This window comes from Mobula hypostoma, chromosome 12, assembly GCF_963921235.1.
Source record: "Mobula hypostoma chromosome 12, sMobHyp1.1, whole genome shotgun sequence".
NCBI lineage: Eukaryota > Metazoa > Chordata > Chondrichthyes > Myliobatiformes > Myliobatidae > Mobula > Mobula hypostoma.
The window spans coordinates 29,313,896-29,446,483 of record NC_086108.1 but is presented as its reverse complement, the minus strand read 5'-3'; the positions used below and the strand labels follow the sequence as shown (position 1 = coordinate 29,446,483).

General features: G+C 41.7%; 1 protein-coding gene across 1 annotated transcript; it reads left to right on the top strand.

The window, feature by feature from the left end:
- The first annotated feature begins 11,331 nt into the window (after positions 1 to 11,331).
- Positions 11,332 to 76,705, top strand: tsen15 (TSEN15 tRNA splicing endonuclease subunit). The gene is made up of 4 exons (XM_063063768.1): positions 11,332 to 11,468; positions 12,724 to 12,805; positions 23,312 to 23,447; positions 75,239 to 76,705. Exons 1-4 carry the CDS (start codon positions 11,379 to 11,381, stop codon positions 75,420 to 75,422), a joined length of 492 nt encoding a protein of 163 aa, XP_062919838.1. The 5' UTR covers positions 11,332 to 11,378; the 3' UTR covers positions 75,423 to 76,705.
- The last annotated feature ends 55,883 nt before the right edge of the window (positions 76,706 to 132,588 follow it).

The following is a 132,588-nucleotide window of genomic DNA, read 5'->3' as shown; positions in this document are numbered from 1 at the left end:
TGTTGGGGTCATCTATTGTATCCTGTACTCCCAGTGTGGTCTCTTGTATATTGGTGAGACCCGACATGGATTCGAGACTGCTTTGCCAAGCACCTATACTCTGTCCGTCAGAAAAAGTAGCATCTCCCAGTGGCCATGTATTTTAATTCCACTTCCTATTCCCATTCTGACATGTCTATCCATGGCCTCCTCCACTGTCGTGATGTGGCCACATTGGAGGAAAAAACACCTTATATTCCGTCTGGGTAGGCTCCAACCCGATGGCATGAACATCGATTTCTCAAACTTTCAGTAGTGCCTTCCAGCCCTCGCCCCCCCCCAAACAATCCCCATTCCCATTTCTCTCTCTCACCTTATCTCCTTACCTGCTCTTAACTGCATCTCTTCCATTTTGCTCACATCTGCCCTCATCCCATCCTCCCACCATCACAGCAGGGACAGATTTCCTCTTGTCCTCACCTATCAACCCACTGGCCTACATGTCCAGCACATAATTCTGCATAATGTTTACTATCTCCAATGGGATCCCAACACCAAGCACAACATTCCATCTATTCCCCACCCCCCACTTTCTACTTTCTGCATTCCACAGGGATCACCCCCAAAGCGACTGCCTTGTCCATTAGTCCCTCCACACTGATCTTTCTCCTGGCGCTTATCCCTGCAAGCAGAACAAGTGCCTCACTTGCCCCTACACCTCCTCCCTCACTGCCATTCAGGAGCTAAACAGTCCTTCCAGGTGAGGTAACACTTCACCGGCAAGTCTGTTGTAGTCATCTACTGTATCTGGTATTACCGGAGTGGGCTCCTGCATATTGGTGAGACCAAATGTAGCTTAGAAGATCGCTTCGCCAAGCACCTCCACTCGGTCTGCCATGAAAAGCGGGATATCTCAGTAGTCACGCATATCAATTCTATGTCCCATTCCTATTCTGACATGTCAGTCCATGATCTCCTCTACTGCCATGATGAGGCCACACTCAGGTTGGAAGAGCAACACCTTATATTCCATCTGGGTAGCCACCAACCTATGGCATGAACATCAATTTCTCGAACTTCTGGTAATTCCCCCCCCCCCCACCCAACCATCTCCTCCAACATTTCCCATTCCTGTTTCCTTCGCTTGTCTTATCTCCTTACTTCCTCATCACCTCCCTCTGGTATTCCTCTCCCTTCCCTTTCTTCGATGGTCTTCTTTCCTTTCCTATCAGATTCCCCCTTCTCCAACCTTTCAGCTCTTTCACTAATCAACTTCCCAGCACTTTACTTCACCCCTCCCCATCCCAATTTCACCTATCACCTGTATTTCTTTCTCCCCTCCCCCACCTTCTTACTCTGACTTATTCCCCTCGTTTCCAGTCCTGATGAAGGGTCTCAGCCCAAAATATTGACTGCTTACACTTTTCCATAGATGTTGCCTGACCTGCTGAGTTCCCCCAGCTTTTTGTGTATGTTGCTTTGGATTTCCAGCATTTGCAGATTTTCTTGTGTATGTAAACAATATGGCTTGCCCAATGAAGCTTTGTCAGTGTGAATGAGGCCTCAATGCTTGGGGTGTTCACTTGGAAGAGGACGCTGATTTTGGTTCACTTATTCTTCCAATGGATTTGGAGAATTTCACAAAAATAGCATTGCTGGTATTTTTCCAGTATGTATTATGAGATGCCCTCTGCAGGTAGTCCAGGACTCTTGGGCAGTGATCACTTCTGTGTAGTAGATCTGTGTTTTGTGTAAGATCTAAGGGTCTTGATCTTCAAATACCCTCTTAGGCAATCAATCAATTTCTGTTCTGGAACATTGAAGTCAATGGTGAATTTCATCACTAATGTGTGCCTTTGCCAAGAGGTGGCTCCCTGAATAAGGGGTGTGGTTCATCTATTGTTAATTGTTAATTTTTATGCATTGTTAATTTTTACTGCTGGGATTTTGTGTGGTGCGGAGTCAGCAGGTTAATAGAGGAATTTTGAGTTGTGGATGTTGAGTGTGATGATGTTCTCTCATGTGCATTTCTTAATGGAATGCAAATTCTTGGAGCTTGAAAGTAAAGGGAAGCATCATCTGCATATTGCAGCTTAACTACTGAGGGTCAGGTAACCTTGATTCTGGACTACAGTCACAGTAGGTCAAACCATTGCTGTCAGAACATTATTGGAGACAAGGTGCAGGACTGTGGTAAGAAAGATTGAGCATTGGAGACGAGGTGCAGGACCGTGGTAAGAAAGATTGAGAATTGTGTTAAAGCAATGATGCAACCATATTTGACAATTATCTTCCATAAAACTGACTCAATTGCAAATCTCATCATGTCACATCACATACAACACCCGTAAGAAAGGAGGTCACTCCGACAAGAAAGGAATTACAACATTTAGCAATTTTATTTCAGGATTTATATTGATCAGAGCTTAAATAGAAGGCTGGTTAACTGCTGATAGCAGACTCTAGATGAGCTGTGATCTAATACGCTTTCCCTTCTGAAGAGGAAAGGCAGCTGAAGCATTGAGTTGGAAACTTTTATTTAAAGGATGTTATCAACCAAAACAGTGGCTGATCCTTCTTAAGATGCCATTTTGACAGTGTCTTCTTAACTTCAACTAAATTTAACACATAAAAAATTATAATGCAGCATTATTTCTCCTTAATACTTCAGAGGTAGGCTTCTGATACTGAAATTGGGTATCACAGTTGCTTGTATTTAATTTTAATCTCTCTTCGTGTGGTTCTCATTCAGCCTATTTAAATCTACTATTGTGCTTGAATGATAACACTTCCTTCAATAGCAGGCCACATCTGGTGAACTACACCAGATGAATTTCGTGGATCTCTGTGAAGAGTAAGAAGTATATGCATGCTCTGATATTAAGTAGTAGCATTGAATTGTGTTGAAGCAATGACATAGCCTTATTTTGCAATTATCTTTAATAAATTTGATTCAATTGCAAATCTCAGCATGTCACATCACTTACAACACCTATAAAAACAGGTCACTCAGGTAAGAAAGTAATTATAATAGTTTGCATTTTTATGTCAAGATTTATATAGATAAGAGCGTAAACGGAAGGCTGTTTAGCTGCTGACAGCAGACTATAGATGAGCTGTGGTCTAATATGCTTTCCCTTCTGAAAAAGGCAGCTGAAGCACTGAGTTGGAATCTTATATCTAAAGGATGATACAAACCAAAACAGTGGCTAGTCCTTCTTAAGATGCCATTTTTTCCTGTAATTTTGACAGCTTGTTCTTAATTTCAAGTTTACATTAAGGAAAATATATAATGCAAAATTATTTCTCCTTATTAACCCAGAGGTAGGCTTCTGATACTAAAATTAAGTATCACAGTTACTTGTATTTAATTTTAAGCTCTCCTTGTGTGGTTCTCATTCAACCTGATATAGATCTACTATTGTGCTTGCCACCTCTGGTGAACTACACAGGACAAATTATAGCCAGTGATCCAAAACCACATGTACAGATAACTCTCTAATCTCTAATTTGATCTACCTATTAAGATTAGGTTTAGTAGAAAAATACACAGGGTGTTTGAAAAAAAAATATTTATTCATATTTTGGCTTGTTGATGAATATTATGTTTCACAGTGTTATTTTTTCATGGTAAGTGCAAAGATTGCAAATCTGACCCAATAAAGTCAATATATTTATTTTCTCCTGTGTCAGAAATGTGTATTTATGTTTGTTTGATAAAATTCCATTATTTTTCTATTTTAAAATATCTATTGTGAATAACGATTCCAGCTCTTTTTCATTGTGCTTTTAAATTCTTAGCCACCCGTTCCTCCATCCTACCTAGCCTGCTGGGATCTGATGGTCTACAAACTCAATGTCCTTTGCACTCTTTTGTCAAAGCCTGACATAGTTATTAAAATATCTAACAAGGTGTTGTGTCCTAATTCAATACCCACAAAGTGCTGGAGGAACCCACACAGCTTCTGTGGAGTCCTGATGAACGGTCTCAGTCCAAAATGTTGACTCCTTATTCCCCTCCACAGATGCTGCCTGATTTGCTGAGTTCCTCTGTCACTTTATTTGTCTTACTCAAGATTTCCTGCATCTGCTGAATCTGTTGTGTTCATGGGGTGTTCTTGGTGTTTAGTACAATTATTTTTACCTTACAGAGGTTAAATGCCATTTCCTACACATTGATCCCATGACCAAATGTCAACCCATTGCTTCAGACTTTATCTGTTCTATAGATATGATCTCCATGGGGTGTCAATCTTCACAGTCAACATCCAAGGTTCACAATTTCCTTTTCTGTTACATCCATCATTTCAGCCTCTTTCTCTATTTTATTGTCAGTTTTCTGTTTCAACATCTCCCCACCTGCATCCATGAAGGGTGTAATATATGTGTCATTTTCCTAACCTGAGACATATTCTTCTCAGCAAGTGGAACCTCTGCACTAAGGTGGCACCAGGGAATATTCCATTTCCCCACACAACCAAATACCAGTCTTCATTCCACATTACATTAAAACAAACCATGAGATGTGTGATTTTCTTTAACAATCAAAACACTCAGAAAATGTGCTGGGGGCAGCCCTCAAGTGTTGCAACACATTCCGACGACAATGTTGCATACCCACAATGCTCAGTCGAACAGAACAAGGTACAACAATATGGTACACACAAGCAACAAAACAACAACAGAAAAACAAGTCCTTTCCCTCCCTTCCTAACACTTCCTGTTTATTTTTAACAGTTTTGCGGACTAACTATTTCTCTGAGCAGGAAACTTTAACACAACCTGAAAAATGACGGCACTTTGTGTGTTTTTTTTTGTAATATACATATTATGGCGTCAGCATTCAGTGGGCCGGTGGCCTATTAACAATGAGCAACTGACTTCCATTCTGTGTTTATTGTTACAATTTGTAATAGTGTTGTAGCTTGAAACACTGACAATGTAAATAAATTGAAGCTCTAAAATGTTTCAAAGTAAAGGTTGTGGTATGTTTATTATTTAGAAAATGTAAGCAGTATATTCATTAACACAGTAATTACAGGGTATTTCACAGTTGTATTAGCTTAGATTTTAAAACTATATTAACATGATATAAAAGAAAATTCCAGCTGTACCGCAACAAAAGCTATGTGCATGGGCACATTTCAGTTACTGCATGGCCGCACAGCTGCACAGCTCCGAGGGAAAAATGTACCCTTGCATCACCCACACACATGGACAGTCCTCTGGCACCAGGTCAGGCTTCCAATCTCCAGGCTTTGGCTATTGGCGTTGATTTCTGGCTTCCCATTGACCCTCGGGTTTCGATCTTCGGTATCGTCCCCGGAATTAGCTGATAATGGGACCCTGAACTCCAGGCTTGAACCCCGGCCTATTGATTCATTGTTCTAATTGTGTGTACTGTATTCAGTGCAAATAATGGGTCTTTCTGCACTGAGGGGGCAGTGTTAAGCCAGGTTATGGCTTCGTGAATTACTTTCACTCAGTTTACAAGTTTGATCCTGTTGTTACAGCTAATAATCAATTTGATTCTGCAGTCTACGCAGGTTCCAACCTTTCTCTTTTATACTGACCTTGTAGTGCTCAAGGGAAGCTCAAGGAATATCACCTCTTCTATACAGTACACATTTCACAGCTTTTGGACTCAGTATTGCATTCAGCTATCTCAGATCCTAAATATTGGTACTGCTTTTTCTGAAATTGGTCTTTGATGGAATGCCGAACTGAACTTTTGTTCTTTTACGTCCCATTAGTGCTTATTTTAACTATTGTACTATCTTCTTTGTCTTCTATTCACTTTGCTTTCAGCCACATTACTGACATTATAAACCTACCCCTTTTGTTCTTTCTCATCCTCCACAACATCTCTGTAGAGCTCTGTATTGCTAATTAAGATCATGGATGGGAGGGGCAAGGAGGGCTATGGTCCAGGTGTAGGTCAATGGGACTAGGCAGAATAATAGCTTGGCATGGATTAGATGGGCTGAAGGGCCTGTTTCTGTGCTGTAGCGCTCTATGACTCTATTTCTTTATAACCCATTACACTCTAAGCCCTGGTGAAAGATCATCATGTAGTTTTTTTGTTAAGGGAGAACATGGGTTAAGAATGCCCAATTCATGGACACCACAGTATATGAATGAGCTGTCAAAATATTAAATTCAAAAGTGCAATACTGCGGTATGTGGTCATTCCTAGGAATGGTGAAACTATTTTCAGTTCTCTCTTCACTTTTGGCAATTGTTTTTTTTATCAGTCTTTCATTCTTTTGATGCACTTCATTACAAAGCCGTGGAGGGGTGGTTACTATGTCAAGTGATCTTTGTGTATTTATTGAACTGCTGATTAAATTGATACATGCTATCTGTGTAAACAAAACCTGCTCATTATAGAACCATAGAACCATAGAACCATAGAAACTACAGCACAGAAACAGGCCTTTTGGCCCTTCTTGGCTGTGCCGAACCATTTTCTGCCTAGTCCCACTGACCTGCACACGGACCATATCCCTCCATACACCTCCCATCCATGTATCTGTCCAATTTATTCTTAAATATTAAAAAAGAACCCGCATTTACCACCTCGTCTGGCAGCTCATTCCACACTCCCACCACTCTCTGTGTGAAGAAGCCCCCCCTAATGTTCCCTTTAAACTTTTCCCCCCTCACCCTTAACCCATGTCCTCTGGTTTTTTTCTCCCCTTGCCTCAGTGGAAAAGCCTGCTTGCATTCACTCTACCTATACCCATCATAATTTTATATACCTCTATCAAATCTCCCCTCATTCTTCTACGCTCCAGGGAATAAAGTCCTAACCTATTCAACCTTTCTCTGTAACTGAGTTTCTCAAGTCCCGGCAACATCCTTGTAAACCTTCTCTGCACTCTTTCAACCTTATTTATATCCTTCCTGTAATTTGGTGACCAAAACTGAACACAGTACTCCAGATTCGGCCTCACCAATATCTTATACAACCTCATCATAACATTCCAGCTCTTATACTCAATACTTCGATTAATAAAGGCCAATGTACCAAAAGCTCTCTTTACGACCCTATCTACCTGTGACGACACTTTTAGGGAATTTTGTATCTGTATTCCCAGATCCCTCTGTTCCACTGCACTCCTCAGTGCCCTACCATTAACCCTGTATGTTCTACGTTGGTTTGTCCTTCCAACGTGCAATACCTCACACTTGTCAGTATTAAACTCCATCTGCCATTTTGCAGCCCATTTTTCCAGATGGTCCAAGTCCCTCTGCAGGCTCTGAAAACCTTCCTCACTGTCTACTACACCTCCAATCTTTGTATCATCAGCAAACTTGCTGATCCAATTTACCACATTATCATCCAGGTCATTGATATAGATGACAAATAACAATGGACCCAGCACCGATCCCTGTGGCACACCACTAGTCACAGGCCTCCACTCAGAGAAGCAATTCTCTACCACCACTCTCTGGCTTCTTCCATCGAGCCAATGTCTAATCCAATTTACCACCTCTCCATGTATACCTAGCGACTGAATTTTCCTAACTAACCTCCCATGCAGGACCTTGTCAAAGGCCTTACTGAAGTCCATGTAGACAATATCCACTGCCTTCCCTTCATCCACTTTCCTGGTAACCTCCTCGAAAAACTCCAACAGATTGGTCAAACATGACCTACCACACACAAAGCCATGTTGACTCTCCCTAATAAGCCCCTGTCTATCCAAATGCTTGTAGATTCTGTCTCTTAGTACTTCCTCCAATAACTTACCTACTACTGACGTTAAACTCACCAGCCTATAATTTCCCGGATTACTTTTCGATCCTTTTTTAAACAACGGAACAACATGAACCACTCTCCAATCCTCCGGCACTTCACCCGTAGACAGCGACATTTTAAATATTTCTGCCAGGGCCCCCGCAATTTCAACACTAGTCTCCTTCAAGGTCCGAGGGAACACTCTGTCAGGTCCCGGGGATTTATCCATTTTAATTTTCCTCAAGACAGCAAGCACCTCCTCCTTTTCAATCTGTACAGTTTCCATGGTCTCACTACTTGATTCCCTCAATTCCATAGATTCCATGCCAGCTTCCTTAGTAAATACAGACGCAAACAACCTATTTAAGATCTCCCCCATTGCCTTTGGTTCCGCACAAAGCCGACCACTCTGATCTTCAAGAGGACCAATGTTATCCCTTACAATCGTTTTGCTCTTAATATACTTGTAAAAGCTCTTTGGATTATCCTTCACTTTGACTGCCAAGACAACCTCATGTCTTCTTTTAGCCCTCCTGATTTCTTTCTGTGTGGATGGCCAGTACCTTCATTTTGCAAAGAAGTTCAAGTCAGTGGCAAAGATAACAGTTGAGCGAAGCTAGCTTCACAAAATGCCAACACACTCCCACTTTCCACCATATAACCTCAAACTTGCTGACAAGAAACTATTTGTTGTTCTTTTGTGGCCTAAGAGTCAAAATCTTAACAATACAATAACTAATTTCACTGATGAGAAAACCTTCCTGTGGATTTTAATAATGCAGGAAGGTGGGCCTAGTTAAACTCTGTTGGCTACACTGCCTTGGGCACATTGTCTGACACCACCCTCTCCAGTCAGACACTCTGTCACACGGATGGGGTTAAACAAGTGGATGTGCTCAAATCCTGTTAAAAATGTATCCAAGAGATTACCATACTGTATATAGAAGAGGAGTAAATGGAGTTAGACAAAGAGAGATGAGTGGAGCTTTGTGTGGAGCGTGAGTACTCTATGGGTAATATGAGCTGAATGGCCTATAACACTTTACAACACTGGTCCTGAATTTGGAATTGCATTAGCAGGGAAACTGTCATCCTTCTCCATCGTTAGTCTGTGACATTGACAGCAACTTTTCATTCAAACATAATCGAAAAGAATTTGGGAGCAAGAAGAGGTCACTTGACTCCTCGAACTTGTTCCACTGTTCAAGAATATCACAACTTAACCTTAAATTGTCACGGTCCTGACCGTTAATTCCTAATATTCTCCGAATTCCCTTTTCCCCATGTTCTCCTGGGCTCCTTGATTGCGACACCTGATTCTCATCTAAACCTGCAGCATAAAAACCCCAGCTTTGCATCCACTCATTGCCAGATCATTGTTTTAGCCAGTGTGGTAATTCACGTTCCCGGCCGCTTAGGATTGTGTATTCTGAGTTTTACTTCAGTACCGAGGTTTACCTGTGTAACTCTGTCTCTCCGTGTCAAGATAAGTGTTGCCTGCTGCCTGCCTTTCCTGTTTGCCGTTCAACTCCAGCAACGCTCCATGTCAAGATAAGAATTGCCTGCCGCCTGTCTCCTGTTTGCCGTTCAGCTCCAGCCACGCTCACACCCTCATCTGCATCCTAGCTCTATCTTCGTGCCAGTGTCCTGCATCTGGGTTTGCCCCTTCCGCGCAACATGAATTTGCATTTGGATGCAGAGAAGTAAAGAAATTCACTACCCTCTGAGAAAAGAAATTTTTTCACACCTCCATTTTCAATGCCCACCATTTATCTTTTATTTATGTCCCTTTGTTTGAGGTTCTCCCATTAGTCAAATGAGAGTCTGCAATGAAAAATATTCTGTTACTAATTTGGTTTCCTATATAGAGTGCAGATTTCTAATGAGGCCATCAGTGTATAATCACTTACTTGGCATTAAATCAATGACTTGTGAAAATTTTTCCTGCAGCGGCATTGAAAATGTTTTGCCTTGTCGAAGCTGAGATTTTACTACTGAGATTTAATACTGATAAACATCTCTATAGTAACAAGGAGCTAATTTCAGAGTCACAGAGTCATACAGCATGGAAAGAGACCCTGCAGCCCACTATTTCTGTGCTGAACCACTCATTTACACTAACCGTAAGTAGATCACATTTTTAAATTCTCATCACATTATCAAGAATTTATCATTCCTCCCCCATCCACCACCACCCCTCCCCTGATTCTGTCATTCACCCACACACAAGAGACAACTTAAACAGACAATCAACATGCATACCAGACAGTCACAGGAAGGACATGCAAAGTCCACACAGATGGCACCCAAGGTCAGGACTGAACCCAGGTCGCTGGACCTCTGAGGCAGCAGCTTTGCTGCATTTGCCACTGTGCCACCCAATTTTATTTATCCACAGAGTCTTATTCAACTGGCATAATTATTTCAAAACTCAGAGGATTTCAAAACAGTAAAAATGTTTTCTTTTTACCCTTAAAAGTTTTGTAAATTATATTTCTAGGAAAATTAATTTTTACATCCAAATCATTATTTTGTCCCTTGCAAAGTGCTTAAAATGTTTAGATTTGTAGTTTCTTCAGTCTGCTTGGGTGCTGATCTAGTCGATCTTATCTTGGCAGTGAAACCTGACTGATTTCTCGTAGAAAATGCCGACACCAATTGGCAAAGCAAATGAACAAAGCAGAATCTGAGACCGGCAAAATCTTTGTGGGGATGGCTCTGGGAGGTCAATGATGAGTGGTGCTCCCAGTTTACAGCTGAAGGGAAAAGCCAAACATTTGTACCTCTGTGATCCCTACAAAGGTCTGTAAATGTGGACAGGAAATTCACATTTCAAATCTCTTACTAGCTCTTTTTTCAGTTAGTCCCGACGAAGGGTCTCGGCCAGAAACGTCGACTGTACCTCTTCCAAGAGATGCTGCCTGGCCTGCTGCGTACACCAACAACTTCTATGTGTGTTGCTTGAAATTGCAGTATCTGCAGATTTCCTCGTGTTTGCGTAACTAAAATAATCTCAGTCTTACATAGATCAAAATTATGCTTCCGAGCAAAAACAGTTTTCTTTAGACCAAATCTTCTCACAAAAATTAGAAAATAAATCCCAGAAATGAACGAAGACTAATAAAAAAAGTAAATATTTCAAGGTCTAATTTTAGTGTCAGCAGGAGTGTGCCGTGATTTGAAAATGTAATGTCACTACACTAAACAGTACTTCGAAAGATTGTGAAATATTTGAGCACTTTCAGGTTAAATATAAGAACAATGTTAACATTTGGGTGCAATTATGAATGTGAATGAGCATGTGTCTCTTTCTATGCAAAGTAGATATTTATTATGTACGTGTGGAAAGTCTATCACTCACCAACAACCACTTTTAATTACTCCACAGAATGGGAAAGGGAAGTCTTTCATCAAAATGAATCTATCATTTATTTTCCCAGAATAGAGAATAGACATAGTAAAAAATCCCAACGGAAGGAACTGACTACAGTAGGAAAGCAAACAGAAGAACGCGTGGATGTGTTTGCCAGGGCAGTGAGCAGGTGCCGTAACGAGCTCTGGACACGTAGCTGGAGGCGGAACTATCGGATTAACAGTGGGCTCGACGGGCAACATTGAGGTTACACTGGCGGAGTGAAGCCGTGTTGCACCACAGATGGAGCCAGCGGCGGCAAGTGGGGAGGAGAGTGACGCGTCGGGGGAAGGGGAGCTGAGACCGCCCGGTGGGCTTCTACATCATCCAAAGGTAGCACTGTGGTCCGAGGGAGGGTCTGACCTCAAATGCCGATTTATTCCCACCTCCTCCGCCTCACCGCACCTCCCACCCCTCCCCCGCTCCCCTTCCCCCTCTCCCCCGGTTATACCAACACACCCACACCAATCTTCTCCTATAAACACAAGAGATTCTGCAGATGCTGGAAATCTTGAGCACTCAAATGCTAGAGGAACTCAGCATGTCAGGCAGCATCTATGGAGGAGAATAAATAATCACCGTTTTGGGCCTGCCCTTCATCAGGACTGAAAAACGAAGTTGGAATAAGTAGGTGGGGGAGGGGAAGAAGTTGACAGGTGACAATCCCATAAATCATTATCCTTTTTCTGTCAACACCTCTTCCCTCCACACCTTCATATCATATGTCAAGGTGCATGTTGCACTTCTATCCACCAATAAGACCAGCAATGCCCAGCCGTCTATGGGAAAATAAACCCTGGTCTTGTGGATTTCCACAATCAGATTGGCATGAGCTAGTGCTGGGTGATATTGCATTGGTTACTTTGCTACTTTGTCACTGCACGGAACCAGTATTTGCTGGAAAAGATCAGCACCTTGAGGTTGGCATACTGTTGTCCTTGTGCATCCTCCATCCACTACTCCCTCCACCATGAGCATAAGGACACCAAACCTGAGGTTAGAAGGGATCTGGGTGCTATAGTTTCATATTAAATATTTGTTAGTATTTTAAGGAATTTTTGTTTTTTCTTTTAAAAACTTGTTCAAATTTTAATAGTTTTTTAAATTATTTAATGGCTTGTAAATTTTTTGAGTGTTTAATATGTTCTCCAGCTTCAATAGGAAGCAAAGCTCAGTCCCCAGCTATTTTTTCTCCTGTTATTGGATGGAGGCAGAGTCTCAGCATTGAACTGCTCAAGGTCTGGTTATCACGGCCCTCATCATCCTTGAAGGGTTGAAGGCTCTTCCAACCTTCTAATCTAGGATAGTGATAAGTCTGCCAGCAGGCCAAATGCAAAATGATCTTGTCCAGTAGTGACATGGTGTTCCAACTTCTGTATTCAGTGCCTCAGCTGATGAAAGCAAACATGCTATGTGCTTTCTTCATTACTCTATCTGTGTTGCCACTTTCAAGGATAATGTATTTGTACCCCCAAGGTTCCCCATTTTTGTATTTGCCTTCTCTTTTGTTCTACAAAAATATATTTTGAAGACGTTATATAAGATGGATTGAAGTGTTGCAATTTTTAATTCATGGTTTTATTTTCAGTATGCAGAGATGATGGCATTAGATATTGGGCAGAGTACTCAAGTGTATGCTGCATTTCTGGTTTTCCTTGACCTTTTGGAAGGTAAGAATGTATCCAGATCATCTTCAAAAATAGCAGAAATTATTTTGCTTGGGATCTAACTGGTGCTGAAACATAGAAAACCCAGACCGTTGAAGTTGCCCCTTGCTAATTGTCCTCTTAAACAGGCCAACTGTTCTTTTGAAGTGATAGATGTTCTTCAGGTTACATAAGTTATTTCCAAGAACTGCCTGTGACCGAAAGTTTCTGTAAGTCAAAAATGCCATCAGACAAGATTGTAAAAGTTGCACTGGTAAGTTAATTAGCTATGGATTTGTACAGATCATAGCTAATTATAGATCTTAACTTAGAAATAGTGAATTAGTAAAGATCTTCAATACTCATTCAAAGCATAGTGGACTGCTGGATTTGCAGAACACAGAATACTGGACCAAAGAGATTCAACCTGAATTCTATTGTCTGTATTCTCTCTACTGTGGTCTTTGAATCCTCCTGATTTTCTTTTGAGCACTGCTGGTCTCCAACAGGCTTGCCTTATTAATGTAAACATGTAGCACTAAGCACTCATCTACAAATGGAGAATGCTGAGTTCTTATGTAGAGGCATGAAAAGAAAGTTCAGAGCAATGTTGCCCACTGAAGAGGTGAGAAAGATTGTGAGGCAAAACGAGACAACTGAGAAACTAGTTGTAAGGTGCTAAATGAATTTAATCTAATCCAGGTAGAAAAAAGAATCACAAAGATGAGAAAATCTGCAGATACTAGCAAAATACTGGAGGAACTCAGTAGGCCAGGCTGCATCTGTGGAAAAGAGAAAACAGTTGATGTTTCGAGCCACTGACTCTTCATCAGGATTGGGAAAAAAGAGAAGTTAGAGGGCAGGAAGAAGTACAAGGTGACAGGTGAAACTGAGAGAGGGAGAGTGGTGGAGTAGCTGATAGGTGAAAAAGATAGGCTGGAGAAGGGGGAACCTGATAGGGGAGGGGGTAGAAGACCATGGAAGAAAGGGAAGGAAGAGGAGCACCAGTAGGAGGTAATGGCAGGTAAGGAGGTAGGTGAGAGAGAGAAACTGGAATGGGAATGGTGGGGGGGGCTGGGATTGATTTCTCAAGTGCCTTCAATATCATTCAGTGCAGATTGGCACTTCATTGTATCCTTGATAATGGACCACAGTTTGTCAGAGGTATTGGACCACAGCGGCTTCAGAGCTGTGTGTCAGACATGGTTAAAAGCAGCACTGGGGTCCCACAGGGGATTGTATTGGCTCCCTTTCTGTTTACCTTGTATACTTTAGACTTCAGATACAACACTGAGTCATATCATCTGCAGAAAATTTCTGATGACTCAGCAATAGTTGGGTGTATAAAGGGAGGATGGGAGGATGAATACAGGACCCTGGTGAAGGATTTTGACAAATGCTGCAGATGATTCAGCTTGCATCTGAACATCAGTAAGGCAAAGCAGATGGTAATGGGCTTTAGGAAGAGTAAGCCTGCATTGCACCCAATTACTATTGTTGGTGAGGACCTACAACTGCCTAAGGGTGCACCTGGATGACAGACTTGAGTGGTGCACCAATACAGAAGCTATGTGCAAGAAGGCCCAGAGTCACCTCCACTTTCTGAGGAGACTGAGGTCCTTTGGTGTATGCAGGCCTCTCCTTCACATGTTCTACCAGTCTGTTGTCGCCAGTACGATCTTCTATGAAACAATGGCATCAATAGGAGTGATGCCAACAGGCTCAATAAACTGATTAGAAAGGCTGGCTCTGTTACAGGAGTCAAACTGGGCACATTGGAGGCTGTGATAGAACAAAGGACCCTAAGGAAAACCCTGGCAATTCTGAACAATGTTTCTCATCCTCTGCATGCCACCTTGGTTGAACAGAGGACAACTGCACTGCTCCAAAGAGTGCTATATGAGGTCATTCTTACCCTTGGCCATTAGGCTCTATAATGAGTCAACCTATAGCCAGGGAAATGATAACCCCCTTCTGTTAGACTGTTTGAGTAAACTTATTTTTTATTCTTTATTACTTCTCCTCTAATATTCCACATACTCATGACCCTCTGAGTGAAAAAGTTTCAGCTCTTGTTCCCCTTAAACTTCTTACCTTTCACCCTTAACCCATGACCTCTGGTGTAGTCCTACGTGGCCTCAGCGAAAAAAGCCAGCTTTTGAATACCTCTATCAAATCTCCTCATTATCTTCTACATTCTAAGGAATACAGTCATAGCCTATTTAATCTTTCCTTATAACTCAGGTCCTCCAGATCCGACAACATCCTTGTAAATTTACTGTGTACTCTTTCAACCATATTTGCGTCTTTCCTGTCGATAGGTGACCAAAACTGCACACAGACATTTCAGAGTGTAGCCCAAGAAAATGTTGCAGGAAGAAGGCCACATGTACCCCAGTGAATATAACTGTGAATTGAAGTTTTGTTCAGGTGGAGTGAAGAATGAATCCTGCAATTAAATAGAAATCAATAGATGAAGTCTGCCATAGTGGCGAATACTGCTCCATTTGCATAACTAACTATAGTATTCTACTTTTTTGATGGTTGTTACTGCTAACTTTTGAAAAAATTTTCTTGTTCTAATCTGACATGTTACATTTGAGGACAGCATTCATTCAGGTGCATATCATGTCACCGAAAGCCTTCCATCTAATCACAGACTTCCAGTGCATTCCTTTGGTTTGGATTTGAACTAATAATGAATCTATTTTCACCCACCATAATATTTGAGGAATGATACAGGTATTTAATAAAGCCACAGCAACTTCTCTCAAAGGCAGAATCTGGCAGGCTGGGTTCCAAGACACCAGAAATGATAGAAACATAGCAAACCTACAGCACAATACAGGCCCTTCAGCCCACAAAGCTGTGCCGAGCATGCCCTTACTTTAGAAATTACCTAGGGCTACCCATAGCCCTCTATTTTTCTGAGCTCCATGTACCTATCCAGGAGTCTCTGAAACGACCCTATTGTATCCGCTTCTACCATTGTCGCCAGGAGCCCATTCCACACGCTCATCACTCTCTGCGTAAAAAAAACTTACGCCTGACATCTCCTCTGTACCTACTACCAAGCACCTTAAAACTGTGCTCTCTCGTGCTAGCCATTTCAGCCCTGGGAAAAAGCCTCTGACTATCCACCCGATCAATGCCTCTCATCATCTTGTATACCTCTATCAGGTCACCTCTCATCCTCCGTCGCTCCAACGAGAAAAGGCTGAGTTCACTCAACCTATTCTCATAAGGCATGTTCCCCAATCTAGGCAACATCTTTGTAAATCTCCTCTGCACCCTTCCTATGGTTTCCACATCCTTCCTATAGTAAGGCGACCAGAACTGAGCACAGTATTCCAAGTGGAGTCCGATCAGGGTCCTATATAGCTGCAACTTTAACTCCCGGCTCCTAAACTCAATCCATGATTGATGCAGGCCAATGCACCCTATGCCTTCTTAACCACAGTGTCAACCCGCGCCGGAACTTTGAATGTCTAATGGACTCAGACTCCAAGATCCCTCTGATCCTCCACACTGCCAAGAGTCTTAGCATTAATATTATATTCTGCCATCATATTTGACTTACCTAAATGAACTACCTCAAACTTATCTGGGTTGAATTCCATCTGCGACTTCTCAGCCCAAGTTTGCATCCTATCAATGTCCCGCTATAACCTCTGACAGCCCTCCACACTGTCCACAACACCCTCAACCTTTGTATCATCATCAAATTTACTAACCCATCCCTCCATTTCCTCATCCCGGTCATTTATAAAAATCATGAAGAGTAGGAACCCAGAATAGATCCCTGAGGCCCACCACTGGTCACCAATCTCCATGCAGAATATGACCCATCTGCAAGTACTCTTTGTGTTCTGTGGGCAAGCCAGTTCTGGATCCACAAAGCAATGTCCCCTTGGATCCCATGCCTCCTTACTATCTCACTAAGCCTTGCATGGGGTACCTTATCAAATGCCTTGCTGAAATCCATATACGCTACATCTACTGCTCTACCTTCATCAACGTGTTTAGTCACATCCTCAAAATATACAATCAGGCTCCTTAGGCCCATGACAAAACCATGCTGACTATTCCTAATCATATTATGCCTCTCCAAATGTTCATAAATCCTGCCTCTCAGTATCTTCTCCATCAACTTATCAACCATCGAAGTAAGACTCACTGGTCTATAATTTTCTGGGCTACCTCTACTCCCTTTCTTGGATAAGGGAATAACATTCGCAACCCTCGAATCCTCCGGAACCTCTCCCGTCCCCATTGATGATGCAAAGGTCATCGCCAGAGGCTCAGCAATCTGATCCCACAGTAGCCTGGGGTACCTCTCGTCTGGTCCCGGTGACTTATCCAACTTGATGCTTTCCAAAAGCTCCAGCACATCCTCTTTCTTAATATCTACATGCTCAAGCTTTTCAGTCTGCTGTAAGTTATCCCTACTATCACCGAGATCCTTTTCCGTAGTGAATACTGAAGCAAAGTATTTATTAAGTACCTCTGCGATCTCCTCCGGTTCTATACACACTTTTCCACTGTCACACTTGATTGGTCCTATTCTCTCGTGTCTTATCCTCTTGCTCTTCACATACTTGTAGAATGCCTTGGGGTTTTCCTTAATCCTGTCCGCCAAGGCCTTCTTATGGCCCCTTTTGTCTCTCCTAATTTCATTTTTAAGCTCCTTACTGCTAGCCTTATAATCTTCTAGATCTCTACCATCGCCTAGTTTTTGAACCTTTCGTAATCTCTTCTTTTCTTCTTGTCTAGATTTATAATAGCCTTTGTACACCACAGTTTCTGTACCCTACCATCCCTTCCCTGTCTCATTGGAATGTACCTATGCAGAACTCCACACAATTATCCCCGAACATTTGCCACATTTCTTCTGTACATTTCCCTGAAAACATCTATTTCCAATTTATGCTTCCAAGTTTCCGCCTGACAGCCTCATATTTCCCCTTAGTCCAATTAAACACTTTCCTAACTTGTTTGTTCCTATCCCTCTCCAAAGCTATGGTAAAGGAGATAGAATTGTGATCACCATCTCCAAAATGCTCTCCCACTGACAGACCTGACACCTGACCAGATCAAGTACAGCCTCTCCTCTTGTAGGCTTATCTACATATTGTGTCAAGAAACCTTCCTGAACACACTTAACAAACTCCACCCCATCTAAACCCTTCGCTCTAGGGATATTGATATTTGGGAAATTAAAATCTCCCGCCACAACAACCCTGTTACTATTACACCTTTCCAGAATCTGCCTCCCTATCTGCTCCTCGATGTCCCTGTTACTATTGGGTGGTCTATAAAAAAAACACCCAGTAGAGTTATTGACCCCTTCCTGTTTCTAACTTCCACCCACAGACAATCCCTCCATGACTTCCTCCTTTTCTGCAGCTGTGACACTATCTTTGATCAACAGTGCCACGCCCCCACCTCTTTTGTCTCCCTCCCCGTCCTTTCTGAAACATCTAAAGCCTGGCACTCTAAGTAGCCATTCCTGCTCCTGAGTCATCTAAGTCTCTGTAATGGCCACAACATCATAGCTCCAAGTACTGATCCACGCTCTAAGCTCATCCGCTTTGTTCATGATGCTTCTTGCATTAAAATAGACATATCTCAAACCATCAGTCTGAGCGCGTCCCTTCTCTATCACCTGCCTATCCTCCCTCTTGCACTGTCTCCAAGCTTTCTCTATTTGTGAGCCAACCGCCCTCTCCTCCGTCTCTTCAGTTTAATTTCCACCCCTTAGCAATCCTAGTTTAAACTCTCCGCAATAACCTTTGCAAACCTGCCCGCCAGGATATTGGTCCCCCTGGGATTCAAGTGCAACCCGTCCTTTTTGTACAGGTCACACCTGCACCCAAAGTGATCCCAATGATCCAGAAATCTGAATCCCTGCCCTCTGCTGCAATCCGTCAGCCACACATTTATCCTCCACCTCATTCTATTCCTATGCTCACTGTCACATGGCACAGGCAGTAATCCCGAGATTACTAGCTTTGTGGTCCTGCCTCTCAACTTCCTTCCTAACTCCCTGATAGAGGAATGTGGCAACTTTTTAAGTGTGTCTTCAAGAAAAAGAGGAATAAAGATTTGGAGAGCTTTTGTTGTCATAACCTTAAACATAAAAATGGCTACTTGAACAACAATAGAAAAGATACTTTAAAAATGGATCATAAAGGGAATCCTTTGGTAGGAGAGGGACTTGGAGTGATTAAGTGGTTTTGTGTCTGCTATTTCCCTCTCCTGCATCCTTTATCCATCCCTCCTTCTCTGCTGGGGGATACCATGTCCATGTCCAACCACTAAGGTATGATTACTAACTGCAAAAGCAGGAAAGAACTGGGATGACTTTTTCAACCGCCAGTGGGAGGCTGGTGAGGTTAAACAATGAAACGTTAATTGCACTTACACTGACAATGCAGAGTATAATACAAATTATTTCATAATTGGTATCTTGTGGATACAAGATATTTAATGGATATTTGAAATGAAATTAATTACATTTTTAAGCTTCCTGAGTTGAAAGGTCGCTTCTTAATGCTCAGGTGTTATATTGTGAATAAATAAGTGGTTAAGGTAAGTACAGTAACACCAAGGGATAAAACTGAAGCAATCCTGTGACAGTGGGACGTGATTTGGTTGTGTACTTATTTTCTATACTATGTTTACAGATGTAAACTGTTCTCTTAAAACACATTTAGTGATCTGTGTGAAAGCTTTACTCAGTGTTTTCCTATCAATGCAGTGACGCATTTCAAAAGCTGCACTGAGCCATGACTCTGCATTTACCATTGCTGGTACAAAATGTATAATGCATATTTCAAAATCTAAGCAGAAGAATGCTTGAAGCAATCAAGTTGAAAGAATCCAAGAGTTTTGAAAAATTCAAAGCCTGATCTATACAACCAATGCATTTTATTGTTTGCTAAAAGACAATAGAATATTAAAGTTTGAGTAAAGAACTGTAAGTGCTAGAAATTAAAAACAAAAAAAATGCTAATGCTGTTAGTAAACTATGCAGCATTAATGGAGAGAGAAACAGTGAATACTGATTCTCTACAATCATGGCAAGGAATGTTATTGTTCCAAGGAATGCACTGATGTGCTGTGTGTGTTTATAAATCTCCATGGAGGAAAATCGTTATTGACTGCAAAGAAAATTTCCATGATATGTTCCAGGCCAAGGAAACTGTTAACTTGAAGTGGACAGTATGAAAGGATGTAAAAGTACAGAATGAAGCTGAGTACCTTGCCATGTGAAAACATTGAAGTCCTCAGTTGGTTGGGGTTGACTCTGGAAGTTGAGTCCCAGCTGTCTACACGATATGCAAGCCAGGGCAGGACAATATGGAGAGCAAGCTGTTGCCCATGTGGCAGGCTACCCCACTCTGCGCAGTGGATGAATACAAACGGCAGAGATGAATGCAGTTTGGCACCAGTGGTGCCGCAGTAGTTGCCAGTCAGCATTGAACTCAAAATAGGACTGCCTAAACGACTCCAACCCCAGGATTTTTCTCAGAGTTTACTCCTGAAGCCTTCCCCGTGAATGGGTATAGCTGCAAGGCAGCAGAGGTTTGAGAGCAGTGTTTTCCTTCTCCGAGGTGTGTTGCTAACCACGGTTGACATGCCCCATCTGCCCGAAGTGACTGGTTTTTAAAGTGCCAGTAACCTGCCTTTGCCTCTTCTGTCAATAGAAACAGTTCCACCAGGCTTAGTAGCTTAACCACACGTGAAGGCCAAGAGTTTGACTTGGTTGTCAAAGGGAACATGAGACGCACGCCATTGAAAGCACTTACTAGGTAGTGGGAGCCTATAACCCTCAGCTATAACAATCTTAAGGTGAAAAGAAAAAAAACTGGTTACTTGAAATTGTTGATATTAATATTACATTGTGCTGGATGGAAGATAAGGTGCCATTGCTTGAGCTTTGGGCATCATTGAGAAAATCTAGGAAACTAAGGGTAGGTCAGGGACAGAGTGGAATGGCTCAGAGTCACCCTTACATCAGGGTCATCTCCATTTTTGATCTTTGCTCTTTTGTCCCTCTCAAAGTATACTCGTTTCCTCACTTTTTCAGTTGTGAAGGAACATTGTCTAAAACAAAATACTGACATTGTTTTTGCACCACCAAAATTGCAATACATTTCACATTCTATGCCAGTGATAATAATTCTGATTCTCCATGGAGACTAATCTTCCAGCCTTTTTAGTTTAAGTTTGGATTTGCAGTATATCCAGCTGTTTGCTCCACTTCCCCTTGATGGACCATTGTCATTGCTAACATTTCAGAGATCAACATTGTGCAGAAATGTACCTTAATTGGGTACATAGTACCTGAGGTGAAGGTGCCATTCTGTAGCTTGTGGTTCACCATTTTACTTTTGAAAACATTGATGCTGCCGTCTTCATTTTGCAGACATCTACCCTCACCTCATCTTCCTGCCATCTTAACAGGGATAGAGTTTCGCTTGTCCTCACCTACCACCCCATGAGCCTCTATATCCAACACCATCATTCTCCGCAACTTTCACCATCTTCAACAGGGTCCTACCACCAAACACATCTTTACCTTCCCCGCACACCCCCCCCACCCCAACTCACTGCTTTCCGCAGGGATCACTTCTTTCATGATTCCCTTGACCGTTCATCTTGGCCCACTAATATTCCCTCCAGGCACTTATCCTTGCAAGCAGAAGAAGGGCTATACCTGCCCATTCAGTTCCTTCCTCACTTCCATTCAGAGCCCCAAACAGCCCTTTTAGGTGAGGCAAAATTTCACTGCAAATCTGTTGGGGTCACTTATTGTATCTGGTGCTCCAGATGTGGCCTCTATGTTGGTGAGACTTGATATAAATTGGGAGACCGCTTTGCTAAGCACCTGCACTCCATCTGCCAAAAGCGAAATTTCCGGTGGCCAACCATTTTAATTCCTATCCCCATTTCCATTCTGACATGTCAGTCCATGGCCACCTCTTCTGCTACAATATGGCCACTCTCAGGGTGGAGGAGCAACACCTCATATTCCACCTAAGTAGCATTCAACCTGATGGCATGAACATTAATTTTCCCTTCCAGTAATTTTTTCCCACTTTTTTGTTTTCTTTTCACCTCTTCCCCTCCCCCCCCCCGCTATTCCCCACTCCTCACCTGTCTATCACCTCTGGTGCTCCTCCTCTTTCCATTTCCCCCATGGTCCATGCTCCCGTTCTATCAGATTCCTTCTTCTCCAGCCCTTTCCCTTTTCCACCTATCACCTCCCAGCTTTTTACTTCATCCCTCCCATCTAGCTTCACCTATCAGCTTCCAGCTGGTCTTCCTTCCCCTCCCCCACCTTTTTATTCTGACAATCTTCCAAGTTCAAGGCACATTTATTATCGAAGTATTCAACCTTGAGATTTGTCTTCATGCAGGCAGCCACTAAATAAAAATATAATAGAACCCTTTTAAAGAAAAACTGTACACAGCAAGACTATCAAACACACTGTGTGTGGGGGGGGGGGTGCGGAGAGGAGATGGAACATATTGTGCAAACAATAAAAAGTAAACAAATAACATTAACTGCAGTGTCCCCAAAAGTGAGTTCTTAGCTGTGGAGCGCTTTCAGCGTTGAAGCGAGTGATGCCCTTCCAGTACAAGTCTGACTCCTGAGCACTGTGCTCGCCAGTAGCAGCGAGAAGAGTCCAGTCAAACACAGGCAGATAGCACTCAACACCTATTCATTTTCAGCCGTCAGCTCTTGTCCTCGACGAGCAAGATTAAAATTGATGCTATAATTGGTGTGAGGTAGTGGAGCCAACCACTGGTTTATGTTCCGCCATTGGGAATCGATGCATCATACCCCCACAGCAATGGCTGTAGCTGCATTCTCTGCTCTCATCCCTGCCAAATGCCCCAGGAGATTGCAGAAGCACCAGATCGTTTATTAGGCTCAAAAATACATCCTTAAGAGGGAATCGATCGCAATCGATGGCAGTTCAGAAGAAGAGTATCTTGGTTTTGTGAGCTCTCTGCAGGATGTCGCCGCTGGTCGCTAGTGCCATCTTGCTGGGATCTCCTTCCTTTCCTGTCCTGATGAAGAGTCCCAGCCTGAAACATCAATTGTTTATTCATTTTCAGATGCTGCCTGATCTGAGTTCCTCTAGCATTTTCTGTGTGTGCAATGAATACTATTTACATCACATGAAGAGTCACTTCTCAGTGGTTCTAAGACAGGAATTCTTAAGCCCACTATTGTACCTCTCTTTCTTAAGCACACAGCCTCAACCACCGAGATGGTCAATGGCATGACCCCCCCACCCGCTAGTGAAATTATGTAAATAGTTGTTTTCCAATCATATAATTGAGGTAAAGCGTTTAAGCAGAATGATGGAAAATGTAATTAACAGCTGACTTTATTACTTGCACCATAGACAAAAATAGAAAATTAATGTATTTATATTTTTGATGTTTTAATTTGGAGGGTGGGCATTTCTTGTTTTTGTTTGTTGGTTAACTCTTATTTTTTTTTATTTGAAGCCAGGAATTGGAGGGATGTGACTTACAAGGGATCGAAAGAGCTTCAATTGGTTTATCTACAGGGTTGTCCTGGAGAACAGGAGAATGAGAAGGTGGTAGTACCATTGCCTGTTCATATGTCACTGAGTCATGAGAGGTAAGATTTTGTTATTAGCCAAGGAGAATTACAGAATCTGATGGTGATGGGGGAAATAAGAAACATTCCATGGTACCTTGCATTTGGATATCTGTATATTACAGTAATGTTTGAGACTACACGTCCACAATCCCTTATCCGAAATTCTGAAATCCGAAAAGCTCCAAAAACCGAGGTTTTTTTCGTGGAGTGTGGAGCGTGAGGTAACAAGGCTTGTTTGCCGCGCCAACAGCTGACGTCACTCAGGTGTGATGTGGCAGCTCTAGCAGAGGCCGCCAGACGTCAGTTGAGGCTCAGCGCTTGTACTGGTTACACGTGCATTTGCTGTTCGCTGATATTTTGTGTTCACTGTTGACTTTGTGTTTAATTTCACTGTGAAAATGTCAAAAAGAGCTGCAGATACCCCTATGGGTAACAATGAGAAAAAGAGAAGGAAGCATCTATCATCATCAGTAACACAGACCCAGAATAACGCTTGATCGTGGTGTGTCTGTGTGGCATCTTACTGAAGAATATGGTGTTGGAACTAAGACTGTATATGATTTTAAAGAAACAAAGACAAGTTACTGAAGTTTTATAGTGACAGTGATGACCATAAACTAATGAAAAATAGGAAAGCACTGCAAAGGGCAAAAAATTGAGGGTTTTTTTATGTTTTATTGAATGTTTTTGTTGGAAATAAAATGTACCAGTGTATTTATGGTCTATAATTATCCCACTATTTCATTTATCAGTATATTACTCTATAAATAAACTTTAATAGTATTTGTAGTCTTTATTTATTCCACTTAACTATACATTTTGTGTTCACTGTTGACTTTGTGTTTAATTTCACTGTGAAAATGTCAAAAAGAGCACGGATCGGGAAAACTCGGAAGTTCTCTCTCCAGCACTCGTTGTTTGAGCATGTACACACTTTTTTTCTTGTCATTATTCCCTAAACAATACAGTATAACAACTACTTACATAGCATTTACATTGTAATAGGTATTATAAGTAATCTAGAGATGATTTAAAGTATACGGGAGGATGTGCGTAGGTCCGGAGCTCCCCCGGGTCCTAAAGTCCACCCGCACCGAGACAGGTTAATTATCAGTATAATTATCAATTTTCTGAAATCCGAAAAATTTTGAATTCCGAAATGCAACTGGCCCCAAGGATTTTGGATAAGGGATTGCGGACCTGTAATAGTTTACTGATAGAGAAACAAAATTTGCAGGGTAAGATGCAAACAGACAACATCTGTGAATAGAGAAAAAAGTAATGTTTTATTGGATCTGAAAGGAATCCCTCTACACCTGACTTTGTATTACAACAGTTGTGTCTTTGGCATTGCAAGGCTTTCTAATCTTTGCAATTGAACAGCATTTTTTTTAGGTTTTCCTTGTTGGCATTTGAATGCATCAATGTGGCTTTTTATTGTTTCTCTGTTTTCAGCTTCAGTGCACAAACAAGTTCTTTAGAGTCATAGAATCACAAAGGACTGCAGCATGGCAGCAGACCCTTCAGCTAACCTAATTCCATGCCAACTATCAACAACCCATTTTTTTTCATTGTCCTCACTTTTTTATCATCTCCCCCCAGATTCTAACCCTAACCTACACTCTTGTGGGCAATTTATGGTGGCTGAGTAACTTACTAACCTGCTCATCTCTGGGTCACAGGAAGAAACCCAAGTGGTGACAAGCAAAACATGCAAATTCCACAGCCAGCACCTGAGGTCTGGATCGAACCTGAGTCCCCTGTACTGTGAGTCAGTGGGGTTACTAACTGCACCACTCTAAAGTGGTCAATCCATATGAAAGTTTTCTCCCTGTTTTCTGGGGAGAGTGGACCAGCTGTTGATGCATTTATGGAGGAAAAAATAAGAAGCTTTAATAAATTGGTGCTGATTCACCATGTTTACATGTGGTATCTTGAAATCAATACAACCTTATTTGCCAAAGGGTTTGTAGTTCCTAGAGTGATGGCAATTGAATGAGCAGGACTATTAATCTGCCTTGGGTGTGAGCAGGATTAGGATTCAAGCGTTCTGACTTCATTAAACATGGAGAACATTACAATAAAAACATTTGACTCAAGGTGAACCCTATTGGTTCTGGTGCACCTAAGCAAAACTTGCTCAGCTGGGCAGAACCAGATAGCTGACTGGGGAGAAGTTAAATTAATCCTGTTATATTCCATGGTGTGCATGATTTGTTTTCGGTAGTGAGGAAATTAACTTGACCGAGGTAACTACGTTGCGATTATGAAATAACATGCAATTTGTCGCTGATGTCACCTTTTAGGACCTTTCAGTGGACTTTCAGGTTCAACTGCATATGGGAAATGCACGCGCCATTGCAATCTAACCCTTGTGGAAGCGGGTGCGGATTTTATTCTGTCTGATTTTATTCCCTTAACATTGCACCAGCTTTCATGGTTTTCCCATCAATGAGCATTATTGACATCTTTATTACAGTATTACACTTGAATGGTATAGGAGTTGTGATGTTGGATCCCACCCACTGACTATACTGTGATTCAATTAGCTAATGAGAGCAGATGCACTTCTGAATGCAAGACATGGGTGGGAGAGAGGTTGCTTATTAGCAACATGCTCTATAAATCCTTTGTCATTTCTAAATCTTATTAATTATTATTGAAAATTGACAACAAAGAAAAATACATTAAAATAATCCAGTCAATATACCAATATGTATAATAAGAGTCAAACTATTAACCAAGCTAAACAGTATATCAATAATAATAATTTAAAAAAACCAAAATGTTAAAGCTTTTTTTTTGAAAAAAGGAACAAGGAAAAAAGAACCCCTACTAACTAAAACAAAAAAAAAGCTAACAAACAAAACAAAAACGAGGGGAAAAAACCCCCATTTGGAGCACAAACCCGGAGCTATACGCCATACAAGCTTCTATAAAAAAAAAGACATCAATTCGCCAACCAAATCCATTTACTGAAGAATCGACATATCTTCTGTATAACATTTAACAGTCTCCGAGTGTTAGAAAAAGAATAACGGCCTTTTATAAAACCTGTTTGGTCCTGAGAAATAATTTTAGCTAGTATATTCTCCAACCGATTAGCCATTATTTTTGAAAGAATTTTGGCATCTACATTTAATAATGAGATAGGTGTATATGAAGCACAATCCATCGGGTCTTTATCTTTCTTAAGAATTAAAGAAATAGAAGCTTCATAAAATGTAGAAAGTAACTCTCCTGACAAAAAAAGAATCTTTAAACATTTCCAACATATAAGGAGTAAGCAAATTTTCAAATTTTTTATAAAATCATACAGAAAAACTATCTAGTCCAGGAACTTTACCAGATTGCATTGAAAAAATAGCTTTCTGAATTTCTCTTTTAGTAAAAGGAGTAGCAAGAATTTGTTGATCTTTAACAGATATTCTAGGAAAATCAATCTTTTGTAAAAAGACATTCATTTTAGAAGGATCAGCTGGAAACTGAGATTTATAGAATTCACTGTAATAGTCTTGAAAAATTTTATTAATATCTTCATAGTTACAAACTAAACTACCATCTCCCTTACAAATTTTAAAAATTTGTCTTTTAGCTCTAACTGCTTTTAGTTGGGATGCTAATAGCTTATTACATTTATCTCCAAACACATAAAATTGACTTATAATTTAAGCAAATTTCTTTCAATAGGATAAGTTAATAATAAATTATATTGTGATGGAAGTTCAACTCTTTACTTAAATAAATCAATATTAGGAGAAGCTGCGTAAGTGTTATCCAAGTCTTTAATTTGTTTTAAAATCCTATCTAACTCTATTTTTGTCTGTTTCTTAAGCTTAGCCAAATAGGAGATTATCTGACCTCGCAAATACACTTTAAATATATCCCATATAATCAATTTCGACATATCTTCTGTATTATTAAAAAGAAAAAAAATCTTTTATTTGAATCTCTATAAATTTGACGTAGTCCAAACTTTGTAATAAGTTTTCTGGAAAACGCCAAGGCAAGTTTACATTACTAACATCATTCAATTCAAAAGTTAAGCTTAAAGGTGCATGATCCGAGACAGCAATAGCATCATATTCACATTTCTGAACTTTGGACAAAAATCGGAAATCAGCTATAACATAATCAATTTGCAAGTATTTTTTTATGGACATGTGAATAAAAAGAATAATCTCTATCATTAGGATGTAGATTTATCCAGATTTCTATCAAACCATAATCAATTAAAAAGGAATTAATAAGTGATGTTGAACAGCTCGGAAGCTGCTGATTGGTTGAACTCTTGTCAATCAAAGGGTTTAAACAACAGTTGAAGTCACCTCCCATCGACAGCATATATTCATTTAAGTCCGGTAATAAACCAAATACATTTTAAAAAAATCATCTACATTAGGATCATCTACATTAGGTCCATATAGATTAATCAAGACCATTTTTCTATTACAAGTTGTTCCTTTAATCATTAAAAATCTACCATTGATATCTGAGATGATATCTTCTTGGATAAATAAAATATTAGCTTTAATAAAAATATACTCCCTTTGTTTTATTTTGATAAATAGCATGATATTGAAGGCCCTTCCATGTTTTAAAAAATCTATTTTGATCGCCCATTCTGATATACGTTTCTTGAACAAAAGTTATCTCGGGCTGGAATCAGTTAATAATTTGAAAAATGTTCTTTCGCTTAATAGGGTGATTCCAGCCACGTATGTTCCAACTAATAACGGTTATCTGTTTAATAACCATAGAATATTGTTTTAAACATGAAAATACACGCATACTATCGTGGGCTAATCAAAGATGGCGGTGATGAGTATAACCATATGGAAAACACGCATGCTCCGGAGCTCCATAATGGGGAAAAAACCTGAAAGAGAAATCCTGTAATAAACCCCAAAATGCAAAAATAAAATCCCAAATCCTCCCCCCATCCCAAAAGGTAGAAATCCGGCAAAAAGGAAGGGAAAAGCCGGAATGCCTCCCCAAAGAAAGGAGAAAAGCAGAACTCAGCATGCGGCTCAATATAAATAGTGATTTAAAAGTTTTTCTCCCAATTCCCCCCCCTCCCCTTTACAAAGAAATCAGATGACCCTAAGATAAGAAAGCTCAGCAGGGAAGCAGAAAAAAGATGTTTATATTAATCATTGAAAATAAACTGGGAATGCAAAAACAGTCTCCAGAGGCGTCAAAACAATGCTATTAAACCTCAACAATACATTCTCAAACAAGAAAAAGACACCATTATTCCTTTAGCTTAAATGATTTGGTCTTTAACTTTAAAGCGAAGAAAGTTGACCAAAATAGTTCCAGATTTACCTGAGGTCTGAGAATTCAATGTGAAAAGTCTATGAGCTCTTTGAACCAACATGTCGAGGAACCAACTAGAGAGCAGGCTATTCTGGACTGGGTTTTGAGCAATGAGGAAGGGTTAATTAGCAATCTTGTCGTGAGAGGCCCCTTGGGTAAGAGTGACCATAATATGGTGGAATTCCTCATAAAGATGGAGAGTGACATAGTTAATTCAGAAACAAAGGTTCTGAACTTAAAGAGGGGTAACTTTGAAGGTATGAGACGTGAATTAGCTAAGATAGACTGGCAAATGACACTTAAAGGATTGACAGTGGATATGCAATGGCAAGCATTTAAAGGTTGCATGGATGAACTACAACAATTGTTCATCCCAGTTTGGCAAAAGAATAAATCAAGGAAGGTAGTGCACCCGTGGCTGACAAGAGAAATTAGGGATAGTATCAATTCCAAAGAAGAAGCATACAAATTAGCCAGAGAAAGTGGCTCACCTGAGGACTGGGAGAAATTCAGAGTTCAGCAGAGGAGGACAAAGGGCTTAATTAGGAAGGGGAAAAAAGATAATGAGAGAAAACTGGCAGGGAACATAAAAACTGACTGTAAAAGCTTTTATAGATATGTAAAAAGGAAAAGACTAGTAAAGACAAATGTAGGTCCCCTACAGACAGAAACAGGTGAATTGATTATGGGGAGCAAGGACATGGCAGACCAATTGAATAATTACTTTGGTTCTGTCTTCACTAAGGAGGACATAAATAATCTTCCAGAAATAGTAGGGGACAGGGGGTCCAGGGAGATGGAGGAACTGAGCGAAATACATGTTAGTAGGGAAGTGGTGTTAGGTAAATTGAAGGGATTGAAGGCAGATAAATCCCCAGGGCCAGATGGTCTGCATCCTAGAGTGCTTAAGGAAGTAGCCCAAGAAATAGTGGATGCATTAGTGATAATTTTTCAAAACTCGTTAGATTCTGGACTAGTTCCTGAGGATTAGAGGGTGGATAATGTAACCCCACTTTTTAAAAAAGGAGGGAGAGAGAAACCGGGGAATTATAGACCGGTTAGCCTAACGTCGGTGGTGGGGAAACTGCTGGAGTCAGTTATCAAAGATGTGATAACAGCACATTTGGAAAGCGGTGAAATCATTGGACGAAGTTAGCATGGATTTGTGAAAGGAAAATCATGTCTGACGAATCTCATAGAATTTTTTGAGGATGTAACTAGTAGAGTGGATAGGGGAGAACCAGTGGATGTGGTATATTTGGATTTTCAAAAGGCTTTTGACAAGGTCCCACACAGGAGATTAGTGTGCAAACTTAAAGCACACGGTATTGGGGGTAAGGTATTGATGTGGATGGAGAATTAGTTAGCAGACAGGAAGCAAAGAGTGGGAATAAACGGGACCTTTTCAGAATGGCAGGCGGTGACTAGTGGGGTACCGCAAGGCTCAGTGCTGGGACCCCAGTTGTTTACAATATATATTAATAACTTGGATGAGGGAATTAAATGCAGCATCCCCAAGTTTGCGAATGACACGAAGCTGGGCGGCAGTGTTAGCTGTGAGGAGAATGCTAAGAGGATGCAGAGTGACTTGGATAGGTTGGGTGAGTGGGCAAATTCATGGCAGATGCAATTTAATGTGTATAAATGTGAAGTTATCCACTTTGGTGGGAAAAATAGGAAAACAGATTATTATCTGAATGGTGGCCGATTAGGAAAAGGGGAGGTGCAACAAGACCTGGATATCATTATACACCAGTCATTGAAAGTGGGCATGCAGGTACAGCAGGCGGTGAAAAAGGCGAATGGTATGCTGGCATTTATAGCGAGAGGATTCGAGTACAGGAGCAGGGAGGTACTACTGCAGTTGTACAAGGCCTTGGTGAGACCACACCTGGAGTATTGTGTGCAGTTTTGGTCCTCTAATCTGAGGAAAGACATCCTTGCCATAGAGGGAGTACAAAGAAGGTTCACCAGATTGATTCCTGGGATGGCAGGACTTTCATATGAAGAAAGACTGGATGAACTGGGCTTGTACTTGTTGGAATTTAGAAGATTGAGGGGGGATCTGATTGAAACGTATAAAATCCTAAAGGGATTGGACAGGCTAGATGCAGAAAGATTGTTCCCGATGTTGGGGAAGTCCAGAACAAGGGGTCACAGTTTGAGGATAAAGGGGAAGCCTTTTAGGACCGAGATTAGGAAAAACTTCTTCACACAGAGAGTGGTGAATCTGTGGAATTCTCTGCCACAGGAAACAGTTGAGGCCAGTTCATTGGCTATATTTAAGAGGGAGTTAGATATGACCCTTGTGGCTACGGGGATCAGGGGGTATGGAGGGAAGGCTGGGGCGGGGTTCTGAGTTGGATGATCAGCCATGATCATAATAAATGGCGGTGCAGGCTCGAAGGGCCGAATGGCCTACTCCTGCACCTATTTTCTATGTTTCTATATCGGGAGGTTGAGGTAGAATATCCGGAAACAAAGATTGAAACAAATTGGCAAAATGGTCCAATAAATTCCCACTCTCAGAATCTTCCTTAAGTCCGATAATTCGTATATTATTCCGACGAGACTTCGCCTCTAAATCAACAATTTTACGTTGAGCCTGTTCCAAGCAGGTTGAAATATCCACAATCTGATGTTTCGATTCTTTAAACGCTGTATTCAAGGAAATAATATTTTCCTCAATAGTCTGAAAACTCTGTTGGAATGACTTCAACTCAGAAATGTTATTGTCTATTTTGTTGTCGAGAGCCATCAACGCACGTTCCAAACGCTCAGCCCAGACAGGCATATCTTCCGAATTTTCTTTCAAAGTTTTTCCCTTTCCATTGCTGGATTCAAAAGGCAACTTTCCACTTCTTAAAGGATGTGACATAATGACAACTATTTCCCTCTACGATCCGAGAAACAAAAGTTAAAAATTTAAGGTTTAAACTGGGGAAAAGGAGGAATTAAAGGCAGCCACAAAATTTATGTATCACTCCATCGAGCCGCAGGCAGAAGTCTCGTGCTCTATAAGTCCATTGGTACTTGAGGTAAGCACAGTTTGCTATGTAAAATATTTGTTCAGATATCAAAAAATATAAGATTCTTACTTTTAGTGATGGACTAACAGCACAGAAACAGACCCTTTGGCCCCAAATTGTACAATTTGTATATATTTTTTTACAGACCCCTTATACTTAAGATTTTCTTAGAGCTCGTGGTTTTGTGAATTTTGAACTTTAAAATATAAAGCTAATCACTTTGAAAAAGAGTTGTGGAGTTTTCACGTATTTTTTTAAGCTACGGCCATTTATTTGCTTTATTTTTAGGTACTTGCTGGAATCTGGATACCATCTTAATGTTACTATTACAACACTGAGAAACATCACCTGGCAGGCTTCACCAAAGTGAAGTGAAATTTTGCTTCTTGACTCCTTTATCTCAATACATGACATTCTCTTTTGGTTATTGTATTTTATTAACTCATGAGATGGAGACATTCCTGACAAGGTATTCCATTCCTATGGGTGCCTTGTTAGACAACTTGAGAGGCAGTGAGATCACCATGTCAGATTTTCTTACCTGAAGAATATCAAATGGACTTTTATGACAAACTATGCAAATATTCCATTTTCATATATTTCAATGGTGTGCTACAAACTTTTCATACATGATTTCTTGTCAATTACACTATCAAATGTTTCATATGGTACACATAGCATATTTTGTTGGGATTAACTAGTCAGTGAGAATTCAGATCCATTTTTATCATAGTGCACTACATCACACTTATGTCCTATAAGTTGAAATGTAAACAGCTCTTTCTCATTTGTGATTTTATCTGCTAGATCTGCCCCAATTGAAGGAATTTGCGAGGTCCAGAATTGATCAGGAAATAATGTTGTAGAGGATGTACTTATTTTGATTAGGTAGCTTTTCCAGTTTTGTTTTAATACTTCCTTCAGTTTTAAACAAAATATTTTGATTGTGTTTCAAATCTAAGAGAATTGCTTTGACACTATGGCCAAAATGCTGTTCAAACTTCGCTCAAATCATAGAACACAGTCACTTCAGCCATGATATTTTCCTGTTCTTCTAACTTATTCCAAGATCAGTGTAACTCTTCCTTCCTACATAGCTTTCCTTTTTATTTTCTTTGTGCCTATCTAAGAGTGTCTTAAATCTCCCTAATTTACACACCTCTACTACCACTTTGGAAGTGTGTTTCTTCCACCTACAACTGTGTTTTTTTAAAAAAATACAACTGCCTTTGACACCTCTGTACTTTCCTCCAGTCACCTTAAAAGCATGTCTTCTCATACTAGCCATTAGCTCCCTGGGAAAAGGCACTAGCTATCCACACTTTGCCTCTCATCACCTTGTATTCCTCTATCAGGTCACCTCTCATCCTCCTTCACTCCAAAGAGAATAGCCATAGAGTGCCCAACCTTTCCTCATAAAACGTGTTTCTCTAATCCAGGCAACATCTTGTTAAATCTCCACTGCACCCTAAGTAAGCACCATATCCTTCCCATAATGAGATGACCAGAAATGAACACAATATACCAAGTGTAGTCCAACCAGAGTTTTATAGAGTTACAACATTACTTCTTGCCTCTTGAATTCAGTCCCCTGACTAATGAAGGGCAACACACCATAGGCCTTCTTGACCATCCTATCAACTTGCATGTTAACTTTGAGGAATCTCTGAATATGAACCCTAAGATCCCTCTGTTCCTCCACAGTGGTAAGAATCCTGCCATTAACCTTGTACTCTGCCTTAAGGTTTGCCCTTCTAAAGTGTGTCACTTCAAACTTTTCTGGATTGAGCTCCATCTGCCACTTCTCAGCCTAGCTCCGCATCCTTTCGCTGTCCTATTTTAACCTACAACAGCCTTCTACACTATCCACAGCGCCACCACCAACCTTTGTCATTGCGAAATTACTAAACCACCCTTCCACTTCCTCATCTAAGTCATTAATAAAAACCGCAAAGAGCAGGGATCCCAGGACAGATCCCTGCAGAACACCACTGGTCATAGATCGTCTGCTATTATATGCTCCTTTCTCTGGGCAAGCCAATTTTAATAGAATAGAATATCTTTATTGTCATTGTTGTGCAGCAATGAAACACAGTTTAGCAGCTCAACGTTTTGTAGCATGACAAAGAATATATACATAAAATAAACTCTAAAACCACAGGAGTACAGTCCAAAATTAATAATATATGGATGGGGGGGTAGGACTATTGCACACCTGCCATTCCTGGAAGTGTGATGCATTTAGCTGCCGCCGTCTTAGGAGGGGGGCAGGAGAAGGGAAGGGGGTGTTATACATTTCACTGCTTGTGGGTAGAAGCTGTTAAGGAGTCTCTTTGTTTTCGTCCTTAATGCTCTGTATCTCTTCCCAGAAGGTAGAGGGGAAAACAGGTGATGTCCAGGGTGAGTAGGATCCTCTGAAATACAAGTAGCCTTCTTTTGAAGTCTGTCAGTATAAATGTCTCTGAGGGAGGGTAATGTTGTGCCAATAACCCGCTCTGCTACCCTCACCACCAGCTGTAAGTCCTTTCTGTTCTGTTCTGTGCAGCTGGCAAACCACACTGCACAGCAATACGTCAGGAGGCTCTCTATAGTTGTCCCATAGAAGTTGATCAGCAGGTGATGAGGGAGGAGAGCGTGCTTTAGCTTCCTTAGGAAGTAGAGCCTCTGTTGGGCCTTCCGCACCTGATAAGAGATATGGGCAGTCCAGGTGAGGTCAGCCGAGATGTGGACGCTGAGGAACTTGAAACTCTCTACTCTCTCCACCTCTTTCCCGTATATGTGCAGAGCAGAGTGCTCGATGCGCTTTGATTTCCTGAAGTCTACTATCAGCTCCTTGGTTTTTGTGATGTTCAAGTCCAGGTTATTATGACAACACCATTCTGTCAAATGCTGTACCTCCTCCCTATAGGCTGTCTCATCACAGTCTGATATGATACCTATTAGGGTGGTATCGTCAACAAATTTGACAATGGCGTTGGTGGAGTGAATGGTAAAGCAGTCATGGGTGAAAAGAGAATAGAGGATGGGACTGAGAACACACCCCTGTGTTGTTAAATCCACACAACCAAGTTTTCATCCATCTCACACCTCCTGACTTTCTGATCCTACCATGGGGAACCTTGTTGAACACATTACTAATATTCATATACATGGAATTCACCAGTCTACCATCATCAATTCGGTTTGTCACTTTCTCAAAAATGTTGGTCAGACTCTTGAGGTATGACCTGCCCATCACAGTTATGCTGACTATCCCTAATTAGATTATATCCCCCAAAACCTCTTCAGTCCTATCTCTTAGAATTCTCTCCAATAGTTTTCCCACCATTGATGTAAGAGTCTCTGGTCTATAATTACTAGGATTATCCCTATTACCTTTCTTGATCAAATTTATAACATCTGCCATCCTTCGATCTTCTGACATTACTCCTGTGGCCAGTGAAAACACCAAGTTCATCAAATACACAGCGCTTCCTTTAGTAACCTAAGGGCTTTATCTATTTTAATGTTTTTCAGAAGTTCCACCACATCATCCTTTTTAACCTTAACACGTTCCAGCAGATTAGCCTGTTCAAATATTATCTCTGCTTCATTAAAGTCTCTCTTACTGGTGAATACTGAAGCAAAGTATTCATTGAGGACCTCCCCTACCTCTGACTTCATGCCCTTTCCTCTGTTACCTGTTATTGGCTCTACCCTCACTCTAATAAATCCTCCTGTTTTGATGTATGTGTAGAACACCTTGGGGTTTTCCTTAATCCTACTCAACAAGACTTTCTCAGTCCTTTTCTCATGCCCTTATGTTCATTCTTAAACTCTTTCCTGGCTACCTTATAACTCTCAAGAGCCATGTCTGATCTTTGCTTCCTAAACTATGCTTCCTTTGCTTCCTGAAGTATGCTTCCTTCTTCCTTTTGACTAAATATTCCATCTACCTTGTCAACCACAGTCCTTTACCCTACCATCCTTTCCCTGCCTCATGGGACAGACCTATTCAGAACCCCACACAAGGGATCCCTAAACAACCTCCACATTTCCCTGAGAACATCTGCTCCTAATTTACCCTCCTAAGTTCCTGCCTAATAGTATCATAATTAACCCTCTCCCAATTAAATACTTCCCTGTACTGTCCTCTCCTATCCTTGTCTAAGTCTAAAGGTCATTGAATTGTGGTCAGTGCCTCTGAAGTGCTCACCAAGAGATCTGTCACCTAAACCAAGTTCATTGCCTAGTACAAGATCTAGTATGGCATCTCCTCGTCAGCCTATTCATGTATTGTGTCAGGAATCTTTCCTAGACACACCCCTAATTAAATTCTGTCCTCAGAACCTCTTGCACTAAGGAGGTGCCAATCAATATTAGGGAAGTTGAAATCACCCATGACCACAACCCTGTCATTTTTGAACCTTTCCAAAAATTACCTACCAATGAAGTTCCTAATAACTGACTGAAAACTTCACAGGGAATATTTACCTGTTGTCATACTTCCTAATAGACTAAGGCAGAGGTTTACTGCTTGTTCTCGGAAAGAAAGGTTGTTCCTTTCCATGCCTTGTGTATTGGGCGGCAAACCCCGCTGTTCCTTTAGCATCTTTTGTCTGTTTTTTACAAGGCTGAGTTGCTGGCTCAATACTCAACCCAGCATAGATGGAAAGCATGCAAGGAGCTGGCTGGATTCGAACCCGGCACCACTTGCCTTGAAATCCAGTACGGATGCCACTACACCCCTGGCCAACTTGTGCTCAGTGTCCTGATGAAGGGTCTCAGCCTGAAACATTGAGTGTTTACTCTTTTCCATAGATGCTGCCTGGCCTGTTGAGTTCCTCCAGCATTTTATGTGTGTTGCTTTGGATTTCCAGCATCTGCAGATTTTCTCGTGTTTATGTGCTCAATGCTGTTGTACATCAGCTAGAACAATCTGCAGCAGATTTTCCCTTTTTCACCAAATATATTTCTACATAATATTTCCTTTTTTTTAAATCTCATTTTCTTATTCACTCCCCCTCTTTCATGCTTTCTTTTGTCTGTTTTGTGCATTGTGTCTTCCTGAAAAGGGGATCCCATTTGTAAAACTATGAAAGAGGTGACTGCAAAGTTCCCAGTCTCTCTGGAAACCTTGAGTGTGTAAGTTTATTATTTGTATATTACCAGTGCATCATAATCTCTTTTCTCTCTGGTAATGACAAAGGAGAGAGATGGAGAGGCACGTAGAATTCATTTGGATATGTAAGTTATTTATTAAGGCTGAATTTTGCATAATAGGGTTGGTTCATATGAGAGTGCTGTGTAATTTCTTTGTGTTCAAAATGTGTACACTTTAATGAGGACATTTCCACTAATCAGCAATTATTTTCAAACCATCAAACTAATGAGGCAGCGGGGTGTTTGTGCTGTTATTTCAGGTCAGTGTTCAATGCAATCTCTTAACTAACTAGACATTTTCTCTTTTTTTTCTCCAAGAAATCAGCAGGTTATTTACACTGGATACATGCCTAAATTTAGTAATAATCACAAATATATGTTTGAAACAGCCAAATTGATTTTGTGGTACAACAGATTTTTTTTATTGCACTAGGCTCTGTTGGTCATGCAACACAAAAAGGACTGTAAGATAGGGCACATTTTTGGACGGTTCTGTAACTTGCATCAAGAAACAGGCAATGTAAACCTGGCACCAAAAAGCTTTCTTTATTTAGAAACATAGAAAATAGGTGCAGGAGTAGGCCATTCGGCCCTTCGAGCCTGCACCGCCATTTATTATGATCATGGCTGATCATCCAACTCAGAACCCAGCCCTCCCTCCATACCCCCTGACCCCTGTAGCCACAAGGGCCATATCTAACTTCCTTTTAAACATAGCTAATGAACTGGCCTCAACAGTTTGCTGTGGCAGAGAATTCCACAGATTCACCACTCTCTGTGTGAAGAAGTTTTTCCTAACCTCGGTCCTAAAAGGCTTCCCCTCTATCCTCAAACTGTGACCCCTCGTTCTAGACCTCCCCAACATCGGGAACAATCTTCCCGCATCTAGCCTGTCCAATCCTTTTAGGATCTTATACGTTTCAATCAGATCCCGCCTCAATCTTCTAAATTCCAACGAGTACAAGCCCAGTTCATCCAGTCTTTCTTCATATGAAAGACCTGCCATCCCAGGAATCAATCTGGTGAACCTTCTTTGTACTCCCTCTATGGTAAAGATGTCTTTCCTCAGATTAGGGGACCAAAACTGCACACAATACTCCAGGTGTGGTCTCACCAAGGCCTTGTACAACTGCAGTAGTACCTCCCTGCTCCTGTACTCAAATCCTCTCGCTATAAATGCCAGCATACCGTTCGCCTTTTTCACCGCCTGCTGTACCTGCATGCCCACTTTCAATGACTGGTGTATAATGACACCCAGGTCTCGTTGCACCTCCCCTTTTCCTAATCGGCCACCATTCAGATAATAATCTGTTTTCCTATTTTTGCCACCAAAGTGGATAACTTCACATTTATCCACATTAAATTGCATCTGCCATGAGTTTGCCCACTCACCCAACCTATCCAAGTCACCCTGCATCCTCTTAGCATCCTCCTCACTGCTAACACTGCCACCCAGCTTCGTGTCATCCGCAAACTTGGAGATGCTGCATTTAATTCCCTCATCCAAGTCATTAATATATATTGTAAACAACTGGGGTCCCAGCACTGAGCCTTGCGGTACCCCACTAGTCACCGCCTGCCATTCTGAAAAGGTCCCGTTTATTCCCACTCTTTGCTTCCTGTCTGCTAACCAATTCTCCACCCACACCAATACCTTACCCCCAATACCGTGTGCTTTAAGTTTGCACACTAATCTCCTGTGTGGGACCTTGTCAAAAGCCTTTTGAAAATCCAAATATACCACATCCACTGGTTCTCCCCTATCCACTCTACTAGTTACATCCTCAAAAAATTCTATGAGATTCGTCAGACATGACTTTCCTTTCACAAATCCATGCTGACTTTGTCCGATCATTTCACCGCTTTCCAAATGTGCTGTTATCACATCCTTGATAACTGACTCCAGCAGTTTCCCCACCACCGACGTTAGGCTAACGGGCCTATAATTCCCCGGTTTCTCTCTCCCTCCTTTTTTAAAAAGTGGGGTTACATTAGCCACCCTCCAATCCTCAGGAACTAGTCCAGAATCTAACGAGTTTTGAAAAATTATCACTAATGCATCCACTATTTCTTGGGCCACTTCCTTAAGCACTCTGGGATGCAGACCATCTGGCCCTGGGGATTTATCTGCCTTCAATCCCTTCAATTTACCCAACACCACTTCCCTACTAACATGTATTTCGCTCAGTTCCTCCATCTCACTGGACCCTCTGTCCCTTACTATTTCTGGAAGATTATTTATGTCCTCCTTAGTGAAGACAGAACCAAAGTAATTATTCAATTGGTCTGCCATGTCCTTGCTCCCCATAATCAATTCACCTGTTTCTGTTTGCAGGGGACCTACATTTGTCTTTATCAGTCTTTTCCTTTTTACATATCTATAAAAGCTTTTACAGTCCGTTTTTATGTTCTCTGCCAGTTTTCTCTCATAATCTTTTTTCCCCTTCCTAATTAAGCCCTTTGTCCTCCTCTGCTGAACTCTGAATTTCTCCCAGTCCTCAGGTGAGCCACTTTCTCTGGCTAATTTGTATGCTACTTCTTTGGAATTGATACTATCCCTAATTTCTCTTGTCAGCCACGGGTGCACTACCTTCCTTGATTTATTCTTTTGCCAAACTGGGATGAACAATTGTTGTAGTTCATCCATGCAACCTTTAAATGCCTGCCATTGCATATCCACCGTCAATCCTTGAAGTGTCATTTGCCAGTCTATCTTAGCTAATTCACGTCTCATACCTTCAAAGTTACCCCTCTTTAAGTTCAGAACCTTTGTTTCTGAATTAACTACGTCACTCTCCATGTTAATGAAGAATTCCACCATATTATGGTCACTCTTACCCAAGGGGCCTCTCACGACAAGATCGCTAATTAACCCTTCCTCATTGCTCAAAACCCAGTCCAGAATAGCCTGCTCTCTAGTCGGTTCCTCGACATGTTGGTTCAAAAAACCATCCCGCATACATTCCAAGAAATCCTCTTCCTCAGCACCTTTACCAATTTGGTTCACCCAGTCTACATGTAGATTGAAGTCACCCATTATAACTGCTGTTCCTTTATTGCACACATTTCTAATTTCCTGTTTAATACCATCTCCGACCTCACTGCTACTGTTAGGTGGCCTGTACACAACTCCCACCAGCGTCTTCTGCCCCTTAGTGTTACGCAGCTCTACCCATATCGATTCCACATCTTCCCGGCTTATGTCCTTCCTTTCTATTGCGTTAATCTCTTTTTTAACCAGCAATGCCACCCCACCTCCCCTTCCTTCATGTCTATCCCTCCTGAATATTGAATATCCCTGAACGTTGAGCTCCCATCCCTGGTCACCCTGGAGCCATGTCTCTGTGATCCCAACTATATCATAATCATTAATAACAATCTGCACTTTCAATTCATCCACCTTATTACGAATGCTCCTTGCATTGACACATAAAGCCTTCAGGCGCTCTTTTACAACTCTCTTAGCCCTTTTTAATGCTTGCCCTGGATTTGTCGGCCTGCCACTTTTACTTTTTCCCTTTGTACTTTTTGCTTCTACGCTCACTTTACACCCCTCTGTCTCTCTGCACTGGTTCCCATCCCTCTGTTGTGAACTAACCTCCTCACACCTAGCCGCTTTAATTTGATTCCCACCCCCCAACCATTCTAGTTTAAAGTCACCTCAGTAGCCCCCGCTAATCTCCCTGCCAGGATATTGGTCCCCCTAGGATTTAAGTGTAACCCGTCCTTTTTGTACAGGTCACACCTGCGCCAAAAGAGGTCCCAATGATCCAAAAACTTGAATCCCTGCCCCCTGCTCCAATCCCTCAGCCACGCATTTATCCTCCACCTCATCGCATTCCTACTCTCACTGTCGCGTGGCACAGGCAGTAATCCCGAGATTACTACCTTTGCGGTCCTTTTTCTCAACTCCCTTCCTAGCTCCCTATGTTCTTCTTTCAGGACCTCATCCCTTTTCCTACCTATGTCATTGGTACCTATATGTACCAGGACCTCTAGCTCTTCACCCTCCCACTTCAGGATATCTTGGACACGATCAGAAATATCCCGGACCCTGGCACCAGGGAGGCAAACTACCATCCGAGTCTCTGGACTGCGTCCACAGAATCGCCTATCTGACCCCCTTACTATCGAGTCCCCTATCACAACTGCCCTCCTCTTCCTTGCCCTACCCTTCTGAGCTACAGGGCCAGACTCTGTGCCGGAGGCAGGGCCACTGTCGCTTCCCCCGGGTAAGCTGTGCCCCCCAACAGTACTCAAACAGGAGTACCTGTTGTTAAGGGGCACAGCCACCGGGGTACTCCCCATCACCTGCCTTTTCCCCTTCCCCCTCCTAACCGTGACCCACTTGTCTGCCTCCCGTGGCCCCGGCGTGACCACCTGCCTTCCACTCCTCTCTATCACCTCCTCGCTCTCCCTGACCAGACGAAGGTCATCGAGCTGCAGCTCCAGTTCCGTAACGCGGTCCCTTAGGAGCTGCATCTCGATGCACTTGGCGCAGATGTAGACGTCCGGGAGGCTTGGAGACTCCAGGGCCTCCCACATCCGACACCGAGAACAGCAAACTGCCCTCACAGTCATAATGCCCCTCTCCTCAAATAGCAACAGAAAATGAATGTCAAACCTTCCTCGCCTCGCCCGCTTCCGCCTAAGCCCGGTGAGCCGAAGCCCTTAAGTCTTCACTCTGCTCCCGGCTCACTCCGCAGCCCGCAAACTACGCTGCCCGCTCTCTGAGGCTCTGTTCCTTTTAAATCTGCCGCGCTGCACTGCCCGACGTCACACGCCTGCGCAGTCCCGCCTCTCAGAAAGCCGTTGGAGAAAAAAAATAACGAAAATTTGAAAAATCTCTTTCTCGGCACTCCCACTCAGACTCTCAGACTCCTTCTTCGAATTGGGATGGTTTTCCCAGTAAAATAAACAAAATATTTCAGTTTGATGGTATGTGAACCTGCACCTTGTTTCTTCTATCCCCTCTTTCCCTTCTGAGTATTTCAGACTCAGCTTTCGCTTCAGTGTTCTCTTATGAACAAACTTATAGATATTTAGTTGGCTTTAATGATTGATTTGGCTACTTGGATGATTTTGGACTATAAATAAAATATGATTTGTTAATATCTTGTGGAATTGCATGTGGGTAATTATTTTAATGAATAAAGTGTGGTCAAGCAAATTAGAAAAGAGTGGTATAACCCAATGTAGTGGTGAGGAAGATGGGTAGAGGAATTGGTGATGGTAGGGGCAGAGAGAGCAGCAGAGGAATGCTGGAGAAGATTCACTGGACCAAATTTAATTTTTCAAGGGAGTCTAAGACAAGAATTATGAAGAGGTTGAGGGAAAGAAGAAAGTAGTGTTAGAAGGTTGCCAGTAAGCCAGGACTGAATTTCCTTCCAAAGGGGTATGTTAAAATAGGTCAGGATTTAATTCCACTCAGGTGAAAGAAGGGGTAGAGTTGCTTCTAGATGACAGGCTAGAAGAAGCATCAGATGCCCTTCCTAAGCTAGGTGTCCTTCTGCTAAAGAGGTGGTGAATGATGGAAAATGGGATAGCTCAGTGACAATGTTAGTGGAGAACGAGAGAGAACTTCACATGAAGAAGGGACACAGTCGAAAATGTTCAGAGGATGAAGAAGCATGGTGTATCTTGACTTGAGTAGTGAATATGATGTAATTGGGTAATCCAATGTGGGGATATCCACCAGAAGATTTTGTATTATGAGATGTTGTTTTCTTGTCATCTTTATTTGAAGAGAATGGGAAGTTAAATATTACGATGTTTATTACTTTTGATCTTGTGTATATTTAAATTCAGTTGCTATTCACATTGGTATCAGTTAGCTCGATATGTTAACACATTGCTGGAAATGTTTCCTGTCAAAGAAGCCACTAAATCAGGAGTGGCCAACCTTTGACATTCCATGCGTCAATTTTTTCACGCACGAGTTCAGATGCGCTGTACAACTCTTGTACCCCCATTCAATTCTTGTGAAAATATGTTAATATAGAACTCGTGCGTGAAAAAATTGATGCATGGAATGTAGAAGGTGGCCACCCTTGCATTAAATCAAAGCTCATGATAATCCGAGGAATCAAGGTGTCACAGCAGTGCATCAAATGGGATTTACTGCCCATTAATTTCTTTGTGGAAATCAATATATATGATGTATGTGTGTGTGTGTGTGTGTGTGTGTGTGTGTGTGTCTAAATATATAGATTTATTTATTAGTGGAGAGCAAGAGAGAACATGTATATTCTGCATTTAACTATATATATAATTTAAATTAGAGCAAAAATTGAAGATAGAAAGAAGTAGTGAGATACTGTAACATGCACGTTATTTGCATGTTAGAGATTGAATTAATCAGATAATTGTAAAGTATTTTGGAATGGCTTAAGGATGTGTTATATTAATGTCAATCAGTTCTTTTGACTCTTTGCTTCTTAGATTATAGTTAATATCAAATCTGTTTTCAAAACATGCAGCCTGAGCCAGGAACTTTATTCGAATAGTTGAATCTGGCCCAGAAACGTAAGGTATCATTGGTTGACGCCAAGAAAATGTGACTGAGGGACAAAAGTAGTTGTTACTTTCTATTCTTGTGTCTTTATCTGAAAAATGAATGCATTTTGGTGTTTGATTTTATTTTTATTTTTCTCCTCTTCTCTCTGACCCCATTTCACTCTCCAGAAAGAATCCCAGGATAACAGTCTGATTTTTCAACCCACTGTATGTCAAGTCTACTGTTCCCCAAGCAAGTCTCCTGGGAACATGTTGCAATGCAGACTGGGGTTGTAGTGATCTGCATGGCATAATTGAACTGCTTTAACTTGATTTAGAAGGACCAGACAAGTAGCTTTTGTTTCATTGATTAGAATAGACTATTTGATCCAAGCAGTCTTTAGCCTTTTTATGTTCCACCTAGGCCTCACCCTTGATACCTTATCCCACCATGCTAGCATGTCTTTTTTTCTTATCCAACTTATCTAGCTTCTCCTTATAGAACTCTGTTGTTTGCTTTTACTCTTATGCAGTATGTGCACTTATTTATTGTTTTTCATGATCCTTGGATGTACAAAGCAATTTCCTGTCGCTGGAGTACATTTTTCTTGCTGACTTTGCAGGATGGAGGTTTTGCAGGAAAGCCATTTTTTTACCTTTTGAATTTCCCGGAAGAGATAGTAGTAATCTGCTGTGGTTCTTTAGGTGAAGTTACTCCCACAGTGATATAGGCAGGGCATTCAGCATTTGAGACTGACTATATATTCAAATCAGGATGGAGTGTGACTTGAGCCTGCAGGTAATGGTGTTCCCATGCATCTGGTGCTCCTGTTCTTAACTGCAGAGTTTGGGAGGTGATGTTGAGCTTCTTGTGAAATGTTGGATTTGGAACTATCAAGGGAAGTAGAAAGTATTCCTTCAGGTTCCTGATAGCAGCATTGTTACTGTGGTAACAGTACATGTGTGCACAGAGGCTTCTCGCAAACAACAATGTTATCATGACCAGATAATCAACTTGAACAGTGATTTTGATAAAATAAATGGTGACCAAAATAGAGAAAACTACCCTCTTCAAAGTATTTTCAGATTATATTTGTGAATTTGTTTGATTGAAAAATATTTGTATTGATGTAAGTAGTCTCTATTTTGCAGTTGAGCAACCTGTCCTTATTAAAGGCTTTCAGTCATCTGCTTTAAGTTAGAAAGTCTGTTTAATTTGTTGGCCATTTCTCTTTGCTTTAAGGGAATAGGAATGTTCTGAGGTGGACATGTTTTAAAAATTCTGTTATTTTTGTGTCTTCCTGGGGTCTGTGGCCAGTCTGACTCCTGAAAGCAAGCCCTTGTGACATTGCCACTGCTAGGATGAACGATTGATGGATGCTTCAGCAATAGTATTTAGAATGCAGAATGCTATGTACCTTGCATTCTGTAAGCAGAATGCTATGTACCTTGCATTCTGTAAGCTGGAAAAAGATAAATCTTATGATCTTGTACCTGCAGTTCTCATCTCATTTTTAAACTGCCAATACTTACAGAAAAATGCTGAACTGGGATGAGAGGGACATTGAGAATCATGTTCTTGTTGTATATCTTACCAATGGAAAGTCAGTTTTATCCTATGTGAATGTAGCTTTATACGGTCTTTGAACCGTATTAACTTAAAGATCTTGGAGAGTAACAATGCGACAATCTACACTTTGCTGTCAGAGATGTTATTGTACTCAGTATATTAAAAGTAAAATCAGAGTTATATGGTGTAATTATAAAGTTCCATTGAGTTGACTGTGCCACAAAATGGGAAAACCATGTTAGAAATCATTTTGTACTGAGTTAATATGACTGCTCCTTTTACATGCGTATGATAACCCTTTGCTGAGGGTGTACTTGTTAACTATACAGTGTCTCTTTTACTGGGCATTCAGCCTGTGCAATAGGTTACCCACTTCTATTTCTTTGCAGCGCACTCACGTGCCATAATTATTTTCAAAATCGTACTGGACTGTTTCCTAAAGTGGTAAGATAGACATGTTTTGGCACAGAATGCAGTACCCACTGAATGCCTTGTCTATCAAATGCGGATATTGAGTAAGGTTGAAGTTTCATTTTAAGTATTTATTGGTTTAACTTGGTATCACCATTAGATTTTTGTAACCTGGTTTTCATTGCACTGATAAGCAAGGGGAAAATGATACAAGTATGGTATAGTATGCCAGATTTCCTGTTAATCAGGTAACTTGCTGGCACTAGTCAATTGTAGTGACTGCTAGCTGTCTCAGAAATAGTGTATCTGTGGGTCTAAATTAGTAGGTTCTGCTGAAGAATGGTATGTTTTCGCATAAAGTACAGGGCCAGCCAAAAGCTTTGACTGTGGAGTGTGGATTTTGGTGAGTAAGGGGTTTGAGACGGGGCAGTGATGGATTTTGTTTTATAATTGAAGAACAACAGACAAGTAAAATAAATTTAGCATAGCTGTGACAGGGCAGGTGATGGGAACAGATGGAAATCAACGTGATCTATAGTAACTATCTGGAGTTTGAGGATTTTTGGTTCAGAGGTGGTGAGCTGAAGGCCAACATTCAGACACTGTGGTGTATCTGGGAGAGGGAAAACTACCTGGGGATTTTGCCCCAAAAGAGCATGATATCCCTTAGATTAAACGATGCAGTAATAGGATGGACCGGAGGGGTGTTACTGAGGGAGGCAATTGAAAGAGCCACACCTTTTGCCATTGTCTAAAAGGTAGAAATTTTTTTGTAGTCTGTCAGTGAGAACAGAGGCAACGAGGGATGAGCAAAGTGATGGTAGCATATGGAGTGAGATGCATTAGAGGGAGTGGAAAGGAATGTGGTAGTAATAGACAGTAAGAAGTATAAATACTGGTCACTAGAGCCACAACCCGTAGACCCAAGGGCTGTGCTACCTGCTTGATACTCTTTAAGTTCTTCACGGTTTGGTTGGAGAGGAACTTGGAAAAGGAGGGGAAAATTCAAGTTGTAATGGTCCATTTGGAAACCCATGATGGAGACTTAGAATGAACTAAGAAGGAAGATTTTTTTGAAGGTATAAGAGAAGCTAAAGACCAAAGGGAACCTGTCAGGTTGTAATCCAGCTATGATTATCTGAGCAACATGTACATTTGTAGAGGGTCACTTCGATCCCAGTAAAAAGCATGGCTCAAAAGTTTGTGTGAAATCAGAGACACTATGAGCAGCAGGGGTTGTTCTGATGGAATGGTCTTCACGATTCGAGCTGTGATCAGTACCCTAGAAATTGAAATAACTGAGGTTATAGTTAACGCCTAATCTAAATAGTGGGCATGGAAGAGATAAAGGATTCATGTGAGGGCAAGTATGGGGTATACAGTAGTAAAAATCAAGAAATCTGTAATAAAGATACTAAAATGACCTTGGGGAACTTTGGCAAACCACATTAGCAATAATAACGTGGAGGGCAAATTTATAAAGTGTGTACAAGATAGCATTTTAACAAATTGAGGAAAACTAACTTTTTTAATATTCACTGTTGTACAATGAAGAAGGATTAATAATTTTATAGCTAGATAGGGGCCATCAAGAACAAGAAGTCATAAGATTATAGGATTTTAGATCAAATTTGGAAGTGATTTGGTTAACTCTGAAGTCAAGACCTTAAATCCAAGTAAATTAAACTATCAAATTATAAAATGTGAATTTGTTTTTGTAATCTGGGAAACTAATTAAAGACATGCCTGTTAAGCAGTTTGATATTTAAATGAATGACAAGCATTTTACCTTTAGAAGTGCAAAATATATCTTGTAAGTGTATCAGCCAAGGTTTATTTCTGCCGAAAAGCAGTGAGGTTGAGGATTCAGAAAAAATTTAGTATTCAGCAAAGGAGAGCAAAAATATGAAAAAGAAATGGGAGAGGAGAATACAAGAACCACCAAACAGAAAAACATTAGTACAATGTAAATGTTTCTATAGATATACAGTATGAAATGGAACCAGTTAGAAAAAAGTTGATGTTGGGTGTTTATAGTTGGAAACACGTATGTTCGTATTAGGCAATAAGTAAATGGCAGGGAAAAAATTTAAAATGTAAAGAGACTTGATAAACATCCAGGAAATAGTTGAGTGCAACAGGTCTCAAGAGGGTGGAAATAAGTAATTAGTATTCGTCAAGGAAGTATTGGAAAGATTGATGGGGCAGGTGGCTGATAAAACTTTACAACCTGATAACCTGCATCCAAGATTTTGAAAGAATTGTCCTTGGAGGTGGCATAGGTCTAGAATTTCATAGTTTCTAGAGTGGTTCCCACAGATTGGAAGGTGGCAAATGTAATCCCACTAGTCAAGAAAGAAAGCAGAGAGAAAACAGAGAAATACATATCTTTAACCCTGTTTGCAGTAGTAGGGGAAGTGGGAATGGAGCATATAGAAAAGTAATAAAAATCTTAGGCCAAATTGATGGGCCCAGATGGCGTCCCGGGACAGGTTCTCTGGGCCTGTGCAAACGAGCTAGCTGGAGTGTTCGCTGACATCTTCAACCGCTCCTTGCTTCAGTCTAAGATCCCCTCGTGTTTTAAGAAGGCAACGATAATCCCAGTGCCGAAGAAGAGCAAGGTGGCATGCCTGAATGACTATCGACCTGTGGCTCTGACATCAATTGCTATGAAGTGCTTTGAGTGATTGGTTATGGCACACATCAACCACAGTCTATCGGTCAACCTCGACGCTTTGCAATTTGCCTACCAGAGCAACAGGTCAATGGCAGATGCCATCTCTCTGGCCCTACATTCCTCCTTAGAACACCTGGAGAATAAAGACGCATGTGTAAGGCTCCTATTCATTGACTACAGCTCTGCCTTTAATACCATCATTCCAAATAAACTGACTCCTGGGCCTTAGCACTCAGATCTGCAACTGGATCTTCAACTTCCTCACAGATAGGACCCAGGCTGTAAAAATAGGGGACAAGCTCTCCTCTACAATCACTCTGAGCACCGGTGCCCCACAAGGCTGTGTACTCAGCCCCCTGCTGTACTCACTGTACACCCATGATTGTGTAGCCAAGTTTCCATCAAACCCAATATATAAGTTTGCTGATGACACCACAATTGTAGGCTGTACCTCGAGTAATGATGAGTTTGAGTACAGAGAGGAAATTAAGAACCTGGTGGCGTGGTGCGAAGACAATAACCTATTCCTCAACGTCAGCAAAACAAAGGAATTGGTTGTTGACTTCAGAAGGAGTTGTGGACCACACAACCCAATTTACATCGGTGGTGCGCATGTGGAACAGGTCAAAAGCTTTAAGTTCCTCGAGGTCAATATCACAAATGACCTGACTTGGTCAAACCAAGCAGAGTCCACTGCCAAGTAGGCCCACCAGCACCTTTACTTCCTGAGAAAACTAAAGAAACTTGGCCTGTCCCCTAAAACCCTCACTAATTTTTTATAGATGCACCGTAGAAAGCATTCTTCTTGGGTGCATCACAACTTGGTATGGAAGTTTTCCTGTCCAAGACCGGAAGAAGCTGCAGAAGATTGTGAACACGGCGCAGCGCATCACACAAACCAATCTTCCGTCCTTGGACTCACCTTACACCGCACGCTGTTAGAGCAGTGCCGCCAGGATAATCAAGGACACAACCCACCAGCCAACACACTTTTCGTTCCTCTTTCCTCCGGGAGAAGGCTCAGGAGCTTGAATACTCATACGGCCAGATTTGTGAACAGCTTCTTTCCAACTGTGATAAGACTGCTGAACGGATCCTGACCCGGATCTGGGCCGTACCCTCCAAATATCCAGAACTGCCTCTCGGTTTTTTTTACACTACCTTATTTTCCATTTTTCTATGTTCTATTTGTGATTTATAATTTAAATTTTTAATATTTACTATTGATTTGTAATCCAGGGAGTGGGAAGCGCAGAACTAAATATCGCTGTGATGATTGTACGTTTTAGTATCAACTGTTTGGCGAGAATAAAGTATGAAGTATTATTAAAGTATTATTTAAAAGAAGTTCATGCTTGGCAAATCTTTTGAGCTTGAGCTGTAATGGACTGAAAACTAAGTGTGAGAAAAAATGTCTTTTTTTTCTGGTTGACAGATGGTAAATAATAGGTTACCAAAGCGATGGTGCTGGATCCTCCTTGGCAACAATCTGTGCCATTTTTTGGAGGGGTAGATCATGTGTAATATACAGGAGTGATTGATGATACAAAGCTGGGTGGAAGTATGAGGAGTGAACAAGATGTTGAGAGCATTCAAGGGATTATATAGTTAGCTAATTGGTGAGAGTGTGGAGATGGAATATATGAAAAATCTGAAATAAATAGAATAGCACAGTGCTTTTTAAATGGCAAGAGACTTGAAAAGTTGGCATTCACAGGGTCTGGTATGTCCTTAAACATAAATCATTGAAAACTAATCTGCAGGTACGGATGTATTAGAAAGGTAAATATCAGGTTGCTTTTCACTGCGAGAAGTATTCAGATTTATTTATCATATGTATGTCAAATTATACAGTGAAATGTGTCATTTGCATTAACAACGAACACAACCTAAGGGTGACCTGGGGGTAGCCTGCAAGTGTTGCCACACATTCCGTACAAAAGTAAAGGCATTATTATATTGAGCCTTGGTGCAAATGCACTGAGAGCATTATGTACGTGTCTGGTCTCCCTACTTCAGGACTAGAATACATGCAATAAAAATGTGCTGATAACTGGCATGGAGGAGGGTTAAAAGGACAAATGATCTCTATTAAAACGAGCAAAATTCATCTCGGGTTTGACAGAGCAAATACAGAGATGATATTTCCCCGACCAGGGTGTCAAAATCAGGGAGTCTAGCCTCAGGATAACGAGTCGGCCATTCATGGCAGGTATGGGAAGAAATTTCTTCACCTGACCACTGGTGCATCTTTCGGACTTCTTTGCCTATGGACATTAGCAATAATTGATGAGTATATTCAATGCAGAGATTAACAACTTTTTGATAATAAAGGAATCATGGAATACCAGCAGTACAGGAAAGCAAGGAGAAAAAGCTCAGCTGTGATCTTAGTGAATGACTGCAAGGTGGGCAGAGCAAGCAGCCTACTTCAGCTTCGATTTGTTTGACATCCATTTGAGCCACTCCCAGCATTTTTATTCCTGTGTCTTTTTGTAACAATGAGTAACTGAGAAGGCTTAACAAAATTTAGGTGGCCTACAAAATGAATGTTTGGTTAAGTTAATTTACTCTTGTACATATAAAAGTACATTGCTCAACTGCTTTTGGTTTTCCCTAAATTGCAGAATTGTTTTTATTTCTTGGAAGCACAGAGACTGCAGATGCTAGGATTCGGAGCAAAAAATAAACAAGCTGCTGGAGGAACTCGGGTGGGTCAAGCAACATCCATGGAGGGAAATGGACCATCAATGAACTGTCAACCTCCAGATGGAGGTTCTCAATCCGAAACATGAACTGTCCATTTTCCTCCATCAGTGCTGACTGACTTCTCAGAGTCCTGTGACATTTTTTTGTGTTTGTTTGTTTCCCTATTACATGTTATGTACCCCGTAACTGGGTTGCCAAACCAGCAGAAATGGAACGCTCGTTGGAGTCTGCGATTCCTTGGAACTAATAAAGTTTTATTAAAGAAATAAGTAATACAGTACTCTAATCGTAAGGATATAAATGTAACAGGTTAGCAATGATAATACACACATATACAGAGAACTAGGGTAATAGGAATCAACCAAGCTCTATCGCAGTCTAGGGGTAAAATGATCAGTCTTTAAGTGAAGCAAAGTTCAGTTCAGTTTACTGCCGTTCGCAGTAATCGCTGTTGTCATACCATTAGGGAGAGAGATGCAATTTGGTTTCAGGCAGACCTTTTGGATGTCTTCGCAGTTGGTTTCGGGCAGACCCTTTGATGTCTTCTATCCCGCTGTGGTCACTGACTGTGACCCCTCCATTCCGGATACGATCGTTCTTCCGCGGTGAACCCGGCACTCAGGCAAGGGCGGACACACACCCCAGGTTCCCACCGATCGTACCTTTACACCCTGTGAGCCTCTGGTCGGTTCCCGCGAACCGGACCTTCAAACTCCCACCAACTTGTGGGGGCACACTGCTCTTCCCAAGGTTTCATGGTGTGTCCGTACCTTAGCAAACCTGCTCCTTTTATCCCCCTGCTGGGGTATCACCTGTCCATCAAACTTCAAACAGTTCAGGTTCAAAGCAACCGGTCTGTCAATAGCTGAATTGTGTTTCTTTCCCGTTAATCCCTCTCTTCTCTCTTATTAGCATTTTGAATGTTTCTCCATTGTCTTTCTTATCTCTCTCATTAGCATCATCAGTCTCGTACCTCTGCTGGGCGTCACACATGACACATGCAAGATAATGGAGTCACAGGCAAGAGAAGGGAGTCTGTGGATTCTAACCATGTTTTTACATAATTATTTTGCTGTGATCCATTTCTCAAACAAGTAAAATCTAATTTAAAAAGTGCTTTGGTAAAATCTTCAAGTTAAGTAGTCTCATTATTTTTACTGCTTTAGAATATTAAAAGTCTCATGTTTAGTTTTTAAATTCATTCTTAATGCACCATTCCTGAGAAGTGTTATTTTCACTTTAATATTTGCATTATATAATATTGGCCAACAATTGAGAACCCTGAATTAAGCTGAACATTTAATTCTTCAACCACATTCTCTTTGTTGTAGCAGCAAGAGAACTTTGACTTCAACTCTTGATTGTTGCAGTTGATTTGCCCGAAGAATGACTGTGTTAATGAAGCTATGTTTGTTGACATGTATTGATATCATACTGTGAATTCCTTCTCAGGCATTTGCTGAGTCTGTGGTTGTTACAGGCTAAAGGGTGCTTCAGGTAGTTTCCTCAAGAGCAGCTGCAAGATTAGGAAGATTCTAGTTTTTCATACCCAACATGCTCCTTCGCTTTTGTGTTTTTTAAAAAAATCCAGTTCCCTGTTACTGCAGAAACTGTACAGCATTCAATCTGTGGTAGAACAGTTATATTTACTGTAATGAAAGAGTTAAATTGGATTCCTTTTTGGTATGTGCTAAAAAGTGTAAAACAAAATAGAAGTTTTACTTGACCCATTATTATTCACATAGCTGAGACATTCTGCATTATATGACAACTTCGTACATATGTTCATGGTACAAGCATTGAATCCTGTACTTAGTAGAAAGAAATAGAATTAAAAATGCAAACTTTGTGGGATTTAATGTTTCAGGTTGATGAACTTTCAAAAGTAGGCTTTAGTAATGTTCCCTGAATGAATGGGTGAAAATTGCAGAAGTTAGTTGGTGTAAGCTAAACTATAATGTTATGTCAGAAATGTGTAGTTACACATGAAAAATTTCTTAGCTAGGTCTGTAAAGGTTCAAAGCTTTATGCCCCAGTTGTGCTCTTTCTCAGATGACGTTGTCACCTTGCTGCCTTCCTAGTCATCAAAATTGTTCATCAGTCATTGAAATGCATTGGGGTTCACCTTCACAATAGATATCCCTGCTGATGTAAGGCTAAGTTTCATGAGAATTGTGTCTTAACATTATTTTGTCCATTTTTTTCACCATCCCTTCAATTAAATGTTAAAGCAATGCTGGGATTTTATGCTGTTGCAATTTTTTAGATGAACGTTATTGTTTCAGTAGCATGCAATTTTGTTTCACAGTGAGAGACAAGCAGTTTTTAAACTTAGTTTTGTTTCATAGTGAAAGACTATGTCTTTCACAGCCTTGTCTCTTTCCTATCCAAACATCAGCAGAATATTAATTTTTGAAGGTTTATTTGCTAGAAATAAATCTCTCTGAAGATCCTATTAGTAGTCCATTAAGTAATCTGACCATTGGGTATGTAATTAGATGCCAAGAAGTTTTTTCACCTGATATGTCTTCTCATCCATAAAGAGTGGGAAATTAGATCCTCCGTATTCTGTTAATGCATGCCTTGGAATCTGTGCCCGGATATTTTTTTTCACCACTGACTCATCAGTGCCTCAGAAAGATCGTATTTTTAATTCTGCTTCCTTGCTCTGAGTACATAATACAAACCTTGTTCCATTATATCTTGTATTTAAGCCAGCATATCATTTGGTGAAAAGCTTGCTCACTAACTGAGGCTAGAGAATTTATTGAAAGGTGACTTAAAACCCATCATCAAAGATCTTTACCACCCAGGCCACGCTTTTTTTCTCACTGCTGCCATCTGGTAGAAGGTACATGTGCCTTGGGGCTTGCACTACCAGGTTCAAGAACAGTTACTACCGCTCAACCATCAGGCTCTTGAACAAAAGGGGATAAATTCACATTCTACTTGTTGTGTTCCCATAACCAATGGTCTCACTTTAATGGTTGTTATTTATTGCTATTTATTAATATTTATATTTGCATAATTTGTTGTCCATTGAGCCTTGCAGTTACTGTTCTATAGATTTGTTAAGTATGCCCGCAGAAAAAGAATCTCAGGGACATAGGTGGTGATGTGTATATATTCTGATAAATAAATTTTACTTTGATCTTTGAACTTTGAAAACCCAATGACTGTGAAGGTTTTTTTGCTGTGACTTAGTTTTAGCACAGTAACTTGATTGTTGGTAAGTCAATCAGAGCCAACCTTACTGTCTGTTAAAAGCCAGATTGATTAAGAGAATTTTTTGGATAATTAATGCTGATGAACAAATTCATGCTATGCAGCAATTCCCTCTTCGGTCATCCCGACATTGACTTCAATTCTAACTCGTTTATTTTGTTTTCATGATTCAATGAGAAAACTATTGCAAGATAACCTGTAGTTGCATAGGTGCACATTGCTTTCACCGCTCCACTTATCTCGTCATTAAAGAGGTATTGTTGCTGAAATGTGATAAGAAAGTGCTCTTAATTTATACTTCACACTTTTAAGCCTTTTCAGGCTCAAGATAATAAAGTACCTGAGACATTTCAAAGTAATTCTAATTTTTTTTGTGAACCTCTATTGTATGTCAGTCAGTACAATGCACGTTGCTGGGGTGTCATCACTAAAGTGGCTGAGCATTACCACTCTTGTACAGTAGAAGTTTTATTTAGGATTATTCTAGATTCTGAACATGAAATATTTAGTAGAGTTGGATGGAACTGGCTGGATTAATAGAGAAACTGAATTTACCAAAATAGTGCGCATGCACCAGACGTGCATGCAGCCTGTTACAGCCGTTCCGACTAGTCTTCTTACTTTTTTAACTTACGTTATTTGTTGTATTTTCTTTTCATGGTAACACGTTAAAGCTGCACCCTCTCTAACATGCTGGTGGAGAGAGTTTGATTTGGGTTTTTAGCGCTGGAAATAGTTACATTTGGACATGTTTCATTAGCGGGGCAGCAGTATGGTTGCATTGTTTATTCCAGGATCCAGTTGATTGCGCTTATGCCGGCCAGTTTAGCGAACAGAGTGGCGGACATTCCTGCTGAAATCTGGAGGAAAACACACAGAGGATTCAGAGGGGGATCACAGAGCTGAGGAAAGAGGACCAGGTCGAGACAACAGAAACTTAGGGAGAAGAGGAGTTTGGTGGGTAATAAAATGGACGAGTTGACGGCCCTAGCCAGGAGTCAGAGAACATTTCGGGAGTAGAGTGTTATGTGTTTTACTGAGACGGGGCTGCACGAGGACATACCCGACCAAAACTTTTCCATGGAGGCCTTCCAGTCCGTTCGGGCTGACCGGAAGTGCACTGAGAGCGGTAAGCGTAAAGGAGTTGGGGACTTGGTGTTCTGGTTAACAACGGATGGTGCAATCCTGGTCATATTACGATCGAGGAATGTGTTTCTAGACTGGATATTGAACTTTTTGCTGTTGGACTCTGGCCATATTCCACTGAGATACAACACTGGGCGTCATGGGAGGTTGTCCTTGCCTGTGGCCATCGAACTTTGCAGCTTCTCCCGTGGAGGGTCAGACACCCTGAGCCAATAGGCTGGTCCTGGACTTATTTCCACCTGGCATAGTTTGCATATCAAAGTTGCTGGTGGACGCAGCAGGCCAAGCAGTATCTGTAGGAAGAGGTGCAGTCGACGTTTCAGGCCGAGACCCTTCGTCAGGACTAACTGAAGGAAGAGTGAGTAAGGGATTTGAAAGTTGGAGGGGGAGGGGGAGGTGCAAAATGATAGGAGAAGAGAAGAGGGGGAGGGATAGAGCCAAGAGCTGGACAAGTGATAGGCAAAAGGGGATACGAGAGGATCATGGGACAGGAGGTCCGGGAAGAAAGACAAGGTGGGGGGGGGGGACCAGAGGATGGGCAAGAGGTATATTCAGAGGGACAGAGGGAGAAAAAGGAGAGTGAGAGAAAGAATGTGTGCCTAAAAATGAGTAACAGATGGGGTACGAGGGGAAGGTGGGGCCTTAGCGGAAGTTAGAGAAGTCGATGTTCATGCCATCAGGTTGGAGGCTACCCAGACGGAATATAAGGTGTTGTTCCTCCAACCTGAGTGTGGCTTCATCTTTACAGTAGAGGAGGCCGTGGATAGACATGTCAGAATGGGAATGGGATGTGGAATTAAAATGTGTGGCCACTGGGAGATCCTGCTTTCTCTGGCGGACAGAGCGTATGTGTTCAGCAAAGCAGTCTCCCAGTCTGCATCAGGTCTCGCCAATATATAAAAGGCCACATTGGGAGCACCGGACGCAGTATATCACCCCGGTCGACTCACAGGTGAAGTGTTGCCTCACCTGGAAGGACTGTTTGGGGCCCTGAATGGTGGTAAGGGAGGAAGTGTAAGGGCATGTGTAGCACTTGTTCCGCTTACACGGATAAGTGCCAGGAGGGAGATCAGTGGGGAGGGATGGGGGGGACGAATGGACAAGGGAGTTGTGTAGGGAGCGATCCTTGCGGAATGCAGAGAGAGGGGGGGAGGGAAAGATGTACTTAGTGGTGGGATCCCGTTGGAGGTGGCGGAAGTTACGGAGAATAATATGTTGGACCCGGAGGCTGGTGGGGTGGTAGGTGAGGACCAGGGGAACCCTATTCCTAGTGGGGTGGCGGGAGGATGGAGTGAGAGCAGATGTACATGAAATGGGGGAGATGCGTTTATGGGCAGAGTTGATAGTGGAGGAAGGGAAGCCCCTTTCTTTAAAAAAGGAAGACATCTCCCTCGTCCTAAAAGCCTCATCCTGAGAGCAGATGCCGCAGAGACGGAGGAATTGTGAGAAGGGGATGGCATTTTTGCAAGAGACAGGCTGAGAAGAGGAATAGTCCAGATAGCTGTGAGAGTCAGCAGGCTTATAGTAGACATCAGTGGATAAGCTGTCTCCAGAGACAGAGACAGAAAGATCTAGAAAGGGGAGGGAGGTGTCAGAAATGGACCAGGTAAACTTGAGGGCAGGGTGAAAGTTGGAGGCAAAGTTAATAAAGTCAACGAGTTCTGCATGCGTGCAGGAAGCAGCGCCAATGCAGTCGTCGATGTAGCGAAGGAAAAGTGGGGGACAGATACCAGAATAGGCACGGAACATAGATTGTTCCACAAACCCAACAAAAAGGCAGGCATAGCTAGGACCCATACGGGTGCCCATAGCTACACCTTTAGTCTGGAGGAAGTGGGAGGAGCCAAAGGAGAAATTATTAAGAGTAAGGACTAATTCCGCTAGACGGAGCAGAGTGGTGGTAGAGGGGAACTGATTAGGTCTGGAATCCAAAAAGAAGCGTAGAGCTTTGAGACCTTCCTGATGGGGGATGTAAGTATATAAGGACTGGACATCCATGGTGAAAATAAAGCGGTGGGGGCCAGGGAACTTAAAATCATCGAAAAGTTTAAGAGCGTGAGAAGTGTCACGAACATAGGTCGGAAGGGATTGAACAAGGGGTGATAAAACAGTGTCGAGGTATGCAGAAATGAGTTCGGTGGGGCAGGAGCAAGCTGAGACAATAGGTCGGCCAGGACAGGCAGGTTTGTGGATCTTGGGTAGGAGGTAGAAACGGGAAGTGCGGGGTGTGGGAACTATAAGGTTGGTAGCAGTGGGTGGGAGATCCCCTGAGCGGATAAAGTCGGTGATGGTGTGGGAGACAATGGCCTGGTGCTCCTTAGTGGGGTCACGATCGAGGGGTAAATAAGAGGAGGTACCCCACTTTTCCTTCGCTACATCGACGACTGCATTGGCGCTGCTTCCTGCACGCATGCAGAACTCGTTGACTTTATTAACTTTGCCTCCAACTTTCACCCTGCCCTCAAGTTTACCTGGTCCATTTCCGACACCTCCCTCCCCTTTCTAGATCTTTCTGTCTCTGTCTCTGGAGACAGCTTATCCACTGATGTCTACTATAAGCCTACTGACTCTCACAGCTATCTGGACTATTCCTCTTCTCAGCCTGTCTCTTGCAGAAACGCCATCCCCTTCTCACAATTCCTCTGTCTCCGCCGCATCTGCTCTCAGGATGAGGCTTTTCATTCTAGGACGAGGGAGATGTCTTCCTTTTTTAAAGAAAGGGGCTTCCCTTCCTCCACTATCAACTCTGCCCTTAAACGCATCTCCCCCATTTCACGTACATCTGCTCTCACTCCATCCTCCCGCCACCCCACTAGGAATAGGGTTCCCCTGGTCCTCACCTACCACCCCACCAGCCTCCGGGTCCAACATATTATTCTCCGTAACTTCCGCCACCTCCAACGGGATCCCACCACTAAGCACATCTTTCCCTCCCCCCGTCTCTCTGCATTCCGCAGGGATCGCTCCCTACACAACTCCCTTGTCCATTCGTCCCCCCCATCCCTCCCCACTGATCTCCCTCCTGGCACTTATCCGTGTAAGCGGAACAAGTGCTACACATGCCCTTACACTTCCTCCCTTACCACCATTCAGGGCCCCAAACAGTCCTTCCAGGTGAGGCAACACTTCACCTGTGAGTCGACCGGGGTGATATACTGCGTCCGGTGCTCCCGATGTGGCCTTTTATATATTGGCGGGACCCGACGCAGACTGGGAGACCGCTTTGCTGAACATCTACGCTCTGTCCGCCAGAGAAAGCAGGATCTCCCAGTGGCCACACATTTTAATTCCACATCCCATTCCCATTCTGACATGTCTATCCACGGCCTCCTCTACTGTAAAGATGAAGCCACACTCGGGTTGGAGGAACAACACCTTATATTCCGTCTGGTTAGCCTCCAACCTGATGGCATGAACATCGACTTCTCTAACTTCCGCTAAGGCCCCACCTTCCCCTCGTACCCCATCTGTTACTCATTTTTATGCACACATTCTTTCTCTCACTCTCCTTTTTCTCCCTCTGTCCCTCTGAATATACCTCTTGCCCATCCTCTGGTTCCCCCTCCCCACCTTGTCTTTCTTCCCGGACCTCCTGTCCCATGATCCTCTCGTATCCCCTTTTGCCTATCACTTGTCCAGCTCTTGGCTCTATCCCTCCTCCTCCTGTCTTCTCCTATCATTTTGGATCTCTCCCTCCCCCTCCAACTTTCAAATCCCTTACTCACTCTTCCTTCAGTTAGTCCTGACGAAGGGTCTCGGCCTGAAACGTCGACTGTACCTCTTCCTCGAGATGCTGCCTGGCCTGCTGCATTCACCAGCAACTTTGATGTGTGTTGCTTGAATTTTCAGCATCTGCAGAATTCCTGTTGTTTATAGTTTGCATATTGTTGTTTGTTTGTTTGTGGGTTTTGTATTGCGATATTTATGCTCTATTCTTGTTTGGTGTAGCTGTAACAAAACCCAATTTCCCTCGGGATCAATAAAGTATATCTATCTATCTAATGTCTAGTGCTGAACTGAGGAAGGAGGTGAGCTTCTGACAGCAACTTCCAGGAAATGATTGATTATTACACACAAGGAAACGAGTAATGCAAGTGGAGAAGGCAGAAAACCTATTTGCAAATGGATGCTTCACCCAGTAGGGTATTCCTTAGAGAGCAGTAGCAGAGAGTCAAAAACTGAAAGGAAAGTAAACTATTCCAGTAAAAGTAGGTTCAAATATGTTCATAATCTTGTTTTATTTCATATTTTTTTGTTTCAATAATAGTGATGATTCCCATTCCATTTCTGTTCATGGACATTCTCACATGATATAAATGAGCTATATTGACAATATTGCTGGTGTTGATCGCCATGTACTCACACCAGGTGTTGCTGGTGCTTTTTGTCTCTAATCTCCAGTAAACACAAAATAAAAACTAAAAATAAACCTGTAACAACAATATTTTTATCACTTGCTCTCCTCCTAAGGTCATATTGGGAGGATGAGGAGCCAGAGGTCGTGGTACATATAGGTACCAATGACATAGGTAGGAAAAGGGAAGAGGTCCTGAAAGGAGAATATAGGGAGCTAGGAAGGGAGTTGAGAAAAAGGACTGCAAAGGTAGTAATCTCGGGATTACTGCCTGTGCCACGCGACAGTGAGAGTAGGAATGCGATGAGGTGGAGGATAAATGCGTGACTGAGGGATTGGAGCAGGAGGCAGGGATTCAAGTTTTTGCATCATTGGGACCTCTTTTGGCACAGGCGTGATCTGTACAAAAAGGACGGGTTACACTTGAATCCTAGGGGGACCAATATCCTGGCAGGGAGATTAGCGAGGGCTACTGAGGTGACTTTAAACTAGAATGGTTGGGGGGTGGGAATCAAATTAAAGAGGCTAGGCGAGAGGAGGTTAGTTCACAACAGGGGGGTGGGAACCAGTGCAGAGAGACAGAGGGGTGTAAAGTGAGGGTAGAAGCAAAAAGTAGTAAGGAGAAAAGTGAAAGTGGCAGGCCGACAAATCCAGGGCAAGCATCAAAAAGGGCCACTTTTCAACATAATTGTATAAGGGCTAAGAGAGTTGTAAAAGAGCGCCTGAAGGCTTTGTGTGTCAATGCAAGGAGCATTCGTAAGGTGGATGAATTGAAAGTGCAGTTGCTATTAATGATTATGATATAGTTGGGATCACAGAGACATGGCTCCAGGATGACCAAGGATGGGAGCTCAACGTTCAGGGATATTCAATATTCAGGAGGGATAGACATGAAAGAAAAGGAGGTGGGGTGGCGTTGCTGGTTAAAGATGAGATTAACGCAATAGAAAGGAAGGACATAAGCCGGGAAGATGTGGAATTGATATGGGTAGAGCTGCATAACACTAAGGGGCAGAAAACGCTGGTGGGAGTTGTGTACAGGCCACCTAACAGTAGTAGTGTGGTCGGAGATGGTATTAAACAGGAAATTAGAAATGTGTGCAATAAAGGAACAGCAGTTATAATGGGTGACTTCAATCTACATGTAGACTGGATGAACCAAATTGGTAAAGGTGCTGAGGAAGAGGATTTCCTGGAATGTATGCGGGATGGTTTTTTGAACCAACACGTCAAGGAACCAACTAGAGAGCAGGCTATTCTAGACTGGGTTTTGAGCAATGAGGAAGGGTTAATTAGCAATCTTGTCGTGAGAGGCCCCTTGGGTAAGAGTGACCATAATATGGTGGAATTCTTCATTAAGATGGAGAGTGACATAGTTAATTCAGAAACAAAGGTTCTGAACTTAAAGAGGGGTAACTTTGAAGGTATGAGATGTGAATTAGCTAAGATAGACTGGCAAATGACACTTAAAGGATTGACGGTGGATATGCAATGGCAAGCATTTAAAGATTGCATGGATGAACTACAACAATTGTTCATCCCAGTTTGGCAAAAGAATAAATCAAGGAAGGTAGTGCAACCGTGGCTGACAAGAGAAATTAGGGATAGTATCAATTCCAAAGAAGAAGCATACAAATTAGCCAGAAAAAGTGGCTCACCTGAGGACTGGGAGAAAGTCAGAGTTCAGCAGAGGAGGACAAAGGGCCTAATTAGGAAGGGGAAAAAAGATTATGAGAGAAAACTGGCAGGGAACATAAAAACTGACTGTAAAAGTTTTTATAGATATGTAAAAAGGAAAAGACTGGTAAAGACAACTGTAGGTCCCCTACAGACAGAAACAGGTGAATTGATTATGGGGAGCAAGGACATGGCAGACCAATTGAATAATTACTTTGGTTCTGTTTTCACTAAGGAGGACATAAATAATCTTCCAGAAATAGTAGGGGACAGAGGGTCCAGTGAGATGGAGGAACTGAGCGAAATACGTGTTAGTAGGGAAGTGGTGTTAGGTAAATTGAAGGGATTGAAGGCAGATAAATCCCCAGGGCCAGATGGTCTGCATCCCAGAGTGCTTAAGGAAGTAGTCCAAGAAATATTGGATGCATTAGTGATAATTTTTCAAAACTCATTAGATTCTGGACTAGTTCCTGAGGATTGGAGGGTGGCTAATGTAACCCCACTTTTTAAAAAAGGAGGGAGAGAGAAACCGGGGAGTTATAGACCGGTTAGCCTAATGTCGGTGGTGGGGAAACTGCTCGAGTCAGTTATCAAAGATGTGATAACAGCACATTTGGAAAGTGGTGAAATCATCGGACAAAGTCAGCATGGATTTGTGAAAGGAAAATCATGTCTGATGAATCTCATAGAATTTTTTGAGGATGTAACTAGTAGAGTGGATAGGGGAGAACCAGTGGATGTGGTATATTTGGATTTTCAAAAGGCTTTTGACAAGGTCCCACACAGGAGATTAGTGTGCAAACTTAAAGCACACGGTATTGGGGCTAAGGTATTGATGTTCATAGAGAATTGGTTAGCAGACAGGAAGCAAAGAGTGGGAATAAACGGGACCTTTTCAGAATGGCAGGCAGTGACTAGTGGGGTACCGTAAGGCTCAGTGCTGGGACCCCAGTTGTTTATAATATATATTAATGACTTGGATGAGGGAATTAAATGCAGCATCTCCAAGTTTGCGGATGACACGAAGCTGGGCGGCAGTGTTAGCTGTGAGGAGGATGCTAAGAGGATACAGGGTGACTTGGATAGGTTGGGTGGCTGGGCAAATTCATGGCAGATGCAATTTAATGTGGATAACTGTGAAGTTATCCACTTTGGTGGCAAAAATAGGAAAACATTATTATCTGAATGGTGGCCGATTAGGAAAAGGGGAGGTGCAACGAGACCTGGGTGTCATTATACACCAGTCATTGAAAGTGGGCATGCAGGTACAGCAGGCGGTGAAAAAGGCGAATGGTATGCTGGCATTTATAGCGAGAGGATTCGAGTACAGGAGAAGGGAGGTATTACTGCAGTTGTACAAGGCCTTGGTGAGACCACACCTGGAGTATTGTGTGCAGTTTTGGTCCCCTAATCTGAGGAAAGACATCCTTGCCATAGAGGGAGTACAAAGAAGGTTCACCAGACTTTCATACGAAGAAAGACTGGATGAACTAGGCTTGTACTCGTTGGAATTTAGAAGATTGAGGGGGGATCTGATTGAAACGTATAAAATCCTAAAGGGATTGGACAGGCTAGATGCAGGAAGATTGTTCCCGATGTTGGGGAAGTCCAGAACGAGGGGTCACAGTTTGAGGATAAAGGGGAAGCCCTTTAGGACTGAGATTAGGAAAAACTTCTTCACACAGAGAGTGGTGAATCTGTGGAATTCTCTGTCACAGGAAACAGTTGAGGCCAGTTCATTGGCTATATTTAAGAGGGAGTTAGATATGGCCCTTGTGGCTATGGGGATCAGAGGGTATGGTGCAGGGTTCTGAGTTGGATGATCAGCCATGATCATAATAAATGCCGGTGCAGGCTCGAAGGGCCGAATGGCCTACTCCTGCACCTATTTTCTATGTTTCTATATTTCATAAGAAGTTTAATTAATGAGGTGGTGAAAAATGTAGAAAAGCCTCTTTTGCAGTGCTTTTCTGGTTATACCTTTAGCTCTATGTAAGAGACTCAATGTTTGATCTCGAGATCAGACTTGATTTATTGCCTTATACTTCTATTACCTCCTTTAAGGAATTCCTTAAAATCTGCTACCTTGATTAAACTTTTGGGCAACTGCTATAATTTCTCCTGATGTGACTTGGTTTCATATTTTGTTTTCCAGCATTCCCATTAATTGCTCAAAAATGTTTCAATGCAACATAAATTTAATTAGCAAAGTAGTTTTTTTTTGTTCTCTCTGGCTGGGCTATCAACAATATGTCATCCCCAGTCACAGTGCTTGTGCCATTGGCCTAACTGCCATCATATGTAAGAATCTCTTCCCCTGCTTTCCTGGCATCTTCCTTCATACACCCTCTCATCGCTCCTTGAAAATCCTTACTATCTTTAATCTTATGTGGTGAAACTGTGATACCACCAGAGACCCCTCTCCCAGCTTCTCCCAAAACTATGCCTGGGCAAAAAGAATGTAATTTGCAACAGGATTTCTGAACTTTCAAAGTTCCCTTTGGACTTTTCAGTTTTTTGAGGAGTTCTATAGATATTAAACACTCACAGTCGTGGTTATTGATGGTGCTGACTTTGCCCTTTTCGAAGCTGCACCTCTTGGGCAAATAGGAAACCTCTCTGATTGGGATCATGATTCATCATTAATTTTTCTGTCCCACTCTGGAAGGTTAGATATGTTTGTTCTGTGATGTAGCTCCAACGCTGGCATCTTCCTTGCACATGAAAATTCAAGTTATTTTGTGCAACACACACAAAAAACTGGAGGAACTCAGTAGGTCAGGCAACATCTACACTAATGAAAGAGCAGCCAACATTTCGAGCTGAGACCCTTCAGGACTGGAAAGGAAGGGGGAAGATGCCAGCAAAAGGTGGTGGGGAGAGGGTAAGCTTGACAAGCTAGAAAATGATAGGTAAAGCCTGTTGGGTTAGGTGAGGGGGGGAGTGAAGTAACAAGCTGGGAGGTGATGGGTGGAAAAGTGAAGGACTGGAGAAGAAGGAATCTGATAGGAGAGGAGAGTGGACCATGGGTGAAAGGGAAGGAGGAGGAGCACTAGGGGAGGTGATAGGTAGGTGAGGAGAAGAAGTAAGAAGCCAGAGTAAGGGATAGAAAAAGGGAAGAGAAAAAGAGGGAGGGGGGAAATGACTGGAGGTTGGAGAAATCTGTGTTCATGCCATCAGGATGGAATATGAGGTGTTTCTCCTCCAACCTGAGAGAGGCTTCATCATGGCAGTAGATATAGATTTAGAATTTTATTTCTTAGATACAAATCTTTATGTTTCATTGCCGTCGCTATGTATAAACAATAAAGAGGGGAAATGTGGGAAGATATTGCCCAATCACTAAGATTATGTATGGAATTGTTTTGTATACATGTGTGTACAGTCAGGTATGCAGTTAGATCAATGTGTATTGAAAATCTGATAGCCTGGTGAAAGAAGCTGTCCTGGCCTTAATGCTGTGGTACAGTTTGCCAGACGGAAGCAGCTGTATCACTTTGTGGTTGCTGTGGCTGGAGTCCCTGATGATCCTCCAGACCCTTTTTATGCACCTGCTGCTGTAAATGTCCTGAATAGATGCGCTGGGCTATCCGCACCACTCTCTGTAGTGCTCTGCAATTGAGGGTTTCAGGCAGTAACACAGCCAGTCAGGATGCTCTCGATGGTGTCCCTGTAGAAAGCCCTGAGAATTTTGGGACTCATGCCAAACCTATTCAGCCATCTGAGGTGAAAGAGGCACTGCTGTGAGATCCTCGGTGATGTGTATACCAAGGAACTTGGAACTACTCAACTTCTTAACTACAGAGGAGGCTATGGACCGATATGTCAGAATGGGAATGGGAGAGGAATTAAACTAGTTGGCCACTGAGAAATCCTGTCTTTTGCTGATGGAGCTTGATAAAGCGGTCCCCCAATCTACGTTGGGTCTCACCAGTGTAGAGGAGGCTGCATAGGGAGCACCAGCTAAGTAGATGACCCCAACAGATTTGCAGGTAAAGTGTTGCCTCACCTGGAATTTTTTGTGTGTGTTGCTGGAAAGACTGTTATTTTGTGTTGTGACAGTATAATACATACAGCTTATCAAAATTTCCATTGGCTAATTTGTATTTGCATTGTGTGCGTAATCTTACATAGTAGAATGACTTGCTTATTATGAGTCGGTGAAATTCCGCAGAGAGCTTTGTAGCCATGGATTATCATTAAGATAATCTATAATTTAAAAATGCTCGGACAGTGCTGCATGTACAAGTGCATTTAATAACGTTGTTCTCAAAATAACTGATATCGTGTATTTCAAGAGCTTCAAAACACAAACTTGTGCTAAATGTGATTCGCAAACAATTATTAGAGAAGATTCATTAAAATTAAGGAATGTGTGGCTTTGAACCATTTTACTGATATGGCCATATTCAATGTCACTAAATAACTTTAAAACACAGATTCTGTAACCCAAACTGGAAATGGGTCACTCTGAACATAAAACCAGACTGTGTTCTGAGAAATTCTGTTCAATTGTGAATACGTTGTGAAGAGGCTACCTTGGTTTCCAAATAAAACCTGATACTGGTATAACTTAAAGTGAAAAACACCATGCTTAGATTATAAATCTGTGAGCAAACTACCTGGAATTTCTACTGCAATGTTGTCATGCTTTTAGCATTAAATATTTTAAGGCTTGTTGTATGGCAATTACTGTGAACTTTTCAATTTGCTTGAAAGGAGTAAGTCCTACATTTTTTTTTAGAGTGAGCACATGGAGCAAGCAATGGTTGAGGGGAAGAAATGCACTTCAAGATTATTTATCAACAACATGAATATGTATAAAGCTTCTGATTTTAATTTACTTCTGTTTGTTACTAATATAACAATTGAACCTGAGTCAATAAAAAAAGCATTATCAGGAATGCATCTCACCCTAACCTTGGATTTTTTACTCTACTCCCATCTGGTAGGCGCTACAGGAGCCTCCGCTCCCGCACCAGCAGGCACAGGAAGAGCTTCTTCCCTGAGGCTGTGACACTGCTGAACCTCACATCACAGTGCTAAGCAGTATTGCACCCATATTGTACTGTCTAAGTACTTTTATATTTGTGTGCTGTAGCACTTTTTATTTGCAGTTATTTTGTAAGTAACACTTCTTTGCATTTCTGGTCAGATGCTAAATGAATTTCATTGGCTTTGTATCTGTACTCGGCATGATGACAATAAAGTTGAATCTAATGTAATCAAAAGGAGAATTTACAGATTAGTTAACAGTTTGCCAATCAACTATCCAGCTCTTGGCTCCATCCCTCCCCCTCTTGTCTTCTCCTATCATTTTGGATCTTCCCCTTCCCCTCCCACTTTCAAATCTCTTACTATCTCTTCTTTCAGTTAGTCCTGACGAAGGGTCTCGGCCCGAAACGTCGACTGTACCTCTTCCTAGAGATGCTGCCTGGCCTGCTGCGTTCACCAGCAACTTTGATGTGTGTTGCTGAGTACACGACTGCCAGTTTGCTCTGACTTCAGTGTTTCAATGACAAGTGCTAAGGTCAGGGACTAGCTAACACGGAAAGAGAACTGAGAGGTGTATATGATTCAGCCCATTGTTTCTGATTAATGCAGGTTATTGACTTGAAATGCTAACTTTCTTTTTCTCCCCACCCATACTGCCTGACTGGCTGAGTATTTGCCTTTAGATTTTATGTTCTGGTATCTATGATGTTAAAAAACATCCATTGTCTCCTCCTTTGTTTCTTAAATGTATATAACTGCTAATATATCCTTGTGCATGGATGAAATAATGTATTCTCTTTCCTTATCAATTATGCAGATTAAGTGTTAAGAAATTTGTACAAGTTACAGTTCTGCATGCATGCTACTTTATTGAGTTTTATTTAGTCCCATTTTTTAAAATTTTGACCAACATACAGAAAATTATTCAATATTCAGGAAAAAGTTAGTGGAACAACAAACATTATACAGTATTACACTTCCAGTTAGCTTTATCGCTGCTATGTATAATTAGTTTTGTGCTCTTTTTTTAGTTAAGTCAAGATCAAAATTTATAGGGAAAATTGTCATTCATACATGATCTATAGATTATAAAATACTGTGCAAAGATCTTGGGCACTTGTAGAATGGAGAGTGAGTTTGTAAATTTGGCAGGAGCAAAGGATATTGGAAGTGGCGAGGGTGGAGCGCTGCAGGAGGGGTGTGGGACAGGTGGCAGAGAAGAAGTGCCAGGGGTGGGGTTGGTGAGGGTGATGCACACCCTGCCCTGTGACATGCCAGGCAAGGTAATTTAATTCCAAACAATTGGTTTATTGATCATTACAGAATGTCTGTCTGGTGCTTCCTGCTCCCTCCCTCCTCCCTTCCCTTTTTCCTAACCATGATTCCTCTTCCCACTGTCCATCCACAATAGTGACCACTATCAGAATCGGGTTTATAATTACTCACATAAGTCATGAAATTTTTTTTGTGGCAGCAGTACAGTGCAATACATAAAGTTATGTATGAGAAGGATGGTGCATGTCAAAGATTGAAGCAGTTAGAGATCAGGAGTGGGAGATAAGAAATGTAAATCCACATTCTACCCATCTGGACAGGAGATCTCCAGTATCAGTGCTGCTTGTAGTAATATTACAACTGTATTTTTTGCTCTCCATTGCTTATTTGATGATGCTTTGCTTAATATCATTATCTAAAAGGTTTAAGTTCATTGAAACTGGGCAGAATTCAGGAAGGGCATTGAATCATAATTGGCTGCCATTCTACATGTGAATCCTTTTATAAGCTACAAGGTGTATCATACATCAACGATTTTTGTAGCAAAGTAACTAAATCAGTCTTCTATTAATGTTCAGTATTTTGTGTGAAAATACACACTTGGGGTAAGCTGCTAATGATGCAATTAGGAAGAGAGGGGTTTTTTTTGCTCTGTGGTAATGCCATTGGAGATAGCAAAATTAGCAACACAAGAAATACAAAGATTGTGTAAATTCATCAGGTGAATTTGGTGCAAGTTGGATACGAAAAAACAAGGACAACCTGCACTGAGGAGAAAAAGAATAATCTCCACTTTGAAATTGTTAAATTCAAACCTGAAGGAATAGAGTTTCACATTTAATAGTCAATTTTCAGTGCTGGAGAGGTTGTTTGTCAGTAACAGAAGTTTATTACCTTCTTGGACTGGGTGTGTGGTAACAAACTCACTTTATGGGGTGTGTTTCGTTAAATGGTATCATCTCATACCTTTAAAATATGATCTATACTGTGGGATGCTACTTCCATAAAGCGAATTGCGAAGTGAATAACATGTATAATGACTGGATGGCTGAGCTTAACAGTCCATCTCCCTTAAAGTCTGAAGTTGTTAATTACCATTAGTTTCATTATTTTTGATAGGGTTATCAGAAGTGAATGCATCTGGCTAAACAAAAGGTCATTTTAAGAAAAGGGGAATGAGTCAGTTGAGAGCAGGCATAAATATAATGGGCTGAATGGTCCACTTCAAAAATACATATAATTCAAGCTACCTGGCCAATCGAATCATAAAAATTCAATGCTTGAAAGAAGGACACTCTTCATTTAGTTTTATAATCATTACAGTAGTGTCCCTTGTGATATGCGAGGAAACAAGAAAAAATGCGTACACTGCCTCAAACCAACAAGTCCATTATTTTATTCTCTGCCAATGTCAGTAACTAGGCCATCTGCACAGAGGAGGAAGTTCAGCTATTAAGGCCACATTGTCAGATTTGTTTTGATAGTAATCTGGCTAAAACCTTGTCCTGCTGAGGCATCTACATAATGTATTCATTGGGGGTAAACTACGCTAAAGTCAACAGTGGTGTCCTTGATGTGGTGAATGTCTCACAGCAGACCTGAAGAATGCAAGTGAACACAATTCAAGTGGATAGGAAATAAATGATGTGTGCATAGACAGGCATTCACAATTTTTTCCCCTTTTGGCATTGAGAGGACAGGAAAGAGTGGCTTTTTTGGTGACTTAGTCCATATGACCTGGAGTGGTCTTAGTTGATTAAGGGTAGAAGAGGGCAGAGTTTCGCTTTTTTCCCTTATAAACACCACCCTTTCCTTTTCCGGACAAATAGGCTGTAGTAATGCCTGGGGCGAAGGAGGAAGTACAGCTGAGCAGCTCCAATGGTCTAAATAGCATCATATGGGGAAGGTATGATAGGGTAGTTGATCTTTTCCTGTTGGTGAATGTTCAAGGGACACATTTCTTGTACTTGATATGAGGAGAAAATTTAATCATTGCTTAATTCTTGATTTGAATCGGTGGTTGCACAAACCTTGCATGGGACATCTCTTATTGCTCTAATTTTGAATGCAAGAGACTAAATGTAATGGAGTTCAATCATTTTTTTCTTTAAATACATTGCTTCCTTCCTCTTTATGCTTTTTTAGACATGCTGGCTCCAGTGCGGTATGGGGCTGTGCAAGATCTGAGTTCCAATCATACTACTGGAATGCAAGTTTCTTTCTATATGCTACAAAACTAAGAAATTTGGCTTTGAACACTCTTGGTCTAATATTGAAAAACTTGAATCCATGGATAAAACTTGTCTAATCATAGCACAAAAGCAAAATGCTGGAACTGAATTTAAAAATTGAGCACTATAGACTCTCAGAAGTTTAGCAATATCTGTGCAGCATAAATGTTCTTCATGAGGTGTGTCGGATGCCAGGGATGAAAAGCTTGTACTCAAATACCAAGCAAAGGAGAAGGATAGATAGACCAGTTGACAATTGGGTGAAGGGAGGTGGAGTACGAAATGGAAATAAATTTGTAAGATCTAGTGATTTTAAAATGTAGCGTACATTGATAGTTGGAAAATTGAGTCATGAATAAACCATGTCACATCAGTTACAAGCTGTTGTTCTGAAATTGTGAAAACAATATAGGAAATAATGGAATTACACAGCACATCAGGTGGCATCCAGATGAAAGGTCATCTGCCTGAATCTTCAAGCCTCTACAGATACTGCCAGATCTGCTGAGCATTTCCAAAATGTTCCATTATTTCAGATTCCCAACAACCAGTTTTCTTTTGCTGTAGCAAAGACACTGGAGGAGCAAAAGGGAAGCCTTTATCTAACCTATTCCTGATCTTGTGTCTGCTTTAATGTCCAACCTGATTTACTGGCCTCCCGAGACATCTTGCTCATTGATTAAAGTTGGATGCAAATCTTTTCATATTTATGTCTTGGTTTGTAAACTCAAGAATTTAACTACTGAAACACGAGTATCTTTGAATTTTGAAATAATGTTTACTGTAACAAAGATAATTTAGGTTTTTTTCCTAATAGCCTAATTGATACAGTTTTTTGCATAAATAATCCAATTAATTGGTAGTTACTGCATTCTATTAAAAACCTTTTGGTATAATTATTTTTTGATTTTTCAAACAGTGATTTAATCTATTTACATATTCATTGATATCAAGTGAAGCATATTATTGATATGTAGTTTTCTCGTCAGTAGACCAATGTATTCTTTGATTTATATTTTTCTTCAAATGGAGAATTCTTTCCTGAGCTATTAAACTGCTGCTTGCTTCAGTCTTAAGATCCCCTCGTGTTTTAAGGAGGCAACGATAATCCCAGTGCCGAAGAAGAGCAAGGTGGCATGTCTGAATGACTATCGACCTGTGGCCCTGACATCAATTGCTATGAAGTACTTCAAGCGATTGGTAATGGCACACATCAACCACAGCCTACCAGTCAACCTCGACGCTTTGCAATTCGCCTACCAGAGCAACAGGTCAATGGCAGATGCCATCTCTCTGGCCCTGCATTCCTCCATAGAACACCTGGAGAATAAAGACATATATGTGAGGCTCTTTTCATTGACTACAGCTCTGCCTTTAATACCATTATTCCAAATAAACTGATTCCTAAGCTCTGGAACGTGGGCCTTAGCGCTCAAATCTGGAGCTGGATCTTCAACTTCCTCACAGACAGGACCCAGCCTGTAAAAATAGGGGACAGGCTCTCCTCTGCAATCACTCTGAGCACCGGTGCCCCACAAGGCTGTTTACTGATTGTGTAGCCAAGTTTCCATTGAACTCAATATATAAGTTTGCTGATGACACCACAGTTGTAAGCCATATCTCGGATAATAATGAGTTTGAGTACAGAGAGGAAATTAAGAACCTGGTGGCATGGTGCGAAGACAATAACCTATCCCTCAACGTCAGCAAGATGAAGGAATTGGTTGTTGACTTCAGAAGGAGTAGCGGACCGCACAACCCCATTTATATCGGTGGTGCGCAAGTGGACCAGGTCAAAAGCTTCAAGTTCCTCGGGGTCAATATCACAAATGACCTGACTTGGTCCAACCAAGCAGAGTCCACTATCAAGAAGGCCCACCAGCGCCTTTACTTCCTGAGAAAGCTAAAGAAACTTGGCCTGTCCCCTAAAACCCTCACTAATTTTTATAGATGCACAGTAGAAAGCATTCTTCTAGGGTGCATCACAACCTGATATGGAAGTTGTCCTGTCCAAGACCGGAAGAAGCTGCAGAACATCATGAACACAGCCCAGCACATCACACAAACCAATCTTCCGTCCTTGGACTCACTTTACACTGCACGCTGTTGCAGCAGTGCTGCCAGTATAATCAAGGACATGACCCACCCAGCCAACACACTTTTCGTCCCTCTTTCCTCCGGGAGAAGGCTCAGGAGCTTGAATACTCATATGGCCAGATTTGTGAACAGCTTCTTTCCAACTGTGATAAGACTGCTGAATGGATCCTGACCCAGATCTGAGTCGTACCTTCCAAATATCCGGACCTGCCTCTCGGTTTTTTTGCACTACCTTACTTTCCCTTTTCTATTTTTAATTTATGATTTATAATTTAAATTTTTAATATTTACTATCGATTTGTACTCCAGGAAGCACGAAGCGCAGAATCAAATATTGCTGTGATGATTGTACGCTCTAGTATCAATTGTTTGGCGACAATAAAGTATAAAGTAAAGACCTGTTATTAAATTATTTTATGTACCATGTAACTAAATTTGTTTTGGTTGATCATGTTTTTTTGCATGTTTCCTCAGCATTTTTCAGTTGATTTAAATGCTAATAGGCTCGATCATTTAAAAATGAGTGAAACAGCTGAAGTGAATTCGGCTCTCAAATGTTTTGAGAATTTGTAAACGAGATAAAGAAAAGCTGCATTAATATCGTTGTCTTTGTTTCCCATAATTCAGAATTCAGAATGTAATGACATGCTTTACAGAGAATAAATTACATATTATCATGATTTTTCATTATCCATAGCAGCTTTATTTTGTGGTATGACAGAGAAAAATTATATACTAAATTTCTCAGAAGTCTGAATTTCTCAGAAGCAAAAGCTGTATCAGAACCTTGGTCACAGACCTGCCTATATAAAGGGATAACCTGCTTCACCCCTCTCCCTCCCATCTAAAAAAACTGGCTGTTTCATCTATACTCTATGCAGGGTATATTACTCTAACTCTACACTCTGTCCTCTAAGCAGGGTCTTGACTTGAAAGGTTGATGATCTTGCTGCTTCCACAGGTGCTACCCAGCCCTGAGTTCCTCCAACTGTTAGTTCTTTACTCCAAATTCTAGTATCTGAAATTTCTTGATTTCCATTTCATCTTAATTGTATTTCCCTGACTTAATTTCCCTCTTGCATTCATCAACCATAAACCACCTTTACCTATATTAAGAACAATTTAAGGTCAATTTGCCTATCAGTTCACCTTTGAGAAGTGGGAGGAAGCTGAACCATTCGGGGGGAACCGATGTGCTTTCAATGCGGGTCTGAGGATTCACACAGGCAGTGCAGAAGCTGGGATCAAGCCCAGACTGCTGGACAGTGTGATTGCAGTATGGCTTGCCATTCTATGTTTAAAGATTTTTGACTTGGTCCAGGAATGGAGTTTAATTATTACTGTTGTTATGAAGTTAGTCTGTATTAACTCTCAAAGAAAGCATGCTATTTCTGATATTGCATAGGACAAATTTGATAGGATACCAGATAATCAGTCACCTGAAATGTCATCAATTCAATACTGTGCACATAATGCAGCACAGTCTGGATAGATCTGCAGTTTTAATGGTAGAATGCTTTTAATTAAAGGCACCCATTCATGTGTGTGGGAGATTTGATGTTAGGAGAACTGAATAATGTTTTCCATGGCTTTCATTCTAAGGGGATCCTTTTTCATTCACAATAAGTTTGACAATTTGATATAGTGATTACTTTTGAGATGAAAGCTCATTAATCTGAAACATTAAACGCTTTCGCTCCCTGGGTTCTGCCAGTCTGTCTATTTACAGCACTTTCTGTTTGTATTCAGATTTTCAGCAGTTATGCTGCTTTTCTAGTTGATCAATTTTTTTTCTTTTGCTCTTTTTCTGTCTGCGTAAAGGTATAATTTTTGTTAGTTTTTTAAAAATCTGGTGCAGTCAGAATATCTGAGATTATTTTAGGGGAAGTCCAGTTAATTTTGACTTTGTGACTTAGGGTATGTCAATAATTATTTATATAAAATGAAGCACTACCTTGCAGTGAGTGTCATCTTAGTGTTCAGCAATCTCTTTAATGCACAAGGTCACAATGCATGTCATCACAAAGAAGGCACAATAGCACCTCTATTTTCTTAGAAGTTTGCATAAATTCGGCATGTCACCAAAAACTTTGACCAACTTCTATCGATGCTCACTGGAGAATCTCTTAACTAGTTGCATCAATGTGTCTTGGTAAAAGTAAACCAGGAATTACAGCATCAAACTGTTTAAATTCAGATATAGAACATAGAACACAGAACAGTACAACACAGGAACAGGCCCTTTATGCTACGGCCTTGTGTCAAACTAATTATATTAGTAATCAAATGCTCAACTAAACTAATCCTGTCTCCTTCAAGTTCAATTTATTGTTATTCAACTGTACACATGTATACTGCCAAACAAAACAACGTTCCTTTGGACTAAGGTCCACAACACAGTAGGTATAACTCTCACATACTTCACATAAAGTAATATTACTAGAAATAAATTACTACCACTAAATAATAAGATGCATTTACAACACTAGCTAAAAAGTAAACAGTATAATGCTACTGGTGCTTCGTATGTGATGAGACCTGGGTGGTGGCAGGAAACTCAGTTTTCCATCCTAACAGTTCATGCTATGGTACCACTTGCCTGATGGTAGGAGCTTGAAGAGATTCTTGGACGTATGGGAGGGATCATTGACAATGTTAAGAGCCGTACTTATGCGGTGCCCCTGATAAATATCTCGGATGGGTGGAAGAGCGACCCTGATGATAGCAGTCCTCACAATCCTTTGTAGGTACTTGCGAACAGATGCTTTGCAATTCCTGTAAGGCACCTGGACACAAGTCCCTACAAAGGATTGCAAGGATTTCATTTCCTACACACTGTGTCTATACAAGAGCTCTTTCAATGCTCCTTTTGTATTTACCACTAGGGCCACCAATCCTGGTCGTGCAAGTGGTCTGTTCCAGTGCAGGATGCAGTTTCTCACATCAGCCAGTCATATGATTATCTCATGCAAATGCCTTTTGCAGATCTTCATCACTGGTAATAATTAAAGAAAAGCTCAGTGCAGGGGAACTTTTCATCTGATTCAATTCACCTTTCACTTTGCCTTCCAATACACTGGAGTATTTGAGACTTGTAATTTCATTCAAAACTCCATTCCAGTTTTCTCTTTTTTGTAGTTCAGGTTATCAATAACTTATAAGTTTTTGAAAAATGTATAAATGCCGATGATTATACTTGTGAGAAACAAGCTACCTGTGTTGTGAGTATTTCTGCCTTAGCTTCTGCCATCTGCCCTAGCTACAAAAGAAATTTGCGTTCTATAATTGTGGGCTCAATAAGGGAGGCATCACATTATTTTGAAATTTAATAAGCAAATTGAAGTGATATGAAAGCCTGCTAAGGCGCCTTGTGTATATCTTTTACTTAAATATTGTAACTTGAAGTTTTCATGGTTTAGGCAAAGCATATATTGACATGTTGTTCATTTTTGTTTAGGATTAGAAGAATCATGGATTGTATCTGTAATGAGAATGAACAGGAGATAACTCTGGCCGCTGTAGACTCCGACTCGACTGTGGTGTATTATCAGCTGACTAATGGGTTTGTTATACCAGACCCACCAGATGTTATCGAAGATAGCAAACAGTGCAGAAAGAAACGGAAGAAGTTTCAGAGATGACCATTATTCATTTTGTTACATCCCATTCTGATGACTTTTTCCAAAATGCATGCTAAGTATGTGCTATTTATTGATATTCCATAAGGAAATAGCCATTTCCCCCACTTTCATGTCATTATCTTTTTGGTCCAGTGAAACTGAACCCATGTTACATTTCATTTTAATCATTGGCTTTATTCATTGGTTTCAGTCCTAAACAACCACTTAACATAAAATAACATTATTTTACCTTTTTAGGGCTGCATTGACTTTATAAACACTGGAACAATTTATAATTTTTTCTTTTTCTAAAATATTATGTTTTTGTTGTGGCTACTATTTTCCTTTCTGTCCATCAGAGATGGGAAGCCATGCTGATCCCTGGCACCGTTTTGACTGAAGTGGGGTTAGAACATGATTTGTGTACATGACATAAACCAGCTGCTTCATAGGTTAAAACAAAAATAAAAGCCTTGCTGGAAAGATTGTAGAGATCAGATTGGTTCTGTGGACCTTTTGTTTACCTCTCCACAATTACTGCTTGACTTGAATAATATCTTCAGTATTTCCTGTTTTCATTTCACATTTGCTGCAGTTATGTTGTTTTTGATGGGCAAAACCAAATTAGATAAGTATGTGCATCCTGCCTACATGCATGAATGTTGATTTTATGATCTAATGTCCACCCTACATCTTTGAGTCAGACATCTACAAACCTATTTGAAGAGCAAGGTGTAAATGTAAATAAATATTAACAGCTTTACAAACACCACTCTAGGAAAGATTCATGAGTAAATTATGACCACCATTAGGAAATGCTGGATTTCGTAGTAACATGGTTGTAATGTTTAAACTTCCAAAGAAAAATAATTAAGTTGTACATCTTTGTGATTGGGTTTGTTTCTACGGAAAGATGCTGTCCTCTGTCAGGTATCTGCATACGGGACAAGTGAGGCATGAAATGGTTTTGTTACAATAAAGAATAAAAAATAAAATAATTTAACAGTGGGAAGTCCAAGCTAAAAGTCACATGCTTATGCTTAATACTCTCTAAACCATACCATTGTTTAAATGGGGTTGGTGTGATCATAAGCTTTTAATGGGAATTTAGTGACCTGTAATAACTAAACTGGACTTGTCATTTCTGATATGCTTCATGAGAAGTTGTTCTCATTATGTTGTGTTATGAATACGTTCACTAAATTTTTATAGAAATAATGTATCACATCTTGTTACTGACAGTATGATGGCAGTAATCTATGGTGCGTTGTAACCGGGTCGATTACATTAAAATTGTTTTTATAGAAAGATGAAATTCTTCCTTGTAAGTTTATTTACAAAATATTAACCCAAATAGAATCAAGTTTCAAATGAGGTTTCCATTCTCTACAGTTAATGGGTTGGTAATAAATGATGGTAACCTGGATACCACTGTAGAGTGAGTAAATCTTCCATAATCTATTTACGGACTAAAATTGAAGCCTTAACATGGGTTATTTCAAAACCTTCATGTTGACAAAAATAGATTTGATAACTGCAATTACTCTGTGTTTGAGGTGCTGTGAATTCACATTAGTACTAAAGCTTTGATCTCTGGGGTTGTGGAATTGAAGAAAGTCAATGAATTTGTGTGCTGTGCTAGAGTCTTGTCCCTGTGATCCTTTTATGTGTTTACGAATGGAGCAAATGAATTAGCATGCTAACCCAGAAGGGCATGTCATTTTATAAAGCATCTGTGAATCCTGAAGTGTTTCTAGAAATATTTTAATTACTTGTGGAGAATTTGGACACACTCGGGATGGAGTTAGAAGAATTCATTAATCCCTTCAGAAATCACTTCTACATTAAAGTTATAATGTGCAAGGAAGCCAGCAAGGTTCTTAAAAAACAGATTATCTAAATTGGTTCAGATCACCAATAATCACAGTTCAGATACAAAGCTGCTTTTCACAAGCATGCAGGCTGACTCACGTACACAAAGTCATCATTCAGTATATCTTTCTGTGAGTTAATGCTTTTCCACCGTTAGGAGATTTGTGGATTTTATTTGTTCTATAAACCCTTACAAAGCACTGAGACTGGGTGTGTATGTATGTTAATTTCTCAACTGTGATAAGAGCAGTGAGCTGGAATATAACCAATTACAGAATCTGACCTAAACTAGCACGCCATTTGATATCAGCAAGATTTTAAATAGCACTTTTAAGAAGTGACTGAAAGCAGTTACTGTTTTGCTGAACAAGACAGAACACTGGAAGTACTGGGCAGTTCAAGCAGCTCCTGTGGAAACACGAGGTGGTAGCTGATGTTTTGGGTCAAGACCTTGCACTGAGAGAGAAGAAGAAAAATTGCTGATATAAAACAGGCAGTCAGAGAGTGGTGGGACTGATGGTGAGGGCTGGGATGGTGGGCAAATGAAGCCATGGAGTGAGGGGAGGGGAAGGAGATGGGAAAGGTGAACAAAGAAGAAACAAGCAAGAGATGCTGGAGATCCAAGCAACACACACGAAATGCTGGAGGAACTCAACAGGTCAGGCAGCATCTATGGAAAAGTCTACAGTTGACGTTTCGGGCCAAAAGCTTTAGCAAGCCATACGCCCAACCTCAGAGCTTTGAAAAGGTTTACTGTACAAATTCCACAAATTTACTGACAGTGGAAAAGCACTAGCTCACAGAAGGGTGTATTGAATGATGACTTTGTGCACATGAGTCAGCATGTGTGCTTGTGAAAAGCAGCTTTGTTACTGAACTGTGATTGTTGGTGACCTGAACCAATTTAGATAACCTGTTTCCCAAGAAACTTGGTGGCTTCCTTGCATATTATAAGTTTAATGTGGGTGATTTCCGAAGGGATCAATGAATTCTTCTAACTCCTTCTTTAGTGTGTCCATCCTGAGGAAGAAGAGAACTAGGTGGACAAGTGAGTGTGTGCGAGAACACTTGGTATGGGTTACCTGAAGTTGGAAAATTCAGTGTTCATACCATTAGGTTGTAAGATAACCAAACTGAATAGCATAAGATTTGCATTTAACCTCTCTACAACAATAGAGAAGGCCAAGGTCAGACAGTGGTGTGGAAAGGGGCAGAGAGTTAATGTGACACAACTGGAAGTTCAAGATCACCAGTGTGAATAGAGTCTTGGAAGGTCTTTTCTTGAAGCTGTTCTTTCTGTACTTAAATGTGGCACAGTTTACTGGTTTGGGGAGGATGTACTCTCTTCATGAGCAGTTGGAGGAGCCTTAAGACCCACACTCAGTGATTCAGGAACAGCTTGCCCTCTGCTATCAGATTTCTGAACAGTCCACAAACACTGTTATTTCTTTATTTTGCACTTTTTATTTTTGTAATTTATAGTAATATATTTTTGCACTGTACTGCTACAAAGCAAAATTCACGTCATATAGGTCAATGATGATAATTGATTCTGCATAGACAATGGAGAAAGTAATTTAGATTCTGCACCAACAACATCAATAAGCTACCCACAAGGATACATAAAGTGATCAGCTGCCCTGAGGATCTAACACCGATAAACTGTCTGAAAAGTCTAGTATCATTCAAAATGGATCAATTGATACCCATATGCAGACCTGTTGATAGAGTGTAATGTCTATCTATTGCAAGGGTTTGTGATTGGTGAGGATTACAAGGTGCAGTGAGGAAAGCGTGGCTACTAGCCATGCTGAGGGTCTTTTGGAAGAATTATCATGGTTAGGTTAGGGCATGGTGATTGTTTGACCTAAGTGGCAAGTTTTTCTTGCAAGATTTCATCTAATAAACTTAATTCTAGAGTAGGTTTGAACTAGTGAGTGTAATCTATTTTCATCCACTCCTGACATAGGAGATTCAGGGTACCCAGACTGCTGACGAATATAAGTCCTGTGATGCAATTGGTAGAGCTGCTGCTTCTCTGCTCCAGTGACTCAGGTTTGATTCTGATCTCTGGCGTTGTCTATGAGGAGTTTGCACATTCTCTCTGTGACCACAAGGGGTTCCCCAAGAAACGTTGTTTTCCTCAACGTCCCAAAACAATATGCGTTGGTGGGTGAATTGGCCATTGTCCATTGCCCTATGAGAGTAGACAAGTGGTGGAGTCTGGGGATAGTTAATGGGAACAGGAAGAGAGTTAGAGGCATAGAGAAGGATTAGTGTATGTGAAGATGGCCAGTGTTGACTCTGGGCTGTACGATCTGTTTCTGTAATTTTTCTCCATGACTCTACTGATCTAAGTGAATTTTGGAAAATTCCCAACTGAAACAAGAATACTGTTAATAATAAGTTTTTTTTTTTAAAAATTCTTTTTTTTTGGAATTTTGGTATCACAAGCAAAGATAGAACTTGTTACCCTTCCCTGATTGTCTTTAAGAAGTTGTGGTGTGTTTCTGTCTTCATTGCAGTTCTTCTAACAAAGGAAAGTACAGTGCTATTATAGTCATACAGCAACGAAACAGGCCCCTCGACCCAAATGATCCATGCTGAACAAATGCCTAGCCCAAACACAAGGAAATCTGCAGATGCTGGAATTTCAAGCCAGACACATAAAAGTTGCTGTTGAACGCAGCAGGCCAAGCAGCATCTCTAGGAAGAGGTACAGTCGCTGTTTCGGGCCAAGACCCTTCGTCAGGACTAACTGAAAGAAGAGCTAGTAAGAGATTTGAAAGTGGGAGGGGGAGGGGGAGATCCGAAATGATAGGAGAAGACAGGAGGGGGAGGGATGGAGCCAAGAGCTGGACAGGTGATTGGCAAAAGGATTATGAGAGGATCATGGGACAGGAGGCCAGGGAGAAAGAAAAGGGGGAGGGGGGAACCCAGAGGATGGGTAAGGGGTAAAGTGAGAGGGACGGGGGAGAAAAAGGGGAGAGAGAAAAAAGAATGTGTGTGTATAAATAAATAACGGATGGTGTATGAAGGGGAGGTGGGCATTAGCAGAAGTTTGAGAAGGCAATGTTCATGCCATCAGGTTGGAGGCTACCCAGACGGAATATAAGGTGTTGTTCCTCCAACCTGAGTGTGGCTTCATTTTTACATTAGAGGAGGCCGTGGATAGACATATCAGAATGGGAATGGGACATGGAATTAAAATGTGTGGCCACTGGAAGATCCTGCTTTCTCTGGTGGCAACCATCAACCATCAGGCTCTTGAACCAAAGGGGATAACCACTCAATTTCACTTGCCTTGTCACTGAACTGCTCCCACAATCTATGGACTCTCTTTCAAGGTCTCTTCATTTCGTGTTTTCAATATTTATTTATTTTACCTGTTGTTACTATTCTCTTCTGTATTTGTGTATGGGTTATTTGTCCACTCTGATGGCCATGGTGTGCACATAACATGATCTAACCTGGAACCATAACACCTGATTAGTCAAGAAGGCACAGCAGCGTCTACACTTTCTGAGGAGTTTGAGGTGCCCTACACCAAATCTCACAGCTTTCTTCAGAAGCACCATCAACAGTGGCCTGAATGACTACATCATTGTATGGAGTGGGAGCTACAAGGCATCAGACTGCTAGACCCTACAGTGATTTCCCTACCCCATACTTGTGACATTTGCCAGAAGTGTATATGAAGGGCCTGAAGCATTGTTGAGGATCCCAAACACCTAACCCACAATCTCTTTGACTCACTACCATCAGGAAGGAGGTGCAGGAGCATCAGAACTTGGACTGCTAGACTGGGTGATAGCTTCCCCCAAGCTGTGAGACTAATGAATACCCTGTCATCACCAAAGTCTTGTTACTAGGGAAGCAAGCTGCTTACTGCACTGTTTACCTTTGTTACACACTTCACATGCATTTTGAATTAGATTTTATTAGCCTGTTTCTGACAATATTTTTGCTTTACGTGCTGTGTGAGATACATGTTTCGTGGGTGCACAGTGGTTGGGAGGAACGTTGTTTCATTTGGTGGTATATACGTACAGTCAGATGACAACTTGAATTATGAAGCTGGTCTCGAATAGCCCTTCAACCTGAGGCAAGGGGCATCACTGTGCTACAGACAGTAGAGCTGCAGCGTCACAGTGCCAGAAACCTGGGTTCAATCCGGACCTTCCATCCTCTCTGTGTGGAGCTTGTATGTCCTGCCTGTGACTGTGTGGGCTTCCTCCTACATCCCAAAGATATGCGTTTTGTTATGTTAAATGGCAAATTAAATATTGCCCCTGTTGGAAATCAGTCATAAAACCTATGGGGATTTGATCTGAATCAGATTTCTATGCCGTGAGGTTTGTTACTGTGGCAGCAGTGGATTGCAAGGCATAGAAACGACTATAAATTACAAAATATAAATAGTACAAAAGTGAAATCGTGAGGTAGTGTTCATGGGTTCATGGACTGTTCAGAAATCTGATGGTGGAGGGGAAGAAACTGTTCCTAAGATGATGATTGTGGGTTTTCAGGCTCCTGTACCCTCTGCCCCTCAATGGTAGGGATGGGAAAATGGTATGTGCCAGATGATGAGGGTCATTAATGATGGAGGCCACCTTCTTGAGGCGTGCTTTTGAAGATGCTTTTGATAGTGGGGAAGGTTGTGCCCATGATGGAGCTGGCTGAGCCTACACCCTTTGTAAGCTTCTTTTATCCTGTGCATTGGAGCTTCTATACTAGGTGTGGTGCAACCAGTCAGAATGCTCTCCACTGTACATCTGTAGAAATTTGCAAGGGTCTTTGGTGACACACCAAACCATCAATGTTCTGGGCCCGGTATAGATGCTTTCCCCCAGGAATTTAAAGCTGCTCATTCTTTCCACCACTGACTTCTCAATTAGGACTGGCATGTGTTCTTCTGGCTTCCCCTTCCTGCAGTCTACAATCAATTCATTGGTCTTGCTGACGTTGAGTGCAAGTCTATTGTTGCAATGCCAACAATCCAATCTATCTCAGTCCTGTTTGCTTCCTTATTTCCATTCGCGATTCTGCCAATGACAGTGGCAAATTTATAGATAGTGTTTGAGCTGTGCCTAATCACATAGTCATGAGTGTAGAGACAGTAGAGCAGTGGGCTAAGCATGCACCATTGAGGTGCACCTGTGGTGATAGTCAGCAAAGAGATGTTATTCCCGATCTGCACTTACTGTGGTCTACTGATAGTGAAGTCAAGGATCCAGTTGCAGAGGGAGGTACAGAGGCCCAGATTTTGAAGTTTGTTGATTAGTACTGAGGGTATGATAGTGTTGAACGCTGAGCTGTAATCAGTAAACAGCAGCCTGATGTAAGCAGGGGTGCAGTGCTAATTTTTTAGGTGCCGGAACTGACAAAATGCTTGCCATTTCCTATATCCTCTCTATATATATGTCACACCCAATTTGTGTACCTGCTCATTTCATGTACTGGACAACTTCCTTGCCCCATTCATGTAACGAGCAGGTACACAAATAGGGTGTGACATATATATATGAATAGGGCCTCTTATAATGTCAAGCACTAAACCAAGATGAAAGAAATATCTGAACTCCAAAGCTCCACAGAAACATAGTGAGAGTTAAGACATTAACAAGATTATAGCCGATCACTAAATTTCAGTGTATAACTGGTACAATAAAAAATATAATACTTAATTTAATATTATGATAAAGTATTGCATGGTTGAACTCACTAATTATCATAAATTATAATTATCAAGCAAGTAAAGAAAAAGACGGTAATCATGTATTTTACCAATTTAAAAGTAATTACCTACTTACCAAATGCCACCAATGAGAAGTTTCACAATAATTTCCACAAAGAGTCAGGTGTAATATGTATTCGGGGGTCTGCAGCAACCCTTGTCCTGGTGTTGTCTGCTGATCTGTGGTACCGAACCATGATGTGACATACGGCTCAGGGTTCCACTGAGCAAAAGCAGGTCCATGTAGTTTAACAAACGTAAGTGCTGCTACATGATCTATGAGAATCCTTGAGCATGTTGTTGTTATTATAAAGTTCATGTGACTGAATCCTCTCTCACACTCAGCAGTACTAATAGGAATAACTTGTGAACAGCTCAGTAATGGGCGTAAATCTTGGGGGATGCGGCATTCACGATCCACTGAAGGCATTTATTACAGAGGAAGAGGAAAGCTTAAACCTCTTACAGGGAGATGATATTGCAGCTTCTCCATAATTAGGCGATATTTCAGCAGGCCAGTTATCTTTATCAAGGACACACATTTCATTTAGCAGGGATTTATACATACTTTGAGGTTTAGAAGTTTGAGAACCTTTCAAGGATGTTGCCATGAATATACAGTGCTGCAAATTGTTTATAAGACTAGTAAGAAACTGTAGATAATTAATGGAGACAATTTTGTTATTGCTTGCTAAGGTAATTTCTCCAAACTTCCCCTTTTCAACTGCCTCTTGAGCTTCTAGAGTTTTTGTACCAGGTTGCTCTTTCAGTCTGTGCAGTGATCTTATGCTCCGCTGGATCAGTTTGTCTGCATAAAGAATCGTAGTAGTGCGTTTCTGTAAACACTCTGACAGTAAACCAAGTGTCATACATTACAGCTAAGTCCAATAGAAACTGTTCTGAAGAGAGTCTTTTCAACAGTCCTTCATAGGGTTTTCTGTCACTCCCAGATCTTGTTTCATCCTTCATGGCTTTTTCAAGATGAAAACACAGTGCTTCATAATTTTGCCAGACTGCTGGAACTGTTGGAAACGAGCTAGCTACCCACCTGGTGCCCAGAACACGACCTATATTGCAAATTTGTTGTTCTAGTTGAGAGGCACATTCAGACAGTTCCTTTTGATTTAGAGGTATCTACTGTAAACAAGTACAATTTGTCCATAAATGATTGAAAATAATTTATTCCATTAACTTCTCTCACCGAATCAAGTTCTAATCTGTGACTAAGACAGTACCAAATTATCACATCAGGGTAATGTTCCTTTAGAATTGTGGCAACACCAGATTTGACACTGAGCATTACGCTCGCCCCATCACTAGCAAATGCTACAAGGTTCTGTTTCAAGTAAGAGTAATCAAACCCATAGTTATTGAGACAGTTCAATAGATGCTTAGCAATAGTTGCAGCTTTCTGATCAGGCAGTTCAATTAGATCTAAAAACATAAAATGGGGATCACCTTCCTTATCACTTCCACATTTCAAATAAACTATTAGGACAGTCTTAACGCTCAGGCTTGTTGATTCATCAATGAGAACAGAAAATTTGCCATTTATCTGCTTGATATGCTTTCAAATTTTCTTTCTCATATTAATGGCTATGTGATTATCTCCGTAGCACTAGTGCCGGAATGCAGTCCAATTCCAATGTCAATACCATTTTTTTTAAGTTCCAATAAGCCAACGTGATCACAGTATTGTCTGTCATTCTGAGCTAAATAATATGCAGAACGAAAAATTGAACAAGTTGCCTTTAGATGCGAAGCATTCGTGGTGTCACATAATTTTCCAAGAGCATCTTTGATAGCTATATTTTTAACACTTAGAGCAGCAGTGTGAGCTTTTAATAGTTTGTGTTCAACAATTTTTTTTTCTGAGAGACTTCAAGCGTGTACTTCGATTGGCTCCATAATAGGATACTTGGTACATCTACCATGCTGATTCTCCCGTGATATTTAAGTTCTTGAGACTGTAGCGCTTTACATAGCTAGCCAGCCATTCCGTACTAGCCTTAAACTCCTTCCTCTCGCTCTCCTTAACCCCATCACAGTAGTGCTCATAGAGACTAAGTGCTTTCTCACGCATAATTTTGCCATCAACAGGGATATACTTCTGTGACATGTCCTCTAGCCACACACTTAATGCTTTGTCAGTCTTTGCAAGCACTTTATCACGAACCAGAGAGACTATTTTTGCCGTTGTAGGGGTAGCAGTAACACTTGCATGAATTTCAGCTTCTTTCTGCTTTATTGTGCGAATGCTCAATTCGTTCTCACCAACCTTACGGCCCACTTCGGCAAGCGACGTGCCACTTTTCAAAAGATCTAAGATTTTTATTTTCTCGGCAAACAATGAGTGCTGGAGAGAGACTGAGGATCTGTGAAATGGCGGGAGGCTACAGCAGGGTATGCTGGGACAACAACGGGTCAAAAACAGTCACAGCTCCAGGATTTCACCAAAAATGATCAAATATCCTAATGTTATTAGTGGTATTTTCCCCACCAGCCACCAGCCCTTCTCCCCAACCCCTGCTTCAGTAAAATTCCCTCTATTTAATATGCGGCCGCTGTTAAATTCCCCGCTTGTTTATTTTGACTTTTCTTTTTACAGAGGTGCCGGAGCGGTGCTCCAGTGAGCTCCAGCAGCACTGCACCCCTGGATGTAAGTATTGCTGTTGTCCAGGTGCACCAAAGCCAAATGGAGACCCAGTGGGACTGTATCCACTGCATTTTGTAAATTGTAGGCAAATTACAGCGGGTCGAGGTCCTTGCTCAGGCCAGACTTAACTTCAGCAATGGCCATTCTCTCCAAGCACTTCAAGACAGTAGATATGAGAGCTATGAGCGATAGTCATTGAGGTAGCTCTCGAAGTTCTGTGCTTCTGGAGCACTGGTATGATTGATGCCATTTTGAAGCAGTTGGATTGCCGGATGCTGCGGAGGTTTGCAATGGTCTGTAATTCTATCTTTCATGTGTGCATAAAAGGGATTGAGCTTATTGTAATTCTATTTTACAAGTGTGCATAAAAGGGATTGAGTTAAGTATCACAGCCATTTATGATGTTAAGTTTCGCCTCATAGGAAGTAACGGCATGTAAACCCTGCCATGATTGTGTTTCTCTGAAGCTTGGTTGGCAGGGTCAGCCATGATGTTGGGTCCTAGCTGTTTAGATATTAAAGCCAGGGCAGCACAATATGGCGAACAAGCAGTTGCCCATGTAGCAAGCTACTCCTCTCCACACATCTGATGAACCCAAAGGAATGACAGAGATGGATACAGTTGGACTCCAGCAGCGTCGCAAGAGTTGCCAGTCAACGTGGAACTCAACATAGGACTGCATTAGGGACTCCAGCTCCAGATTTTTCCCTCTGGATTTACTCCCTAAGCCTTCCTGATGAGTGGGTATAGACGCAAGGCAGCAGAGATTTGAGATCAGAGTTTTCCTTCTCCAAGATGACCTGCCTACCAAACTGACGAGCCCCATCTTCCTGAAGCGACTGGTTTTAAGGTGCCAGTAACCTGTCTTTGCCCCTTCTCCTGCCAGTAAAAATGGTTCCACAGACAGTAGCTAAGCCAGATGTGGAGGCCAGGTTATCAGAGGCTATTTGAGGTGCATGCCATTGGTAGCATTTAATAGGTAATGGGAGCTTATCCCCAGTAACATCTCCAGCTATAACAACCTTAAGGAACTACTTGTGTTTCTAACTAAACACAAAATTACCTTTTTGCTCTCACGATCGCCTTCCTTACATTATTCATGGACTTCTTGAGATTGCCGATCGTAAATACCATAGATATAACCCTCAGCAGGCTTCAAATCTCCTGGTTCATCAGGGCTTCTGGTTCGGGTATCATTGGTACGTTCTTGGAGGCTTGCACTCATCCGGGCAGGTCTTCATGAATTCAGTGACGACTGTGGCAAATTCATTCAGATTTGAAGATGAATCCCTGAATACAGTTGACTACAATGATTCAGTTCTGAGAGCACTCCCCCGGCTCCCTTGACCCTACCTTCACCATCCTCTTCACTTGTGCTGCAGTCGCCTGCTCTCCCTCTACGCTGGGAACAGAAGTACAGCCTGGTGACCGGACTTGTCAAAGTGCAAGAGTGGGATGGCACCGTAAACATTCTTGATGGTGGGGTAACTGTGATCAAGTTTGTTGGTGGTAGCTTGTCAGAGACATCTTCATGGTGACCTGGATGACGTCCCCCTCAATGATCAGGAAGGCATCAGGGTGCACTATCTCATGACTGTTGATCACAGTGCTCAGCTACTCCAGTGCCAGCATGTCATTGAATGTACAATACAACCAGGAAGACATTGGAGAACTCCCACAGCAGATAGAATAGATGACACTTGACCATCAGATGTTCCAAGTCAGGGGGTTCACCACATTGAGTTAATCATGAAGCAAACACCCCTGCTTCTACCTTTACCTGACACCAGTGTCTTGTCCAAGCGAAGCTCTGTGCCTGTAATGCCAGGGATGAGCCATTTTGCCATGTCTCTGTAAAGCAGAGTCCACAGCAGTCCATGATATCCTTCTGCCACTGCAGTCTTGCTCTGAGGTCTTCAATTCTATTTTCCAGATTGTGCAGTAGCCAGGAGGATGGCGGGGTGGGGGCAGTTTAGGACTCTGTATTTCAGCTTTAACTGTAAGAATATTCGGAGAATAAAAAAGAATAGAATATATTGAAGGATTAGTGTAAATGTTGCTTGATGGTTAGCATGGACTTGATGGGTCAACAGGTCTGCTACCATGCTGTATGTCTGTATGACACAATGATTCTCAATGCTTCCATCACCTACTCGAAATACCTGCTGTCAACATTTGTAATGTTGAGTACTTCCATGTCAATAAATGACTATACATTTAAGTCTTAGCAAGTGAGGGAGTGGATAATCTCCTTTCCCTGACCTTCCTCTTATACTTTTACAGATATTTCTTCGCTCTGAATTGCTCTCTCTTGCTTCTCTCATGGTACAGCTTTACTTCTGAGGGGTAGAATGCTGGGCTATCCAAGGATGGATCCCAGAGGAATCCAATGGAATCAAACTTCAGTGCATCACTTTTTGATCTCACCACAGTCTCAAATTTCTCAACCTGTTTGTTTGACCCACAATGCTGGAGGAGCAGATGTTTCCTCCAAATATAATGCTGGGAAAAATGAAGCTGTACTCCACTCAACTGAACATGGGAATCAAGATATAGTGTCCAAACTCCAGGTGCTTTATTTGGGACATACACAATTGAGTAAGATTAAAACTGGCAAAGTACCAGGAAAAGTCGGCAGCACAATATTTCAAAATAAAAGCCTGAGCACTTCCTCTCTGGTGTTTATAAAGATGTCACAAACAGTTGATGTCAACCCTATTTTTTCAAAAGGAGAACAGTCTCAGACGCAGGCCTGAAGAACTTCTTGCTCAGCCCCTTCTTTGTCACCTTGAGTTCTACTTTGCAAACACTTCTGTGGAGATGCGTGCTTGATGTCCCACCTGTTCATGATAGTGATGTATGAGCAACATGGAGACATGGTGCTTGCTCTTGCTCGGCAAAATAAAAGAGTTCCTCTCTGAGCTGCTCAGATCTGCATGCTTTTTAACAAAACAAGGAAGAATCTTGGAAGAAGATGTCCTGTTCTTCTCATTCTAACCATTCCCAGGTGCCTGCACAATTTGCTCTATCTTCCTACATTCTTCTTCGAGGCAATGACAGTGCTTCTTTGAGATAACTTCTATAAAGCTCTCATGGACAGCTGACACAGACAGCTGCTCCTCCTCTGCTGTTAATGGGTGATCAACAATAACGACGACACTTGCATAATTATTTTAATCAAACTGAGCCAGTGCACCAGTCTTCTCTTTTGGCATTGGCTAGAGAAATTGCAGATCTCTAATTCTTCTCTCTGTCTAAGTGCAGTGTCTGTCACATCTACATCAGGAGGCAGGTTATTCTGACATATTCTGTTGATACTGACACTTTGCGAGAAACCACGTTGAGACTGTGAACTAGAGTCTACCAAGAGCTGCACAGTGAAGGCCTCTCACTTTCCAGAATGCTTCTCTCAAAGCTGTGAACGGTAGGCCCGTGGATGTTCCTCAAACACCTATCACCCACAAGGACCCATCCTAGGTCCAGCTTCTGTGTGAAGGGTGGATTGCCAGGACTGTTAATGTGCTGTGAGGATATTTCTTGCAGGCAGAAGTAGGATCTGGGACTTATCAACACACACTCACTGCTGGAGGAACTCAGCAGATCAGGCAGCATCTATGGAAATGAATAAATAGTCGACGTTTCAGGCCAAGACCCTTCTTCAGGACTGGAAAGGATGGGGGAGGATGCCAGAATAAAAAGGTGGGGTAGGAGAAGGAGAGAGGACAAGCTAGAAGGTGATAGATGAAGCCAGGGATGTAATATTTTTAAAAATGATGGGAACACTCGGCAAGTCTGTGGAAAGAGTAACAAAATTCCTGAAGAAGAGTCTCAGCCTGCAATGTCGACTATCTATTCATCTGCATAGACATTGCCAGGCCTGTTGAGTTCCCTGAGCATTTTGAGCATGTTGCTTTGGATTTCCACCTTCTGCAGACTTCCTCGCGTTAATGATTTAGGCTTCATCATCTAAAAGTGGGTGTGATAGACCAGCCTCATGAGTGAATACTTCTTTGCAATTGTCTGGGATATCTACTAGACTTAGTTAGTGTTGGAAGTGTAAGAGCAATGCCAATATTCCATGCTTCAATCAGATAATGCGTGACTCTTCTACCTGATCTCTTCATTATACCCGCACAGATCTTTAAAATGTAGGATGGTGAATCACCATGGGTGCAAAACAGATCAAAGAACTCTGACTAGGCTAAGCATATGTCACTCTGCTCACTTAACGTAGCCTACATTTTGAAAGCATTCTCTCATTGCCCTTTTGGATACATTTTTTTCTCAGCAAACTAAGCAGAATTTAGTGTCTAAATTGCTGTTACAAACTTCTGTGCAGAAAGAGCTCACAAGTGGCAAAGTTTCTTCCTCTTCCTCCCTGCCATGCTTTGAAATGCCATCTAAAATCTTGGATGCCCAATGAGGGGGAGCAGGATGTAGGGCTGTAACATGACTGTTGTCATTCACTCATCACACTTTAATGTGGCCTTGCAGCTACATGTGAGATGTGTTGATGAAGAGCGCCATTTGAAGCAAATCTGTTGCTCTTTCAGGTAAGCCTTTTGTTTGTCAGTAGTTTTTTCATCTAAAGCCACAGCACTTTCGCAATGGGTGCAGTTTATTACGGAGAGGGCAATGTTCTGCAGGGTTATCACTAAGTGCAGAGTCATTCTGATCTTCATTCAGTTTCTGGTTACTGAACATGCGTGACAGCTCTCTAATAGTTAAAAGGTTAAGAAATCCAACTAAAAGCATCACCAAAAATACCTTTTCAGAGGTAAATTGTGTTAAATTATCACTGCAAACGGTGAAGGGGCAAGTTTGGGGGATGAGCCGAGACGGTGTGTTGCAAAATGGTTGCAGATGGAGTTCCGATGCCTGAACAACTGCCCGGGTGCGAGGTTGGATCGCTCTGAGTGGTGAGAGGAGAAATTGGGGTCTGGGCAGAGGATATTTGATGGCCATACAACTGCCCGAGTGCAAGGTTCGATCGCTCTGAGTGGTGAGAGGAGAAATTGGGGTCTGGGCAGAGGATATTTGATGGCCATACAACTGCCCGGGTGCGAGGTTGGATCGCTCTGAGTGGTGAGAGGAGAAATTGGGGTCTGGGCAGAGGATATTTGATGGCCATACAACTGCCCGAGTGCAAGGTTCGATCGCTCTGAGTGGTGAGAGGAGAAATTGGGGTCTGGGCAGAGGATATTTGATGGCCATACAACTGCCCGAGTGCAAGGTTGGATCGCTCTGAGTGGTGAGAGGAGAAATTGGGGTCTGGGCAGAGGATATTTGATGGCCATACAACTGCCCGGGTGCGAGGTTGGATCGCTCTGAGTGGTGAGAGGAGAAATTGGGGTCTGGGCAGAGGATATTTGATGGCCATACAACTGCCCGGGTGCGAGGTTGGATCGCTCTGAGTGGTGAGAGGAGAAATTGGGGTCTGGGCAGAGGATATTTGATGGCCATACAACTGCCCGAGTGCGAGGTTGGATCGCTCTGAGTGGTGAGAGGAGAAATTGGGGTCTGGGCAGAGGATATTTGATGGCCATACAACTGCCCGAGTGCAAGGTTGGATCGCTCTGAGTGGTGAGAGGAGAAATTGGGGTCTGGGCAGAGGATATTTGATGGCCATACAACTGCCCGAGTGCAAGGTTGAAATGCTGTAGGTGCCAAGCTGATTTGAAGAGCTTGAGAGCGGCTTTGAGCCAGGCGGCAAAATCTGGGCCTGGAGCAAGTCACTGGGCAGCATGGTCTAGGCCCCGAGCCCTTCGCAGTAGCTGGGTCCTAGTGCAAGGTACAATCTGCTGTTTAGACCAATTTATACATTGGTCTGCTGTAGACTCGCTGGTCGCTGACGAGGCCAATACAGGACAGGCAGTTCCGGCCACAGCGGCTGCAAGGGAAATTCTGTTCTGGGTTTGGTGCTGCTGTGTCACGGTTCTTCCTCCTTCTCCTTTTGTCCTCAATGCCAGCCCTGCGTGCGTTCTCGAAGGAGGAGACAGACTGGTAAATGGTGTGTCGCCAGGCCTCGCAGTCGGAGGCTAGATTAGACCACCGGCGATGGTCAATGTGACAGGCACCAAGTGATTTCTTCAGAGAGTCCTTGTACCTCTTCTTCGGTGCCCCTCTGTCATGGTGGCAAGCAGGGAGTTCGCCATACAGCACAATCTTGGGCAGGCAATGATCCTCCATCCTGGAGATGTGCCCTGCCCAGCGCAGCTGCATCTTCAATAGCATGGCCTCGATGCTGGTGACCTCCACCTGTTCGAGGACGTCGATGTTGGTGACGAGGTCACTCCAGTGGATGTTGAGGATGGTGTGGAGGCAGCGCTGGTGGAAATGCTCAAGGAGTCGTAGGTGGTGATGGTAGGTGACCCACGACTCAGCTGTACAGGAGGGTGGTCAGTACAACGGCTCAGTACACACTGTCTTTGTGCCTTTCTTCAAATGCTTGTTGTTCCAGACTCTCTTGTACAGCCAGCGAATACGCTATTTGCCTTTGCCAGTCTGTTGACAATCTCCTTGTCGATCTTGGCATCTGACAAGATGGTACAGCCCAGGTAGCTGAACTGATGGACTGTCTTCAGCTCTACCTCACAGATGGTGATGCGGGGAGGGTGGTAATCTTCCTGAGGTGTGAGCTGATGGAGAACTTCTATCTTCTTCAAGCTGACTTCCAGTCCGAAGAGCTTGGCAGCCTCTGCGAAGCAGGATATTATACGCTGCAGGGCTGTCTCCATGTGGGCAACAAGGGCAGCATGGTCGGCGAAGAGCAGCTCTCGGATGAGTTGCTCCAGTGTCTTGGTGTGAGACTGTATTCGCCTCAGGTTGAACAGGCTGCCATTGGTGCGGTGTTGGATGTAGACACCGTCCTTGGCATCAAAGTCTTCTGTGGCCCTTTCAAGCATCATGCTGAAGAAGAGGGTGAAGAGAGTCGGCGCGAGGATGCAGCCTTGCTTTACTCCATTGTCTATTGGGAAGGGTTCGGAGAGGTCGTTGTTGTGTCTGACTTGGCCACTCTGATCTTCATGTAGCTGGATGACCATGCTGAGGAACTTTTGGGGGCATCCCAGTCATTCCATGATTTGCACAGACCTTCCCTGCTCACGGTGTCGAATGCTTTGGTAAGGTCGACAAACATCACGTACAATCCCTTGTTCTGTTCCCTACATTTCTCTCGGAGCTGCCTGAGAACAAATACCATGTCAGTGGTGCTCCTGTTGGCTCTGAAGCCACACTGGCTCTCTGGGAGGTGTTCTTCTGCAATGATGGGCCCCAATCTGTTCAGGAGTACTCTTGCTAGGATTTTTCGCGGTGTGGGCGGCCCCCTTCCTAAATCTTCGTTCGCGAAGCCAAGCCATGATTGACATTGGCCCAGATCAGAGGCCAGACCAGATTTTGCTCACTCTCCAATATGTTCACTCCTCTCTCCAGGGCACTGGAGCCTTTTGCTGGTCTCTTGTTTGGTCGGTTTAAATGCTGGCCCAGATAGACTGAAAAGAAAGGGCGTCGATTTCGCTCTTCTCCACAATGGTAGCTCCTCTCTCCATGGCTCTGAGACTATGAAGACTATGCTGACTGCTGTACTCCGTGCTCACTAATACAATGAACTGAAAAGCGAGGCTTTAGGGTTACTGTGGGCTGCTGCGGGGTTCGGATCTGAGGACTTAGTTTTGGTTTGGAATATAGTTGTTCGCTTCAATTATTTCCATGATTTATGTTTTTTTCCCGCTTCCTCTTGCGTATCAAGTGTTGGTCTTTTATTTTTATTTTGTTTTCTTTAATAGGGTTCTTTTGGGTTTCTTGCTTTGTGGCTACCTATGAGCAAACAAATCTCCAGGTTGTATAATTTATATGTCTTTTGAAAAGGGATGTACTTTGAAACTTTGAATCTTTGAGCTGTTGTTTGAGAGACATTAGTCTTAAGTACTGACACTGGAGTCATCATGTTTGTGTGCTTTAGAGGAGGCTCCATGATGAGCTGTGGCTGGGAAGGTCAAAGCTGGAGTCAGTTCTTGTTTTTTACCTTAATGTCAGACAAAATCAGTGAAGAAAGAAAGTATCTCCATTCTCCTCTTTATAATATGAAGCTTGAGAAATCCACTTCTCTCGCAAAGAATGTGACAGTTTTTCAACAATAGGACAAATGCCCCAGGCAGTGTCCAGATAAACTAAACCAGGCAGATAACTATCTTCTTTATCTCCATTAATAGACCACAAAGTTCTCATCACTTTAATTATCCTTTTTGAAATCTTTGGAAACCCGTCCAGCTTCTGGGAAAGTTCACTTTCTATTGACTCCGGCGCACTGTAACAGTCATTGAAACTGTCCCAGGTCACTCTTAAACCTGCAGCTGGGTTGCCAATATGGATTTCTCTGAAGTGTCTAACATAGTCTCAGGATGCCTTACTGAGTCCAATTCCTTACCAGCAGTAAGATCCAGAACTTTGATTGTATCAATAAAAGATGACTTCCATGTTTTATAACAATCTGGATGGCCATCAAACTGTTTTCAACCAGGCTCTCAAATGACTGAGCTTAATCACAGATCCCTGTGTTCATGGTGACAGTCACTTCTGCTCTTATGTCGTTGCTCCTTTTACCCTGTGCCTTTGCCAAGTAGAATTAACACCTACAGGGACCCAGACTTAATTTTTGACCTTGGATGCTTTCTGTGCATTGAGTCTGCATGTCCTCCCTATGACCATATGGGTTCTCCCATTGTGCTCTGGTTTCCTCCTACAATTGAAAGGCATGCAGGCTGGGTAGAACAAATCGCTCTCGTGGTGTGGGCAGGAGAATCAGGGTGGAACAATGGGCTTGTGCGAGAGAGTGGGTTACAGGGGAATAGGTACAGGATTTGGATTGCTCTGTGAGCTGGTAAGAGTAGACTTGAAGGGCTGAATGCTCCCCTCTGTTCTCAGAAAAATATGCAGAGGTACCAGATCTTTGAGTTATGAGAAAGAGAATTTGAATGCCTGTTATAGTGGAAATAACAGGGGCAATTCATTGAAGTGAAAAGGCTATGGGAGGTTAAATACCCATGTGTCAGCTGGATTTATATTTAACTATGTTAATCATAGCAATGTAATCCCAATAACTTTACATCAATACTATGGGATTTTATCATTATGGAACCAATAAAAAGATTGGAAAAGAAACAAAAAGTGAAAAGGCTGGAGGAAATTTTACTGCAGAGTACTCAAGCTAACTTCTCCTTTCAGAATGATAGATGTTGTATTCATATTGAACGCCAGAGGACGCTGTTGCTACACAATTTACAATATTTCATCACTTGATGGGGAGAACGTTGCCATCCGTCATTCCCAAGGGAATACCTCCAATTCAGTTCCAGTTTCTAAACCAAGGCTGCACAAAAAAAACCCATCACATCATGAAATACGCTGTCTCATATTACTGAGTAAATTTAGCAATGAAATGTATTGAGTTTGCAGGACGATTAATCTGAAATTAATTTTGAGACTTTTTTTTAATACTTAAATTGGTCTGGAGTAGACTCTCACATCCTAGTTTAGCCTATTGATGTAAGTAAAGGAGCAATAGTCATTGCTCCTGTGATCCAGTTCCATAAGACAACTCAGTGCTTCTTGTAGACACTTGGTTACCAGACCTCCAATGTGAGGGGGAACTGCAGAGGGGTTTTTGAAACCTCTCGAAGCATCCTGTGTATGGATTAGGGCAGCAGGAAAAGAGGCCCTCACCAGATTGGCACAACAGAGAGACAAATTGCAAAAACTGGCCAGGGGAGGAGCTGTGTGGAGTGCAGAGTGATCAGCCTGTTCTCCACTTGTCCTCAACTTCGCCTGTTTGGCCTTGAGGATGACTATGAAACAAAATGGTGTAGGTTTAAATAGGCTGGTCGTCATAACAGGGAAGCAGCATAGAAGTTAGTACCATAATGAAAAAAAATCAATTCAGACTCAAGAGACGGCAGATGTTGGAAAGCAACGAAAATCTGCACAATGAACTCAGCAGGAGAAAGGAATAATTGGTATTTCTAGTTGAAAGTTTTGTGGGTTTTGAAACCCTGGTGTAGGGTTTTAACCCGTAATGTCAACAATTCCTTTCCTCCTTCCAATGCTGCTCAACCTGCAGACTTCCTCCAGCAGATTATTTGTTGCCCCAGTCAAGTCAAACCAGCACCATGTTTCCTTCCCTCAACAATATTGGTACCACAGCTTTCAGCCTCAGTGTTGGCACACTGGGAATGCCTCTAAATCCCTTGGATTCACCTTCATCTCCAACTTCAAATGTCTCTGTCCAATTGCACTTCACTTAACTTTTCCCCCAAGTTTCCTATGAAATGCTGGCATACTGAATCCCATGAACACCATCATTTTTTAGAAGGAGTAGAAGTATACATTGCAATTATTATTCCTGTAACCCTCTACAGCAGGGGTTCCCAACCATTTTTATGCCATGGACCCCTACCATTAAACATGGAGTCTGTGGACCCTAGGTTGGAAATCCCTGCTCTATAGACTCTCCCCTGTCCTTTGCCAGAAGTATTTTAAGCCCACAGTTAGCAAACCTCCCTTGGACAGAGATGATGGGCCACAGTGCAAACAAGCCAGAGTTCAGGGGCCCTTTTTTCTTTAAATGGGAAACCTCAGAGTTGCACAAATCCGTACCTCTTTTTCTGCATGTTTTAGAGCAATAAACTATTTCCAGTTAACACAATTTAGGAATACTTCTAAAGGTATTTTACTTCTCTCTTCAACTGAGAGGGCTGGTAGATGTGACACCACCTAATTAACTACTCAGAAGAGCAGTCAAGCTTTCAACAACCTTTCCCATTTGAGCTGAGTCCCCCTCCGCAACAGAGTCTGGAAATACATGAAATTCACACTGTTCTTGTGTGCTGGTACACAGCACTTTAGAACAGTTTTCAGCATTTGCAAAACATTTTAATCAGACTTAAACCAGGGCTTTATAGGTGTAATATGATTGAGGTCAATCATAGATGCCTGTGGTCCCATGAATCATGACTGCTCTCCCCATTTTACAGACTAACTTCACTCCTCAACCTATTCAAGGCAAGCTGTTAAGAAATGCTCAAGAATGCAAGGGGCATGGGATTAGTGTGGGAAAGTGAAAATGAGGTATAAGACCTTACTGGATGTTTGAACTGAGTGGCCTGTTCTTTCTCCTGTTACTTATATTTCTATGTTGTACCATTGATTTAATGATTCAGACCCATCACTTGCCTTGACCAGAGTTTCTCATCATTTATTGTGCGTATTCTCATTGCCTGTAAGGAGTTTGTACGTTCTCCCTGTGACCACATAGGTTTCCTCCGGTTGCCCCAGTTTCCTCCCACAGTCCAAAGACATATCGATTGGCAGGTCATTGTTCATTGTAAATCATCCCACGATTAGGCTTGGGTTAACTAGGGGGATTGCTGGGTGATGTGGCTTGAAGGTCCAGAAGGTCTATTCTGTGCTGTGCCTCAATAAACAAACAAACAAACAAAAATAAATAAATTAATAAATATAGAGTTACAACGAGAATCAGCACAGAACCTGTCATTTGGTCCACCAAGCACTCATTTACATTAAACCTATATGAACCCAATTCTTTTGTTCTACTGAAGTTCCATGAACTCTCCCAGATTCACCCATTTACTTACACAGTAGAGGCAACGCTATCAACACGGGGAATCTGGAACACCCGGACAGATACAGGCAGAACATGCAGATTCCACACAAACAACATCCAAGTTCAGGACTGAGCCCAGGTCTCCAGCATTGTGAAGCTCTGCTAGCTGCATCCCTGTGCTGCCCATAATGCCACCTTGTGGGTTAAAAATGCTTGCAGAGGGCAATGCTTATCAAATTACAAAAGTGATATTTGTAACGTGTGTTCTAATCTTTTCAAAAAAACAGATTTGACGATCTTCTTAGAATCCAGTGACAATCTGAGGCACAGTTAACGAATAAAACTGAGTGACACTCTACATGAAACGCAATCACAGGAAAGCAGCATGCGTCGTCAGGGATTCCCACCACCCAGGACATGCTCTCTCCTAGCTGCTGAGGCACAAGAGCTTCAGGACTCACACCACCAAGTTCAGGAACAGTTAATACCCCTCAACCATCAGGCTTTTCAACCAAAGGGAATGACTTCTCTCATCTTCACTTGCCCCATCATTGAAATGTTCTCACAACTAATGGGCTCACTTTCAAGGACTCTTCCTCTCAGGTTATTGATATTTATCACTATTTATTTATTATTATTATTTATTATTTTTGTATTTGCACAGTTTGTTGTCTTCTGCATGCTCATTGAAAGCACTGAGTCTGTTATGGTTATTTTTCTATAGATTTATTGAGTACTCCCACAAGAAAGTAAATCCCAGTGTTGTATATGGTGACATATATGTACTTTATATGATTATAAATTTACTTTGACCTTTGAACTTTTGTGAGAAATTCAGCAGCATCTATTAAAAAAGATACAGTTGAAGTTTCCGGTCTGGCAGCCTTCGTCTGATCTTCATAAGTTCTGACAAAGGGACCTGGACTCAAACTGTAAATTCTGAATCTCTCCCCCTCCCAGATGCTGCCTAACCTGCTGAGCATTTCTGGCATTTTCTGTTTCTATTTCAGGTTTCAAGTATCTCAGAATGTTTGGTTCTCATTTCTTCATGGAGCAAAATGAAATGGTGCAGCTCTGAAAATTCCAAGTTCCTGTACAGCCAGCAAAGTATGTTTGAAATGTAGCTACTGTTATAATGTAGGAAATACAGCATCATCTTTCCAATAGCTATGTGGTAAATGACCAGATAATCTGCCCTATCAATGCTGGCTAATCTAGGCATTGGAGAGGTCCTTTCTGCTGTTCCTTGAGCAATGCTTTAATGCCTACCCAAGATCATGGGGGTCTTCAGTTTAACAGTTCACCTGAAAGATAGTACCTGTGGCTCTGTTACACTCTCTCGTTACTGCTCTGGGAAGCATCAGTCAGGACTACATCATCTTTGCAATCTTCGAGTATCTGACTGAGGACAAAGGGCACAGCTACAGAGATACCAATTGGTTCACATCAGTGTCTAAGGAACACTGAAAGAAGCACGTCACTGTGGCCAATACTCTACCTTCAGTTAATGTAAAGGCAATTTATTTGTTGTCCCCAAAATATTTGCTTCATATTTTTAAATTACGTTCCAGCTGAAGAGATAGTTCATTACTGAAAACTGTTACTGTTAATTAAGTTCCAGTAATTACCTTGGGTGAAGAATTCATTATTTTGGTAGAGATTCCTTTGGCGACTGCGTGTTACTCTGTAGTACAGTACTTACTGGTTACTGTCTATTACACCGCTGGTGTTTAGAGCAGCAATGAAGTTTTCTGTCTGTGTCTGTCCTTGGCCATCTTCTCTATTGTACTCCAGGTGTGTTTCAGGGTCCTCATTTCTGCCTCTGTGGTATGGTGCAAAGTTGACTTTAATCTCCCCCGTTTCCTCCGCCCTTCAGAGGTCCAATAATGTTCTGCCTTGATGATGGATTTGGCCTGTCTTCTCATCATGTCCCCAATCTATCTCCAACGTTTTCTCATGATGATTGTGGCCACATCCTCTTGGTGGCACTGAAAAAGTAAGGCATGGTTGGAGATCTTTCTTGACCGGAAAGTACGGAGGATCTACTATGATGTGGAATGACGACAGCTTGGCAAGTTTGTTCTCTGTCACGTGCCAGCATTCTGACCCGTACCAGAGTGTGGACAGATACAGCTCTGGGACAGCTTCACCTCGGTGTGGACTCTGTACCTGTATGACCCCATATGTTGCTCATTGATCTGAGGATGTTTCTAGCTTTGCTGACTCTGTACTGGACGTCATGCTTGTTCCCACCATCCTGCTGAGTGATGCTGCCCAGGTGGGTGAATCTGCCAGTCCTGGGTAAGTCAATGCCATATGCCTTGACGGGAGGAGGAGACTCTACATTGAGAGTCATGAGCTCAGTCTTTCTCTGGCTGACTCTGAATTCAGTCAGTTCAACACAAGCGCTGAGTTTTCTCTTGCAAGTGCTGGTGTGTATGTGATAGTAACGCGAGGCCATCTGCAAAATCAAGGTCTTCCAAAGTAGAAAATAGAGTCTACCTAATGCCCCACTGCTTATCTTTAGTTGTTTGTCTCATAACCCAGTCAATCACCAGGTTATGCAATATCGCCAACATTACACCGCCTTGACTGACTCTTGTCTTGACTTATAAAGCTCAATTTTCTGCTCCCAGCTGTGTAGCTGAAATTAGTATAGAAACTCAGGATAAGCTGGACAATTTTGAAAGGGATCTCGTATGATCTGAGAATTTGCCAGAGGCTGGCCCCGTGTATGCTTTCGAACCCCTTTTGATAAGCCAACAAAATTTACATACATTTGTCAGCTTGCTCCTTCCTCAAGCACCCATCAACAGCATCTGTAATCCATTGAGGATGATTTTGGCAAGGAACTTGTTGGCCACTGACAAAAGTGTAGTGCCACGCCAGTTGTCACAATAACCTTGCACTTCTTTCTTTGGGATCCTAACAAAGACTCCCTTTGTCTTGTTCTTGGACACTTGACCCCATTCCCAGATTATAGTAAACAGTAGTTGCAGAATGGCTGCTGCACTTTTGGGTCAGATTTGCCGTTCAGCCTGGTTCCCAAGAGAGGTCATCATCAAATTCCAGCATTGGGTTAACACTGTCCTCCTATCACTTCCTGAATCTTTGCTGGACCCTGCAAACTCAGCCCAAACTGGGCAACGTCCAGCTGCATAGCCAAGAGAAAAGTAGGAGAGCAGAACATAGTCTTAGTGGGCAATTGTGCCCTCAACCAATAAACTTGAGTTGCACCTCAGAACAGTAGCAGTGCAAGTCGATCCACGGCCTCTCAGTGCTAGAGACCTGCTAGAGTTCGGTCCTGGCCGCGGATACCGTCTGTGTGAAGCTTGCATGTTTTCCCTGTAACTGCTTGGGTTTCCTCTGGGTGCTCCAGTTCCATCCAACATCCCAAAAATGTGTGAGTTGTCAGTGAATTGGCCACAGTAACAAGGATCTAAGAATCACTTACTTTGATCACAACATAGACATACAAGGATTACACAAGTGTACTGAGAAGATTCAAGCAGTGGTGGATGCTCTGAAGCCAAAGAACATGCCACAGTTGTGGTCCTTTTTAGGATTTGTCAATTACAATAACAGGTTCCCACCAAACCTGGCTACTGTGCTCCACTTCTTGAACTCATTACTACAGATCAAGAAGAAATGGCAACGGGAAATGCAGTGCGAGGTGACTTTCCAAAACGTAAAGGAAATGGTGACATCAGACACTTTTTCTCAGACATTATGATCCGTATCACCCTGTGAAGCTTGCCTGTGACGCCTTGCCTTAGGCTGAGAAAAATTGCTCACAGATTGACAGAGAGGCTCTGAGTCTGGTTTGGGGTGTAAAACATTTCAATCCGTACTTGTATGGGAGAGAGTTTACCCTCATTGCTGATTATCAACCACTGGTGTCCATTTTCAGTCCAGGGAAAGGGTGTTCCACTAACAGCAGCAGCACAAATGCAGAGATGTGCTCTGCTTCTTGGAGGACGCAGTTACAAGATGAAATTCAGAAGGGCAACTAATCATGGAAAAGCTAATGGATGGTCCTGTTTATCCTTGGAAAAGGAAATACCTGAAAAATCTACAAGAGAGTACACTCCTCTTGACATATTAGCTCAAATTCAACTTGAGATTTTCCCTATTATGGCAGAGAGGATCCAAAGGGAAACTAGAAAAGACTCCACAGTCTCTCAGGTCTACATGTCCACCCAAAATGGCTGAAGTGTGCAACAGAGATTCCAGATCCCCCATTTTTACCAGCGCCGGGACGGAAGTGCCCTTGACGGCGGTTGACTTACATGGGGATTGAGCGTTATTGTACCATCCAAGCTGGGAGGTAAAGTGTCAGAGGAGCTACATGCTGATCATCTAGGTGTGATCAAGTGAAAGCATTGGCTCGAAGCCTGGGATAGATGAGCAGATCGAGCAGCTTGCCAAGCACTGTTCGGGATACCAACACATCCAGAAGATGCCAAGAGCAGTGCCTCACCATCCCTGGGAGTGATCTGCATTGCCCTGGCAGAGGATTCATGTGGATTTTGCTGAACCTTTTATAGGCACACATTTCTTGGTAGGAGTAGCTGCAGCTACAAAATGGCCAGATGTGTTTCCAATAGCCTCTACTACAGCCTCTCACACTGTTAATGTGTTGTGAAGCATCCTCTCAAGGTCAGGTATTCCAGTACACTTAGTCAGTGTCAATTGACCACAGTTTGTTGTGGAACAGTTCAGTCATTCTTGAATGGAACATGATATATCTACACTGTACTATCCAGCTACAAAAGGCTTGGCAGAAGGTTTGCCCAGAGTCTAAAGAACATAACATGATCAATGTCAGCAGAACACACTACTCTAACAGTGACTCAGAAGCTTGCCAATTTCTCCTTGCATATCGCAATGCAACACACTCCACAACCAACAACTCACCAGCCATGCTGTTCCTGGGTTGTCCTTTGTATTCACACTTGGATCCTCAAACCTAACCTTAGAAAGAGTATGCAAGACAAACAGCTGAGCAAAATTGAAGGCTCCTTAAACAAGTTCAATGTTTCACTTCTGGATAAGCAGTCCTGGCAAGGGACTACACAGGTGATCAAGAGTGGGTGCTTGGAAAGATTAAGGACAGAATTGGACCACTCTCTGATACAGTGGAGATTGTGTTTGATATAATCCGGGGATGACACATCTATCAGTTGAGGAGAGTAGTGTCAATTGTTAGAGAAGAAAGGTGTCCATAGCTGTCAGAACCACTTCCTGCCGTCCCGAAGTCAATGACTACCTTGGAGACACCTTGGAGGTGGCCCCAGAACCTGAGATGGTTTCAGACACACGTCTCACCTGCCAAGCAGAGTGAACCCCCACCCCCCACCCCATCTCCACCCCGGTCAGTCAAGACACTATCCCACAAGAGTAAGAAATCCTCCACAGTGATTAAATCTTTACACCTGAATGGGATAATTTAAAATTTACTATGCTGTGGATGTCTGTATAGTAGTATACTGCTTATATAGTTGCGATTCATTCTGTATTGAGTTGGAGTTTATAGCTAAACAGGGAGGAATGTAATGTATTTAATATTTCAGTAATATTGTAAATATATTGTTTGATTAAGCATTCTTTGTTTGTTTACATAATTCTTTACAGATTATATGTACGAAGTCCCTGACTGGCATGCATCAGTACACCACCACATCAGTATGTGAGTGTGCCACTAAAGTCAAATCAAGTCCACACCTTTTCCTGCTTCCTGTGTTTCTTTTTTGATTAGTTGTTTGGAGTTATAAAATATAATAATAATAATATATAATAATATAAAATATAAGAAGGATGACTCAAGCTTTGCAGGAAGAAATGAGGGCTCAGGCCAGGTACAGAGAAGTTCACAGAACTTCAGTAACTTCTGGGGCACAACTTGCTACTGGAATGGATGACAGGTGCTAGGTGCTTGAAACCTTGGTCATGCTTCGGACTGTGCACCATTGTACCGACACAGCAGAGAAGCCACATTGTGAGTCAGCTGGGGCAAAGCGGTGCTGGCTGCTGATGCCAACCTCATCACTTTGTGCCCATTCTAGCTTTATTTTCTGGCCTCCTCTCTTTGTTTCCACTATGGGACCAATGTGAAAGCATTTGTGAGTCTGAGCTGTGGGAAGGAAGAAGGGAAGGATGGCATTGATTAGCAAACACTGTTTCACATCTCCTGCTCCCTCTCTTTGAGGTACTGTAACTTCTTCTGAAACCACTGGCAGCCTCTGACAGCTGCTGCCTGTGATGATAGTGTTGTGTCTGCATAGGGTTCTCTTCCAGTCATAGTCAGGAAAGCAATCCAAGGGTCTGTGTGGCAGACCTCCAAAGCTTATTTATCCAGACTAGCAGCTAAAACAAACTCATCTAGTTTCAGGTACGAATTCTGACCAGAATAGGTAGCCAGGCTTCATCTTCTCTCCCTTTCTTACTATTATTTCTATCTTTGATTACAATAGAGAAGGAGGCTATTTGGTTATAAGACCATGACATAGGAGCAGAATTAGCCCATTTTGCCTATCGAGTCTGCTCCACCACGTAATCATGGCTGATCCTTTTTTTTTTCTCCTCCTCAACCCCATTTCCCGGCCTTCTCTCCATAACCTTTAATGCCATGTCCAATCAAGAACCTATCAATCTCTGCCTTAAATGCACCCAACAACCTGGCCACCACAGCTGCAAGTGACAACAAATTCCACAAATTCACCACACTCTGGCTAAAGAAATTTCTCTGCATCTCTGTTTTGAATGGACACCCCTCTATCCTGAGGCTGCGTCCTCTTGTCCTAGACTCCCCCACCATGGGAAACATCCTTTCCACATCTACTCTGTCTAGGCCTTTCAACATTCAAAAGGTTTCAATGAGATCCACATACTTCTACATTCCAGCAAGTACAGACCCAGAGCCGTCAAATGTTCCTCGTATTGATAAACCTTTCATTCCTGGAATCATCTTTGTGAACCTCCTCTGGACCCTCTCCAAAGCCATCATATCTCTTCTAAGATGAGGAGTCCAAACTGTACACAATACTCAAGGCGAGGCCTCGCTAGTGCCTTATAAAGCCTCAGCATCGCATCCCTGCTCTTATATTCTAGACCTCTTGAAATGAATGCTAACATTGCATTTGCCTTCCTCTCCACCGACTCAACCTACAAGTTAACCTTTAGGCTGTTCTGCACAAGGACTCCCAAGTCCCTCTGCATCTCAGATTCCTGGATTTTCTCCCCATTTAGAAAATAGTCCGCACATTTATTTCTACTACCAAAGTACATTACCATGCATTTTCCAACATTATATTTTATTTGCCTCTTTCTTGCCCATTCTCCTAATCTGTCTAATTCCTCCTGCATCCTACCTGTTTCCTCAACACTACCTGCCCCTCCATCACTCTTTGTATCATCTGCAAATTTGGCAACAAAGCCATCTATTTCATCATCTAAATCATTTATATACAGCATAAAAAGAGGCGGTCCCAACACCGACTCCTGCGGATCACCACTAGTCACTGGCAGCCAACTAGACAAGAATCCTTTTGTTTCCCCCCCACCCTCCGCTGCTTTCTTTCAATCAGCCAATGCTCGAACCAAGTTAGTAACTTTCCTGTAATACCACAGGCTCTTAACTTGGTAAGCAACCTCATGTGTGGCACCTTGTCAAAGGCCTTCTGAAAGTCCAATTATACAATATCCACTGCATCCCCTTTATCTATCCTACTTGTAATCTCCTCAACAAATTCCAACTGGTTCATCAGGCAGGATTTTCCCTTAAGGAAACCATGCTGACTTTATCCTATCTTGACCTGTATCACCAAGTACTCCACCACCTCATCCTTAACAATTGACTCTGAGGTCTTCCCAACCACTGAAGTCAGGCTAACCAGGCTATAATTTTCTTTCTGCTGTCTTCCTCCTTTCTTAGAGAGTGGAGTGACATTTGCAATTTTCCAGTCCTCTGGCACCATGCCAGAGTCCAATGATTTTTGAAAGATAATTTCTAATGCTGCCACAATCCCTAATGCTACCTCTTTCAGAACCCTAGGGTGCAGTTCATCTGGTCCAGAAGATTTATGTACTTTTAGGTCTTTCAGCTTTTTGAGCACCTTCTCCCTTGTAATAGTAACTGCACCCACTTCTCTTCCTTCCACACTACAACATCAGGCATACTGTTAGTGTCTTCCAATGCAAACACTGATGCAAAATACTCATGAGATCCATCTGCCATCTCCTTGTCCCCCGTTATTATTTCTCCTGCCTCATTTTTTAGCAGTTCTATATCTACTCTCATCTCTCTTTTATTTTTTACACACTTGAAAAAGGTTTCACTGTGCACTTTGATATTATTTGCTAGCTTGCTTTCATATTTCATCTTTTCCCTTCTAATGATTCTTTTAGATGCTCTCTGTAGGTTTTTAAAAACTTCCCAATCCTCCATCTTCCCACTATTTTTTGCTTTGTTGTATGCCCTCTCTTTTGATTTTACATTAGCATTGACTTCCCTCGTCAGCCACGGTTGTACTATTTTGCCATTTGAGTATTACTTCATTTTTGGAATACGCATGTCCTGTACCTTCCTTATTTTTCCCAGAGATGCGCACCATTGCAGCTCTGCTGACATCCCTGCCAGCAGCTCCTTCCAATTTACTTGGCCTACTCCTCTCTCATACCACTGTATTTTCCGTTACTCCACTGAAATACTGCTACATCAGACTTTATATTCTCCCTATCAAATTTCAAGTTGAATTCAATCATTTTGTGATTACTAGTTCCTAATGGTTCTTTTACCTTAAACTCCCTAATCACCTCCGGTTCATTACATGGCACCCAATCGAGTAGGCTCAACAACAAACTGCTCTAAAAAGTCATCTCTTAGACATTCAACGAACTCACTCCCTTCAGATGCTTTACCAACCTTATTTTCTCAATTGACCTGCATGTTAAAATCTCCTATGACTATCATAACATTGCCCTTTTGACATGCCTTTTCTATTTCCTGTTGTAATTTGTGGTCCATCTCCCAGCCATCAACGTCCTTTTACCCTGCAGTTTCTTAACTCTATCCACAAGGATTCAACATTTTCTGATCCTATATTGCATCTTTCTACTGATTTGATGCCATTCTTTACCAGTAGAGCCACATCACCCCCTCTGCTTACCTTCCTATACCTCCAATACAACGTGTAACCTTGGACATTCAGCTCCCAGCTACAACAATCCTTCAGCCATGATTCAGTGATGGCCACAACATCATATCTGGCAATCTGTAACAGTGCAACAAGATCATCCACCTTATTTCTTATACTCCTCGTATTGAGATACAACACCTTGAGTACCATATTTGGTACCATTTTTGATTTTGGTTCATCAAATCTAGCCCAGCCCTCAGAACAATTCTATCCCCAACTAATATTCCTGCAATCTATTCTCTGCATATTCCCCTTCCAACTGCATACTCAGGGAACGTGACCAGTAAACCTCACATCTTTGGGACATGGGAGAATCGATATGGGTAGAGCTGCATAACACTAAGGGGCAGAAAACGCTGGTGGGAGTTGTGTACAGGCCACCTAACAGTAGTAGTGAGGTTGGGGATGGTATTAAACAGGAAATTAGAAATGTGTGCAATAAAGGAACAGCAGTTATAATGGGTGACTTCAATCTACATGTAGATTGGGTGAACCAAATTCGAAAGGGTGCTGAGGAAGAGGATTTCTTGGAATGTATGCGGGATGGTTTTTTGAACCAACATGTCGAGGAACCAACTAGAGAGCAGGCTATTCTAGACTGGGTTTTGAGCAATGAGGAAGGATTAATTAGCAATCTTGTCGTGAGAGGCCCCTTGGGTAAGAGTGACCATAATATGGTGGAATTCTTCATTAAGATGGAGAGTGACATAGTTAATTCAGAAACAAAGGTTCTGAACTGAAAGAAGGGTAACTTTGAAGGTATGAGACGTGAATTAGCTAAGATAGACTGGCAAATGACACTTAAAGGGTTGATGGTAGATATGCAATGGCAAGCATTTAAAGATCACATGGATGAACTACAACAATTGTTCATCCCAGTTTGGCAAAAGAATAAATCAAGGAAGGTAGTGCACCCATGGCTGACAAGGGAAATTAGGGATAGTATCAATTCCAAAGAAGAAGCATACAAATTAGCCAGAAAAAGTTGCTCACCTGAGGACTGGGAGAAATTCAGAGTTCAGCAGAGGAGAACAAAGGGCTTAATTAGGAAGGGGAAAAAAGATAATGAGAGAAAACTGGCAGGGAACATAAAAACTGACTGTAAAAGCTTTTATAGATATGTGAAAAGAAAGAGATTGGTTAAGACAAATGTAGGTCCCCTACAGACAGAAACAGGTGAATTGATTATGGGGAGCAAGGACATGGCAGACCAATTGAATAATTACTTTAGTTCTGTCTTCACTAAGGAGGACATAAATAATCTTCCAGAAATAGTAGGGGACAGAGGGTCCAGTGAGATGGAGGAACTGAGGGAAATACATGTTAGTAGGGACGTGGTGTTAGGTAAATTGACAGGATTAAAGGCAGATAAATCCCCAGGGCCAGATGGTCTGCATCCCAGAGTGCTTAAGGAAGTAGTCCAAGAAATAGTGGATGCATTAGTGATAATTTTTCAAAACTCTTTAGATTCTGGACTAGTTCCTGAGGATTGGAGGGTGGCTAATGTAACCCCACTTTTTAAAAAGGAGGGAGAGAGAAACCAGGGAATTACAGACCGGTTAGCCTAACATCGGTGGTGGGGAAACTGCTGGAGTCAGTTATCAAAGATGTGATAACAGCACATTTGGAAAGCGGTGAAATGATCGGACAAAGTCAGCATGGATTTGTGAAAGGAAAATCATGTCTGACGAATCTCATAGAATTTTTTGAGGATGTAACTAGTAGAACGGATAGAGGAGAACCAGTGGATGTGGTATATTTGGATTTTCAAAAGGCTTTTGACAAGGTCCCACACAGGAGATTAGTGTGCAAACTTAAAGCACACGGTATTGGGGGTAAGGTATTGATGTGGATAGAGAATTGGTTGGCAGACAGGAAGCAAAGAGTGGGAATAAACGGGACCTTTTCAGAATGGCAGGCAGTGACTAGTGGGGTACCGCAAGGCTCAATGCTGGGACCCCAGTTGTTTACAATATATATTAATGACTTGGATGAGGGAATTAAATGCAGCATCTCCAAGTTTGCGGATGACACGAAGCTGGGCGGCAGTGTTAGCTGTGAGGAGGATGCTAAGAGGGTGCAGGGTGACTTGAATACGTTAGGTAAGTGGGCAAATTCATGGCAGATGCAATTTAATGTGGATAAATGTGAGGTTATCCACTTTGGTGGCAAAAGCAGGAAAGCAGATTATTATCTGAATGGTGGCCGATTAGGAAAAGGGGAGGTGCAACGAGACCTGGGTGTCATTATACACCAGTCATTGAAAGTGGGCATGCAGGTACAGCAGGCGGTGAAAAAGGTGAATGGTATGCTGGCATTTATAGCAAGAGGATTCGAGTACAGGAGCAGGGAGGTACTACTGCAGTTGTACAAGGCCTTGGTGAGACCACACCTGGAGTATTGTGTGCAGTTTTGGTCCCCTAATCTGAGGAAAGACTCCTTGCCATAGAGGGAGTACAAAGAAGGTTCACCAGGTTGATTCCTGGGATGGCAGGACTTTCATATGAAGAAAGACTGGATGAACTGGGCTTGTACTCGTTGGAATTTAGAAGATTGAGGGGGGATCTGATTGAAACGTATAAAATCCTAAAGGGATTGGACAGGCTCGGTGCAGGAAGATTGTTCCTGATGTTGGGGAAGTCCAGAACGAGGGATCACAGTTTGAGGATAAAGGGGAAGCCTTTTAGGACCGAGATGAGGAAAACCTTCTTCACACAGAGAGTGGTGAATCTGTGGAATTCTCTGCCACAGGAAACAGTTGAGGCCAGTTCATTAGCTATATTTATGAGGGAGTTAGATATGGCCCTTGTGGCTAAAGGGATCAGGGGGTATGGAGGGAAGGCTGGTACAGGGTTCTGAGTTGGATGATCAGCCATCATCATACAGAATGGCGGTGCAGGATCGAAGGGCCGAATGGCCTACTCCTGCACCTATTTTCTATGTTTCTAAACCAGAGCACTTGAGGAACAACCACTTGGTCACTGGGAGAAGGTACAAACTCCACATGGAATACAGACAAGGTCAAGATTAAACCAGGGTCTCTGTAGCTGTGGGGAGGCACAGCTGTGCTGCCCATTTATGAACTACCTTGGTTTGGATGATGTTTTTAATATTAAGAGATTCTCCATTATATTGTTAATATAATATCATAATTTTTATTTAAAATTCATTTGGTTCTATTGGCTGCTGGCTTTAAACAACAAGCACCATCTGAGGCTCTATTCACAGGAAACCATATTACACTGACCTCTGGTTTGTCATTTAATGTAGCTCTCCTGACAGGGTAAGGTTCACAGTATCCCTGCCTGGCATCTAGGTGGAAAGGTTTGCTGCAGCAGAGCCCTCTGTCACGCAGAGAGAAGGAAATACTGATGGCTGCATTCCCAGAGCACACAGGGATTCAGCTGTTCATATGGAAGTCCTGGAAAAAGCTGGAGCAAACCCTGCAGCCAATGGCAGTTCAACCAAGTGTAGAATCCTGTCTAGATCCGGGCTAAACAGTCTCTTTTTTTAGCATGCCGTCTGGAAAATTTTAAAATATAAATCTGACCGCAAAATACTATTTTTTCTTCCCAAAGCACACAACAGGTTATGGTATTTTGCCAGGTTTTGCCAGGTTTTCGCTGAACTTTTATCATCACCAAAAGTCCTCATATTTTCATAGTTCTCAATTTTCCTTATAATGGAGAAGACGACCATTCAGCCCATTGAGACAATGCTGGCTCTTAGAGCAATCCCATCAATCTGTTCCTACACTTATTCTTCATCACATGCTCCTTACGCACCTCTCTCCCCGTAACCTAGCAAACGCATACCCTGCCCTGCAGTCCACTCTGTCACACACTGTCCCTGGTCCAACAAGGGGTCAAGAATCCCACCATCTTACCAAAGCTGAAGTGAGTTCAAGCTTAAAATTCAGTGGTTGTAGAAGATTCAACGTAAGTGTTCTTAATATAAAAATATCTTTAGAATTATGCAGTGTGATGTTGGCGCATGGAGCCTGTTTTTCCATTTGACTATTTCAGTGTATGCCTTACCCCGTTTGAACAAATTAGTCATTCAAGTCATTGACAAAGAGCTGTCACACAGCTGTCCTTGAGTGCTTATGTGTTAGTATCAGCCAGTAAAGGTCATGCACTTTCACAGGCAGACAATAATCTACATATGATGACTCAGCCACTGCTATGATACAGTTAAAAAAGGATTTCAGATTGAACACAAAGGACAGTGAGTGGAAAAAATTCATTTAAATAATAGCTGGAAGGATGCATATATAATGATTAACCTCCCCCACAGGAAAAGCATGGGAAGATATTGGCAGCAGCCAAGGCCCCAAATCCTGGAAATCCCTCCCTAACCTTTCTGGCTCTCCGCCTCCATTCTCTTCTTTAATGATGCTGCTTAAACCTATCTCCTTTACCAGTTTTGGCAACCTTTGCTGATTCTCCTTACGAGGCACAGTGTCATATTTTCTTCAATAGTGTTCCTGCTATGGTGACATGGGACATGCTGATATGTAAAAGGTACAAGCTGCTGAATGGATGAAAATACCAAGAAAGGCAATTACTTTCGGCAGCCAGGAAATTTTCTACGGAGAGCAATTATAGTTTTGGTATACTTCATATCACAACTACAAAGTGCATCCAGGTTCTGATGAATAAACAGTGTTTGATATAGTGAACAAGTGTATCATTCAGGAGCCTTTATGTCACGATCTCACAATGGAGGCGTTTCCTGTTCTGAATGAGCCCCGAAATTATTCCAAAGCAGGCTGGCATACCTGCTCATTAATGAATCACTGTGACATTGCCGAGAATAATTTACAGGCTCATTGGTTTGGAAGCTTACTGTGTATCTTCTAATTGAGGATTAAAGAATTTGTTCACTGTGGAGCATATTTCCCTCAAAGCTGTTCAGGTGTGCAGCCGCGAAGTAACTAAAATGTCCCCGCACAGATAGCCTTTGTTGCTGCACAGTTGGAATTTTCTTCCACATAATATTAATACAATTTTAAAATCTATGTTAGTATAATGTGAAATGCCCTACAATCAATTATGTGCTAATGAATATAATCCGTAATTTTTCTAAGTACTCAACATACTTGATAACACAAAGGTTGGGGTGTTGTGGATAGTGTGGAGGGATGTCAGAGGTTACAGCGGGACATTAATAGGATGCAAAACTGGGCTGAGAAGTGGCAGATGGAGTTCAACCCAGATAAATGTGAAGTGGTTCATTTTGGTAGGTCAAATACGATGACAGAATATAGTATTAATGGTAAGACTCTTGGCACTGTGGAGGGTCAGAGGGATCTTGGGGTCCAAGTCCATAGGATACTCAAAGCTGCTGCACAGGCTGATTTTGTGGTTAAGAAAGCATACAGTGCATTGGCCTTCATTAATCATGAGATTGAGTTTAGGAGCTGAGACGTAATGTTGCGGCTACAGTATATAGGACCTTGTTCAGACCCCATTTGGAGTACTGTGCTCAGTTCTGGTTGCCTTACTATAGGAAGGATGTGGAAACCATAGAAAGGGTGCAGAGGAGATTTACAAGGATGTTGCCTGGATTGGGGAGCATGCCTTATGAGAAGAGGTTGAGTGAATTCAGCCTTTTTTCCTTGGAGCGACGGAGGATGAGAGGTATTGATCGTGTGGATAGTCAGAAGCTTTTTCCCGGGGCTGAGATGGCTAGTACGAGAGGGCACAGTATTAAGGTACTTTGAAGTAGGTACAGAGGAGATGTCAGGGATAAGTTTTTTACTCAGAGTTGTGAGTGCGTGGAATGGGTTGCCGGTGATGATGGTGGAGGCAGATACAATAGAGTCTTTTAAGAGACTCCTGGATAGGTATATGGAGCTCAGAAAAATAGAGGGCTATGGGTAACCCTAGTAATTTATAAGGTAAGGACATGTTCAGCACAGCTTTGTGGGCTGAAGGGCCTGTATTATGCTGCAGGTTTTCTATGTTTCTGTACCACAATCTTTACTTTGAAGCATTATAGAACTTCAACGTATTTACATTGTCAGTGTTTTAAGTTACACTGTTACAAAATGGTAACAATAAACACAGAATGGAAGCCAGTAGCTCATTGTTTATAAACCACTGGCCTACTGAATGCCAACTTTGTAATATGCAGATTACAAAAACATCCATTTTAAATGCCATGTAGTTTTTCAGGCTGTGTAAGAACTTACTGCTCAGAGCAAAGTTTGATTCATGCAGCTGTAAAAAAAAAATAGCGGGAACATTGCTGTGGGGACTCTTGCTGAAATTACAATTCAATTTCCATCCTCTAACTTTAAAAGCAATGTATCCTTGATTTTGTCAGCTGATTGTCTTATGTCTATTTCAATCCTAGAGGTTTCTCAATGAGTCAATACTGGTAATTTACTGTTAAACCAAACAGATATTTTAATGTTAAACAAAGCTTGGAAAGAAATACATTTAAATGCTAATCCATGTGAAATGGCTGATTAGTTGACACTATTAGAAATATCTGTCTTATTCAAAGAGACCACAAAGATTAAGAATCAGAAAACTTACCATTGTACTGGAGGGAAGGATCAGTTGAATGTATCTTCAGAAAGAGAATTGTTGGAAAAATAGTTGGATAAAATTGCTTATTGATTGTGCTACAATTAAAATAATTCTATGGTTACTGAGTTAATGTTTCCTCCCAGCACACTAACCAGTTTATGAGGTGGACAGCTGAGTGGTGGCTTCTCCAAAATTAGATGTTCTCAGTGAAGGAGGCAAAGAAAGGAAACTAAAGAAAGAAGAAATCTATACAGAGTGGGAGCAGGATCTGAAGAGGAAAGCTGAGTCTTTTGTTCTGAACTTGCTAGATCACCACATCCCAACCAGTTAATTGAAAATCCATGGGAAGGTGAATGTAGAAAATTCAGCTCTGGTAATGATATAAGGCCATTCCAATTTACTTTGTTTTCTGAATCATGCAAGGCTCAAACTAAACACGAGGAATTCTGCAGATGCTGGAAATTCAAGCAACACACATCAAAGTTGCTGGTGAATGCAGCAGGCCAGGCAGCATCTCTAGGAAGAGGTACGACGGGTCTTGGCCTGAAACATCGACTGTACCTCTTCCTAGAGATGCTGCCTGGCCTGCTGCGTTCACCAGCAACTTTGATGTGTGAGGCTCAAACTAATGTGACTAGCAAATAACATTTGTCCAACTTGTATGTTTGTGCCTGGGCAGAGATTTTATTGACTTGCAGACCAGTTTTGACACCCAATGTCCACAACAATCACTTACAATCACTGAACCACAATCATAAGGGGAAAATGAAGCCATTTTGCCTCTGCATAACTCAAGGGTGTGAAGGCAGCTTGTAGCAACCCTGCCATCATTCATTTAAAGTCAGCCAGCAGTAAAGTGGAGGCCGATGGCGCGTGGGAGTATCAATCACTCTGTATATGAACAAGTTATCCTTCTCATAACTCTCTATCTTCTACATACAGTACTGTGCAAAAGTCTTAAGCACATACAGTCTATATATCTAGGGTGCCTGAGGACTTCTGCACAGTACTGTAGTAATTTTATGTATTGCACTGTACTACTGCCACAAAATAAAGCAGATTTCATATCATATGTGAGTGATGATAAACCTGATTCTGAAATGGGTCTCTATTGTGGACTGAGAGAGGAAAGGGAGCAGAGAGAGGGGAATCATGATTGGGAAAAGGGGAAGGGAGTGGGGAGGTAGCGGGAAGCACCAGAGAGATATTCTGAAATAATCAACACACGCACCATCTGTTTAGATTCAATTGACATTGCCTGGTGTCTCAGCGCTGGGTATGTCTGCCAGCCCCATCCCTGGCACTCCTTCTCTGCCTCCTGTCCCACACCCCTCCTGTGGCGCACCACTCTCACCATTCCCAGCATCCTTTGTTCCCGCCAGATTTACAAACTCGCTTCCCACTCCACGTTGACAAATATAGAACTGTAATGGGGCAAGTGTTCCATTTTGCACTGCTTATGGTGTGTGTGTGTGTGAGAGAGAGAGAGAGAGAGAGAGAGAGAGAGAGGGAGCGAGAGCAACAGACAAAAGAATCAAATTTGTCTCCTATTATTCGCTGTATTTTGTGTGCATTCTCATGACAATAGCTGACATGAAGAGGTTGTCGGCTTGAGAAAAGATTGGCACAGCACCCAGAAAGCTGATAGCTTGGCAGTTTGACAACTTGGTTTGAGCACTAGCTTCGCCAGCATTGAGGACATCTTCAAAAGGTGGCATCTGTCATTAAGGACCTCCATCAACCAGGACATGCCCTCTTCTCATTGCTACCATCAAAGAGAAGGTACAGGAGCCGAAGACACACAATGTTTCAGTGTTAGCATCTTCCCCTCCACCATCAGATTTCGGAATGGGCAATGTTCTCTTTTTGCATTACTTAATTAAATTTTTGTATGTGTACATATATATATTATAGTCATTTATATTCTGTTATTATGTATGTACTGCTGCCACAAAACAACGTATTTCACAAAATGTAGTAGTGATATTAAACCTGATTCTGATTCTGAATAATGGCCTACCAGTATCACATACCTTTGTATATCAGAGCGCAATATGTGAACTGGTGACTTTTATAAATGGCTAAAGTGAAATGTGACTCTTAAAGGCATCTAATTTATTCTGTCTGGGAGCCTGGCTCCAATTTATTGTTCATAGACTTGTGTCAATGTTCATTCTATTTTTGTCATATGCTTGAACTGCTGTACCGTTTCTGAATGTAAACCTGTATTTGATTTACATTCAGAGTCTTTAATTCTGAATGTAGATGTCATGCAATTCAAATACAACTCATACCTTCCAGCTCTCTTGTCATTTTATTTCACAGCTTTAACTGCTCCTGAAGGTTCCTTAAGGTTGTTATAAATGGAGTGATAATGGGGACAAGCTCCCATTACCTATTAAAAGTTCCCAATTGTGTGTGCCTTAAATAGCCTCTGGCAATCAAGTCCAGCTCCTGCCCTTCACGTGTGGCTAGCTATTATGTCCAGCAGAACCATTTCTACCTACAGGAGAAGGGGCAAAGGCAAGTTACTGATGCCTTAAAACCAGTCGCTTCGGGCAGATGGGGCTCGTCAGCTGTGGTTGGCAGCTCATCTAGGAGAAAGAAAACTCTGATCTCAACCCTCTTCTGCCTTGCAGCTATATCCACTCATGGGAAAGGCTTTGGGGGTAAACCCCGAGGGAAAAATCTGGAGCTGGAGTCCCTAGGGCAGTCCTACATTGAATTCAATGCTGACTGGCAACTCCTGCGACACTGCTGATATCAAACTGTATCAGTCTCTGCCGTTCCTTTTGGATTCATCAGATGCATGGAGAGGGGAGATTGCTACATGGGCAACAGCTTGCTCTCCATATTGCCCTGTCCAGGCTTGTGTACCTAGACAGCCAGGACGCAATATCCATGGTCAACTCTGACTGAGATTGGGCTGCAACAGTGGAATAGCATTTAGTGCTGCTGCATCACAGCTCCAGAGAATGGATTTCCATTCTGACTTGGTACACTATCTGTGTGGTGTTCACACACTCTCCCCATGTTCACACGTGTTCCTCTCGGCCTGCTGCCTTCTTCCCACAGTTCAAAGGCATGCTGCATGGTGCATTACATAGCCACTGTAAGTTGCCTCTAGTAATTTTGTAAGTGATAGAATCTAGAGGGAGTTGATGAGACTGTGTGTGTGTGTGTGTGTGTGTGTGTGTGTGTGTGTGTGTGTGGGGGGGCGGTGGGGTTGGATGTTACAATGGGATTAATGCTAATATCTATATAAGTAGGTTTTAAATGGTCAGTCTGAACATGCATTTATGTCCTCTATGGCTCAATGATGAGATTAGTTCTGCTTTGAAGTGATCGGTCTAGCTAATATTACTAACAAGAAAAAAGAGTTGGGGAGTGTGGATGTCAGGTAATATTGATGCGTCTACAAGACCATAGTGCAAAATCCTGCTCTATTTGATGTGCTGAGGGAACTGGTTCTGCAGAGAACAATTCTAATCCTTTGATATCTTTTGGGACACTGACAAATGGGAGGTGAGGAGGTGAGATAGATTGGCTGGTTGAGTGGAAGCAGCAACCTCACAGTCAACGTGACCAAGACCAAGGTATTGACTTTAGGAAGGTGAAGTCAGGGAAAACACACATCAATCCTCATTGAAGGGTCAATGGTGAGAAAGGCAGCGTCAAGTTCTTGAGTGTCAATATCTCGAGGATCTATCCGGGGCCTAACACATTGCTGTGATCATGACGAAGACACAGCAGCAGCTCTACTTCATTAGGAGTTTGAGGAGATTTGGTATGTCTACAAAGTTCAGCAAATTTCTGCAGATGTATGATGCAGGGAATTTTTAATGGTTCAAAGTTGAAAAGTTCAAAGATAATTTACTATCTAAGTATATTCATGCCACCATATACAACCCTGAGATTAATATTCTTGCGGGCATACTCAGAAAATCCAAAATAGAAGTTAAGATAGGCGGAATTAAGATAACGCAAGTGGCTGCCTCTTCAAGCTCATCTCTGGAATCAGCTTAAACTCCCGTCTTTAATGTCTCTTTTTTTCCCTTTGCAAGGTGGCTGGAGTTCTATTGAGGTCCCTGATCTGCAAAAGCATGCAAAACTGTGGTTTTTCATGGTGGATGAGTTCCTGCTCCTGGAGTTCACTGACCGCCTGTTTCCCAACATTCTTCAGGCATGAAATAATAATAATAAATTAATAAGCAATAAATATCAAGAACATGAGATGAAGAGTCCTTGAAAGTGAGTCCATAGGTTGTGGGAACATTTTAATGATGGGACAAGTGAAACTGAGTGGTTATTTCCTTTGACTCAAGTGCCTAATGGCTGAGGGGTAATAACAGTTCCTGAGCCTCTGTGAGTCCTGAGTCTCCTGTACCTTCTTCCTGATGGCAGTAATGAGAAAAGAACATGTCCTGGGTGATAGAGGTCGCTGATGATGGACGCTGCTTTCCTGTGATAATGCTTCATGTAGATGTGCTCGATGGTGAGGAAGTCTTTACTCATGATGGACTAGGCTGTATCCACTACTCTTTGTAGGATTTTCCATTCAAGGGCATTGGTGTTTCTGTACCAGGTTGTGACACAGTTGGTCAATATATTCTTCACTACACATCTATAGACATTTGTCAAAGTTTTACATGTAATGCCAAATCTTCACAAACTCCTAAGGAAGTAGAGGTGCTGGGCCCAGGGCAAGTCCTCTGAAATAATAATGCCAAGGAATTTAAAGTTGCTGGCCCTCTCCGCCTCTGATGCCCTGATGAAGACAGGCTCATCCACCTCTGATTTCCTCCTCCTGAAGTCAATAGTCAGCTCCTTGATCTTGTAGACATTGACAAAGAGGTTTTTGTTATGGGGCCACTCTGCCAGCTTTTCATTCTCCCTCCTGTATGCTGATTCATTGCCACCTTTGCTTTAGCTACGATAGTGCTGCCATCAGCAAACCTAAATATGGCATTGGACTGTGCTTAACTACACAGTCATAGATGTAAACCGAGTAGAGCTGGGGGCTAAGCCCACAGTCTTATGGTGCACCCGTGCTGATGAAGATCGTGGAGGGATGTTGTCGCCAATCCTAAATGTCTGGGGTCTGCAAATGGGAAAATTGAGGGTCCAATTCCACAAGGAGGTATTGAGGCAAACTCTTGATGCTTATTGATTAGTATTAAAGGGATGATGGTATTAAGTGCTGAGCTGTAGTCGATAAAGAGCATTCTGATATATGCATCTTTATTGTCCAGATGTTCCAGGGTTGAATGAAGAGCCAATGAGATGGCACCTGTTGTGGACCTGTTGCTCCAGTAGGCAAATTGGATTGGAACCAAGTCACTTCATAGGCAGGAATTGATATATTTCATCACCAACTTCTCAAAACAGTTCATCATAGTTGATGTAAGTGCTATTGGATGATAGTAATTGAAGTAGGTTACCCTGTTTTTCTTAGGCACCGGTATAATTGAAGCCTGCTTCAAGCAGGTGTGTACCTCTGACTGCTGAATCAAGAGATTAAAGATATTGAATACTTCAGCCAGTTGATCAGCACAAGTCTTTAGTACTTGGCCAGATACCTGCCTGGGTCAGATGCTTTTCAAGGATTCACCCTCCTGCAGGCTGTTTACACATCTGTTTCGGAGACTGAAATCATAGGATCATCGTAGCTGTGGGAGTTCATGGTGGTTCCCCCATGTTTTGATGGTCAAAGTGAACATAGAAGGCATTGATCTCATCTGGTAGTGAAGCTCTTTTGTTACCTATGTTACTTGATTTAACTGTATGTGAGGTGATAGTAGTGAAGCCCTGCCATAACTGTTGAGCATCCTTACATCACAGCCTGAAATGGAGACTCCAATGGATAGCATCACAAGAGACTGTAGAGGCTACAGAAATAAGTTTGGCATGTCCTCATCGACCTTTACCAATCTTTATCAATGCGCCATAGAAAGCATTCTGTCTGGATGCATTTGGCTTGGTATGGCAATTGCTCCACACATGACTGCAAGAAATTGCCCAGCATATCACAGGAGCTACCCTCCCCTCTGTGGACTTTTTCTATACTTATCACCGCCTCAGTAAAGCAGCCAGCATAATCAAAGACTCTGCTCACCCCAGACATTCTCTCTTCTCAATTCTCCCATCAGGGAGAAGATAGAAAATCCTGAAAGGACACACCACCAGGTCCAAGGAGATCTTCTATCCCACTATTATCAGATTCTTGAACAGACCTGTTGTACAATAAGATGGATTTTTGACCTCACAATCCACTTTATTATGATTTTTATCATTTATTTGTACTGCACTTTTTGATAGTTTTACACTTTATTCTGCATTATTAATGTTTTTCCTTATTCTAGCTCAATGCACTGTTTAATGATTTGATCTGTATGAACAGTATGCAAGACAATCTTTTCAATGTATCGTTGAACATTTGACAATAAACCAATACTAATTCCAATACCACGTGTTGTAGGCTCAGCCAATCCCCTCACGAGCACAACACTCATGTTGATGACATCTTCAAGAGATGTACCTCAAGAGGGTAGCATTCATCATTAAAGATCCTCACCATCTGAGGCACTGCCATCAGGGATGAGATACAGGAGCCTGAAGACTCATACTCAAGTGTTTTGAGAACAGCTTCTTCCCCTCCACCGTCAGATTGCTGAGTGGTCTATGAACACGACTTCATTCTTCTTTTGTGCTATTTATTTATATTTGTAATGTAGTAATTTTTATGCCGTGCATTGTACTGCTGCTGCAAAATGGCAAATTTCATGTCATATGTCAGTGATAAGAAACCTGATTCCGATTCTGTTTCCTCGGTTGGTTATTTGCCAAGTGTTTTTCAAACCTGTCAGTAGCCTCAGTTCGAACCCACATACTGGCTGAACAAGGTCATCTTTAATCCTCTTTTCCAACTGAATTCAAATAAAGCCTTTTGATAGTTATACTATACAAAGACTGCAAATCATAGCAACTCATTATTGTCCATGGGAAAATAGTTTCATTCTGTACTTATTTATGAGGCAGTCTCTAAAGTTTGTAAATTACATTTAGATCCACCTGAAAATTTTTAAAACATATTCTGAGGTAAAAATCTTCTGAAGTGTATATATTTCAATGCTAGGAGTATTGCGGGGAGGGCAGATGAGTTGAGGGCGTGGATTGACACGTGGAATTATGACGTGATAGCAATTAGTGAAACTTAGCTAAAGGAGGGGCAGGACTGGCAGCTAAATATTCCAGGGTTCCGATGTTTCAGATGTGATCGAGGCAGAGGAATGAAAGGTGGGGGAGTAGCATTGTTTGTTAGGGAAAATATTACAGCAGTGCTCAGGCAGGACAGATTAGAGGGATTGTCTACTGAGTCCTTATGGGTGGAGCTGAGAAACAGGAAAGGTATGGCCACATTAGTGGGATTGTATTACAGACCACCCAATAGTCAACGAGAATTGGAGGAGCAAATCTGCAGAGAGATAGCAGGCAACTGCAGGAAACATAAAGTTGTGGTGGTAGGGGATTTTAATTTTCCATATATTGATTGGGACTCCCATACCGTTAGGGGTCTAGATGGTTTAGAGTTTGTAAAATGTGTTCAGGAAAGTTTTCTAAATCAATATATAGAGGGACCAACTGGAGGGGATGTAATATTGGATCTCCTGTTAGGAAACGAGTTAGGACAAGTGACGGAAGTCTGTGTAGGGGAGCACTTTGGCTCCAGTGATCATAACACCATTAGTTTCAACTTGATCATGGACAAGGATAGATCTGGTCCTAGGGTTGAGGTTCTGAACTGGAAGAAGGCCAAATTTGAAGAAATGAGAAAGGATCTAAAAAGCGTGGATTGGGACAGGTTGTTCTCTGGCAAAGATGTGATTGGTAGGTGGGAAGCCTTCAAAGGAGAAATTTTGAGAGTGCAGAGTTTGTATGTTCCTGTCAGGATTAAAGGCAAAGTGAATAGGAATAAGGAACCTTGGTTCTCAAGAGATATTGCGACTCTGATAAAGAAGAAGAGGGAGTTATATGACATGTATAGGAAGCAGGGAGTAAATAACGTGCTTGAAGAGTATAAGAAGTGCAAGAAAATACTTAAGAAAGAAATTAGGAGGGCTAAAAGAAGACATGAGGTTGCCTTGGCAGTCGAAGTGAAGGATAATCCAAAGAGCAAAAGGATTGTAAGGGATAAAATTGGTCCTCTTGAAGATCAGTGTCGTCAGCTATATGCGGAACCAAAGGAAATGGGGGAGATCTTAAATAGGTTTTTTGCGTCTGTATTTACTAAGGAAACTGGCATGAAGTCTATGGAATTAAGGGAAACAAGTAGTGAGATCATGGAAACTGTACAGATTAAAAAGGAGGAGGTGCTTGCTGTCTTGAGGAAGATTAAAGTGGATAAATCCCCGGGACCTGACAGGGTGTTCCCTTGGACCTTGAAGGAGACTAGTGTTGAAATTGCAGGGGCCTTGGCAGAAATATTTAAAATGTCGCTGTCTACAGGTGAGGTGCCGGAGGATTGCTCATGTTGTTTCGTTGTTTAAAAAAAGATCGAAAAGTAATCCGGGAAATTATAGGCCAGTAGGTTTAACGTTGGTAGTAGGTAAGTTATTGGAGGGAGTACTAAGAGACAGAATCTACAAGCATTTGGATAAACAGGGATTTATTAGGGAGAGTCAACATGGCTTTGTGTGTGGTAGGTCATGTTTGACCTATTGGAGTTTTTCGAGGAGGTTACCAGGAAAGTGGATGAAGGGAAGGCAGTGGATATTGTCTACATGGACTTCAGTAAGGCCTTTGACAAGGTCCCACATAGGAGATTAGTTAGGAAAATTCAGTCGCTCAGTATACATGGAGAGGTGGTAAATTGGATTAGACATTGGCTCAATGGAAGAAACCAAAGAGTGGTAGTAGAGAATTGCTTCTCCAAGTGGAGGCCTGTGACTAGTGGTGTGCCACAGGGATCGGTGCCGGGTCCATTGTTATTTGTCATCCATATCAATGATCTGGATGATAATGTAGTAAATTGGATCAGCAAATTTGCTGATGATACAAAGATTGGAGGTGTAGTAGACAGTGAGGAAGGTTTTCAGAGCCTCAGAGGAACTTGGACCAGCTGGAAAAATGGACTGAAAAATGGCAGATGGAGTTTAATACAGACAAGTGTGAGGTATTGCACATTGGAAGGACAAACCAAGGTAGAACATACAGGGTTAATGGTAAGGCACTGAGGAGTGCAGTAGAACGGAGGGATCTGGGAATACAGATACAAAATTCCCTAAAAGTGGCGTCACAGGTAGATAGTGTCGTAAAGAGAGCTTTTGGTACATTGGCCTTTATTAATCAAAGTATTGAGTATAAGAGCTGGAATGTTATGATGAGGTTGTATAAGGCATCGGTGAGACCGAATCTGGAGTATTGAGTTCAGTTTTGGTCACCAAATTACAGGAAAGATATAAATAAGGTTGAAAGAGTGCAGAGAAGGTTTACAAGGATGTTGCCGGGACTTGAGAAACTCAGTTACAGAGAAAGGTTGAATAGGTTAGGACTTTATTCCCTGAAGCGTAGAAGAATGAGGGGAGATTTGATAGAGGTATATAAAATTATGATGGGTATAGACAGACTGAATGCAAGCAGGCTTTTTCCACTGAGGCAAGGGGAGAATAAACCCAGAGGACATGGGTCAAAGGTGATGGGGGAAAAGTTTAAAGGGAACATTAGGGGGAGCTTCTTCACACAGAGAGTATGGAATGAGCTGCCAAACGAGGTGGTAAATGCAGGTTCTTTTTTAACATTTAAGAATAAATTGGACAGATACATGGATGGGAGGTGTATGGAGGGATATGGTCCGTGTGCAGGTCAGTGGGACTAGGGAGAAAATGGTTCGGCACATCCAAGAAGGGCCAAAAGTCCAGTTTCTGTGCTGTAGTTTTTCTATGGTTTCTATTCATACTATATTTCATTATGTGTTTCCCAGTTGTGCTGTATCATATAACATTTATCTCCATACGTTATTTGCTGAAGCTTGAGATATTGGAGCAGCTGATATAAAATCTGCCTCTCAAAGTCTGACCCTACATCCCATTGTGAGGGGTGATTGACTTTGGACGATGGAGACAGGAGGACACCAATGGCCTATGCTCCACTGGGAGCTAAGGGCCTAAGAAGAAGAAGATACAAAATCCATTTTCCGGGATATTGGCATGAAAAAGAAATGAAAATAATCATCTCATAACATTCATAATATGCTTACTTTCTTCCCCAAAGAGATATAAAGATCTGGTTTGGGTACATTTGGAGAATTATGCTCAATCTGCATGCCATACCTCTGCGTGCAAGATTGCTTCAGAGAAGGAGCAGAAGTTGTTTACTGAAAGCTTGTTAGGGAGGTGGGACTTCCACTTCTTTGGAATGACTGGAAAGACTGTTTCTCTTTAAAGAAGGAGGTCATGAGGGGATCTTGGCAGAGCTATTTAACATAAGGAAAGGTATAGATAGAGCAAAGCTGTTGAAATAAGCAAAGATGTTAAGAATGAAGGGATGTAGAATGATGGTGTTTTGCAAGAGAGTCAAAACTAAAGTGGAGGTTTTTTTATTTACCCAGAATGTTTAGGATCAGAAACACACTTCCAGAGAAACATTCCTTCTAATTTGTAATGGCCAGAGTGTGCAAAAATCTTGTTCTGTGCAATTTTTTTGCCCAGTGACGACAGTATGTGCGCACTGATTAATGTCCTCATTAAAAACAATAAGTCAGTTCTAAAATCTGCAGACAAGTGATCGTAAACTCCACGTTCCCAACACTGTCCACATCAGAAATCAGAAAAGGAAAAGTGACTGTGTACGATTGTAAAATATACTTAACATGCCAACAAGGTATAGGGTGATAACATTTTGTGCGCAATTTAAATTCCTTTGTGCACTAGTTGCAAAAGATACGTGTGTGTGCTCATGCGCACACCTTAGGGGGAAAATTGGAGGCAGTCAATTATAACCTTCATGAGAATTTTTTTTAAATGCACAGCCATAGAAAGAGAACAGGCTAGTCAAACTGTTTAGATAGCTCTTATATACATTGTTTCCTTCTGAGCTGTAAACATCCTGTGATCCACAATCTCACAGAAATGGTTCAATACAGCTCGAGATTCATCTGCACACCGGTTGTTCCATATTGTGTCCAAGGCAGGAGTAAAAACATCAAACACCATCCTTTATCAAGAAATCCATGAATTATATCATGTGGTGTGGTGAAAATGTGGTGGCACAAGATCAGTAGACAGTGAAGTGAATACTTAACATGTCACAATGTACAATATACAGTTGAGTGAGTCCTTTAATGTGTGAAATTGTATTGAATTTGATCCCTCAGGGAATGCAAGTGATAGTTTCTATCCAAAGTCATCAGGTACTTTTTCTACAGTCACTAGAAGCCCAGACTTTTTGGGTCCAAGATCTTTCAACACCATGGCATGATTTCATATCCAATAACACCTTCCACCAAAAACCATTTGCTTCCCTGCATTCTTTTTCTATCCCTCATACATAGCTGTCTACACGAAAGAGCAATTGTTTTCAAAAGCCTCAATTTCTGTCATTTCACTCTTTACCTACCAGAGACCAGGCTTAAAATTGTATTTCAATATTTCAAACTGGGCATTACTCTTGTCAGAGTGTGTTGTAGTTTAACAACGTTCTCTCTTATTTAGTTAGTCCACACAGTGAACAATCATGAGAGGCACAAATAAAGTGCGTGCACGTAATCTATTTTCCAGGGAGAGGGAATCAGAAACTAGAGGGCATAAGTTTAAGGTATGAAGAAAAATACTTTTACAAAGGACCTGAGGGGCAACTTTTTCACACGGAATCTGCTGCCAGGGGAAGTGGCTGAGACAGGTATAATAACAACATTTAAGAGATTTGGTTAAGTACATGAATGAGAAAGGCTTAGACTACAGGCCAAATGCAGCCAAATAGGATTAGCTTAGGCAGGCATAATGGTTGGCATGGGCAACTTGGATTGAAGGGCTGGTTTCCAAGTTTTATTACTTATGATTTTATGACTTTTCACCTACTTGTAGGTTATAAACAGGAAGAAATGATTCAGGTGTATTTATTCTTAGTTTCTCTATACTTTTTCATTTTGAATATATGTTTCAACCACTTTTTTGGACACGTCTATGGTCAAGAATTTTTGTCACTTTATATTGGTCTCAAACAGTTTTACTCAAGCATCCCAATGCTCCCTTCTTGTAGTTGAAAAGTACACTGTAAAGAATTTCTTCTCACAGTACAAAAAAATGATGGCCTTAATGTCCTTGGGATATTCTGAAGCAGTGAAACAATCATCTTTTTCTCCTTCCTAAGCAATCCTTCACATCTGAATGTGACTCACTTCCATTCCAGTTTTGCGTATTCTGAGGTGGCTGATGAGGCCAATGTGGGACTCTTCCACAAATTTGGCGAGAGCTGGCTGATGGTGTGAGCAGGTGGGTAGTTTGTGACATGAGTGCTCTCCTTCCAACACTTATGCAGGGTTTTACGTTTTCCTAATGCATGAATCTGAGATTCTCAATATTATCCCAAGTTTTCCCTCTTCACTTTCAACGGTTGTGGACCAGAGGATCCCAGGAGACAGCAGCACCAAACTTTGCTTCTAAAATTAATACAGCATTTTAAATGATTATGGATAATGCCTTAATCTTAATCTTAACCTGATATATTGGACTGATAAACTCACAGGTCTCTGCAAAGTTGCTAACCTTCAAATGTCAGATATTTTAACAAGTGAGTTTGTTAAAGATGCTAAAAGTAGATTTCTCTTGTCTGAAATATCAGGATATGTGTCAACTTATGCCATTTCAACTGTTGTTTTATGAAAGGCACTGGCCTGTTTATTTTAATTTTCATGCAATACATTTTTGACTGGCTAAGAATGCTTGGGAAATATTTATTCAGCAAACTGTTTACATCTGCGGTCTTTAGAAAAAGATCTATTATATAGACAGTTTTTGGCAATAGTGATGAATTGAAGGACAAAGACAAATGATTTGATGTTATGCCTTGCCTTCAGGCATGATAGCTATTCAGTTTTAGCCAGAGTCAGTTTTGACATGTTGACATTGTGTAAGATACAGCCCAATCTTTCACTTACAGGCCTAAATAAGGAGTAAGACTCAAGGGAGGAGAAATTCTTTGCTAAACCCTCACAGTCAAAAAGCAGTCTGGTATTTAATTCATAAGCCTGGAATTTGAAAGTCTAGAAAAAGTAGGTTTGCCACCTTGCAGGATTAGCCAAGGATCAGAGAGTAATCTCCAAGCCTGCTGGAGGCATACTGACAGAATATGCCAATCTTAGGCATTTAATGCATTTGAGGTTGCTTTTAAATATTATCACTATTTACCATGGTTTAATTCCTGATAAAGGTAAAATTAAATTTCCCCCTAAACTGAACGCAATAGTTCAAGCAAGTTTGTTTAATAACACTGAGTGATAGAAGAGATTTGCCTCACTCACCCACTAACTCACCCACAGATAAACGATCTTCAACCAGAAACATTAATTTTGTTAAACACAAGAAAGTCTGCAGATGCTGGAAATCCAAAGCAACACACACAAAATGCTGAAGGAACTCAGCAGGTCAGGCAGCATCTATGAAAGTTAATAGATAGTGGACATTACAGGCCAAGACCCTTCGTTAGGAATTTTGTTATTCTTTCCACAGACCTGCGGAGTGTTCCCATCATCATTTAAAATTTTACTTGGCCTTTTAATTTGTGTGGTCATAGTGTATGATTGGTATAAATATGTGCTTGATTGTCAGTGCAGACTTGGAGGACCAAAGGATAAATTCAAGAGATTCTGTAGAAGCTGGAAATCCAGAGTAACACACTCAAAATGCTGGAGGAACTCAGCAGGCCAGCAGCATCTGTGGAAATGAATAAACAGTCGAAATTCAGGACTCAGAAGGAGGAGGGGCGGAAGCCAGAATGGGGGGGGGGGGGGGCGGAGGGGAAGGAATACAAACTAAAAGGTGACAGGTGAAGCCAAGTGGGTACTGGAGAGGGGTATAATAAGAAGTTGGGAAGTAACAGGTGGAACAGGTAAAGGACTGAACAAGAACAAGTCTGATATGAGGGGAGAGTGGGTCATTGAGAGAAAGTGAGGGAGGAGGGGCACAGGGGTTGGGATAGGCAGATAAGGAGAAGAGAAGAGGTAGTGGGGAGTCAGACTGGAGAATGGACGGAGAGAAGGGGAGGGGAAAAATTAACAAAAGTGAGAGAAATAAATATTCATGCTATTAGTTGGAAGCTACCCAGATGGAATATGGAGTGTTGCTCCTCCAACCTGAGAGTGGCTTTATTCTGGCAGTAGAGGAGGCCATGGAACAAAATGTCATAATGGAAATCAGGATTAGAATTAAAATGGTTGGCCACTGGGAAATCCAGCTTTTTGCGGATGGAGTGAAGCTGTGCAACAAAGCGATTCCTCAAACTACATTGAGTCTCACCAGTATAGAGGAAGCCACTTTGGCTGCATTGGATACAGTAGACAACCTCAACAGATTCGCAGGTAAAGATATTCTTCACCTGGAGGGACTTTCCCTCGTAGCCAGCGGAAAGGCAGGCATAGCTGGGGCTCAGGTGGGTGCCCGTGGCTACACCTTGGTTATGGAGAAAGCGGGCGAAGCTGAAAGAGAACCAAATCTTTCCTCCTTTAAGACACTTCTTAAAATCTAATCATATGAGCAAGCTTTTGTGCATCTTTCCAGATATCTTCTTTTGGTCTCTAGGCTAGCCTTGAAATCTTAAGAAAACAGATTAAACATTCAGCTGCTCCGAAATAATATCGTATTTGTAAATAGGGGCCATGAACAATCCGGATTTGATGGAGACAGCTGTGAGAAGCACAGAGGAACATCTGGAGAAACTTCTGAAATGCCTGCTTCACTGCCGCTGCTACTGTGCGATCGAGAATCTCCGGAGGGGAAGGCCCCGAATCCTTGGCTTTGCCTATTACCTGTTGCTGGGGCCGGGGTTGAAGCGCTTGGCAGAAATGGTGCTTGGTACTCGGTGTCAGAGGGCTGGTCGGAGGCTCGAAGTTTTTGGACGGACTCAAGAGTCGGCTGTGGTCGGGTGCTTCCAGGGTGCTGCATCGGCAAGTTTGAGGCGCTGGAGGTTCATGGCAGGGAGAGAGCTTCTCTTCCTTCTACCGTCTGCGTGAGATGTTGGGATTTTCGAGAGACTTTGAGACTTTTTTTTACTGTGCCCATGGTCTGTTCTTCATCAAATTACGGTATTGCTTTGCACTGTTGTAACTATATGTTATAATTATGTGGTTTTTGTCAGTATTTTTAAGTCTTGGTTTGTCTTGTGTTTCTGTGATATCTTTCTGGAGGAACATTGTATCATTTCTTAATGCATGCATTACTAAATGACAATAAAAGAGGACTGCGTGTCCTCATAATCTAAAATCTAAAATCTAAAATCCAAAAATCTAAACTCCAGAACATCTTGAGTGTGTGTGTTTGTTACATTAAATGGAGCATTTCTATTTCATTTCCTTTAAAGTTCAAAGTTCAAAGTAAACTTATGATCAAAGTACATAACTATATACAATCTGAGCTTCATTTTCCTGCAGGCACACTCAATAAATACATAGAATAATAACATAACAGAATCCGTAGAAGACTGCACCAACCTGGGCATTCAACCAGTGTGCAAAAGACAAGAAATTGTGCAAATACAGAAATAAATAAATAAATAAAGAAAGAAAGAAAGAAGCAATTATTATCGAGTCTTCTATCCATGTGTGTACCTTGCATATAAATACACAGGCTTCTATCTTGTCTAGCAGTCTCATGTCCAATACTATGTCAAAGATCTTCTGAAGATCCAAATAAACAACATCCACTGCCTATCCTGCTTGTTACTTCCTCTAAGAATTCCATTAGGTTTGTCAGGCAAGATTTTCCTTTAAGGAAATCATGCTGACTTCAGCCTTTTTGTCTCACGTGCTTCCAATAGCTGAAAACCCTATCCTTGAAAGACTTTTAAGATTTAACCAACCACTGAAGTAAGGCTAACTGGGTAATAATTTCCTGTCATTTCCTTCCCTTCCCTCTTAAAGAGTGGAGTGACGTTTCTGATTTAGAATTGAAAAATAAAGGAAATGGAACACCGAATGTCTGATCATCCAAGATCAATGGAGAAGGGAACAATTTTGATGAAATCACCCGGAATATGTACAACTACTGTTGGCAACTGCATCTTGAAGTAATTTAAGGGAAATCAAAGCAGCCTGATACAAGCAGATAGTTTTGTTTATCTCACTTTCATTACAGAAGTAATCATGTCCTTGATCCCTGCTAGCTTATCTTGCAGACTTCATTTGCTAATGGTTCCATTGTATAAACAGCAACAGTTTCCAGGAGCATCTTAATCGTTAATTATGAATAAATCTGGAGCCCCCAAGGATCAGTCCTTGATTTCTCCTCTTCCTTGTCTGAGTAATGACCCTTAGCAACTTAAAAACATGGCATCAATTTCCTGCCTTACATGACAATCATTTCTAACTCAACACAACCTCTCTTGACTGCTTCACTATCCCTACATTATCATACTGTTTACTCTGAACTGGATGTGTTTAAATTTCCGGCAATTATTTTGTTTTAGTTTTTATTTACAGATACAATGCCTAACAAGCCCTTTTGGCTCAACAAGTTGTGCAATTCAGCAACCCACCTATTTAACCCTAGCCTAATCACAGGACAATTTACAATGAACAATTAACCTACTAACTGCCATCTCTGAATAAATTAATTAACTACAATGAAAAATTCAGTTTCCATCACGAACTCTATTCCCTACCCATAGACCCTATGCTTCTCCCTTGGAAGTTTCTGAAACAGAACAACAGTATTCAAATTCTTGGTTAATTATTTCCAGCTAAGTCGAATTTCACACTTCATTTCCCGGCCCTCCTTGCAATTGTCTAATTCAACCTCCATAATATTCGACGAATCTGACCCTGGATCAGCACTGAAATAGTCTTTCCTGCCTTTGTTACCTCTAGATTACTTTCCCAATCTAAGATCTCACCCATCAGTACCTCTATAATTTCCTTCAAACCTGTAACCCTAACAGCTGTTTGTGATCCTGAGGTTCCACACTCTCACATAGCCCTGAATTTAATTACTAGACTTTGGCAGCCATGTTTTCAGCTGTCAAAAGGAAAGGCATTGCATTTCCCTCCCTAAATGTGTCTGGTTAGCCATTTTGTTTCCCTCTTATAAAATGTTCTTTGAAACCTCAGTCACTGTCCTTACCTCTCCATAGGTCCTCTACTGCCCTTGCAGTGCGGATATACAGAGCTATGCAGTGAGTTAAACACCTTCTCAAAAATCATTTGAGCTTGAAGCTTCCTTCAGGTTTTTTTAATGAGATCTTACTGGTGAAAAGATTCTGTTGTTTCACAGGCAAATAAAGGGGAGATTGAGATGGATATCTTTCCACTGTGTGCTTCAAAATGAAATTCAAATTAATCTGTGCAGGAAAAATCAGCTTACATACAGGAAATCATGTTCATACAGAATGAACTGCATACAAAATGAACAGCACTTCTAGAGGCCCGAACTGGTGCCTTAACTCATTTCTTAATTCATGCTTCTGCGAAGTGCCTTGCAATATACAGTGGATTCCAGTTCATTGGGACATTTTGGGACCAGTACATTTTGGCCTAATTAAGTTTCATGGAAATAGTTAAAAAGGTATAAAAAAGACAATTTACCATGTAAGTGACTAACAAGTTATGTATTTAAATGAAATACAGAACAAATTAAAACACTATCAAAACTACCACTACTATAAAACTATGTATTAGTTACCAATAGTTATCAATGGAGGAATTCATTTAGTGTACGCTGCTGTGTTCTTTTAATTGACTGTAAATGAACAAAATCAACGAAGACATCTAGAACAGCTAGTGGACTGCCTTGAAACAGTGCTTTTGATGACAGTATTCTTCAAATCTTCATCTTCATTGTAACATTCAAGATGATGGTCCATACCTTCAAATCTTTCACAATTCCTAACTTGCTAAAGTAGTGAAATCATTTCATTTTCAGTTGTGACTGTCTCTGACATCTGCAAGCCTGAATGCTTGAAACCACAGTGAGCAAAACAGTTCTGAATTGCTTATTACTTGCCAACGAACAGTGATAAAAAATTATTGTTTTTTGAACACAAACACACAAGTGACATTGTTTGCTCTAAGCATGGTGTAGTGTCTAATAGCCACACAATGTGCACATGACTGATGCTAGTTGGAAGTTCTTCGGCAACAGCATCCTTTCTCAATTAAAAATGGCATGGTATCCTGAATAAACAAATAATACCCCGAATAATCCTGGCTGTTTTCTTGTCTTATTTTTCCTCTTTAAGAGTGTTATTGAAGAGGGATTGAAGGCAGATAAATCCCCAGGGCCAGATGGTCTGCATCCTAGAGTGCTTAAAGAAATAGCCCAAGAAATAGTGGATGCATTAGTGATAATTTTTCAAAACTCGTTAGATTCTGGACTAGTTCCTGAGGATTGGAAGGTGGCTAATGTAACCCCACTTTTTAAAAAAGGAGGGAGAGAGAAACCGGGGAATTATAGACGGGTTAGCCTAACGTCGGTGGTGGGGAAACTGCTGGAGTCAGTTATCAAGGATGTGATAACAGCACATTTGAAAAGCAGTGAAATCATCGGACAAAGTCAGTGTGGATTTGTGAAAGGAAAATCATGTCTGACGAATCTCATAGAATTTTTTGAGGATGTAACTAGTAGAGTGGATAGGGGAGAACCAGTGGATGTGGTATATTTGGATTTTCAAAAGGCTTTTGACAAGGTCCCACACAGGAGATTAATGTGCAAACTTAAAGCACACGGTATTGGGGGTAAGGTATTGATGTGGATAGAGAATTGGTTAGCAGACAGGAAGCAAAGAGTGGGAATAAACGGGACCTTTTCAGAATGGCAGGTGGTGACTAGTGGGGTACCGCAAGGCTCAGTGCTGGGACCCCAGTTGTTTACAATATATATTAATGACTTGGATGAGGGAATTATATGCAGCATCTCCAAGTTTGCGGATGACACGAAGCTGGGTGGCAGTGTTAGCTGTGAGGAGGATGCTAAGAGGATGCAGGGTAACTTGGATAGGTTGGGTGAGTGGGCAAATTCATGGCAGATGCAATTTAATGTGGATAAATGTGAAGTTATCCACTTTGGTGGCAAAAATAGGAAAACAGATTATTATCTGAATGGTGGCCGATTAGGAAAAGGGGAGGTGCAACGAGACCTGGGTGTCATTATACACCAGTCATTGAAAGTGGGCATGCAGGTACAGTAGGCAGTGAAAAAGGCGAATGGTATGCTGGCATTTATAGCGAGAGGATTTGAGTACAGGAGCAGGGAGGTACTACTGCAGTTGTACAAGGCCTTGGTGAGACCACACCTGGAGTATTGTGTGCAGTTTTGGTCCCCTAATCTGAGGAAAGGCATCCTTGCCATAGAGGGAGTACAAAGCAGG

What these genes read in the sequence shown, in the direction of transcription:
- tsen15 (XM_063063768.1), top strand. Translation starts at nt 11,379, where the DNA reads ATGGAGCCAGCGGCGGCAAGTGGGGAGGAGAGTGACGCGTCGGGGGAA. An exon ending in TTTCCTTGACCTTTTGGAAG is followed by an intron (nt 12,806 to 23,311) that starts GTAAGAATGTAT and finishes TTTTATTTGAAG; the next exon opens with CCAGGAATTGGAGGGATGTG. An exon ending in ATGTCACTGAGTCATGAGAG is followed by an intron (nt 23,448 to 75,238) that starts GTAAGATTTTGT and finishes ATTTTTGTTTAG; the next exon opens with GATTAGAAGAATCATGGATT.